General features: G+C 43.4%; 1 protein-coding gene and 2 pseudogenes across 2 annotated transcripts; 2 read left to right on the top strand and 1 right to left on the bottom strand.

Annotated features, from left to right (window-relative positions):
• Positions 1-16,434: 16,434 nt before the first annotated feature.
• Positions 16,435-107,509, top strand: LOC143786233 (uncharacterized; annotated as a pseudogene). Its single transcript, XR_013218249.1, has 6 exons — positions 16,435-17,197; positions 19,410-21,024; positions 55,387-56,309; positions 82,020-82,513; positions 103,108-103,207; positions 105,286-107,509. The product of XR_013218249.1 is annotated as an uncharacterized LOC143786233 (transcript).
• LOC143785893 (uncharacterized) lies at positions 97,621-98,648 on the top strand. The gene is made up of 3 exons (XM_077275032.1): positions 97,621-98,001; positions 98,113-98,144; positions 98,420-98,648. The coding sequence occupies exons 1-3, from the start codon at positions 97,633-97,635 to the stop codon at positions 98,481-98,483; spliced, it is 465 nt and encodes a 154-aa protein (XP_077131147.1). The 5' UTR covers positions 97,621-97,632; the 3' UTR covers positions 98,484-98,648.
• Positions 107,510-118,231: 10,722 nt separating the features above from the next.
• LOC143785891 (perilipin-2-like) lies at positions 118,232-120,777 on the bottom strand (annotated as a pseudogene).
• Positions 120,778-121,896: the final 1,119 nt, after the last annotated feature.

Raw genomic sequence — 121,896 nt, forward strand, 5'->3', positions numbered from 1 at the left:
TCCCTGGTCCAGTTTCTCCTTTTACCCTTGGGAAAATAAAAAAATTGTTGCTAAAAGATCATTTTTGTGACTAAAAAGTTAAATGTTCATTTTTTACTTCCATGTTGCTTCTGCTGCTGTGAAACACCTGAAGGGTTAATAAAGTTCTTGAATGTGGTTTTGAGCACCTTGAGGGGTGCAGTCTTTAGAATGGTGTAACTTTTGGGTATTTTCAGCCATATAGAACCCTCAAAATGACTTCAAATGTGAGGTGGTCCCTAAAAAAAATGGTTTTGTAAATTTTGTTGTAAAAATGAGAAATCACTGGTCAAATTTTAACCCTTATAACTTCCTAGCAAAAAAAAAAATTGTTTCCAAAATTGTGCTGATGTAAAGTAGACATGTGGGAAACGTTATTTATTAACTATTTTGTGTCACATAACTCTCTGGTTTAACAGAATAAAAATTCAAAATGTGAAAATTGCGAAATTTTCAAATTTTTTGCCAAATTTCCGTTTTTTTCACAAATAAACTCAAAAATTATCGACCTAAATTTACCACTAACATGAAGCCCAATATGTCACGAAAAAACAATCTCAGAATCGCTAGGATCCGTTGAAGCGTTCCTGAGTTATTACCTCATAAAGGGACACTGGTCAGAATTGCAAAAAACGGCAAGGTCATTAAGGCCAAAATAGGCTGGGTCATGAAGGGGTTAAAAAGGAAAATCCTCAGCAACTTATCAACTTCACTGAATACATTTTCAACAACACTTTAATTCTCCTTGAGGAACACTGCATGGAAATGTCTGGAAAAGCATTATACTTACTTAGCTTACCTACTCCAACAAGAAACCAGGAAGCTAACCAAATATGCAGGGAGACATTCAGAGAAAAAAAACTACAATATTGATGAACTCACAGCATTTTTCTCTCACAATGAGCCACTGTTGGTACCAGACCAAAGAAACGCCTACAACCAAATTTTAAGTTTCACTGCTACTAACAAAAGTGCGATTGACTTCCTAGATGCCCCAGGTGGAACAGGAAAGATATTTTTAATCAACTTGCTACTAACAAAATTTCGGCAACAACAAAAGATTCCTCTTGCAGTAGCATCTTCTGGAATTGAAGCTGCACTTTTAACTGGTGGTAGGAAGGCACAATCAACATTCAGGGTATGTGCACACATTGCAGATTAGCCTGTGGAATTTTCTGTGCAGATTCTTCCTCTCTTGCCAGAAAACGCATGTGCGTTTTTTATGCGCTTTTTTCATGCAGATTTTGAAAGCTAAATAAAGATATATTATTGAACAAAAAAAAGAATTGTGATGTCATTTCTAGTCCAACCTCCTCATTTACATAGTCCATTGAAATACAGTTACAGTAGCGTAGCTCCGGGTGGGCCCCCTCTGAGCAGCGGGCCCTGGGCGATGGCTCCCTCTGCCCCCCGGTAGCTATGCTACTGATGTGCGGGCTTTCCTGGGACTCACTGGCTATTTCAGACATTTCGTTAAGAACTTTACCCGCATCGTGAACCCGCTGCTGGAGCTGTTGAAGGGGGTACTGTCTAGTGCTAAAAACGACTGTAAAATGGGGTGAGCAACAAGAGGAAGCCTTTCAAGCCCAGAAATTGGCCTTGACGGAGGCACCAGTACTGGCCTATGCCGACTTTATGCAGCCGTTCATTCTACATTCGGATGGAAGTTTGCATGGACTCGGAGCAGTGCTGTCCCAGATTCAGAAAGGAGAGGAGCGAGTAATCGCTTATGCAAATTGATCTCTTAATGACTCTGAGAAGAACCCAGATAACTACAGTTCTTTCAAGCTGGAGTTGTTGGCGTTGGTGTGGGCCATGACGGAGAAGTTTGCTGAATATCTGTCCGGATCTGAAGTTCACGTAGGCACGGATAACAATCCGTTGGCTCATTTGGAAATCGCAAAACTTAGGGCACTGGAACAATGCTGGGCAGCATGGATGGTGAAGTTTCGTTATAACATCACCTACAAGAGAGGAGCAGAGAATACCAATGCCGATGCTTTGTGCCCGGTGAACTACCAGGATCCAGGGCCTAACCATGATGAGGAACTGGAGGCTCAAGAGGTTCCTAGATTCAGGGACTCTCCCAGGATGTTGGTAGCCACGTTGGAGCAAGTACAGACGGCGACTAGTGCGTGTCTGCTGGGACAATCCTGTGATGAGTGGGTTCATATACAACAGGAGGATGAAGAATTGGCGCAATTGAGGCAGTGGGTGTTAGGGCTGGCAGAATTCACAGAGTAAATATGAGATAATATTGGAGCGTTTGCAGCCCCGGGTCCACCGTGCAGGAGTGGGACCTGCTGCTAGTTAAATGGCAGCCCTATATGGTGGTACAATGCCAGATTAGACACGAGTTCTGTCACTCGGTCTGTATAGGAACGAACCCTGTTGCTTCACAGAGTAGTATGATTACTAATGGGAATAATACCCTAACTAGGGTTGTGCTTGCTCAGAACTCTTCTGTGCTAACCGCACACATGAAGGAACCAGAGCTAAGCCAAGCGGCTAATTGCCCCCACTGACGCTAGCTGCCTGCCTGAACAATCCCACAGCTAAATGTACACACTCCACATGTAGGCTGTGTGGCAGAGTATTCACTGGCGACAAGCTCAAATGCAAATTATACTAGCGCATGGCTGTGCGGCCATGTGAACCTTTTATAGTTGCAGTTCTTTAGGACCTTCCTAGTGGACCAATTGGAGCTGCTACAAGACCTGAGCGTGGGACCCCCGACCTCCAATGAGAGCTCCTCCCGTGGGCATGCTCAATATGGGAAAATTAGGAGTTAGTCCCAGAAAGACCTGCTCGCTACTGATCAGTGCTGGCTACAGAGGCAGAGCCTGGAAAGGCAGCAGTAACCATTCGCACAGTATCAGGTTGAGCCAGAAGCTGGGACCGACGTCTCTGCTGAGCAGGCTCCACTGCGGCCGGAGGAGAATGGGATAGGGCAGCGGACATGGTTCGAGATTCCCCCTGTTCAGTGGCGGGAACTCGACACCTAACAGTGGGTGTCATCCAAACAACTACCCAACCAGCAAGAAAGAGATGCTCAGTCCCTTGGTGCTCTGCGGATGATACGGCAGTGGGAGAAACTACAGCTGTGTGATGGAGTTCTGTACCGAAAAGTTCTGCCACGGGGGCTGGGCATCACCTGGCAAATTGTGGTCCATGAAATGTTGCTGCCCCAGGTGGCTACAGAGGCACATAAAAGAGGAGTTCACTTCAGGCCGGAAAAGACTTTCCAGTGGCTACAATGATTATTTTTTCATCCTCAATTAAAAACTAGTGGAGGAAATCTGTCAGTTATGACAGAGCTGCGAGTTGGCCAAGCCACCTGAACAAAGGGCCCCCATACAGACCATAGTGACGTCTGCTCGTCTAGAGTTGCTAATGATATATTATCTGTTTGTTGGCCCAGCGCATCAGGGATTTAAACATTGCTTGGTGATGACGGATCACTTCACAAAGTTTGTCGTTGTGACTCCGACGTGAGATCAGACTGCCGAATCCGTGGCATACGCCATCTGTAAGAACTTCATCCAGGTGTGTGGGCATCCAAAGCACATACACTCGGATCAAGGTGCCTGTTTTCTTGGTAGGGTTATGGAAGAGTTACATTGGTTGTACCAGATCGGTAAGTATCGGACGATGCCCTATCACCCCCAGGGAAATGGGGCCTGCGAACGGTTCAACCGTACTCTAATACAGATGTTGAGGACCTTGGAAGAGGATAGAAAGGCACGATGGCCTAAGTACATGGTCGAGTTGGTATGGGTGTATAACAATCGAAAACACAGCACCACCAGTTACACGCCGTATACTCTCCTCTTTGGTCATCCATGGAAAGAAATTACTGAACTGGAGCTAGAGTCCGAGGAAGACTACCCACGGACGGGGGTGTCCACTTGGGTTCGAGAACATAGACATCGGTTGCAGACTTAGCATCCTCTGGTATGGACCAAGTTTCAAGAATTGGAACATCCCAGGACCGCTCCTCTGCGTGAGTCAGCTCTCCAGGCGGGAGACTGTGTCCTAGTATGAGAGAGGAGCCCTCGAGATAAGCTGGAGTCCCGAAGGAAAAGGACCCGTATCAGGTGAAGCGTAGAGTCGACGCTAAGGGACCCGTCTATTAGATTCAGCCTGAGGGAGTCGAAAGTTCCCCCACTCGCATAGTCCATCGAAACATGTTATGAACCTGCTTATCAAGAGATCCCGACCAAGAACAGGAGACACTGGATGCTCCAAATGTAGTTCCGCTTGTCCTGGCTGAATATGAAGAGGAAGAATCCGACGCTGACGGTTCAGTCAGGGAAAATGTGTCTTCCAGTTCCCGAGGACAACCTGATTCAGTGGCTCCCATGGAATCTACTGCTTTTTCTATCCTACGGCTCTCCAAACGATCTACACCAGGCGTACCCCCTAACGGATACAATCAGGATCAGTTTGTTTGGCGACAAATAGTTCAAGGACTGGAATAGTGTCATCATGAATTAAGAAAACTCTCGCCCGTGGAATGGCGAACTAAAAGAGAGGGGGAATGTAATAGGAAGAACAAGTTTGGGTATACCTTTCTCATGCAGGTTACGGAACTCCTGGGACTGTCACCAATGTTGCAGGGGGGAAGATTTTCAGACAAGGACAGACCCTTGCATGTGACTGTGGTAGACAGGGTTGGGTTAAAAAGCACTGTGCATGGGAAAAGAGGCAAAGCCGAGGTGGGAAAGCTAAGTGGACAGTTGGGTGCAGTACTAGTGGTAACTGCAGAGCACCCCTTGAGGGCAGGCCGACTTGACAGATCCCCTGCATACAGGGCTGTTGTAAGTGGATGACAGGCTGCCAGTTTCCCGCTGACCTCCATGCCAGGAGGTGACTCTGAATTGAGACCAGTGACTGTAACGTGCGCACAGCGCACCGTGAAGCAGGTAACTAGGTCAGAGCCCCTTAGTCAGGCATCTGTGTACACCATGGAGTGAGGCTTCGTACTGGACAGAGCACAACGTTTGGCGTTCATGAATGTAGGAGCACTCCTCATCCTTCAAAGACCCGTTTCCCGCTCTGTGGATTGGAACCTCGTCTTCTATAGACACCTGAGACTTCACGTGCCTCTGTTGGAGAACCGAGACGCTGCAATCAAGAACACTACAGACTGATAAGTTTTTTTACCTTTGTTTCTTCCCATTGAACTACCTTTCATCCCTGCCCTGTCCCTTCCTAGCTCCCAGTTCTGCTCTACTCCCTTACAGACCTCCTGAGTCCCTACACACCCTGGGAGGAGTATATGTACAGTTAATAAACCTGTGAACACTTGATCTGCCTCCTGTCTGTGAGAACATCTCACAGACCCCCAGGGTGTCCGAGCACAGATCTGAAAATAGTACTTATATATATGGGACTATTGTGTGGGTTATTCCATGGGCTTTTGATATGTTAATGGGAGCAACACCAAAGAGTTGATGTGTAACAGTCCCTATTGTAAGAGTGGAGAAGACAATGGTTCTACGCCTCCTGAAGCACAAAGCCATAAACCCATCAAGGTGTCCCAGGACAACTATTGTGTAGGATTCCTGTCTGAACTGGTTATTATTTTCACACTTGGTCTTGGAATTGGTTTTCTTTGACCTTACACATCACAACCCACAGGTGGGGGATACATCAACATAAAGAGCCATAGAATCCAATTATCCTGGCCCTGCCTGGAGGTGACATCACTGGATGGGGGATGAACAACAACAGACCAGGTCTTAAAAATGTGTGCAAGACTTTTGTATGTTTGTCATTTCTTGGGGTCAGTTGAATTGAAGACTTGTCCTGCTTTCTGCCTCTCTGGATCCTAAACACAAAATGTAAGTGATCGGTTTCTGGTTTATTTTATTTTCTTTTAAGAAATTTGTCTGGAACTTTTTACTGTAAGTCATTTATTATCTTCTTCTTGTATTCATTATCACCTTCCCAACTGGGAAATTTTACTGCTGTTTAAACTTTTGTTTTTTCTTCCCATTTTTCCAAGAACCATAACTTTTTTTTATTTTTCCTTTGACATAGCTGATCACACTGAATCAATCTTTTTTATATATACCATTTTGGAATAGATACAATGTTTTGATTTTCATTTATTACATTTTGTTGCGGTAGCCAAAGAAACGCTATTATGGCATTTTGATTTTTTTTTTCTCGTTACGCCATTTACTGATCAGGTTACTTCATTTTATATCTTGATAAATTGGACTTTTACAAATCTAACGTTACTACATATCTGTATTTTTTATTTTTGATGAGGGAAAAAGGGTTCATGTGAACTTTTACATATATACAGAATATCATTTTTAAAACATTGTTTTTCACTTTTTATTGCATTTGTTAGTACCCACAATATTGTAAATATATCCTGGATCCAGCTCTATATAATGTGTAGCGTAAAAATCACAATCTCCTATGAACCCCAGCTATGGGTTGGCTTTTACAGGAGTACTATCATGGCAGGCACAGGGCTTCAGCAGATTCTAGGCTGTCACAGCAAACCATTGGAGCCCTACAATCATGTCACGGGGCACCAATGGGCAGATAAAGCAGCAGGCCCTCTGCCGGCACACTGTAAATGCCTCTGTCACAGATTGACAGCGCCACTTAGCAGGCTAACAGATGTGTGCGGAACTTCACTTTACACGGGTCTGATAGAGGCAGATGATATAATCAACAAAGCTAGGTATGGCAGATATATTATGGTATACAGTATCCACCATACCTAGCATTGATTAAATCAACAATAATTCCTTCAATTTACCATTTACATTTTTCGTCATTCAAATAATATCACCTTTTCGGATTTGGCGGTAGAGGGCATTACTGGACAGCCTATTATTACTAAACATCATCATAGAAAAACTGCCGATAATACTCTCCTCAAGCTTAATGGTGCTCATCCCTCCCATGTCATCAAGGGAATACTTGTTGGTGAATTAATGTATATTAAAAGAAATTGCAGCCAATCTGAGGATTTTTTATTACATACTAATTAGTGTTGAGCGAACGTGTTGTGATAAGGTCTTTTCTGAGCATGCTCGTATGCTAACTGAGTGTCTTCGGCGTGCTGGCAAAACATGTTTGCGTCACCGCTGCTGCATGTCTCGTGGCTGTTAGACAGGCACAACACATGCAGGGATTGCCTGACAAACAGAGACATGATTTTCTCATTACACCTCCCTCCTTAACCACGTGTAATACCAAAAATAAACCAACTCTGGTTTTGGGATATAGTAATCAATTTTCACAAATTAAAAATATAGTTTTAAAATACTTACCTGTCTTATTCGAGGACCAAAGGTTTTGTCAAATACTTGATCAGGGTTGTAGGGTAGTGGCCCGTCATGCACCAGCGATAGGAAATAAATCGTCACACAATCATTTATTTAATCCTAGAAAAACATGGCTACATAATGGAGGAATTTTCAGATGTGGACATAATCCCTGTAAAATGTACAAATATGTGGTTCCCTCATAGACATTTTCAAAATCTAATGGCTCTCAATCATTTGATATTCAAGATCACATGAATTGTAACTCCGATCATGTAGTCTACATCATCAGATGCTCGGAATGTGATCTGTTATATGTAGGGAGCACTACAAGGTCTTTATGAAAATGTATTCTTGAGCATTTTAATATTTCCAATTCATCAGATCACCGTACTTCCAATGCAGCTAAATCTGTTATATTACAGCATTCACGAAGCACCAGGAGTTTTCAGATTTCTGGCATTCAAAAATTACGTAAACCGGCCAGGAGAGGAGATTATCAGCAGTTTTTATTAACCCCTTCACGACATTTGATGTACAATTACGTCATGGTCGGGAAGAGGTTCATGCAAAATGAGGTATATGTATGTCATGGGTATCACGCGGGTACAGGAGCAGTGCCCGCACAATCTTCGCCGGGAGCTCGGCTTATCTGAAAGCCGAGTCTCGGCTATCAGTGCCAGCAGCATTGCCCACACTTCCCCTGGGCATTTAACCCTCTAAATGCCATAATTGATAAAGATGGCAGCATTTGGAAAGCAGGGAGTGGGTTTCAGATCAGAGCTTAATCGCAAAAGCCCAGTCGTTGCCGAGGTCGTCATGATGACATCCGGATCACCCAGCTATGGCAAGCCTGTTTAACCCCTGGAATACTGCGATCAAACATGATCACAGCATTCCGGAGCCGGCACAGGGGCTGACAGCCCCTCTGCCTATGGATCGGAGACCCCGATCGCTGCCATGGAGACCCGATGTCGTCATGATGACACCCAGGTCTCCAGAGCGGAGAGACTTCCTGTCATGCGCAGGTTAGTGTGATATAAGCAGCAGCCCTGACAGATCTGTGTGCTATAGAAGCAATCAGCCTGCGCAAAATGATTATCCCATAGTGTGACAAAGTGTAAAAATAAGAATGAAATAAAACTTTTTTTAAATAATTTTAAAGAGATTTTAAAAAATAATAAATAATAAAAAAAACAATATTTATTGTATCAATAAATAAATATTTAAAAGAAAAAAATCTAAACAATAAAAGTACACATATTTGGTATCCCTGAATCCGTAATGACCCGCCCTATAAAATTGTCTCACTAGTTAACCCCTTTAGTGAAACCATACAAAAAACAAAGCAAAAAACGTTTTATCATCATACCGTCATAATAATACGTCTTTTTACTGACCTGAGATATAAGAGACTAGCATCCCCATACAGGTGACAATCCAGCAGTTGTCGGCTGTACACCACAGCTGACAATTTCCTGTATCAGCGACGATCAGTGTTGGCACCGTCTATATGTTTATCCTTTTATGGTATGTGCACACGTTGCAGATTTGCCTGTGGAATTTTCTGTGCAGATTCTTCCTCTCTTGCCAGAAAACGCAGATGCAGATTTGATGCGTTTTTTTCATGCAGATTTGTATGCGTTTTTGAAAGCTAAATAAAGATCTATTATTGAACAAAAAAAGAATTGTGATGTCATTTCTTGTCCAGTCTCTTCATTTACATACTCCATTGAAGAATAATGTTTACACACACAGACAGATAGATAGTTAGATAGATCTATAGATAAATATATCTATTTATCCATAGATCTATCTATCTATAGATATAATGTATCTATCTATATATCTATCTATAGATCTATCTATTTATCTATAGATACATCTATTAATATACCGTGCCTTGCAAAAGTATTCGGCCCCCTGGAACTTTTCAACCTTTTCCAACATATGCTTCAAACATAAAGATACCGAATGTAAATTTTTGGTGAAGAATCAACAACAAGTGGAACACAATTGTGAAGTTGAGCGAACTTTATTGGTTATTTTAAATTTTTGTGGAAATTCAAAAACTGAAAAGTGGGGCATGCAATATTATTCGGCCCCTTTAACTTAATACTTTATTGCACCACCTTTTGCTGTGATTGCAGCTGCAAGTCGCTTGGGGTATGTCTCTATCAGTTTTGTACATCGAAAGACTGAAATTCTTGCCCATTCTTCCTTGGCAAACAGCTCGAGCTCAGTGAGGTTTGATGGAGATCGTTTGTGAACAGCAGTTTTCAGCTCTTTCCACAGATTCTCGATTGGATTGAGGTCTGGACTTTGACTTGGCCATTCTAACACCTGGATACATTTATTTGTGAACCATTCAATTGTAGATTTTGCTTTATGTTTGGGATCATTGTCTTGCTGGAAGACAAATCTCCATCCCAGTCTCAGGTCTTTTGTAGACTCCAACAGGTTTTCTTCAAGAATGGTCCTGTATTTGGCTCCATCCATCTTCCCATCAATTTTAACCATCTTCCCTGTCCCTGCTGAAGATAAGCAGGCCCAAACCATGATGCTGCTACCACCATGTTTGACAGTGGGGATGGTGTGCTCAGGGTGATGAGCTGTGTTGCCTTTACGCCAAACATATCGTTTTGCATTGTTGCCAAAAAGTTCGATTTTGGTTTCATCTGACCAGAGCACCTTCTTCCACATGTTTGGTGTGTCTCCCAGGTGGCTTGTTGCAAACTTTAAATAACACTTTTTATGGATGGATATCTTTGAGAAATGGCTTTCTTCTTGCCACACTTCCATAAAGGCCAGATTTGTGCAGTGCACGACTGATTGTTGTCCTATGGACAGACTGTCCCACCTCAGCTGTAGATCTCTGCAGTTCATCCAGAGTGATCGTGGGCCTCTTGGCTGCATCTATGATCTGTCTTCTCCTTGTTTGAGATGAAAGTTTAAAGGGACCTCCGGGTCTTGGTAGATTTACAGTGGTATGATACTCCTTCCATTTCGATATGATTGCTTGCACAGTGCTCGTTGGGATCTTTAAAGTTTTGGAAATCATTTTGTATCCAAATCCAGCTTTAAACTTCCCCACAACAGTATCACGGACCTGCCTGTTGTGTTCCTTGGTCTTCATAATGCTCTCTGTGCTTTAAAAAGAACCCTGAGACTATCACAGAGCAGGTGCATTTATACGGAGACTTGATTACACACAGGTGGATTATATTTATCATCATTAGGCATTTAGGACAACAGGACAACATTGGATCTGAGTCACCCGCCAGGGCCGTGAGGTACTCAGTACCGGGTCAAGTACTCACAGGGGGATGTCACGGTGGCGACCTGGTCCGTGGCCCTGGGCGCCAATGTAAAAGGGAAATGTCTTTAAGAGAATTGGTGAATAGAGTTCGTGTTCGTGACGCCATCTGTGGCATTTGGTCAGTGGGGACCGACTTCTAGGGTGATGTTATGGCAGCTAGATGGTATAACTTCCCACAGGTGAAGTATATCCACAGGGCTCCCAGTGCATAGATGTAAGATGGTGAATGGTGCAGTGAACAATGAGGACACAGGGTTGCAGTCTCTTTACCTTGTTTACTGAAGGCTTCAGGTATCCGCAGTCCAGGGCACAAGATTACAGGGCTGGCGGGGTCCGGCTGGCTTGAGGGCAAGTTGGGAGTCACCTTATCCAGGTGGAGATAAAAGACTTCCCTCTAGCACGATGGTGTTGTAGTTCCTTACTACCTAAGGCTTCACATAAGGTCCTCACAGTTCTTATCTCTGTTCCCCATATAGGATAGGACATAACCCGTATGACTGGTGACTTGAGCCTTTTTACAGGGACTCTATCATGTTCCGAGCTCTATAGGTGTCACCGTGCCTCCTGGGTATTAAGGCGGACAGGTAAATTGCAGTTCAGCTGTCCTGCCGGTCTTTGATGTAAGTCATGGAGTCCCTTACAGTCCTCGGTGTTCCGGCTACTGGTGTCTGTGCCTCAGAAGTAGGCAGCCTGCTTGTAGCTGGTCCCCTTCTGGTGTCTTCGCCTGTGCTCCTCTCTCCTACATGCTCACTGCAATATGTTCGGCTTTCCATATAATCTCTTTCCAGGAGCTGTAGCACTGCGGCTACACAGCTCCATACACCCTCTTCTGCCTCAGACTGCTTCAGTCTGCTGTCTGGCAATCACTAACTACTTTCCCTCCAAAACCACAATATATATAGGGGAGTCACCTAGTAAATACGATCAAAAGCTCCCCCTTGTGGCCTGGAGTGTGACCTGTAGCGGTGGCGTATGGGGTAATAAAGGGTTAACCCCTTTCTGACCTCGGACGGGATAGTACGTTCGAGGTCAGATCCCCCGCTTTGATGCAGGGCTCTAGCGGTGAGCCTGTATCAAAGCCAGGACATGTCAGCTGTTTTGTACAGCTGACATGTGCCCGCAATAGAGGCGGGTGAAATCACGATTCACCCGCCGCTAATAACTAGTTAAATGGCACTGTCAAACGCTGACAGCGGCATTTAAAAGGCGCTTCCGGCCATCCGGACGGAAATGAGCGCATCGCTGACCCCGTCGAATGATCGGGGGTCAGCGATGCATCAGAATGGTAACCATAGAGGTCCTTGAGACCTCTATGGTTACTGATGCCAGCCTGCTGTGAGCGCCCCCCTGTGGTCAGCGCTCATAGCAAGCCTGCATTTCAGCTACATAGCAGCGATCTGATGATGTAGCAGAGCCAATCCAGTTGTGGCAGCTTCTATTGAAGGCTATTGAAGCATGGCAAAACTAAAAAAAAAAAAGTAAAAAAAAATGTGAAAAAAAATATAAAAGTTTAAATCACCCCCCTTTCGCCCCATTCAAAATAATTCAATGAAAAAATCAAACATACACATATTTGGTATTGCTGTGTTCAGAATCACCCAATCTATTAATAAAAAAAAGAATTACCTGATCGCTAAACGGCGTAGCGAGAAAAAAAATTCGAAACGCCAGAATTACATTTTTTTGGTCACCGTGACATTGCATTAAAATGCAATAACGGGCGATTAAAAGAATGTATCTGCACCAAAATGGTGTCATTAAAAACATCAGCTCGGCATACAAAAAATAAGCCCTCATCCGACCCCAGATCACGAAAAATGGAGGCGCTTCGGGTATCGGAAAATGGCGCAATTTTTTTTTCTTTAGCAAAGTTTGGAATTTTTTTTCACCACTTAGATAAAAGAGAACCTAGACATGTCAGGTGTCTATGAACTCATAATGACCTGGAGAATCATACTGGCGGTCAGTTTTAGCATTTAGTGAATTTAGCGAAAAAGCCAAACAAAAAACAAGTGTGGGATTGCACTTTTTTTGCAATTTCACCGCATTTGGAATTTTTTTCCCGTTTTATAGTACATGACATGCTAAAACCAATGATGTCGTTCAAAAGTACAACTTGTTTCACAAAAAATAAGCCCTCACATGGCCATATTGACAGAAAAATAAAAAAGTTATGGCTCTGGGAAAGAGGGGAGCGAAAAACAAACACGGAAAAGTGGAAAATCCCAAGGTCATGAAGGGGTTAATGTCACCTTTGTTTTGTAAGGTGACATCAAGCCTGGTTAGTAATGGAAAGGTGTCAATAAGACACCTATCCACTACTAATCCTATAGTAGTGAAATAGTTAAAAAAAGACACATCTAGAAAAAATTATTTTAATATTCTTAATTTCACCATTTTTTCAGCCACGCCTAATTCCCCGAAGCCATCGATCACCTGCAAAAATAAATAATAATAATAAACCAACAGTATACTCCCTGTCCGACACAGTGCAATTAATAACGAGTGTCCCACGATGATCTCCCCTTTAGAATAGTGACATCGGGTGATGTCACTGCTCTATAGGCCTCCCACGATGCACTGATAGGAGACCATGGCTCCAGCAGTGCATCACTGAAGAGGTTACTTTAGTTCAGGCTCGCTTTACGGCAATTCTGCATTGGAATGTTCTCACACAGCGTTGCCAGTGAGAGAATGAACTTACCATATATACTCGAGTATAAGCCGACCCGAGTATAAGCCGACCCCCCTAATGAAAACTTAATGACTCGAGTATAAGCCTAGGGTGGGAAATGCAACAGCTACCGGTAAATGTCAAAAATAAAAATAGATACCAATAAAAGTAAAATGAATCATCAGTAGGTTAAGTGTTTTTGAATATCCATATTGAATCAGGAGCCCCATATAATGCTCCATAAAGTTTATGATGGCCCCATAAGGTGCTCCATATTAAAATATGCCCCATACAATCCTGCATAAAGGTTAATAATGGCCCCATAAGATGCTCCATAGACACATTTGCCCAATATAATGCTGCACAAATGTTGATTATGGCCCCATAAGATGCTCCATAAAGATATTTGCCCCATATAGTGCTGCACAAACCTTGATTATGGCCCCATAAGATGCTCCATACAGACACTTGCCCCATATAGTACTGCACAAACTTTGATTATGGCCCCATAAGATGCTCCATACAGACACTTGCCCCATATAGTGCTGCACAAACGTTATGGCCCCATAAGATGCTCCTTACAGACAACTGCCCCATTTGCTGTTGCTGCGATAAAAAAAAATCACATACCTCTCTGTCGATCAGGCTGCCAGCACTTTCAATATTCACCTGACTTCGTTCCGGCGCCGCTCCATCTTCAGCGTCTTCTGCACTGCCCTTCAGGCAGAGGGCGCTCAGTAACCACGTCACCGTGCCCTCTGACCTGAGCATCACTGCAGAAGACGCTGAAGACGGAGCGGCACCCGGAACGGGGAGCAGGTGAATATCGCGCAGTGCTCCCCCTCCCCATTATACTCACCTGCTCCTGGCGCTGTGCAGTCCCTGGTTCCCCAGTGCCGCAGCTTCTTCCTGTACTGAGCGGTCACCGTAACCGCTCATCACAGTAATAAATATGCGGCTCCACCCCTATGGGAGGTGGAGCCACACATTCATTACTGTAATGAGCGGTACCATGTGACCGCTCAGTACATGAAGAAGCTGCAGCGCCGGGAGAACCAGGGACGTGCAGGGACCGCACCAGGAGCAGGTGAGTATGATTAGACAGCCCCCGCTCCCCCTCCCCTGCCGACCCCTGGGTATGACTCGAGTATAAGCCGAGAGGGGGACTTTCAGCCCAAAAAAATGGGCTTAAAAAATCTCGGCTTATACTCGACTATATACGGTAAGTGACCTCTCTCCCAGCAGCGGCGGAGGGATATACATAGCGGAGGATTACCCCCGCTGTTAGTTCATCTTGGGACCCTGTAGAGCACTGACATCGCCCGATGTCAGTGTTCTACACGGGATATCGTCGTGGGACTACTGGACTACAGCGGAAAGGTAAGTATAGGTTGGTTTATTATGTTATTTTTGTTACAGGTGAATCGAGGGCTTTGGGGACTAGGCGATTGGCAAGTATGTACTCTACATTATGTGTTGTATGCTATGTGTATGTACTGTATGTTATATGTTGTATGTTCTGTATATTTTTTTGTTTTTTTTACTACTGAACACAGCCATTGTTTATGGGACTACTTTCCCATCATCGGCAATGCTGTCACTGTGAGCATTCATTGCCGGATGGGAGCAGTAGTCCTATCAGACAATGTCTGCCTACCCAGACCCATGCACACCCGCACACAGACACAGATTCACACAGACACTGGCACACACACATACACGCACATAACTCCACCCACACACTCCCTCCTCCCGATCTGCAGCGTTTAATCTGCAGCAAAACTTCAGATCTTTTTTATATCTGCTGGTTTGCTGCGGATGTGCCTGACACAATGGAAGTCAATTGGTACAGAAACGCTGCAGATCTGCCAAAAGAATTGGCATGCTGCGGAAAAAAAAGCATCGATTCCGCGCGTTTTTTTCTGCAGCATGTGCACAAGAAATGTCAATTTCACATAGACTAACATTGGCTGTGCGCTACACTGAGGATTTGATGCGAGTCCGTGTGGCCAAAAACGCTGCAGAATCGCATCAAAATCTGCAACGTGTGCACATAGCCTTAGGTGCTGCTGTCAATAGTGACTACATCATATAAATGGTTAACAGATTGTGGGCGCTTCCGCTTTAATCTCATCGACACCCTAAGATCATGATTGTGTGATCCTCATGTTTGTCATGGCAATTCACAGCCAAATAGCGGCCTGAAGGTACCTTCACACTAAACGATATCGCTAGCGATCCGTGACGTTGCAGCGTCCTGGCTAGCGATATCGTTTAGTTTGACACGCAGCAGCGATCAGGATCCTGCTGTGATATCGCTGGTCGTTGAATAAAGTTCAGAACTTTATTTGGTCGTCAGACCGGCGTTGATCGTCAGGTTTGACACCAAAAGCAACGATACCAGCGATGTTTTACGCTGGTAACCAGGGTAAATATCGGGTTACTAAGCGCAGGGCCGCGCTTAGTAACCCGATGTTTACCCTGGCTACCAGCGTAAAAGTAAAAAAAAACAAACAGTACATACTCACCTGCGCGTCCCCTGCCGTCCGCTTCCTGCTCTGACTGAGCGCCGGCCCTAAAGTGAAAGTACAGCACAGCGGTGACGTCACCGATCTGCTGTTAGGGCCGGCGCTCACACAGTGCAGGGAAGCGGACGCCGGGGGACGCGCAGGTGAGTATGTAGTGTTTGTTTTTTTTACTTTTACGATGGTAACCAGGGTAAACATCGGGTTACTAAGCGCGGCCCTGCGCTTAGCAACCTGATGTTTACCCTGGTTACCCGGGGACCTCGGCATCGTTGGTCGCTGGAGAGCGGTCTGTGTGACAGCTCTCCAGCGACCAACAGCGACGCTGCAGCGATCGGCATCGTTGTCGCTATCGCTGCAGCGTCGCTTAATGTGACGGTACCTTTAGAGTCTCCCGGCTATAGCAGCCTGTTCAGAAAGTGGCAACACTTAGGTGGTAAAAATACACTTTTTCATTCCTGTCATGCCATTTTTCGATAATTTGTTAAAATCACCTAAAGGGGTAATAAACTACCGGACAGCAGTTTTCAATATGTGGGGGGGGGGGGGGGGGGATATTTTGAAAATGGCATCACGTTTGTTTTTTTGAAAGTCACTTTGAACCTGGATAAATCCCTCAAAAAAACAAATTTTGTAAATTTCCATGAAAAAATGAAAAATTACTGCTAAATTTTTAAACCTCCCAAAAGGCTAACAAACTGAAATAACATTTTATAAATGGTGTTGATGTATAGCAGACATGTGGGAAATATTATTTATTAATGTTTTTCTGTGGTATGAATATCTGGATTAAGGGGATAATCATTCAAAGTTTGAAAATTGCTAATTTTTATTACATTTTTGTCAAATTTCTGATATTTTTTATAAACACAAAACATATCAACCTACATGTGTCATTATTATAAATTATAATGTGCCACAAAAAACAGTCTCAAAATCAGTGGCATTTGTTGAAGCATTCCAGAGTTATTACCATATAAAGTGACATTGGTCAGAATTAAAAAATTTGGCCCGGTCACTAACGGGTTAATGAAGGAAATGACTTTGCCATCATGCAGTTACTTACAATGACGCCTACTTCTATCACTACACGCCGCCGTACTGACTGAGGGCAGCCCCAGTGATATAGGAGGCGGAGATATCAGCATCTTTTGGTGACTCAGGTGCCCCATGAGATCTTGTAGTAAAATCCTCCATCTAGAACATTCCATGTGAGTTTTCCTTCTGTCTGTGACTTTTACATGATTACTTTCACAGCTTTGACATCCAGGCAAATATCTGAAGAATATCAAAGCTGAAGCCATAATGGAGAAAGGAGAAAGTGATGTGCGGGATGATGAGTGGTGCAAAGAGGACGTTCCTACAGGTAACTGCCCCAGTGAGGAGTCACCACTAAATAAAGCAGAGAAGACTCAATATCTCCTCATTCACCGGACTGGAAAATTAAAGTTTCATGAGTTTTCTCGTGTATTTTAGCTGAATGAGGAAAATCTATGGCCAAAAAAACTATTATATAGGGCTGACAATGTAATGGTGCAATATGTAATAAGACCGGTTGTGTATCTATAATATGGATTTAAGAATAGACTGGGATGATAGATCATCAAAGATACGTGACAAACCTCACTGGCAAAGTATCTAGTTTAGTATTTTCCATCATATCCATCAGCGTTCTGATTCCAGGATTAATATATATCCTAAGTAACCTATTGATATACTGAACTAGCTGGAGATTAAAAAAAACTGTTTTAAGACAATTGTCTCATAGTCACAGCAAGGAGTAGATTATAAGAGAAAGTAGATAATTGCCTGGGCTTATCCATCTTTATATTTGCTCCATGGCCATGACAAACCTCATTGGAATGGTATCTAGTTTAGTGTTTTACTTCATATCCATCAGGGTTCTGGTTCCAGGATTAATATACAGGGTGGGCCATTTATATGGATCCACCTAAATAAAATGGGAATGGTTGGTGATATCAACTTCCTGTTTGGGGCACATTAGTATGTGGGAGGGGGGAAACTTTTCAAGATGGGTGGTGACCATGGAGCACACCATTGTTTTTCTTGTGAAATTCTCAATAAAATTGATGCGTCACATGACCTTCCAATTGGAAAAAATAAAGTTGGATCCAAAATGGCCTCCACGGTCACCACCCATCCTGAAAACTTTTACCCCTCCCATATACTAATGTGCCACAAACAGGAAGTTGATATCACCAACCATTCCCAATTTATTTAGGTGGATCCATATAAATGGCCCACCCTGTATAACCTAAGTAACCTATTTAATATACGGAACTAGCTGGAGATGAAAAAAAAAACTGTTTTAAGGCCATTGTCTCATTGTCACAGCCAGGAGTAGATTATAAGAGAAAGTAGAGAATTGCCTGGGCTTATCCAGCTTTATATTTGCTCCATGGCCATGACTTCCTAATACACGACCATACGGCTCCTCTGTTCTGCATGTAGCAGTCATCGATTGTGTCAGACGGACACCACCTAGTAGTACTGACACCTGAGCATTTCTCTAGGCACAAATGACACAATATGAGGACGTCCCGCACTCATCACATGGATGATGGGGCACCAGTGGTCAATGTGTAGTGTTCATTGAAGAATAGATAGAATTTCCACAGCACATGATACAATATGGAATCCAATTATGCTTTATTATTTTAAAACAGTCCAGACATAGACATGTAATTAGAGATGTTAGTACAGACAGTATTTACCTGGGTCTGCTGACCGCACTGTCTGAGAAATCCACCATAGCCATGACGGTCCGGCCAAGCATTCATCTATTTTCTATGGGGAGAGAGAACAAAGCTGCTCCCATATCATGAATCAGTTCTTGTTTCAGGTCAATACCTGCCTGTGTAAATGAACCCCTAAAGAGAACATGCAAGCTACAAAAATTCTAATTACCTGCAGATATATCAGTAACCTGTAGGTAAATAGTATTTAAAGCATGGTAGACTGTTTAACTGGGAGAGCGGCTACCAGGAGAAATGGAAATATGTTACTTGCAGCTGCTCGCTTAAAGTAAAGTCATTGAGGTGGTGTACGGAGCTTTAACACAGAGAGGTGACTGCTACAGCCCTCTACTACTCCTGAAAAATAAAAATAATTTCATCAATAAGCAGTGATTAATGGTATAGGAAGGTGATTGGGGCTTTTTAGCTTTCATTTTGATGAAAAATGATAATTTGTTTCCTTATCGTATGGCTTTTTTTATTATTGCAGAACATCCTCAATTTAAACAAAGAGAATGATGCGCTGTCAACAACGATCATTTTTATTCTCATATAAAATGTGCCACCAATGTCAAATGTTTTATTATTTGATGATTGCACTGGCCAATGATTGAGAATGAACATTAGCACAATTGATTCTTTGTGAAATCATCACATCTTGTAAATTACACCTTTAGACAGTTAATAATAGAACTTTGCTACACACTTTGCAATTTCTATGTAATTTTTTTGTTTACTTTTCTTAATGTTTCTATATTTATATAAATATAAGTATTAAGGTTATTTGACTGAAAAAAATCACATCAGTTATATTCTTGACAGATGGTCATACCAGCAGCTCCAAAATCCCAAAAAGTGTTGCACAATGCCCATATGAAGAACATGCCAACATCTCAGACATGGATCCTTTTAAAGTACAATGTCCTAATTCATCACAGACTGTTAAAGAAAATAAAAGTTACAGAAGAAGTGTGGAAAATAAAAAAGCTCCCACAAGGAAGAAGCCATTTACATGTTCCGAATGTGGGAAATGTTTTATAAGTAAATCACATCTTTCTGAACATGAGAGAGTTCACACAGGAGAGAAGCCATTTTCATGTTCAGAATGTGGGAAATGTTTTTCTGCAAAATCTAATCTTGTTGCACATGAGAGAACTCACATAGGAGAGAAGCCATTTTCATGTTCAGAATGTGGGAAATGTTTTTCTGCAAAATCTAAACTTATTGCACATGAGAGAAGTCACACAGGAGAGAAACCATTTTCATGTTCAGAATGTGGAAAATGTTTTACTCGAAAATCAACTGTTCTTACACATGAGAGAATTCACACAGGAGTGAAGCCGTTTTCATGTTCGGAATGTGGGAAACGTTTTACAGATAAACCACAACTTGTTACACATGAGAGAATTCACACAGGAGATAAGTCATTATCTTGTTCAGAATGTGGAAAATGTTTTACTCTAAAATCAATTCTTGTTAAACATGAGAGAGTTCACACAGGCGAGAAGCCATTTTCATGTTCAGAATGTGGGAAATGTTTTACACTAAAATCAATTCTTCTTAAACATCAGAGAGTGCACACAGGCGAGAAGCCATTTTCATGTTCAGAATGTGGAAAATGTTTTACTCTAAAATCACATCTTGTTACACATGAGAGAGTTCATACAGGAGAGAAGCTGTTTTCATGCTCAGAATGTGGAAAATGTTTTACTCTAAAATCACATCTAGTTACACATGAGAGAGTTCACACAGGAGAGAAGCCATTTTCATGTTCGGAATGTGGGAAATGTTTTAAAGTTAAATCACATCTTGTTATACATGAGAGAGTTCACACAGGCGAGAAGCCATTTTCATGTTCAGAATGTGGGAAATGTTTTTCTGCAAAATCTAATCTTGTTGCACATGAGAGAACTCACATAGGAGAGAAGCCATTTTCATGTTCAGAATGTGGGAAATGTTTTTCTGCAAAATCTAAACTTATTGCACATGAGAGAAGTCACACAGGAGAGAAACCATTTTCATGTTCAGAATGTGGAAAATGTTTTAAAGACAAATCAGCTCTTGTTACACATGAGAGAATTCACACAGGAGAGAAGCCATTTTCATGTTTGGAATGTGGGAAATGTTTTATAAGTAAATCACATCTTGTTAGACATGAGAGATTTCACACAGGAGAGAAGCCATTTTCATGTTTAGAATGTGGAAAATGTTTTACTGAAAAATCAAATCTTGTTAAGCATGAGAGAGTTCACATAGGCGAGAAGCTATTTTCATGTTCAGAATGTGAACAATGTTTTAAAAACAAATCAATTCTTGTTACACATGAGAGAATTCACACAGGCGAGAAGACATTTTCATGTCCTGAATGTGGGATATTTTTTCAATTTAAGTCTCAACTTGTTAGACATCAGATAACTCACATTGGGAAGAAGGCATTGTAATCCTTTAGTGACCAAGCCTAATTTTTGAAATCTGAAATGTCACTTTTTGCTGTAATAACGATGGAATGTTTCATATCCCAGTTATTCTGAAAATATTGTTTTCCTTATATGTTGTGCTTTATTTTGGTAATAAATGTAATATTTAAAAATATGCAATGTTCCAGCTTTGAATGTTTATACCTGTAAACCATGTAGTTATACTACATAAGCAAAACTTAGAAGACATAGGGTAAATGTTTTTGTATGTCAGTAATTTTTCAAACATCCTTTTATTTTGTTTGAAGGGTTAAAAGTTTAGTAGTTTAATAATTTTTCCTTATTTTAGGGCAATGTGCAGAACTCCTTTTTTTAGGGAGCTATTCAGTTTTGAAGTGACTTTGATGAGCTAATATATTGGGTATTCCCCTAAAGGGATGCTATTTTCACTTTAACCTGCATTACCAGAACAATTTTTTAAATTCTGACCAGTGTCACTTTAAGAGGTCATAATTCTGGAATGCTTCAATGGATCCCACTGATTCTGAGACATACTGACATATAGTGGGGAACATACAGTTAGGTCCATATATATTTGGACAGAGACAACATTTTTCTAATTTTGGTTATAGACATTACCACAATGAATTTTAAACAAAACAATTCAGATGCAGTTGAAGTTCAGACTTTCAGCTTTCATTTGAGGGTATCCACATTAAAATTGGATGAAGGGTTTAGGAGTTTCAGCTCCTTAACATGTGCCACCCTGTTTTTAAAGGGACCAAAAGTAATTGGACAATTGACTCCAAGGCTATTTCATGGACAGGTGTTGGCAATCCCTTTGTTATGTCATTCTTAATTAAGCAGATAAAAGGCCTGGAGTTGATTTGAGGTGTGGTGCTTGCATTTGGAAGGTTTTGCTGTGAAGTAAACATGCAGTCAAAGGAGCTCTCCATGCAGGTGAAACAAGCCATCCTTAACCCCTTCACCCCCAAGGCTGGTTTGCACGTTAATGACCAGGCCAATTTTTACAATTCTGACCACTGTCCCTTTATGAGGTTATAACTCTGGAACGCTTCAACGGATCCTGGTGATTCTGACATTGTTTTCTCGTGACATATTATACTTCATGATAGTGGTAAAATTTCTTTGATATTACCTGCGTTTATTTGTGAAAAAAAACGGAAATGTGGCGAAAATTTCGCAATTTTCCAACTTTGAATTTTTATGCAATTAAATCACAGTGATATGTCACACAAAATACTTAATAAGTAACATTTCCCACATGTCTACTTTACATCAGCACAATTTTGGAACCAAATTTTTTTTTTGTTAGGGAGTTATAAGGGTTAAAAGTTGACCAGCAATTTCTTATTTTTACAACACCATTTTTTTTTAGGGACCACATTTCATTTGAAGTCATTTTGAGGGGTCTATATGATAGAAAATACCCAAGTGTGACACCATTCTACAAACTGCACCCCTCAAGGTGCTCAAAACCACATTCAAGAAGTTTATTAACCCTTCAGGTGTTTCACAGGAATTTTTGGAATGTTTAAATAAAAATGAACATTTAACTTTTTTTCACACAAAATTTACTTCAGCTCCAATTTGTTTTATTTTATCAAGGGTAACAGGAGAAATTTGACCCCAAAAGATGTTGTACAATTTGTCCTGAGTACGCCGATACCCCATATGTGGGGGTAAACCACTGTTTGGGCGCATGACAGAGCTTGGAAGTGAAGGAGCTCCATTTGACTTTTCAATGCAAAATTGACTGGAATTGAGATGGGACGCCATGTTGCGTTTGGAGAGCCCCTTATGTGGTCATTTTTGTGGAAATTTCTCCTGAGTATGCTGATACCCCATATGTGGGGGTAAACCACTGTTTGGGCGCATGGGAGGGCTCGGAAGGGAAGGAGCGCCGTTTGACTTTTCAATGCAAAATTGACAGGAATTGAGATGGGATGCCATGTTGCGTTTGGAGAGCCCCTGATGTACCTAAACATTGAAACCCCCCACAAGTGACACCATTTTGGAAAGTAGACCCCCTAAGGAACTTATCTAGAGGTGTGGTGAGCACTTTGACCCACCAAGTGCTTCACAGAAGTTTATAATGCAGAGCCGTAAAAATAAAACACAAATTTTTCCCCACAAAAATTATTTTTTAACCCCCAGTTTTGTATTTTCCCGAGGGTAACAGGAGAAATTGGACCCCCAAAAGTTGTACAATTTGTCCTGAGTACGCTGATATCCCATATGTAGGGGGGAACCACCGTTTGGGCGCATGGGAGGGCTCGGAAGGGATGGAGTGCCATTTGGAATGCAGACTTAGATGGAATGGTCTTCAGGCATCAAATTGCATTTGCAGAGCCCCTAATGTACCTAAACAGTAAAAAAAACCCACAAGTGACACCATTTTGGAAAGTAGACCCCCTAAGTAACTGATCTAGATGTGTTGTGAGAGCTTTGAACCCCCAAGTGTTTCACTACAGTTTATAACGCAGAGCCGTGCAAATAAAAAATATTTATTTTTCCACAAAAATTATTTTTTAGCCCCCAGTTTTGTATTTTCCCAAGGGTAACAGGAGAAATTGGACCCCAAAAGTTGTTTTCCAATTTGTCATGAGTACGCTGATACCCCATATGTGGGGGGGGGGCACCGTTTGGGCGCATCGGAGGGCTCGGAAGGGAAGGAGCGCCATTTGGAGTGCAGACTTAGATGGAATGGTCTGCAGGCGTCACATTGCGTTTGCAGAGCCCCTAATGTACCTAAACAGTAGAAATCCCCCACAAGTGACATCATTTTGGAAAGTAGACTCCCTAAGGAACTCATCTAGATGTGTTGTGAGAGCTTTGAACCCCCAAGTGTTTCACTACCGTTTATAACGCAGAGCCGTGCAAATAAAAAAAAATTTTTTTTCCACAAAAAATATTTTTTAGCCCCCAGTTTTGTATTTTCCCAAGGGTAACAGGAGAAATTGGCCCCCAAAAGTTGTTCTGCAATGTGTTCCGAGTACGCTGATACCCCATATGTTGAGGGTAAACCCCTATTTGGGCGCACGGGAGAGCTCGGAAGGGAAGGAGCACTGTTTTACTTTTTCAACGCAGAATGGGATGGAATTGAGATCGGATGCCATGTCGCGTTTGGAGAGCCCCTGATGTGCCTAAACAGTGGAAACCCCCCAATTATAACTGAAACCCTAATCCAAACATACCCCTAACCCTAATCCCAATGGTAACCCTAGCCACACCTCTAACCCATACACAACCCTAACCCTATTCCCAACCGTAAATGTAATCCGAACCCTAACCCTAACTTTAGCCCCAACCCTAACTGTAGCCTTAACCCTAGCCCCAACCCTAACCCTAACTCTAGCCCTAACCCTAGCCCTAACCCTAACCCTAACCCTAATGAGAAAATGGAAATAAATACATTTTTTAATTTTTCCCTAACTAATGAGGTAATGAAGGGGGGTTTGATTTACTTTTATAGTGGGTTTTTTTTAGCGGATTTCTATGATTGGCAGCCGTCACACACTGAAAGACGCTTTTTATTGCAAAAAATATTTTTTGCATTACCACATTTTGAGAGCTATAATTTTTCCATATTTGAGTCCACAGAGTCACGTGAGGTCTTGTTTTTTGCTGGACGAGTTGACGTTTTTATTGGTAACATGTTTGGGCACGGGAGATTTTTTGATCGCTTTTTATTCCGATTTTTGTGAGGCAGAATGACCAAAAACCAGCTATTCATGAATTTCTTTTGGGGGAGGCGTTTATACCATTCCGCGTTTGGTAAAATTGATAAAGCAGTTTTATTCTTCGGGTCAGTACGATTACAGCGATACCTCATTTATATCATTTTTTTATGTTTTGGCGCTTTTATACGATAAAAACTATTTTATAGAAAAAATAATTATTTTGGCATTGCTTTATTCTGAGGACTATAACTTTTTTATTTTTTCGCTGATGATGCTGTATTGCGGCTCGTTTTTTGCGGGACAAGATGACGTTTTCAGCAGTACCATGGTTATTTATATCCATCTTTTTGATCGCGTGTTATTCCACTTTTTGTTTGGCGGTATGAGAATAAAGCGTTTTTTGCCTCGGTTTTTTTTTTTTTTTTTTTACGGTGTTCACTGAAGGGTTTAACTAGTGATATAGTTTTATAGGTGGGGTCGATACAGACGCGGCGATACTAAATATGTGTAATTTTACTGTTTCATTTTTTTTTTATTTAGACATGTATTTATGGGAATAGTATATATATATTTTTTCTTTATTTAGGAATTTTTTTTTTTTTTTTTACACATGTGGAAATTTTTTTTTTTTACTTTTTTACTTTGTCCCAGGGGGGGACATCACAGATCGCTGATCTGACAGTTTGCACAGCACTCTGTCAGATCGCCGATCTGACTTAGAGCGCAGCAGGCTTACCGGCGTCTGCTGTGCACCCGGAAGTAATCCCTGCAGGACCCGGATGCAGCCCCGCGGCCATTTTGGATCCGGGGCCTGCAGGGATAGGAGGTAAGAGACCCTCGCAGCAACGCGATCACATCGCGTTGCTCCGGGGGTCTCAGGGAGGCACGCAGGGAGCCCTGTTATGATCTGGTGGCCTAGGAGCAGCATGAGACGTACTCTGGAGAAGGTGGTACCTGTACTGACCGCGGACCCTGAACTCAACACCGCAACTAGAAGTAGCCATGGGATGTTCCTGACACTCCCTAGACACCTCGTCACAGCCGGAGGACTAAATACCCCTAGAGAAAGAAACGGAAAAACTATCTTGCCTCAGAGAAAATCCCCAAAGGATAGACAGCCCCCCACAAATATTGACTGTGAGAGAAGAGGGAATAAACATACACAGACTGAAATCAGGATTTAGCAAAGGAGGCCATTCTAGCTAGATAGAAAGGATAAGACAGTACTATGCGGTCAGTATTAAAATACTAGAAAATATCCACCACAGAGAATACAAAAACTCCACATCTAACTAAAGGTATGGAGGGTATATCTGCATCTCCAGAGATACCTGCTTGGATGAGCAAGTCCTTATACAGACCAAGCTGGACAAGACAAAACATAGAAATGCACAGAACTATAAGGCCCACTGCATGTGGACTGCAAAAACAAAGCCAGAACTTATCTTTGTTGCAATGAACAGCAAGCAGGAGAGACCAGACTGAGATGTGGATCCTCCAGGAACCATGGACGACTGGCACTGACTAAAGGGTGAAGCAAAACTAAATAGCCCAGTGGATTGCATTAAGTGGACACACCAGATGAAATGCGATTGAAGACAACAGCGCTACCACTTATAACCACCGGAGGGAGCCCAAGAGCAGAATTCACAACAGTACCCCCCCCTTGAGGAGGGGTCACCGAACCCTCACCAGAGCCCCCAGGCCGATCAGGACGAGCCGAATGAAAGGCACAAACCAAATCATCAGCATGAACATCGGAGGCAGCAACCCAAGAATTATCCTCTTGGCCATAATCCTTCCATTTGACAAGATACTGAAGCTTCCGCCTCGAAAAACGAGAATCCAAAATCTTCTCAACCACATACTCCAACTCCCCATCAACCAACACCGGGGCAGGAGGATCAACAGAGGGAACAACGGGCACCACATATTTCCGCAACAAAGATCTATGAAAAACATTATGGATGGAAAAAGAGGCTGGAAGGGCCAAACGAAAAGAGACTGGATTAATAATCTCAGAAATCTTATAAGGGCCAATAAACCGAGGCTTGAACTTAGGGGAAGAAACCTTCATAGGAACATGGCGGGAAGACAACCAAACCAAATCCCGAAGCCGGGAACCAACACACCGACGACGGTTAGCAAAACGCTGAGCCTCCTCCTGAGACAACACCAAATTGTCCAGCACATGAGCCCAAATTTGCTGCAACCTGTCAACCACAGAATTCACACCAGGACAATCAGAAGGCTCAACCTGCCCTGAAGAAAAACGAGGATGAAAACCAAAATTACAAAAGAAGGGCGAAACCAAGGTAGCCGAACTAGCCCGATTATTAAGGGCAAACTCGGCCAATGGCAAGAAAGCCACCCAATCATCCTGATCAGCAGACACAAAGCATCTCAAATAAGTATCCAAAGTCTGATTAGTTCGCTCGGTTTGGCCATTTGTCTGAGCATGAAATGCAGAGGAAAAAGATAAATCAATGCCCAGCCTAGCACAAAAGGCCCGCCAAAACCTAGAAACAAACTGGGAACCTCTGCAGGACACAATATTCTCCGGAATACCATGCAAACGAACTACATGCTGAAAAAACAACGAAACCAAATCTGATGAGGAAGGCAATTTAGTCAAAGGCACCAAATGAACCATCTTAGAGAAGCGCTCACAAACAACCCAGATAACCGACATCTTCTGGGAAACCGGAAGATCAGAAATAAAATCCATAGAAATATGCGTCCAAGGCCTCTCAGGGACCGGCAATGGCAAAAGCAACCCACTAGCACGGGAGCAACAAGGCTTGGCCCGCGCACAAGTCCCACAGGACTGCACAAAAGAACGCACATCACGTGATAAAGAAGGCCACCAAAAGGACCTACCAACCAAGTCTCTGGTACCAAAAATACAAAGATGACCAGCCAACACAGAACAGTGAACCTCAGAAATCACTCTACTAGTCCATCTGTCAGGAACAAACAGTTTCCCCACTGGACAGCGGTCAGGTCTGTCAGCCTGAAATTCCTGAAGAACCCGTCGTAAATCAGGGGAAATGGCAAAAAGAACCACCCCTTCTTTCAGAATGCCGACCGGTTCCATGACCTCAGGAGAATCAGGCAAAAAACTCCTAGAAATGGCATCAGCCTTAATATTCTTAGAACCCGGAAGATACGAGACCACAAAATCAAAATGGGAAAAAAAAAAAAGACCATCGAGCCTGTCTAGGATTCAGCCGTTTGGCAGACTCGAGGTAAATCAGATTCTTATGATCGGTCGCGACCACAATACGGTGCTTAGCTCCCTCAAGCCAATGTCGCCACTCCTCAAACACCCACTTCATAGCCAACAACTCCCAATTGCCGACATCATAATTGCGTTCAGCAGGCGAAAATTTAAGGGAAAAGAAGGCACACGGTTTCATCAAGGAACCAGCAGGATCCCTCTGAGACAAAACGGCCCCTGCCCCAATCTCAGAAGCGTCAACCTCAACCTGAAACGGAAGAGAAACATCAGGTTGACGCAACACCGGAGCAGAAGTAAATCGACGTTTAAGCTCCTGAAAGGCAGAAACAGCCGCAGAGGACCAATTCGCCACATCAGCGCCTTTCTTCGTCAAATCGGTCAAGGGTTTAACCACGCTGGAAAAGTTAGCAATGAAACGGCGATAAAAATTTGCAAAACCCAAAAATTTCTGAAGGCTTTTTACGGACGTGGGTTGAATCCAATCATGAATGGCCTGAACCTTAACCGGGTCCATCTCAATAGATGGAGAAAAAATGAAGCCCAAAAAAGAAACCTTCTGCACCCTAAAGAGACACTTAGACCCCTTCACAAACAAAGCATTGTCACGAAGGATCTGAAACACCATCCTGACCTGCTCCACATGAGACTCCCAATCATCAGAAAAAATCAAAATATCGTCCAGATATACAATCAAGAATTTATCAATATAATTCCGCAAGATATCATGCATGAAAGATTGAAAAACAGATGGAGCATTAGTGAGCCCGAACGGCATCACAAGGTATTCAAAATGACCTTCGGACGTATTGAACGCAGTTTTCCTTTCATCACCCTGCTTAATACGAACAAGATTATACGCCCCCCGAAGGTCAATCTTTGTAAACCAACTAGCCCCCTTAATCCTATCAAACAAATTGGAAAGCAAGGGTAAAGGGTATTGAAACTTGACCGTGATCTTATTCAAGAGGCGATAATCAATACAGGGTCTCAAGGAGCCATCCTTCTTAGCAACAAAAAAAAACCTGCTCCCATCGGTGAAGAAGATGGCCGAATACGCCCTTTCTCCAAAGACTCCTTAACATAACTCCGCATAGCGGTATGTTCAGGCACAGACAGGTTGAAAAGTCGGTCCTTAGGAAACTTACAGCCTGGAATCAAATCAATAGCACAATCACAGTCCCTGTGCGGTGGAAGAGAACTGGACTTGGGCTCATCGAATACATCCTGAAAATCAGACAAAAACTCTGGAATTTCGGAAGAGGAAGAAGAGGAGATGGACATTAAAGGAACATCATTATGAACCCCCTGACAACCCCAACTAGTCACAGACATAGACTTCCAATCCAACACAGGATTATGTACCTGCAACCACGGAAAACCCAGCACGATAGCATCATGTAAATTATGCAACACCAGAAATCGACAATCTTCCTGATGGGCTGGCACCATGCGCATGGTCACCTGTGTCCAAAACTGGGGCTTATTTTTAGCCAAAGGTGTAGCATCAATGCCCCTTAAAGGAATAAGGTTCTGCAAAGGCTGCAAGGGAAAACCACAACGCCTGGCAAACTCAAAGTCTATTAAGTTCAAAGCAGCGCCTGAATCCACAAACGCCATGACAGAAAATGATGACAATGAGCAGATCAAGGACACAGATAACAGAAATTTAGGTTGTACAGTACTGATGGTAAATGAACTAGCGATCCTCTTTCTCCGCTTAGGGCAGACTGAAATGACATGAGAAGCGTCGCCACAATAATAACACAACTTATTCTGACGTCTGAATCCTTGTCGTTCTGTTCTAGACAGAATCCTATCACACTGCATTGGCTCAGGACTCTGCTCTGAGGACAATGCTACAGTATGCACAGTTCTGTGCTCCCGCAAGCGCCGATCAATCTGAATGGCCAGAGACATATAATCACTCAGACCGACAGGCGTGGGAAACCCCACCATAACATCTTTAATGGATTCAGAAAGACCCTTTCTGAAAATTGCCGCCAAAGCATCATCATTCCATTTAGTCAACACAGACCATTTTCTAAATTTCTGACAATACAATTCTGCCGCCTCTTGACCCTGAGACAGGGCCAACAAGGTCTTCTCCGCTTGATCCACAGAATTAGGTTCATCATATAATAGTCCTAAAGCCTGCAAAAAGGAATCTACATTAAGCAAAGCCGGACTCCCAGATTCCAGGGAAAATGCCCAATCCTGTGGATCGCCACGCAGCAGGGAAATAAAGATTTTAACCTGCTGAATGGAATCACCAGAGGATCGAGGTCTCAAAGCAAAAAACAGTTTACAGTTGTTTTTAAAACTCAGAAATTTAGACCTGTCACCAAAAAACAAATCAGGAGTAGGAATCTTTGGCTCCAAAACAGGAGTCTGAGCAATATAATCAGAAATTCCCTGCACCCTAGCAGCAAGCTGGTCTACACGAGAAGCTAATTCCTGAACATCCATGCTAACACAAGACTCCTCAGCCACCCAGAGAAAAAGAGGGAGGAACAGGCAAAACAAACTACAGAAAAAATAATGCCTCAACACCTTTCTTCCCTACTTCTGAGATGCATTTAACTCATTGTTGGCCAGTTGTATTGTTATGATCCGGTGACTTTGGAGCCGCATGAAACTTTCTCAGAAGTGGAATCTGTACTGACCGCAAAACCTGAACTACCACCGCAACTAGAAGTAGCCGTGGGGTGTGCCTAACAAACCCTAGACACCTTGACACAGCCGGAGGACTAAATACCCCTATAGATGGAAATAGGAATACTAACTTGCCTCAGAGCAGAACCCCAAAGGATAGGCAGCCCCCAACAAATATTGACTGTGAATAGGAGAGGAAAGACACACACAGGCAGAAAACAGATTTCAGCAAAAGAGGCCACTCTAGCTAAAATAGGGAAAGATAGGACAGAATACTAAGCGGTCAGTATTAAAACTCTAAAAATATCCACAGCAGATAATACAAAAAGTTCCACAATCTAACTAAAGACATGGAATGTATATCTGCAACTTCTGAGAATCCAACAAGACTGAGAAAATACTGATACAATCTAAGCTGGACAAAAAAACAATGAATAGCACTAAATTATTAAGCACACAGCATGTGTGCCACAAAAACCAGACACTTATCTTTGCAGATTTGGCAGCAAGGCAGAAGGAACCAGGCAAGGACAAAACCTCCAAAAACAATGGACAACTGGCAAGGACTAATGAATCCTGCACGCCTAAATACCCCAGTCAGAACTGCAATCAGCAGATACACCTGACCAGGGCTGCAACCCAGGGACAACTGCATTACCACCTACAACCACCGGAGGGAGCCCAAAAGCAGAAGTCACAACATACAGTCAGCAAGGAACTCCCTCAGCATCTTCCAAAACTTTGCACTCCTTCTGAGAGAACCCTGCGCCTCAGGGCCAGTGCGATGGGAGGATCTGAGAAAACGCTCCCAGAACTTTGACAGTGTTCCCCTGCCTCTGGTGCTTTCTCGCCTGTACTCATTGGTTGTCCAATGAACTGTGACCTCTGCCTCCCGCATTTTCAGATGGGAATTTTTTTAACAATTCTGCAACAATGGCCTTCTGGTAATGCACCATTTTAGTACACCTGTCTGCCTTTGGAAGAAGAGATTGAAAGTTCTCTTTTTAGCATGGGTCTAGAAGTGTCACGAACCAGTAATGACTGTCACCCAAAATTTGGAGAATAGGAGGGTCAGGGAAAGGCAGCACAACATAAATTCAGCCATGCGTGCCAGACTGCTAACAGGCAAGACTTCCATGTCCCCACCAAGAGGATGACTGACCATGCTCTCCTCCTCCCTGTCCTCAGGCCATCCACTCTGAACAGATGGTATGACAGTTTTGCTTGTAGTACAGTCAATAGCGCATGAAAATAGCTCCTGTTCTTCCTACTCTTCCTCATTGTCAACCAATCCACGTTGGGATGACATGAGGCTGGTCTCTATGTAATCACTCTGTATGGTTCCTCGCTCCATCTCATTGTGCTCCACCTGCAATACATCCTCTTTCATTGTGAGCAAAGAGCTTTTCAGAATACAGAGAAGCAAGATGGTGATGCTAGTTATGGTGTCATCGCTGCTCTCCATCTTGGTGGACTCCTCAGAGTTTTGTAGGATGGTACATATTTCTGACATCCATGTCCACTCCTGAGGTCTTATGTTTGGAGTCGGAACTGAATAACGATGGCCTTGTTGATGCTGGTAGTTAACAACTGCCCTCTTCTACTCATAAATCCTTTCCAACATATGAATTGTAGAGTCCCAATGCGTGGGGACATCACACACCAGTCGGTGAGCAGGAAGCTGCAAACACTGCAGAAGCATGGCAAGGGCGGCAGAAGCTGTAGCTAACTTTCTAAAATGGGCACACAGGCGACATACTTTCACAAGCAGATCCGGTAGCGTCAAGTAGATTTTGAGAAACCATTGAACAAGGTTAGCACATGTGCCAAGCATGGTATGTGTGTATTTGCCTCGCCTCAAAGCCACCACCAGGTTCTGGCCATTGTCACACATGACCATGCCTGGCTGTAGGTTCAGCGGTATCAGCCACAGATCTGCCAGCTCTTTCAGAGCTGTCCACATCTCTTCAGCATTGTGCGGTTTGTCACCTAAGCATATTAGGTTCAGCACAGCCTGCTGCCTCTTGGCTGAGGCAGCGCTGTAGTGCTTCCAGCTTGTGACTGATGTGGTCATTTCGGAGATGGATTCTGAAGAGGAGGAGGTTTAGGAGCTGTAGACTGTGGGGGCAACCCTTATTGACATAGGCCCGCAATCTTCGTCATCGGGATGATGTGTTCCATCCCAAGGTCCGACTGGGTCTCGGCTTAAACTATGTTAACCAAGTGTGCCATCAGCGAGATGTACCGTACTTGTCCACGTCTCCGTGGTTAGGTGGACTTTCCCAATAACAGCATTGTTGAGGGTACGGCTAATGTTGTTGGACACGTGCTTGTGTAATGCCGGAATGGCACATCAGAAGAAATAGTGGTGGCTGGGGATCGCGTACCTTGGGACGGCCACCGCTATCAGGTTGCGGAAAGCTTCCATCTGCACGAGCCTAAAAGGCAACATTTCAAGCGCAAGCAGACGAGTAATGTGTGAATTTAGTACTGTGGCCTGTGGGGTGTTAGCTGCATATTTACGCTTGCGTTCCAAGGACTAGGGTATGTTCAACTGAACGCAGCGCTGGAACAAGAAAGTGTACATGCTTGATGATGGTTCTGGTTGAGTGTGTGCAATGACAGGTGCAGGGCAAGAGGCATCATGGACAGGGGATTGGCTTCCACGCACAACAGTGGAAGAAGCAGTGGTGTCACTCGCAGTGTTCCTGGACCCTGGGGTTTGGCCCACAAAGTCGGGTGCTTTGCTGCCATGTGCCTGATCATGTTGGTGGTGGTAGGCTGGTAGTTTTGCTACCCCTGCTGGTGTGGGCATGAGAGGTGGTGCAAATGGCCTGATTGGGGTTATCAGCAGAGTCTTTAAAAAAAACCACCAGACTCAGGAAGACCTAACAGTTGTATTGCCAACTTCCGTTGCTTTGGTGTTACGAGGAACGGTTGCCTGCCTTCTGTCTGCGGCCACCACACTGCTTCTTCTTGCCTGTTGGGGTGCTACACCTCCCTCCCCCTCTGTGCTGCTGTCCTCGCTCTGCATGTACTCCTGCCAGGTTGGGTCAGTTACTATATCATCCACCACCTCGTCTTCCACTTCAGCACCCTGGTTCTCCTCCTGACTTTCTGGCAGTTGTCTCTCATCATCATCCACCTCTTGTGACACATTACCATCGTCGCCTTCGTGTGACTGTTGCTGCTCAAATATTTGGGCATCGCTACATGCGATCTCATCTTGCCCTGCTTCAAGTGGACCGGTCGAGAGGCCCGAATCTATAAATGTAAAAGTAAACAGCTCTTTGGAGTGTCCAAGTGTAGGATCATTTGTCTCCGGGCACTCGGCATGGCTGGGGAAAGGAGGATCAGGGTGATGAATATGTGATCCAAACTCACGGCTACTCAGACTTGACCGTGTGGAAGACAGGGTGGTGGTGGTGGTGGCAAAGTGACTGGAAGCATTATCCGCTATCGAACCAACAACCTTTTCACACTGCTCTGGGTTCAATAGTGGTGTTCTGCGGTCCCCTAGCAATTCAGACAGGAAGGTTGGGCGAGAAGATGTGGGTGTTTGTTGTGGCACAATTTCAGCTTGCCCACAGCCTCGGCTTCTGCATGCACCATCACCATCACATCTACTTCCTCCGTCCCATGCCACTCGCCTTGACCATTTTAAATGGACTACAATATTTTCCACGTTCACTACAAATGGTTTAATATGGAGCGAACTTATATGTGATCTGTTTTCGGTAAAACCACAGTTTAAAATATCTGGCCTATAGCTAAAAAAATTTTTTTTCAGCAAACTGGTGTCAAAAACTAGGCTGATACAGGAAAAACAGTTGAATGGAGGCCTCAAATGCCATAATTTGTAGCCCACAGATAGATGAGACGTGTGACGGAGATACCACACTGTAAAATGGGTGTCCTGTATTTTTTTTACAGCAAAATAGTGTTAATAATTGGAGTATCTCACAGCAAAAACAGTTGGAGGCCTCAAATGTCACAATTTGTAGCCCACAGATAGATGAGGCGTGTGACGGAGATACTACACTGTAAAATATGTGGCCTGTATTTTTAGCTTTTTTGCAGGAAAATAGTGTCAAGAACTAGGGTAACACACAGCAAAAACAGTTGAATGGAGGCCTCAAATGCCACAATTTGTAGCCCACAGATAGATGAGGCGCATGAGATACAACACTGTAAAACTGTAAAATATGTGGCCTGTATTTTTTTTTTGTCCAGTTAAATTGTGTCAATAAATAGGATAACTTAACTAACAGACATGTGCACTGCCTTAAAACTTGTGGTGCTCAGGTAGGTTCCAACACCATGACAATATGTAATAACACCTGGCACTCAACTTTATATCCGGAAATATATTTATTATCAGCAGAAAAACGTTTCGGTCGCAAACTGGACCTTCATCAGTTACGTGCTATGTAGAATATTTAGGAGAGACGTCCCCGTGTGGGCAGATGGTGGTTAGCTTCCATAAAGATGCAGAGTGTTAGTCTGTGTAAGGCTGCGTGGGCAACAACCATGTAGGGATGGCGTGACTGACGCGGTGTCCACCGCTAGTCTCTGGTGGACACCGCGTCAGCCACGCCATCCCTACACGGTTGTTGCCCACGCAGCCTTACACAGACTAACACTCTGCATCTTTATGGAAGCTAACCACCATCTGCCCACACGGGGACGTCTCTCCTAAATATTCTACATAGCACGTAACTGATGAAGGTCCAGTTTGCGACCAAAACGTTTTTGTTGCTGATAATAAATATATTTCCGGATATAAAGTTGAGTGCCAGGTTTTATTACAATAAGTAGGATAAGACACAACAAAAACAATTCTATGGAGGCCTGAAATGGCACAATTTTGACCGCAATGATATGCGATCCGTGTGGCGGACAAAACCCAGTGGAAAATATCTTCCCTGTAGCTAAATATTTTTTGGCTGCAGAATGGTGTCAAGAAATTGTATAACACAGACCAAAATATTTTACAGTACCACAAAAATGGCAGAATTTTCTGCGCACTCAGATGTGATGCCTGGGACGGGCAAACCCATTTAAAATAGCTGGATTTTCACGCTGTGCTATGAAAAGGATCTGGCTGTAGTCTGAAGTCAACAAGCAAATGGAGAAAAAAAAGGGGGCTCTGGATTGCTTTTGAATAAAATAATCAGGATTAAGATGCAAAAAAAAAAATATTCCTGGCCACTGATACCCGGGGTTATGCCTATACAGTCAATATATGTAATAGGCAGCAGCAGCAAACAGTAATGGAATGGACTCTCTTGATGTATGCAATGAGGTATGCCACATACAATGCCTGCCTGACTAGCAGTGATATCTATATACCAACATACAGTCTCTGCATGCCTTGCACTGATATGTGCCCACATACACTCCCTGCCTACCTAGCACTGCAACCTATATATCCCGTAATTAGTCCTTAGAAGAACTGTTGATTTAGCTGGATTTGTGTATTAAGTATGGTATACCCACAGTAACTGTATACACCACCTATTCTGTCCCTATCGCTGCAGCAACTATCCCTACACTGGTGATTCCGGAGCTGACTGGGATGAGCAGGGCGGCACCACGTCTTATATAAACCTGATGACGCTGTGCGGCCAGCCAATCACTGTAATGCCACAACCAACATGGCTGCGACATTACAGTGTGTGGCAGACAATCCCTGCATGTTGATTGGTGCTCTAAAGAGCGCCAAACATGCGGTGCGGGGACCCGAGCTCCCGCCTAATAATTCCAGAAATGCTCAGCGCTCGCCAAGCACCGCAAGTACAGTGATGCTCAGGCGAGTACGGAACATTACCGAGTATGCTCGCTCATCACTAGTTGCTAGATCCATGGGAACTGCTCAGATGAAAAATTCTGGTTTGAACGGAATCAATGGGACTTAGGAAGATAGTGGAAATCCAGACTTTTATTGAAACGTCCAAATTAAAATTGAAGAAACATTAAAGATCAGAACTTGTAGCAAAACACCTACGCATTTCCACAGATGAAACACAAACAGGTAATCGCTGCATGTGTTGTGGACGTTGAACAGCTGCGAGACATGCAGTCGCGGGGACACAAACATATTATTCGAGCACACCGAGGACCCCCGGTTAGCACACGAGCATGCTCAGATAACACCTTATCCCAGCACATTCACTCATCACTAAGCACTATAGAAGACAATTACCATATATCCCCCCGAAAAGAACAAGTCTAAACATTATGAGGCATTTCCCATTGTGTACACACTAAACCGACAGAAAAAAAAGAGACATCAACTAACAATTATTTTTAAATACTTGCAAATCACCCAACTTCTTAAAATCTCAGGGCGGTCTGCAGATAACTGCAAGGACTTTATAAAAGTAAACTGCAGAGTTAGCAGCTGCACGGAAATCATACAGCTGCTGTCAGAAACGGCCAGAATCCCCATAGAGAAGGCAGAGATGACTTATTACCATCTCTGCCTTCCTCCTCACTGCACAGACAGCACTAAACAAGTATAGGAAGCAGAAACAGCGCTTCCTCCTCCGGACCACAGAGATCATACGATGGCCGGACCCCGGAGCTGTGTGGTGTTAGCAGTCCCAGATTAGCGCTACAAGTGCAGGCCGCAGGCTGAATGTCCCCTGTAACCGACCCTAATGTGCCAGCCCCAGTTACAGGGGAAATCACCAATTACATGAAATGTATAAATATTGAATTGTCCTCCCCACAAAGGTCTTTTATGACCATATTGGGGTACAATGTAGGAAATAACTGAAAAATGATAATGTCTGTAAAGTGCTGTGGAATTAAAGGCGCAATATCAGCGAGTAAATAAATAATGAAAAATATAAAGAGAAAAAATGAAAAAAATACAAAATAATAAAAAATTGCCAATCTGTATCGCTGTTTCTAGTCCTGCCGAGCCCCCCGTCCTCCAACTATTCAATGTATAAAAAGTATTGCTACCTAACGGGAACCCAATTCAGAATATATGATAGAGGTCCCATGTGTGGGAAACAATAAAAAAGTAAAAAACAAAAAATGCGTGAAAAACAAGCCAGATATTTCCTTTTTTTTCAACACTTTCCCTCGATATCAAAGAAAAAAATATATAAAAAAGAAAAGAATATAAAAATGACAAAAAAGCATAAAAACAAGGTTCAAACAAGGAGTCACGGAAAAAAGAGGCAAAAATTATTTGGATGCAGAAATTAGAAAATATTTTAGAGATATTAAAAAAAATCTAGAAAATAGAAAAAAAAGTGTCTGGTCCTGAAATGGTTAATGATTTTTCATTCTCGCTTATCACTGATTATATAAAGAACTTTATGACGACTGCAACCAAGCTTTATTAGCGCTCCCTAACCAGACTCAGCGAGAGCCAATGGGATTGCAGGACCTCATTCTCACGCTGCCGTCGCAGGCTGATGACATCATAAAGCAAACTATAGTTATTTTCTTACATGAAGTATCCCTCCGCTACACAATATAGTCCCTCTCAATGCAAATCGCTTTACTGCAACGGTTTCACGTACGAATAACGGAGATGGCGACGATTATTATTTTTAGCGATCTTGGTTATTATTGCATTGTGAACGATGAGCTTGGAAGGTTTTTATGTGGGATGTAGAGAAGAACTCCTCGCTCGCGCAAAGGCTTCTGGGATGTGTGCTGTGCTGAGCGGGAGACGGCGGAAGGTTCCAGTGCCCGTGTGTGGTGCTGGGGTGGAATTCCGGGCTGTTAGCGATACGGTGATCGCCACGGTGAGATTTATGAGTGGCGCCTTCTGGGGGTGACGGGGATTTTATGTTTCTCGTCCCCATATGATGTGATAATGCTGAGCGGGCGGGCGTGAGGCCGGAGCTCTCCCCGGGGCTGCAGCACCATCCTGCCCGGCTGTACAGGGGACGTGCTGGGGCCGGTGCCCGGGCCTCCTGGCCGGATCTCCCCCCACACCGCGCTGCTCCCACTAGATGGCGCCTGTGTTCCTCATAGTGTGAAGAAGGAAATGCTGCAGTAATAAGCGCCATAAGCGGGGTCTGGAGGCCTCTCCTCACAGCTGTGGGCGGAGATTAGCAGCGATTTGTTCTGTTTCTATTGATGTTTCCAATTGTCACCGTCTGTTCTGTGCCCCATACACTGCGGCCATCTGCTAGTAATGTGTTCTCCATGTGGGGGGCTGGAGACTGATTATAGGGGTATTCCCAGCTCCGAGATCCTGTCCTGATATGGAATAACATTAGCTAATACCTCCAGACATATAGTACAGTTCTTCTGATTAGCTATGTCGCAGGGCATATCTCATGTGCAGGCATTGCAGTAGTGTAGCGATTGCGCTCACATGTCAGCTGTTGAAAACAGCTTAGGTCGCGGCTTTGAGGTGGGCTCACCGCTGGAGTCTGCCAGCTGACGTACTATCCCATCAGCTGGCAGAAAGGGGTTAAAGAGAACCTGTCGTTAGATTCATGCTGCATGATTGCAGCCAAGTATGTTTTATTTTAAAATGCTGCTGTGTTTCTGACAAAATCTATTTAGATTCCACCCGGCTTCAGATGACTGACAGGTCTCTCCCTATGTACGCACATGAGACCTGTCAATCACCAGGATCAGGCTGGGGCCGCATCAAAGTCGGTCTGTGAAATGACAGTGGACTCTGGAGCTCTGGCAGCAGGGAACACAACGGGGAGAAATGAGTATTTGTTGGGGGTTTTTTTTGTTGGTTTTTTTCTTTATAAATGGAGCATTATATGGGGGTCCATTATTCTGTATGTAGATTCATATGGGTTCCACTATACTGTGTGGTACATTATATGGGGCCAGTGTACTGTATGCAGCATTATATGGGGGAAATGAGTATTTGTTTTTGTTTGTTTTCTTTTATAAATGGAGCAATATATGGGGCCAAGTATTCTGTGTTGAGAAATATATGGGGCCATTATACTTTAAGGAACATTATATGGGGCCAATATACTGTATGGGGCAATATATGGGGTCCATTATTCTGTATGTAGATTCATATGGGTTCCATTATACTGTGTGGTACATTATCCGGGGCCAGTGTACTGTATGCAGCATTATGTGGGGCCAGTATACTGTATGGGGCAATATATGAGATCCATTATTCTGTATAGAACATTATATGTGACCCATGGGGATTGAAAATTAATAAAATAATACCAAATTACCCAGAGGGTAAATAAGCCCTAATTAAGGAGGCATTAAAACGTGGATTTTATTATACTTTGTTAACGCCTTCATGACCCAGCCTATTTTGACCTTAATGACCTGGCTGTTTTTTGCAATTCTGACCAGTGTCCCTTTATGAGGTAATAACTCAGGAACGCTTCAACTGATCCTAGCGGTTCTGTGACTGTTTTTTCGTGACATATTGGGCTTCATGCTAGTGGTAAATTTAGGTCAATAATTTTTGCGTTTATTTGTGAAAAAAATGGAAATTTGGCGAAAATTTTGAAAATTTCGCAATTTTCAAATTTTTATTCTGTTAAACAAGAGAGGTATGTGACACAAAATAGTTAATAAATAACATTACCCACATGTCTACTTTACATCAGCACAATTTTGGAAAAAAAATTATTTTTTGCTAGGAAGTTATAAGGGTTAAAATTTGACCGCGAACGAAATTTACAAAACCATTTTTTTTAGGGACCACCTCACGTTTGAAGTCAGTTTGAGGGGTCCATATGGCTGAAAATACCCAAAAGTGACACCATTCTAAAAACTGCACCCCTCAAGGTGCCCAAAACCACATTCAAGAAGTTTATTAACCCTTCAGGTGCTTCACAGCAGCAGAAGCAACATGGAAGGAAACGATGAACTTAACTTTTTTCTCACAAAAATGATCTTTTAGCAACAATTTTTTTTATTTTCCCAAGGGTAAAAAGAGAAACTGGACCCTAAAAGTCATTGTACAATTTGTCCTGGGTATGCCGATACCCCATATGTGGGGGGGGGAACCATTGTTTGGGCACACAGCAAGGCTCGGAAGGGAAGGAGCGCCTTTTGACTTCTGAATTAAAAATTAGCTCCAATCTTTAGCGGACACCATGTTGCGTTTGGAGAGCCCCTGTGTGCCTAAACATTGGAGCTCCCCCACATATGACCCCATTTTGGAAACTAGACTCCCCAAGGAGCTTATCTAGATGCATAGTGAGCACTTTGAACCCCCAGGTGCTTCACAAATTGATCCGTAAAAATAAAAAAAGTACTTTATTTTTAACAAAATTTCTTTTAGCCTCAATTTGCTCATTTCCACATGGGCAACAGGATAAAATGGATCCTAAAATGTGTTGGGCAATTTTTCCTGAGTACACTGATACCTCACAAGTGGGGGTAAACCACTGTTTGTGCACACGGCAGGGCTCGTAAGGGAAGGAGCGCCATTTGACTTTTTGAATGAAAGATTAGCTCCAATCGTTAGCGGACACCATGTTGCGTTTGGAGAGCCTAAACATTGGAGCTCTCCCACATGTGACCCCATTTTGGAAACTAGACCTCCCATGGAACTAATCTAGATGTGCGGTGACCACTTTAAACCCCCAAGTGCTTCACAGAAGTTTACAACGCAGAGCTGTGAAAATAAAAAATCATTTTTCTTTCCTCAAACATTCTGTTTTAGCAAGCAATTTTTTATTTTTGCAAGGGTAACAGGAGAAATTGGACCCCAACAGTTGTTGCCCAGTTTGTCCTGAGTATGCTGGTACCCCATATGTGGGGGTAAACCACTGTTCGGGCGCACGTCGGGGCTCAGAAGGGAGGGAGTACCATTTGACTTTTTGAACGCAAGATTGGCTGGAATCAGTGGTGGCGCCATGTTGCGTTTGGAGACCCCTGATGTGCCTAAACAGTGGAAACCCCTCAATTCTAACTCCAACACTAACCCCAACACACCCCTAACCCTAATCCCAACTCTAGCCATAACCCCAACACACCCCTAACCACAACCCTAACCCCAACACACCCCTAATCCCAACCCTAACCCCAACACACCCATAACCCTAACCACAAGCCTAATCTTAACCCTAATTCCAACCCTAACTCTATGTGCCCACGTTGCGGATTCGTGTGAGATTTTTCCGCACCATTTTTGAAAAATCCGCAGGTAAAAGGCGCTGCGTTTTACCTGCGGATTTCCAGTGTTTTTTGTGCGGATTTCACCTGTGGATTCCTATTGCAGAATCCGCACAAAGAATTGACGTGCTGCGGAAAATACAACGTAGCGTTTCCGCTCGGTGTTTTCTGCACCATGGGCACAGCGGATTTGGTTTTCCATAGGTTTACATGGTACTGTACAACGCATGGAAAACTGCTACGGATCCGCAGCCAAATCCGCACCGTGTGCACATAGCCTGATTCTAACCCCAATTCTAACCCTAACCCTAGTGGAAAAATAAAAGTAAATATAATTTCTTTATTTTATTATTGTCCCTACCTATGGAGGTGATAAAGGGGTGTTCATGTACAATTTTTTTTATTTTGATCACTGTGATAGGTTTTATCACAGTGATCAAAATGTACCTGGAACGAATCTGCTGGCTGATTCGGCGGGCGCACTGCGCATTCGCCCGCCATATTGGAAGATGGCGGCGCCCATGGAGAACACGGACGGACACCAGGAGGCTCGGCAAGTATGGGGGGGTGGGATCGGTGCACTGGGGGGTGGGATCGGTGCACGGGGGAGCGGACAGGAGGACGGAGGGGAGCGGAGCACAGGACAGAGGACAGGGGAGGAGATCGGTGGCGGGGGCAGATCAGGGTTTCCAGCCATGGCCGATGATATTGCAGCATCGGCCATGGATGGATTGTAATATTTCACCACTTTTCACAGGTGAAATATTACAAATCGCTCTGATTGGCTGTTTCACTTTCAACAGCCAATCAGGGCGATTGTAGGGGGGGGGTGAAGCCACCCCCCCTGGGCTGAAGTACCACTCCCCCTGCCTTGCAGATCGGGTGAAATTGGAGTTAACCCTTTCACCCGATCTACAGGGACGCAATACCTTCATGATGCCACATAGGCGTCACAGGTCGGATTGGCACTGACTTTCATGATGCCTACGTGGCGTCACAGGTCTGGAAGGGGTTAAAAAATAGTGGTACATAAATTAATAAACATCCAGCAGTGTGCCTGTTAAATCTCACTATTATAATCTCTTTAAAAAAAGGTATAGCCCCAACCCTATGAGGAAGCTTGTTAGGCAAAACTAAATTTAGATAGCACAAGTGATGCCTGTGTATCCTAGGGATAGAGACTAACCCATAAACTGCAGTCATGGTGGATATAGTATTGCTCTGAATAGGAATTAGATTGATGGATCAATCTGATGGTTTGTGTATTCCTTCCTTTCCTTATCCTCCTGCCTATTTTGGTAAGTGCTGTTGTATGATAGTGGTATTCAGTTATCCCTGTTTTGTATTTGTGTCTTTTTTCCCTTACATCTCTGTACCAAGCCGTATGGGGTGGGGGAGGGGACAGATTAGGGTTTAACAAGATCATATGTATGATCCTACAAAGAAAAAAGGAGCAACAGCTCTGAGTGAAATATGAAAGTGAGATGAAACAATCAGTTATATTAAAATACAAAATGTCTTTATTAGTCAAAACAGCTCACTCACATAAATTAGGCGGGCATGTAGCCCACTAACAACAAACATGACAAAAGTTAAAATTGAGGAAGAAAAAGAAAACCAGGCGTCACTACAACCAGGAGACTTAACAACATACAAAGATAGCAAATGAGGATTAAGCTGAATAACGAACCCTGTGCGTGTGTAGAAAAACTGCAGAAAGAAGTATTGTCGCACAGGGAAAAATGTCACAATTTTTTTTTACCCCAATCAGATATAGTAAAGATCATATGGACATGTAAGGGGTATTAATCAATCCCATTTGCCATATGGTTGATATGATCAGGGAAAGAAACTGCTGCTCACATTAATGAGATGCTACAGTGCTTACCCATGTGTCGAGTGAGGAGTGCACGCTAACCCGGACGTGAGTTTCACGTAGTTGGCTTCCTCAGGGGGCGGTATAGACCACCTGTGCATGCGAGATATATATAGTCACAAGTGTTCGAAATTAGCACCGCATTAATTGCAGTGCATGCGCAGTGTGGTCCCAGCCGAAAAGCGCGTCACCTCCATCTGTCCAGGCTATGGAGCGTGTAAGGAGAAAACTTCCTGTGACGTCATCTACCCGCGCCGAGCCAACAGGACGCCTTCAATGACGCGAGGCTGCAAAGGACCCACCGCGCATGCGCTCAATGCCGCACCAATTTTAAATGTGGGCAAAATTGTGGGCCATAAATTACAGCATGTCTGGTAAGTATATTAATGCAGTATGCAAATGATATATATGAAAAAGTTAAAAAACAGCAATTAATGAAGGAACAAGAATATAATGAACATAGATCCTGAAAGACAGAAGATAAAGTCTTCAGCACATAAATTAATATCTTCTTCACTATTCCATACGATGTCCGTCCACTACATGATACTGAAGTCCATTCAATAATTAGGAATAGAGATCCATCTAATGAAGTGGTGAAGATCCCCTAGATTTTCCTAGTGATATAACACTGTTAAAAAGAACATTAAAAAAATAAAAAAAATAAACACATAAAACATTAGTGGGGAGAAAAGAAAAAGGAAATGCAAAAACCGTCTATAAACCAAAAACAGAAACAGCTACGGTACATAGGTGAGCATAAATAATGCTAACTAGTGACTCCTAATACAGGCCATGAAGGAAATGCAGCAGTGTATTCATAAAAAGGGAACAAAGGATAATTTCTCATTCAGACCATGCGGGGACATCGTGCCCAAAGTAACAATCCAATGGCATTCAAGTTGCGCCAGGACCTGTTTCAAATCCCCACCTCTCGTACCACAATGCCCCTTATCTATCCCACGGATCTTTAATGCGGTCAGATCAGAGTAATGGCACAGCTTGAAATGCCTAGGAATGGTTTTGAACTCAACATCTCCATCCAACTGTTTGGCCACCACGATGTCCCTCACATGCTCTCATGTCCTAATCTTAAATTCACGCAATGTAAGCCCCACATAAATTATGTTACCGGTGCAGATGGCATAGTACACCACATGGGTGGTACTACATGTGATATAACTAGTTATCCGGTAATCCCTACTACCATTAGCTATTGTAAATGATGTAGCTCGGACAATATTCCGGCAAGCTGTACAAGAACCACAAGGATAACAACCCCATTTTCTCGGTCCCCCATGACAGCACTACGGAGAGAGGGGATCCGCCCTTCAGGGACAGGAAACCTACAGATACATAAGGGCGGTACCTCTCCCTCGCATCAGTTGGTTTCCTGTCCCTGACGGGGAACCTCTCTTCGGCAGTACCTGCAAAGAAGACGTCGTATCCAAGGACCGGGACCGGGCAGCCGAGTTCCGGCAGCGAGGAGGCTCCTGCCGCGGCGTGTCCGGCACCCGAAGCCGCCACCGCTGGGACCGAGGGGTTCTCCAGGGTGTGCGGGGGAGAGGCCGCCGCCGGACTCCGATGGACAAAGGGGCGCTGGTCACCCGGAGCTTCGGTGCAGGCTGCTGCACGCTCTGGGTGAAGAAAGATGGCCGCCGCTCCGGAAATGCGGCATCAACTTCCGGGTCGTCCCCGCGCGCATGCGCGGTAATATCTCCTCTCCCGGGGATGTGCGCAGGACCGGAAATGAGGAAGAACGCCGGGGGAGCGCCGGATTCAAAAAGGGAGATGGTGCACACTTAGTTGTCGCACTATCTCCCTTTCATTATGGAGGACAGCGATTCCCAGCAGCTGCCAGCCAGGCAGCAGCAGCATAAGAAAAATGACCCAAAGAGCTCCAGAAGAAGTGGATCAAGCAGTCGATCCACACAGCGCAGCAGATCTGCTGCAAGGACTAACTCCCCTCCTCAGGAGACTCCACTACCAGATCCCGGCCCTCTTCCAGAACCGGTACCTGCCTTCACATCTGAATGGTGAGTGATCTTCGTGAAAGTATACACTCCTATAATAGGGCTCCCTCTTCTCCCTTACTAGGGTAAGAAGAGCCTGGAGAAAAAGAAAAATAGAGTCTGCCCCACATGTAACAAAGCTTTGCCGGTAACTTGGGGAAAAAAGCTTTGTAAATCCTGTATCCAGCATCTATTGTGTGAAGAAACCCCTGACTTTGCCTCTGAACTTAAAAATATAATTAGATCAGAAGTTCAGAATGCCCTGTTATCCTCCAAAAAAGGGAAGGAAAAGGCGAAGGAGACGGTATATGCTCACTCTGTCCGATCCTCATCTGAGGACGCGGACTCTGATGATTCCAAATCCTCCCTATCTTCCTCTGATGAAGATTCGGGCCGTCACTGTTTCCCATTAGAGGAAGTGGACGCTTTAGTTAAAGTCGTCAGGGCCACCATGGGGGTTGAGGATCCCAGGCCTGATAAAACGGCTCAAGACATCATGTTTGGAGGTCTGACACAAAAAAAGCGGAGAGCTTTTCCGTTAAACTCCAATGTCCAGACTCTAATCAAAAAAGAATGGGAGAAACCAGACAGAAAAAATTCTTCAGTACCCTCGCTGAAAAGAAAATATCCCTTCGATGATGAAGCGTCCACTTCTTGGGACAAGGCACCCAAATTGGACGTGGCAGTAGCCAAAGCTTCAAAAAAATTTGCGCTCCCATTTGAGGATATGGGTACCCTCAAAGACCCCTTAGACAAAAAAGCAGATACCTTTCTCAAAGGGGCTTGGGAATCGGCTGGGGGTAGCCTGAGACCTGCAGTCGCGGCAACCTGCACCTCCAGGTCTTTAATGGTATGGGTTGACCAGTTGGAAAGCCAGATCAAGGACGGATCACCCAGGAATAAATTAGACTCAATCCCTGCAATTAGAGCTGCAGCAGCTTTCCTAGCAGACTCCTCAGCGGACTCAGTGCGTCTAACATCCAAAGCCGCTGCCCTCTCCAACGCGGCCAGAAGGACCCTTTGGCTTAAAAGCTGGCCAGGGGATCTCCAAACAAAGTTGAAGCTGTGTTCTATACCTTGCGAGGGAAACTTCTTATTTGGGGAAACCCTGGATGACATCCTCCAGAAAGCGGGTGACAAAAAGAAGGGGTTTCCAAATCTGGGACCAACCCCATTTAAACAGTCCTTTCGGAGTAGAAAATTTTTTCGTCGAAGACCACCTAGAGACCAAAATAAGTGGGAAGAAGGTAGAAGACGAGATAGAGGCTACCTCTTTGGCAACACCTCCCGTGATAAAAAAACCCGCCAAATGACATTCTCCCTGCGGTGGGGGGAAGGCTCACCACATTTCTTCCGGCTTGGAAGAAAATTTCCAACAACACCTGGATTCTAAGACTCATACAATCTGGTCTAAAAATAGATTTCCTTTCCCTCCCTCCTCGAAATTATGTTGTGACAAAAATGAGGTCTTCGACGATAGAGCAAGCGGCACTAGAAAAAGAGATTATCTCCCTTCTACAAAAAGCTGTAATTCGGGAGATTTCTCCTCAGGAAATGGGGGACGGGTTTTTCTCCCCTCTCTTTCTGGTACCGAAACCCGACGGGTCCTTTCGGACAATTATAAATTTAAGGAACTTAAACAACTACGTAAGAAATCACAAATTCAAAATGGAGACAATAAAATCCACAATAAAGATTCTCTTTCCAAATTGCTACATGGTTGTGATAGATCTAACCGACGCATATTATCATGTGCCCATCCACGAGCTTTCTCAAAAGTTTCTCAGGATGGCGGTGTCCATAAAAGGGAAAATAAGAAACTTCCAGTACAGGGCCCTTCCGTTTGGGATTTCTATAGCTCCGCGGATATTCACAAAAATAGTAGCGGAGATGATGGCCCACATAAGGGAACAAAACATTATCATAGTTCCCTACCTGGACGATTTTCTTATTGCCAGCGACTCGGCTCAAAGTTGCAGAGAACAGAGAGACCGAGTAATGACTATTCTAACGAACTTGGGTTGGCTCATAAATATAAAAAAGTCGAAGTTGGAACCCTCTCAGGTACAGGAGTTCCTAGGGCTGACGTTAGATTCCCGGGTTCAAGAGTGCCGGCTCCCGGGCCCCAAAAAGGACAAAATACTAGCCATGATAGCACAAACGCTGCAAAACCCCTCCATGACTCTAAGGAGGGCAATGTCCCTATTGGGGTCCCTTTCCTCATGCCTGCCGGCGATACCCTTCGCACAATTCCACACAAGAGAGCTTCAGTGGCACATACTAGAATGGCAGGTAATATTAAAAAACAATCTGGAAAGCAGGGTCACTCTAAATTCCTCTGTTATTCATTCCCTTCTCTGGTGGGGAAAGAGCCAGAATATTTCAAGAGGGATTCCCTGGGTACCCGAAATATCCCGGGTAATAACAACCGATGCAAGTCCCAGGGGGTGGGGAGCCCACATGGGAAACAGAGTGACTCAGGGCAACTGGTCAATTCAGGAACTATCAGCATCCTCGAATCAAAAAGAACTCTGGGCAGTGTATCAGGCTCTCCTATCATTTCTTCCCTACATTCGAGGACATCGTGTCCGAATTTTCTCGGACAATATAGTGACAGTAGCCTATATCAATCACCAGGGGGGAACAAGGTCTCAGTTACTGATGAATTCCTCCGCCAAAATTCTCCGCCTGGCGGAAACGAATCTACTCTCCCTTTCCGCACTACATATTCAAGGGTCAAAAAACGAGAAAGCAGACTACCTGAGTCGAACTCAGTTGAGACAAGGCGAATGGTCCCTAAATCAGTCCGTTTACAACCAGATCACGAGAATGTGGGGAACCCCAACAATAGATCTGTTCGCCAATCACAAAAACAAAAAAGTAAACAAATTTTGTTCTCTAAACCCAGAAGGGAATCCCCAGGCTCTGGATGCTTTTCTCATTCCTTGGACACACAAACTAACTTACGCCTTTCCACCAACCATCCTAATTCCGGCGGTCATCCGCAAGGTCAGAGAGGACAAAACAAAGATGATCCTTATTGCCCCATTCTGGCCAAAAAGGACATGGTTTTCCTGGCTAAGGATGCTATCAGTCTCAGACCCATGGGTTCTTCCGAATTTGCCAGACCTGTTACAGCAAGGACCGATCCTCCACCCACAGGAGACGAACTTGCATTTGACAGCCTGGCTTTTGAGCGGGAACTATTAATAAAAAGAGGTTTTTCAGACAACTTGGTTACAACATTATTAAAATGTAGAAAACCTATTACTACCAAAATTTATGGCAAAACATGGAAAAAATTCTTGTCTGTATCTAAAGTCAAAATCCAGGAGGGACCTTCAATTAATAAGATACTTGAGTTCCTACAAAAAGGGCTGGAACAAGGATTAGCGGTTAGTACCCTTAAGGTGCAGATAGCAGCCCTGGGTGCTCTCTATAACCAGAATATAGCAGCCAACCCGTGGATAATAAGATTCGTTAAAGCGGTAACAAGATCAAAACCTGTAGTTACCCAAAAGATGCCCTCATGGGACCTAAACTTAGTCCTTTCAGCATTATCTGGTCCACCATTCGAACCCATAGATGTGATTCCCATAAAAATACTGTCACTAAAAACCATTCTTCTAGTAGCCTTAACATCGGCACGCAGGATAAGCGACATTCAAGCCCTGTCCTCTAACCCCCCTTTCACAAAAATCATGGATGATAGAGTCACTCTAAAACCTGACCCGGCCTATTTGCCAAAAGTGGCAACAAAATTCCATAGGTCACAGGAAATATCCCTGCCGTCCTTCTGCCCGAACCCTAGAAATGAGAAAGAGCAGAACTTCCATAACCTAGACGTCAGAAGATGTCTAGTCCAATACCTAGATTCCACTAGGGAGTATAGGAAGGAAGGCTCTCTCTTTGTCTGTTTTCAGGGTCCCAGAAAAGGATTCCGGGCATCCAAGGGTACCTTGGCAAGGTGGATAAAAGAGGCAATAGCGTTGGCATATTCATCCACGGGGAATGCGATCCCGGACGGTATAAGAGCGCATTCCACAAGAGCAGTAGCTACCTCATGGGCTGAGAGGTCAGAGGTATCAATAGAACAGATCTGTAAGGCGGCCACCTGGTCATCACCGTCGACCTTTTTTAGGCACTATAGATTAAATCTAGCCTCTGTGTCTGACCTGACCTTCGGTCGAAGGGTTCTTGAGGCGGTGGTCCCTCCCTAAGCTTAATCTCTGCAATTCTCTCCGTAGTGCTGTCATGGGGGACCGAGAAAGTCATAGTTACTCACCGATAACGGTGTTTCTCGGAGCCCATGACAGCACTCGCTTATTTCCCTCCCATCACGAGTGCGGTGAGCACCTTTAATCACATATGATTTATATAGTTCATATATTACAATTTAGGCACGGGGTTCCTTTTCTGTTAAGAAATGTTATAATGTGGTATTTTCTCTGTTGTAAACTAACCTGGAGGTCCTCCGATGCTCTGTAAACCAACTGATGCGAGGGAGAGGTACCGCCCTTATGTATCTGTAGGTTTCCTGTCCCTGAAGGGCGGATCCCCTCTCTCCGTAGTGCTGTCATGGGCTCCGAGAAACACCGTTATCGGTGAGTAACTATGACTTTTGCTTACCTGCTCCAAAAGGATTTGGAGCATTGGCCACATAGTGGCTTCTAACCAAAATATCACACAAATTTCTACCTCGCCTCTCCGTCAGAAGCGGATGGTCCGGAATCACTCGTTCAAGAGTGGGTTCTGTTTTTAACACTTGCTAATGTTTCTGTAGAATCCTACAAATGGATCCCCATTGATCGTTAAATGTGATAATAAAACGCAAAGGCTGATCCTTTTTAATGCTGGTCATTGTTGAACATAGAAGTTGATGTCTCGGTGCTTTCCTGGCCCATTGGTAACCCTGTTTAGTGCTCCTATTGCTGTAACCTCGATCCCGGAATCTGCTGGAGAGATCACGAGCCTAGGCGTCGAACTGCCCATCCACGCAGCAAATCCTCCTCATCTGTAGGAACTGCCCTATTGGGACAGGTCGTATTGTAGAGGAGACGTGCACTAGACACATGTAGTAATGAATTGACCGACGTTTCCTTACGGAATACGTTAGTCTGCACCATATCAATATCATCAATCATAACTCTGACGTCCAAAAAATCAATTTCTTTTACTGCGATTTTATACGTTAAATTGATATTATAGTGATTCTGATTTAGCTCATGGATGAAATCACAAAGCCCGGGCTCGGGACCCTGCCAAACAATGAAAAAATCATCTATATACCGATACTAGAACTGCGCATGGGAAGCGTCGCGAACGCCATCACCAAGGACCTCCCTCTCCCAGAATCCGAGAAAGAGGTTTGAGTACGATGGCGCACACGCCGCACCCATCGCAGTGAACTGTTGCTTGAGAAAGAACCGGTCCTTAGGTGAAACAATTGTGTCGGCACAAATTCCAGCAGTTTAGGACGAGAGAGCGCAGATCAGGGTCTAGATTGCTGGTTTCAAGAAAAAAATCTTACCGCCCTTAAGCCATTGGAATGTCCAATACTTGTATAGCGTGACTCCACATCAATTGTGACCAGGAGCATGTCTGGTTTCATAGTTAAGCCACTTAATTTCCCCAGGACGTCCGTAGTGTTCCTGACATAGGAGGGCAGCGTCTCTACCAATGGATGAAGGTAATATTCAATGAATTTTCATGTTGGATCACATAGCCCTCCAATGCCAGAAACAATAGGACGCCCTGGCGGAACTAGGGGATCCTTGTGGATCTTAGGCAGCAAGTAAAAAGTAGGGATCACTGGATTTTTGACAACAAGGCCCTCATAGATTCTCTTGGGGATGATGCCCTGTTGAAAAGCTTTTTCCAATATCCCACTAAGGATTGCTGAGAAATCACCAACAGGATTTTTAGATAATGAAATGTCTGCTGCCCTATCCCTGAGTTGGCGGAAAGCCTCCTCTTCATGCAGGTCCGTCTTCCAGATGACCACTTCCCTCGCCCCGCCCCCCCTTGTCCACTGGTTTAATAACCACATCCTTTATCAATTTTAATTCCTTCAGCACCTGTCGATGTGCCCTAGTTAAATTGTCCCTCCTCCTGTAACTCGAAATATTTTGAAAATCTGCCAACACAAATCTCCAAATCTCGATTTGTGGACATAAAAGGAGAAGAATGTGGTAGACCTGGACAGAACGGATGCAGGAAAGGTACTTTGGGCGGGGTTGGTGTTCTCCCTTTCAAGTTCTTCCAGGATAGCCACTGTTTCCCGTTCCATTGTAGCATCAAGGCAATCTACACCAGCTGGCCCTTGCTGGACAAGATCATAGTAAGGTTTGAGACCCAGGCCTCACTACCATTAAGAGTACCCCTGAGACAGGGATAGTTAGGGACGCAGTTCCAGGGACTGTTTTAGGCCCCTCTCCCTTACTTACATCTGTCATAGCGTGACACCTACATACAGTAAAATGGGCTCCAAATTGTCCTCCATACAGTGTAATGCCTCCATATAGTCATTCATACACTATAATGGCCCCGCATATCTCTCCTTACAGTATAATGGCCCGAAGAAATACTCCATATTACATAATGGTCCCCACATTAAAAATACTCAGCTATCCCCTGTGCTCCAGACTCGACAGCGAGTACTCTGAAGCTCGTCACTGCTCAGCACAGCTGGAGCGGAATAGTAAAGTTATTGCACTTGCTACGCTGACACATCAGATGCAGAAGGAGAATTATGGCTGAGATCCCTCATTCATTATTACCTTCAACTGTATCGGTCCAGGATGCTGAACAGTTGGAGTGATGCTGGGAAGGGGGTGAGGTGGTGCGAACAACCAGATGTAATCGCCCTGCCAGACAGATTTGGCCCACAGGCCAGACATTGACATGTGGTTCAAACCATACTGGGCTTCATGTAAATATAAAAAAATTGGTAGACAACTTCTCTAACATGACATTTAGATCAGAAATGAATGCCATAAAAAGAAAAAATGTTTCCAACCTCACAAAAAAATAGCATGTATCCCAAAAATACAACATCTCCAGACAAAACATTGCTTAAATAATGCAAAAATAAAACTGCTAGTGCATTTAATGAAGGAAATCACTTTGCCATAATGCAGTTACTTACAGTGATGCCTGCTTCTATCACTACACACCGCCGTACTGACTGAGGGCAGCTCTGGTGATATAGGAGGCAGAGATATCAGCATCTTTTGGCGGCTCAGGTGCCCCATGAGCTTGTAGTAAAATCCTCCATCTAGAACATTCCATGTGATTCTTCCTTCTGTCTGTGACTTTTACATTATTACTTTCACAGCTTTGACATCCAGGAAAATAACTGAAGAATATCAAAGGTGAAGCCATAATGGAGAAAGGAGAAAGTGATGTGCGGGATGATGAGTGCTGCAAAGAGGACGTTCCTACAGGTAACTGCCCCAGTGAGGAGTCGCCACCAAATAAAACAGAAGACTCAATATCTCCTCATTCACCGGACCGAACAGTTGAAGTTTTATGTTATGTGTTTTTTTTATATCCAAGAAGTATCATTTCTCCTTGCGGAGACTGACATGCTAAGCATGCCGAGATTAGGAGACTTAAAGCTGCAATGCTCCTCCTGGAAATATGCAAATTGTCTCTTCAGAGAGGAAGAGGACTAGAACTCTAAGGGTATGTGCACACGTATTCTTGAGGTTTGCGGATTTGTGAAAAACTGAGGTAAAAGGCATAGCTTTTTACCTGCGGATTTCCTGCGGAATTACCACAGATTTTCGGTGGTTTTTGTGCGGATTCCACTGCGGTTTTCTATTATGGAGCAGGTGTAAAACCGCTGTGGATTCCGCACAAAGAATTGACATGCTGCGGAATGTAAACCGCTGCGTTTCCGCACGTTTTCTTCCTGCAGCATGTGCTCTGCAGATTGCGTTTCCCATAGGTTTACATTGTACTGTAAAAGCATGGGCAACTGCTGCGGACCCGCAGTTGCGGAAACGCTGCAGATCCGCAGCAAAGTGCGCAGCGTGTGCACATAGCTTTATGCCACGTTTTGGAAGTAGCAATCCTAAAAGTCAATGTCGACCCTTTAACGAGCCTTGTCACATGACTTCAGTACCCTGAAACACAGTATCTGCAAATTGAGATTCTGGTTTGGCTATTATCCTAAGTCATGTGACAAGGCTCGTTAAAGGGTCGACATTGACTGTTAGGATTGCTATTTCCAATAGGTGGCACTAGAGTTCTAGTTCTCTTCCTCTCTGAAGAGACAATTTGTGTGTGGTTTTTTTTTTACCACAGATTTCCCCATTCGGCTAAAATACAGATCACATAGGGTTGACATTATGATATTGCAACATGTAATAAGACTGGTTGTGTATCTATAATATGCATTTAAGAATAGACTGCGATGATAGATCATTAAAGACGCATGACAGACCACAATGGCAAAGTATCTACTTTAGTGTTTTACATCATATCCATCATGGTTCTGGTTCCAGGATTAATATATAACCTAAGTAACCTATTTAATATATGGAACTAGCTGGAGATTAGAAAAAAAAACAGTTTTAAGGTAATTGTCTCATAGTCACAGCCACAGGAGTATATTATAAGAAAAAGTAGAGAATTGCCTGGGCTTATCCATCTTTATATTCCTCCATGGCCATGACTTCCTAATACACGACCATACGGCTCCTCTGTTCTGCATGTAGCGGTCAGCGATTGTGTGAGACGGACACCACCTAGTAGTACTGACACCTGAGCATTTCTCTAAGCACAAGTGACACAATATGAGCAAGTCCTGCACTCTGTCACATGGAAGATGGAGTGCCAGTGGTCGATGTGAAGTGTTCAGTGAAGAATAGACATAATTACCACAGCAGTCATTAGAGGATGCAATATGGAAACCAATTATGCTTTATTATTCTAAAACAGTCCAGACCACAGACAGACATGTAATTATAGATGTTAGTATAGACATTACTTGTACCTGAGTCTGCTGACCGCACTGTCCTTGAAATCCACCATAGCCATGACGGTTCGGCCAAACATTCATCTATTATCTATGGGGAGAGAGAACAAAGCTGCTCCCACATCATGAATCCGTCCTTGTTACAGGTCAATATCTGCCTGTGTAAGTCAAAAAGAGAACCTGTCAGCTACAAAAATGCTATTTACGTTGACATATATTGGTAACCTGTATTTAAATAGTATTTAAAGCATGTTAGGCTGTTTTACTGGGAGAGCGGCTACCAGGTGAAATTGAAATATGTTCCTTGCAACCACTCGCTTACAGTCCTTGAGGTTGTGCACGAAGCTCTTAACACAGAGAGGTGACTGCTATAGCCCTCTAGGTTTCCTGCAGAATAAAATCCAGCGGCTGCAAGGAGAATATAATTTCATCAATGAGCAGTGATTGATGGTATAGGAAGGTGATTGGGGCTTATTAGCATTCATTTTGATGAAGGAATGATGATTTGTTTCCTTATTTCTTGGCTTTTTTTTATTGCAGAACATCCTCAATTTACACAAAGGGGATAATGTGCTGTCAACAACGATCGTTTTTATTTTCATATAAAATATGTGACCAATGACAAATGTTTTATTATTTGATGTTTCCTCTGGCCAACGATTGGGAATGAACATTAGCACAATTGATTCTTTGTGAAATCACCACATCATGTAAATTACACCGTTAGTCAGTTAATAATAGCACTTTGCTACACACTTTTCAATTTCTATGGTTTTTTTTTATTTTTACTTTTTATATTTAGATAAATATAAGTATTAAGGTTATTTGACTCAAAAATCACATCAGTTATATTCTTGACAGATGGTCGTACCAGCAGCTCCAAAATCCAAAAAAGTATTGCAGAAGACCCATATGAAGAACATGCTAACATGTCAGACATGGATCCTTTTAAAGTACACTGTCCTAATTCATCACAGACTGTTAAACAAAATAAAAGTCACAGAAGAAGTGTGGAAAATAAAAAAGCTCCCACGAGGAAGAAGCTATTTTCATGCTCAGAATGTGGGAAATATTTCATCCTAAAATCAAATCTTGTTACACATGAGAAAATTCACACAGGAGAGAAGCCATTTTCATGTTCAGAATGTGGAAAATGTTTTACAAGGAAAACAACTCTTGTTTCACATGAGAGAGTTCACACAGGAGAGAAGCCATTTTCATGTTCGGAATGTGGGAAATGTTTTTCACAGAAATCATCTCTTGTTACACATGAGAGAGTTCACACAGGAGAGAAGCCATTTTCATGTTCGGAATGTGGGAAATGTTTTGCAAAGAAATCACAACTTGTTACACACGAGAGAGTTCACACAGGAGAGAAGCCATTTTCATGTTCGGAATGTGGGAAATGTTTTGCTCTAAAATTATATCTTGTTACACATGAGAGAGTTCACACAGGAGAGAAGCCATTTTCATGTTCAGAATGTGGAAAATGTTTTAAAAATAAATCTGCTCTTGTTTCACACGAGAGAGTTCACACAGGAGAGAAGCCATTTTCATGTTTGGAATGTGGGAAATGTTTTTCAGAGAAATCAAAACTTGTTATACATGAGAGAGTTCACACAGGAGAGAAGCCATTTTTATGTTCGGAATGTGGAAAATGTTTTTCAGATAAATCAACTCTTGTTAGACATGTGAGAATTCACACAGGAGAGAAGCCATTTTCATGTTCAGAATGTGGGAAATGTTTTTCAGATAAATCAAATCTTGTTACACATGAGGGAATTCACACAGGAGAGAAGCCATTTTATGTACTGAATGTGGGATATTTTTTTATTTAAGGTCTCAACTTGTTAGACATGAGGTAACTCACATTGGGGAAGAAGGTATTGTAATCCATTAGTGACCAAACCTAGTTTTTGAAATTTGACATGTCACTTTTTGCAGTAATAACAATGGAATGTCTCATATCCCAGTAATTCTGAAAATATTTTTTCCCTTATATGTTGTGCTTTATTTTGACGTTAAATGTAATAAATAAAAATATGCAATGTTCCAGCTTTGAATGTTGTGATGCAGCGATAGCACCATACGCAGTGAAACGGCAGTGACCCAAGCAAGTTCAGACAAAACATTCCTTTAATGTGTTACTTCACACAGTCCATTAGAAACACATAATACATGGCTTATTCACCCAGACCATTGGAAATACACAGTACACGGCTTCTTCACACAGTCCATTAGAAATACATAGTATACGACTCTAGTTTGCAGTCCCTAATCAGGCCGGACTTCCCTTTGTCCAGTTTCCGTGGGCAACCACACGCCGGTACCAAGACTCTTTACTCACGCCGTGCACTGCACGCTTGATCGTCCGGATTGCAGCCGGGAAAACATAAGACAGCCAGAGACACAGGGTGTCAGTCTCTTTTTTTTTTTTTTTTTTTTTTTTTTTTTTTTTAGTCTTTTCGCCACGACATAACCCACTGAGAGGGGATCCGCCCTTGGAACAGGAAAACCTGCAGAGAGATAGAAAGGGGCAGCCCCCCTCGCTCCTCGGTTTCCTGTTCCTAGAAGGGAACCTGTGGAGAGAAAAGGATGCCTGGGCTGGATTGCCCCCTGTGAAGTTTTGTTAAGAGCGGCAGGGGTTTCGGTGCCAGAGGCAGCGTCGGGGGATATTCTGTTTCAATAAATATACAAATAACACTGGCGCTCACCACTAGTACCCACTAGATGAGTGGGGACAAGCTGTGGAATCTCCCAGCTGCTGGTATCCCCAAAGAATGTGCCACTTCTATAAAAATCAGTACATATAACAACTGATACCGCGCTTGGGTGATAAAAAAGGACCAATCCTAGCTACCAGAAATGCAACCCAACCACATGAATATGTACGGCAATAGGTGATACGCTGCACGTTATATACAATCCAATTACCAACTGCTGTGAGCCGTCACCCTGCTTACTCCTTAGACCATGTACCGTACATCCAGGTGTATGTTCATTACACTAAAATAACCATAAACGTATGTGGTGCCCGTACCTAATACATTAATTACACTTACGTGCTGGAATAAACTTGGTACTGACAGTTCTTATCATATGGAAGTGTGGTCTGCAGGGAAAAGATGTATTATGCTGAAATCCCGCCAACCTGCTCGTGGTGGGTACCGGAGGTGGTGTGCGTGTCTCGCCGGTGGGATCGGCAGGTGCGAGGTTGAAATGCCCTGCGGGTAGTAGCAGACAGGTGGGCGCACGTTGGCTGGTGCCGCCTTGATCAGTGCGAGGTGTAGCTGCTCAGTGCAGAGCCAGGAGACGTCCCGGCCGGAGGCGTCCCTGGTTACACTGAAGGAAAAAATGGCCGCCGCTGACAGGCAGCGTGTGACGTCACAGGCCTACGGAGCCTTGCTTGGACAAAAAAACGATTCTGTTTCAGTTCCCCACTCGTCTGATATTCGTGAGGCCAGAAACCGGGTATGGACGTCCTGGCTCACGCAAGAAGGTATGGTGCTGCCGGAGGATATTTCCAAGGGGCACAGTCCTCCCCTTGACCGGAAAAGCCACCGGGAGACGCAGCGCAATGGCTGCCCTAACTGAGCAGGTCTGTGGGAGCCGCATGACATCTGGTCACGGCTCCTGGTCCAGCTGATCAGGGTGCTGCCGCAAGCGTGTTTTGGCAGAGCCCAGCGGTGATTGGGACGCGGCCGAGAGCAGATCGGTGTGTGCATGCCCAGTCAGCAACGTTCCCCAGAAGTAGTTGGCAATACTTCCGAGGGTATCAGGGAGATGCATGGCGGGCGCGTGCAAGGAGGCAAGGAAAAAAAAAATGAGTCACTTATGGGAAGCTGCATAAAAACTCCGGCCTGTCAGTGTGCTGGTGCGCAGCAATGTCATCCCCAAGTGACCCTGTTTTGCGCCCACTGGAGGAGCTAATGGTGCCTACACGCATCAGTAGCAGAAAGAGTGGTCGTGGACACTCTAAGCAGAGTAGTTCAACGTACAAAGCTGGAAAGGACAAGAAGTCCTGTGCCTTCGTCTCCGAAGCTGCTATCTTGTTGACAAGCTTCATTCCGTGAGTGTTATTGATCACACCTATCATGCTGATGCCCCCCTTTCTGTGTATCTTTAGGCTAAAAAGAATGAAAAATCCAAACATAAGGAATGCGCACTATGCTCCCAGTCCCTTCCTGACACTTATCTTAAGAGGTTATGTCAAATTTGTATTGGGAATACCCTACAAGAGAAGGGTTCAGTAAGAACGGAGGACATCCATTTAATGATCAGAGAAGAACTACAGTCCCTGGGGGGTTCTAGTAGTATCGTGCGGAGAAAGATCCAGCAGAAAGTTCACTTCTCCCAGGGCCGAGTCCCCTTCGGACACCGTGGAGCTTAATTCAGATACGTCCCGAGAGTCCTTATCCTCTGAGGAGGCGCACACGTTTTCTGATTGACAGTATTAACAATTTGGTCAAGTCGGTACGAGACACGATGGGGTTGTTAGAGGCTAAGGAATCCCAAACATCTCAGGAGATTGTTTGCAGGTCTCTTAAGCGGAAAGGCCGAGCATTTCCAGTTAACCCAGCGATAAAAGAGCTGGTAAAAAAGGAATGGGAAAAACAAGGGCAAAGAGGTTTCATGCGCGCAACTTCTAAGCGGCAATATCCATTCGATGATGAAGATGTGGCCTCTTGGGCTAAAGCCCCCCAGTTTGAAGTGGCAGTTGCCTCTACCTCTCGTCAGTCCTCCCTGCCGGTGGAGGATGCTGGAATATTAACTGATCCCATGGATCGTAAGTCAGATGCCGTTCTTAAAAGATCCTGGGAGTCTTGCATAGGAGCATTCAAACCAGCAATATCGGCCACATGTACTTGGAGGTCTATGCTGGTATGGTTAGACCAGCTAGAGCAGAATATTAAGAACAGTATGTCCAGAGATAAATTACGTTCTTCCATTCCCTTAATTAGAGGCGCGGCAGCCTTCTTATCAGACGCTTCAGTTGACTCCGCCTGGCGGCCAGGACGACGGGCCTAACCAATGCAGCCCGCAGGGCTTTGTGGTTGAAGGGATGGAAAGGTGACGCTCAAACCAGATCCAAGCTCTGCGCTATACTCTGTCAGGGTGAGTACCTGTATGGGGCAGTATTGGATGACATCCTGACCAAAGCAGGAGAAAGAAAAAAAGGGTTTCCTAATCCATACGTTCCCTCCTACAGGAGGGCATTCAGGAAGCCGTCGTTTAGCAGGAAAAGAGATTATAAGGACCGCTGGAATAATAGAGAGTTCAAGCAGAAGGGTAACCTGTTTAACAGACGCCCCTTCAAGTCTGGAGATAAGTCCAGATAACTCCACCCTACCGGTGGGAGGCAGACTAGTCCATTTCTGCCATCAATGGAGAGCGATCACGGCTAACTCCTGGGCCATTAGCATCATATCATCTGGTTTAAGATTAGAATTTGTTTGGAAACCTCTGAACTCATTTCTATTGACTTCTCTAAAGTCCCAGGCTCAGCAGGAGGCATTAGAGTTGGAAATTAGAGACCTGTTATCCAAACAAGTACTAGTGGAGGTTCCGGCCGTCCAAAGGGGGAAGGTTTTTACTCCCCCTTATTTCTGGTCTCTCATCCAGATGGTTCTTTTAGAACCATAATTTAAAAAAGCTAAATTTCTTTTTAAGGTCTCGAACCTTAAAAATGGAATCGATTCGATCAGCCATAAAACTTTTATTTCTCAGATGCTACATGGCTGTCCTGGATCTCAAAGATGCGTACTACCATCTCCCAATACACCTCTCGCACCAACGTTTCCTCCAAGTAGCAGTCACATTAAAGGCCCAGATCTGTTATCTACAGTTCACAGCAATGCCCTTCGGGTTGTCTATGGCACTCTGCGTCTTCAACAAACTGATGCTGGAGGTGATGTCACATTTACGAGTAAAGGACACTTTGGTAGTCCCGTACCTGGATGATCTCCTGATAGTGGGAAATTCTACCCTCCAATGTGAACAGAGGTTAGCTAATGTAATCTCCTCTTTACAGGCTTTAGGTTGGCTGATCAACTGGAAAAAATTCAGACTACGCCCTGTAACCTATCAGATGTTCCTGGGCCTTCATCTGGACTCAGTAAGTCAAAAATGTTTACTGCCAGAAACCAAGAGGTTAACTATAATTAATAAAGTAGGTCTAGCAATTGACAGCCATAGAATGTCCTTAACAGAAGGTATGTCTTTGCTGGGCTTCTTGACCTCGTGTATCCCTGCAGTTCAATGGGCCCAGCTTCATACTATAAAGTTTTCTTGTAAGAAAGTCATCTGACAAGAGGAGCAAAGACTCCAGGGACAATTAGAGGGCATAATATCCCTACCGTCAGAAGCAGTCAGTTCCCTAACTTGGTGGCGGGATCCAAACAATCTCACAGGAGGAGTCCCTTGGATTGTGATCCCCTCAAATATAGTTACTACGAACGCTAGCCCCTTTGGGTGGGGGGCACATTTAGGGGAAAATATTCAGGGACGATGGTCTAGGGCAGAAGCTGAAGACTCATCAAATGTGAGGGAGCTAAAGGCTATATATCACGCCATATCTAACTTTCTAACGCAGCTACAAGGATCTCATACGAGAATTCAGTCGGACAACACCACCTCAGTAGCATACCTAAACCACCAAGGAGGTGCGCGATCAGAGACTCTCATGTCTATCGCAGACGAGATTCTAAAACTGGCCAAAAAACATCTCCTGTCCCTGTCAGCCCTGCATGTCAGAGGGATAGACAACTTCAGAGCAGATTTTCTCAGCCGCCATACTCTGCATCAAGGGGAATGGGTGCTCAGCCTTCGGATCTTCACGATGATAATGGTCATGTGAGGCATGCCACAGGTAGACTCATTCGCCACAAGGGACAACAGGCAGGTCGAAAGATGCGCTTCACTATACAAGACAGACAATCCAGATATACTCGATGCCTTGCAAACCCCATGGACATATTGCCAGGCTTATGCTTTTCCACCAATGATACTATTACCAATTGACATCAGATAAGGGAGGAAGGAGCGAGAGTCTTCTTAATAGCCCAGTTTTGGCCCAAGAGGCCGTGGTTCTCATGGCTGAGAGCCATGTCAATCTCCGACCCATGGATTCTCCCTTGGGACCCAGACCTGCTCTCACAAGGACCCTTTTTTCATCCTCAGATCAAAGGCTTACGCCTCATGGCATGGAATTTGAGAGGCAGCTACTGAAACGTAGAGGATTCTCTGATAATTTAATTGATACCCTCTTAAAAAGCAGGGAAGAGGCCACAACTAAAATCTACGCCAGGGTCTAAAAAAAAAATTTAAATTTCCATTCAGCAGGCTTTTCCAGTGGGGTTGCTATCTCTGCTATCTTAGAGTTCCTGAAGAAAGGACGTGAGTTAAGACTGTCAGTTAATACTCTAAAAGTTCAAGTGTCAGCTCTGGGAGCTTTGTATATAGTTATGACGTCGCGGGCAATAGATGGGTAGCTCGATTTATTTCAGCATGTCAGCGTACAGACCCTGTGCACATACCACAGGTACCACCTTGGGACCTGAACTTAGTCTTAGATGCCTTAACAGAGGCCCTGTTCGAGCCCTTCCTTTCGGCCTCAATGAAGTGTGTCTCATTAAAGACTGTTTTATTAATAGCTTTGGTATCAGCTAGGAGAGTGAGCGATCTCCAGGCCCTGTCAATTGATCCTCCCATCTTGTCCGACTGAATAGTGTTAAAAACAGACCCATCCTATCTCCCTAAAATGGCTACTAAATTCCATAGATCCCAAGAAATCTACCTTCCCACTTTTTATGATAACTCCACATCACCAGAAGAAAGATTTCATGCCCTGAATGTAAAAAGGGCCGTCCTGGCCTATTTAGATAGAACTAAACCCTGGAGACAGAGCAGGGCTCTCTTTGAATCGATCCAGGGTCACAAAGGGCACGCTGTCTCGATGGATCAGAGACGCGATAGCACTGGCATATGCGGCAAAAGAAAGGAATCCACCACAAGACGTGGGGGCGCATTACGCAAGGGCCATAACCTCCTTCCTGGGCCGAAAAAGCGACTGTCCCGAACAACCTTATATGTAAGGCTGCAACCTGGTCTTCGCCTTCTACCTTTTATAGGCATTATAGGCTAGACTTATCTTCCTCAACTGATTTAGTCTATGTCGAAAAGAAAAAAACGGATTACTTACCGGTAATGCTCTTTTATAGAGCCCACAACAGCACCCACTCACTTACCTCCCTTAATTATAGTTGCACATGGTGCATTCCGGTGGTGAGGGGTTATTTGTATATAGTTGACTGTATATAGCTTAAGTGTGAATATGTAGATATACTGTAAAGGATTACAGGACAGATTAACTAAAGCCCAGTGGCGGTTCCTCTCATTCTCTGTAACCCAACTGAGGAGCGTGGGGGGCCGCCCCTTTTTATCTCCTGTTCCTAGGGGCGGATCCCCTTTATCGGTGGCTGCTGTCGTGGGCAATATAAAAGAGCATTACCGGTAAGTAATCCATTTTTTTTTTTAAACTCTTTATTGAAGGATTCCACAAAATAAGATAACAAACATATGATATCATAGCATAATGTCAAAATAATCCATATATCAACATTCACATTGACATAGATATGACAAAATACCTTCAAAAATACAGTGTACAAATAAAACATAGCCTTCAGTATAATATATTTTACCGGGCATTGCACTTCCTAATCAACAGAGTTTTTAGAAATGTTTTAAAGCGCGTAGCAGATTAGGTTATAATAGACACATGTTATTAATCTAATCCTACATAGATCATCACATTCATAATTCATAATAGATATACACATCAGGGACCATGTAGCAAGATTGAAGAGACCATAGCACCAGGAGCCATATGCGTCAATGGCGAGTCACACCACCTTTCCCAAATCTTCTGAAATTTCTGGGGACATCCTCTGTTTCTGTATAGTATATGTTTTCATAAGGAATTAAGTAATTCACAAGTTTCTTCCACTGATAAATTGAAGATTTCCCCCCCATCCACCTCAATACTATCGCTTTGCTAGCCATAAATAGAGCTTTCAGAAGAAATATTCTATCATGGCGGACCCACATCTCCTCATCCACGACCCCCAGAATTTAAAATTCCGGTCCACATTCGATCGGTATCCCCATTATCTGCTCCAATGTAGCTACAACCTCACTCCAATATCTCCAAATAATACTACAGTTCCAAATAAGGTGCCAGAAATCAGCCCCGGATTCTCCACATCTGTGACATTCATCAGTCGCCCCTCTATCAAATTTATACAATCTACTTGGGGTCAGATGGGATTGGTGAAGAATATATGAGTCGCCCACCAGGGCAATGGGGATACTCGGTACCGGGTCCGATCACAAAGGGGTGGTCACGGTGGCACTGACCCTGTCCGTGGCCCTGGGCATTCAAGTAAAAGGGGAAAGGCCTTTAAAGGGTTTAATAAAGTGTATTCGTGACGCCACCTGTGGTTCTCGGTCAGAGGGGACTGACGCTGCTTAAAGGGGTCCTCTGGGGTGATGTTAAGGCCCCGTCTCACACAGCGACGCTGCAGCGATACAGACAATGATGCTGATCGCTGCAGCGTCGCTGTTTTGTCGCTGTGTGGTCGCTGGGGAGCTGTCACACAGACAGCTCTCTCCAGCGACCAACGATCAGGGGAACGACTTCGGCATCGTTGAAACTGTCTTCAACGATGCCGAAGTCCCCCTGCAGCACCCGGGTAACCAGGGTAAACATCGGGTTACTAAGCGCAGGGCCGCGCTTAGTAACCCGATGTTTACCCTGGTTACCAAAAAAAACAAACAGTACATACTCACCATCTGTTGCCCGTCAGGTCCCTTGCCGTCTGCTTCCTGCTCTGACAGTGCCGGCCGTACAGTGAGAGCAGAGCGCAGCGGTGACGTCACTGCTGCGCTCTCACTTCTCACTGTACGGCCGGCAGACAGTCAGAGCAGGAAGCAGACGGCAAGGGACGTGACGGACATCAGATGGTGAGTATGTACTGTTTTTTTTTTTTTACATTTACGCTGGTAACCAGGGTAAACATCGGGTTACTAAGCGCGGCCCTGCACTTAGTAACCTGATGTTTACCCTGGTTACCAGTGAAGACATCGCTGGATCGGTGTCACACACACCGATTCAGCGATGTCAGCGGGACCTCAACGACCAAAAAAAGGTCCAGGCCATTCCGACACGACCAGCGATCTCACAGCAGGGGCCTGATCGCTGGTACGTGTCACACATAGCGAGATCGCTACTGAGGTCGCTGTTGCGTCACAAAACTTGTGACTCAGCAGCGATCTCGCTAGCGATCTCGCTATGTGAGACGGGGCCTTTACTGCAGCATAGATGGTAACACTTACCACAGGAGAAGCGGGGTCCCCAGGGCTCCCAGTGTAGTGGGCAAGGATGGTGGCTTGCCAGTAAATAAACGGAACACACAGATAATACAAATATAAGTCAGGGACCGCATATCCACCTTGGTTTTGGGCCTTTGCAGGGATCCAATACTTAATTTAGGTCTTGATGGACCCCATATAAATGCTGCCATCATAATATGCATTTTTCTAAAAAAATCTTTTAGGGACCCTTAATGATGTGTGTTCCAGCATATAAAAGCATTTAGGAAGAATTATCATTTGAATTAATCCAATTCTTCCCGCAACAGATAAGGGAAGTCGGGACCATATCCCAAACTTATTCCTCATCAGATTTTCCAAAGGGTATATATTATCTTTATGGTCTCTAATCAGATTTTGATTAATTACGATGCCTAAATATTTACATTTTTGTACTACCTTTAAACCACATAGCACGGGTTTAGTTATGTTATCTATTAATGGCATGATCACAGACTTACTCCAATTAATTTTAATCCCTTTCTGACATTAGACGTACTATCCCATCGAGGTGGTATGAGCCTCTATGACCACCGATGGGATAGTACGTCTAATGCGATCAGCCGCGCTCACTGGGGCATCGCAGCCGGGTGTCAGCTGACTATCACAGCTGACATCCGGCACTATGTGCCAGGAGTGGTCACGGACCGCTTCTGGCACATTAACCCCCGGAGCACTGCAATCAAACATGATCGCTGCGTTCCGGTGGCATAGGGAAGCATCGCGCAGGGAGGGGGCTCCCAGCGTGTTTCCCTGAGACCCTCGGAGCAACGCGATGTGATCGCGTTGCTCCAAGCGTCTCCTCCGTCCTACTTCCTGCAGGCCTCATCTCCAAGATGGTCGCGGGGTCCTTCCGATTCCGGCAGTGAGGTGGCTTGCAAGCGCCTGCTGAGAGCAGGTGCCGGCAAGCCTCCTGCAGTGCCTGTCAGATCGCTGATCTGACACAGTGCATTGCAAAGTGTCAGATCAGCGATCTGACACTTTACCATGATGTCTAACCCTGGGACAAAGTAAAAAAAAAAATATTTACATGTGTAAACAAAAAATAATCCTAAATAAATTTTAAAAAAATATTGTTTCATTAAATACATTTCTTTATGTAAATTTTTAAAAAAACAATAAAAGTACACATATTTAGTATTGCCGCGTCCGTAAGGACCCAACCTATAAAACTGTCCCACTAGTTAACCCCTTCAGTGAACACCGTAAAGAAAAACATCTAGGCAAATCACAACGCTTTATCATATCGTTGAACAAAAACTGGAATAACACGGGATCAAAAAGACGGATATAAATAAATATTGTACCGCCAAAAACATCATCTTGTCCCACAAAAAACGAGCCGCCACACAGCGTCATCAGCGAAAAAATAAAAAAGTTATAGCCCTCAGAATACAGCGATGCAAAAATAATTAGTTTTTCTATAAAATAGTTTTTATTGTATAATAGCGCCAAAACATAAAAAAAGATACAAATGAGCTATCGCTGTAATCGTAATGACCCGAAGAATAAAACTGGTTTATCAATTTTACCAAATGCGGAACGGTATAAACACTTCCCCCAAAAGAAATTCATGAATTGCTGGTTTTTGTTCAGCCGGCCTAACAGAAATCGGAATAAAAAGCCATCAAAAAATGTCATGTGTCCGAAAATGATACCAATAAAAACGTCAACTCGTCCCGCAAAAAACAAGACCTCACATGACTCTGTGGACCAAAATATGGAAAAATTATAGCTCTCAGAATGTGGTAACGCAAAAAATATTTTTTGCAATAAAAAGCGTCTTTTAGTGTGTGACAGCTGCCAAACATAAAAACCCGCTATAAATAGTAAATCAAACCCCCCATTATCACCGCCTTAGTTATGGAAAAATAATAAAATAAAATAATGTATTTATTTCCATTTTTCCATTAGGGTTAGGGTTGAGGCTAAAGTTAGGGTTAGGGTTGTGTTATGACCCGGTGGTAACGGAGCAGCACTGATATGACCTGGTGGGAACAGAGCAGCGCTGATATGACCTGGTGGGTACGGAACAGCACTGATATGACCTGGTGGGTAAAATAGATCATGGACAAGCTCTGAGGAGGTGGTAGCTTTACTGACCGCAATCCCTAATCCTAACAAACACTAGAAATAGCCGTGGGACGTTCCTGTCACTCCCTAGACGCCTCTTCACAGCCTAAGAACTAACTACCCCTGAAGATGGAAATAGAAAACTACCTCACCTCAGAGAAATTCCCAAAAGGAAAGATAGCCCCCCACATATATTGACTGTGAGTGAAGAGGGAAATGACAAACGCAGGGATGAAAACAGATTTTAGCAAAGGAGGCCAACTCTGACTAGATAGACAGAAATAGGAAAGGGCACTGTGCGGTCAGTATATAAAAATCCACGCAGAGATTACAAAAATAACCTCCACACCGACTCACGGTGTGGAGGGGCAATTCTGCTTCCCCAGAGCTTGTATCAACACAAGGCAATACCGCACGGATCACAAGAAAAAAGAGATTATATACCAAGCGTAGGGATTTCAAAATACGGCTTTATTCAAAGAAATGCCAAATGATTTACATAATCAGGAAGAAATCATTTTTTAAAAAAAATTAATTAAATTAATAAAAAATATACATAAAAACAAACACATCCGCGCAGTACAGGATTGTAGGGCTGTGTGTATTAACCAGCAATATGACCCACCATACCAGGATTTTTTGTATGTAGGCTGTACAGTATATACTCAGGTGCAAACAAAGGAGAGGATGGAGATATAAAATTCTTTGTATAAAAAATTATTATTTAAAAGATATTTATATAAAAACTTTTGAAAGTGCACACGCTGCTCACATAAAAATATATAGTGCAAAAAAATAAATTAATAATAAATATATGTGCTGCACAAAAATATTTGTATAAAAATATGGAGAAGGGGTTATTAAAACCCTATAATGAAAATCACACAACCACAATTAGACCATAGTAAAAGTGCACTTAAACAAAGTGACACAGTGCAGAGTGAATTAAGTGGTGTGCACGCTTGTAAACAGCTGCCAAAGTTAAACGGTGATACCATCCACCCAATAAAGCATACCTCAGTACGCAACAGCACAGCCGTGATGAAATGTTTACCTATGCCAGGGGGGTCTCCTGTACCAGCGCGTGCCCGACGCGCGTTTCGGAATTATCCTTCGTCAGAGCTTCCAGCTAGCCTGAATATTTCATAATGACAAGCTGGACAAAAAGAGACATAACTTTAAACTGAACAGTAAGTACAAGAACTAGCAAGAACTTATGCTGACATGGACAGGCCATCAGGGAAATCCAAGGAGAGGACTGAGTCTAATCTAGAAAAACATTGACAGCTGGCATGAATTACAGACCAGAGCCCTGTTAAATAGCAAGGCCAAGGGAGCCAATTAGTGAAGTCAGCTGCCAGGCCAAACTCCAGGAGCAGCAGTTCCACTCGAAACCACCAGAGGGAGCCCAAGGGCAGAACTCCCAAAAGTACCATTCATAACCACAGGAGGGAGCCCAAGAACGGAATTCACAACAGGGTTGGGGATAAAGTTAGGGTTGGAGCTAGAGTTGGGGTTAGGATTGTGTTTACGGTTGGGTTAGGGGTATGGTTAGGGTTGGGATTAGGATTAGGGGTGTGTTCGGGTTAGGGGTGTGGTTAGGGTTGGGATTGGGGTTACGTGATGTGGTTAGGGTTGGGATTAGGGCTAGGGGTGTGGTTAGTGTTGGGATTAGGGTTAGGGGTGTGTTGGGGTTAGGGTTTGAGTTAGAATTGGGAGGTTTCCACTGTTTAGGCACACCAGGGGTTCTGCAAACGCAACATGATGTCCGATCTCAATCTATACAATTCTGCGTTGAAAAAGTAAAACAGTGCTCCTTCCATTCGGAGCTCTGCTGTGCGCCCAAACAGTGGTTTACCCCCACATATGGGGTATTACCGTACTCAGGACAAATTAGACAACAACTTTCGGGGTCCCATTTCCCTTGGGAAAATACGAAACTGGAGGCTAAAAATCATTTTTGTGGAAAAAGAAAAGATTTTTTATTTTCATGGCTCTGCATTTTAAACTTTAGTGAAACACTTGTCTGGTGAGCACTTTGAACCCCCATCTAGATAAGTTCCTTGGGGGGTCTAGTTTCCAAAATGGGGTCACTTGTGGGGGATTTCTACTATTTAGGTACATCAGGGGCTCTGCAAACGCAATGTGACGCCCGCAGACCATTCCATCAAAGTCTGCATTCCAAAGCGCCACTTCTTCCCTTCAGAGCTCTGCCATGCGCCCAAACAGTAGTTTTCTCCCACATATGGGGTATTAGCGTACTCAGGACAAATTGCACAACAGCTTTTGGGGTCCAATTTCTCCTATTACCCTTGGGAAAATTCAAAATTTTGGGCTAAAAGATCATTTTTGTGGAAAAAAAAAAGGATGTTTTAATTTTCACGGCTCTACATTATAAACTTCTGTGAAGCACTTGGGGATTCAAAGTGCTCACCACACATCTAGATAAGTTCCTTAGGGGGTCTACTTTCCAAAATGGGGTCACTTTTGGGGGGTTTCCACTGTTTAGGTACATTAGGGGCTCTCCAAACGAGACATGGCGTCCCATCTCAATTCCAGCCAATTTTGCATTGAAAAGTCAAATGGCGTTCCTTCCCTTCTAAGCTCTGCCATTTGCCCAAACAGTGGTTTACCCCCACATATGGGGTATCAGCATACTCAGGACAAATTGTACAACAACCTTTGGGGTCCAAATTCTCCTGTTTCCCTTGGGAAATAAAAAATTGGGGGCGAAAAATCATTTTTGTGAAAAAGAATAAGATTTTAAAACTTTTTGAATGTGGTTTTGAGCACCTTGAGGGGTGCAGTTTTTAGAATGGTGTCACACTTGGGTATTTTCTATCATATAGACCCCTCAAAGTGACTTCAAATGTGATGTGGTCCCTAAAAAAAAAATGTTGTGAAAATGAGAAATTGCTGGTCAACTTTTAACCCTTATGACTCCCTAACAAAAAAAATGTTGGTTCCAAAATTGTGCAGATGTAAAGTAGACATGTGGGAAATGTTACTTATTAAGTATTTTGTGTGACATATCTCTGATTTAAGGGCATGAAAATTCAAAGTTGGAAAATTGCGAAAGTTTCATAATTTTTGCAAGATTTCTGTTTTTTTCACAAATAAGCTCAAGTAATGTCTAGGAAATGTTACCACTAACATGAAGTACAATATGTCACGAGAAAACAATGTCAGAATCACCAGGATCTGTTGAAAACAGGGCCGGACTGGCCATCGGGCAGTTCTGGCAAATGCCAGAAGTGCCGGTGGCAGTCGTGGGCCCGGTACAGTTGAATGCAATGATGGAGGAGAGAGCGTCTGCTGCCGCTCCCTCTCCCATCATTTCCCGCTCTGCGGGTTCAAGATGACGGCATATCATCGCGTATCTGCTGTGTGTCGGGCAGGCGGACTGCAGCTGCTGAGACCGGAGCCGAGAGCAGCGCGGGGCACGAGGAAAGGTGAGTAGAGTGTTTTTTTATTAAATTATATATATATTGTTGTGAATTCTGTTTTTGGGCTCCCTCTGGTGGCTACTGGTGGTACTGGTTGACTTTTGTCTTGTGTTTCCAGTGCACCTGTTTTCATCAGGAAATTGGGAGTTTCCTATTTAGTCTGGCTTCTCAGTCACTCTAGCGCCGGCAATCAATGTTACCAGAGCACCTCTGTTGCTTGCTACCTGCTCCAAGTCCGCAATTCAGCTAAGTTGAATCTTTGGCATTTTTTGTGTTTGTTTTGTCCAGCATGCATTTATATTTCTCGTGCTGCTGGAAGCTCTAGTGATCTGAAATTACTACTCCGGTGTCATGAGTTGATAACGGAGTCAAGGTAGTTTCAGGATGGCTGCTTAGGGTTTTGAGGTAACCGCGAAGTCCTCTTTTGTATTTTCATCTATCTAGTCAGAGGGCCTCACTTTGCTGAATCTATATTCATACTGCGTTTGTGTTTTCCTCTTACCTAACCGTTATTATATGTGGGGGGCTACTATAACTTTTGGGGTTTCCCTGGAGGCAAGCCAGGTCTGTGTATTCCTCTTCTAGGGGTAGTTAGATCTCCGGCTGGCGCGAGGTGTCTAGGGATAAAACGTAGGCACACCCCCTGGCTACTTTTATTTGCGTGTTAGGTTCAGCATCGCGGTTACCTGAGATACCATCTTCCTAGAGCTAGTCCGTTTTTGCCCGTGTCCCTGCCATTGGGAATCATGACAATATATATACTGTATATATCAGTGAGTGATAACTGGATTGTGGGGCTATTGGGGGGCTGCATTACATTCTATGGGGACTGGCTGCATTACATTCTGTGGGGGCTGTGCCGCATTACATTCTATGGGCTGTGCTGCATTACATTCTATGGGGGCTGTGCGACATTACATTCTATGGGGGCTGGCTGCATTACATTCTGTGGGGGCTGTGCTACATTACATTCTATGGGGGCTGTGCTGCATTACATTCTATGGGGGCTGTGCTGTATTACATTCTATGGGGGCTGGCTGCATTACATTCTATGGGGGCTGTGCTGCATTACATTCTATGGGAGCTGGCTGCATTACATTCTATGGGGGCTGTGCTGTAGTACATTCTATGTGGGCTGCCTGCATTACATTCTATGGGGGCTGTGCTGCATTACATTCTATTGGTGGCTGGCTGCATTACATTCTATGGGTGGCTGGCTGCTTTACATTCTATGGGGGGCTGGCCGCATTACATTCTATGGGGGCTGGCTGCATTACATTCTATGGGGGAGCTGTATTACATTCTATGGGGGAGGGCTATATTACATTCTATGGGGGGCTGTATTACATTATATGGGCGCTACATTATAATCTATGGGGGCTGTATTATATTTTATGGGGAGGTGGGCTGTATTACATTCTATGGAGGGCTGTATTACATTCTATGGGGTGCTGTATTATATTCTATGGAGGGGCCACATTATATTCTATGGGGGGCTGCATTATGCTCTATGAGGGGGCTACCATATATTATATATGCAGGGGCTGCATTATACTATATGAGGGGGCTGCATTATATTCTCTGGGGGTTACATACTCGGGGCTGCAATATATTCTGGGGTGGCTGCGTTATACTCGGGTGGCATCATTATACTATATGTGGGCTGCATTATACTGTATCAAGGACTATGGGGAATACATTATACTATATGAAGAAGAACTATGGGGTGCATTATGCTATGGGAAGTGAATTGTACTACATGGATGACAATGGCGGGGCATTATACTATATGGAGCACTATGAGGAATGTATTATACTATTTGGAGGACTGAGGAGTGTATTATACTATATGGAGGACTGCGGCAGTACATTATACTATATGGAGGACTGAAGAGTGTATTATACTATATGGAGGAATTGCAGTGTATTTTAATATATGGAGGACTATGAGGAGTGTATTATACTATATGGAGAACTATGGGGAGTGTATTATACTATATGGAGGACTGAGGAGTGTATTATACTATATGGAGGACTGAGGTGCACCTTATAATATATGGAGGACTATGGGGTGTATTATACTAAACAAGCAAAATGCTGCCTATTCATCGAGTGATTGGATTTTTATGCGGGAACAGAAATCCTTGTTCTCAGCAGCACATCGCCGGTGTAAACTGTAGTTGTGCTGCTGATAACATGATACTGTATGGGTACAGATTGATCTAATTGTGATTGTTCTGTTCCCTTCATTCTTTCTCAGTTCATGTAAAGAGGCCGGGAAACAAGCGAACGACTTCAGTATTGTCGATCACACTCGTTTAGCAGCCTGAGATCAGCGCATGTAAATACAGCAGAAATGCTTCGTAGGGAGACCAAGCAAGGATTATGACAGTTGTAGTTAGCACCCGGCGCCTGGGAATAGCGCTAACTCTACTGCTTTTCCCAGCCGCCAGAGCATTTAATTCTGGTATGTGTAATGATTTTTAGGGTTGATGTCAGCTGCGTAATGTCAGCTGCTATCAATCCCTGGTCTATCAGACACCCCCACTACTAGCCCAGACCTGGCGAGACCTAGCGACTCTGAAGAGCGGTGACGGTAGTAACAATACCGCTCTTCACAGTCTCCGAGCTCAGCGCAAGACCCGGAATATTTGAAGAGCGGTGACGTTACTGAGTTACTGATATCACCGCTCTTCAGAGTCACCGGGTCTCGTGCTGCGCAGCGGAACCAAAAGTGGCTGTAGGCAAACTTTATGGAGCATCAGAATGAGGTTCCATAGCCTTGTGTTGTCTCATCCCTTCATTATCTACGAGATCCAGTTATGTAGGTAAAGTAGCGGCTTTTCTTGGTACTGCAACTAAAAGCAATAAATAGGACTGAGCTGTAATGCTGGATAAAGCTGTGATTATATGTTATATAGTCGTGTTACACTCCCCTCACTTGTAACCTACAAGTGTACAAAGATATTATACAGTCACCATGTGACAAGTGGGCCTGTGTAAATTCAAATACCAGGGCTGAATGCCAGAAGGGCCGGTGGCAGTCGTGGGTTGCTCGATCCGTTATTGGTGTCAGGGAAGTCGGTACTATAAATAGTTACAACTTGCGATAAAGCTAAAGGACCTTCGGTGATGTCACGACTCACGAGCATGTGATCAATCACATGCATGAGTAGGCAGGATTAAAATACCAGCAGCCGGGCTGGAGCCTGGGTGGAGGTCACATGATCAATTCCTCACAAAGAACAATGGGTCTGCACTCACTGCTGTGCCTTCTGGGATGGGGCAGCGCAGGACAGTGAAAATGTGTGCGAGTGCTGCGGTCACCTGACCAGGATGGGGGTAGGAGCTATCATTAACCCCTACAGCGCCAGACAGGCGTGTGAGGTGTTGCAATAGTGGCTGCAAGACCCTAATAGGAGCCAGCATCAGGCATGTAATACGAGGAGCTGTGGTGATGATGTACTACAGGTACCAGGGAGGGAGCCTCTGCATGCCAAGTAGTGTAGAGGTGTGTGGGACGAGGGGTGTGAGGAAAAACACAGCAGAGAAAGGGCAGCTGTACTATCACCAGGGCTTAATACTAATTCACTGCAGCAGCTGCCAAGATAAAAGGGGCAATGAACTGGTGAGAGTAACCACCATGGAGGGGGGCTGCCTAGTAATATAACTGCACTCGGAGGAAATGTGTATAGGGCGCACTGCCAGAGGCGCAATCCTGCAGTATTCTGCACAGTCACTGGTGCGCCTCCTACAGCTATGGGTATATTCTGTGATTATTTTATTTTATGTGATCTTCCGCGTCCTCTGGAGTGATGCTCAGGTCAGAGAGTGCAATGACACGATTAGCGTGTGCGTCACACTCTGACTGAATGTCAGTGCAGAGGATGGGGAAGACACAGTGGCGGCCGTCGGTGAAACGCGGACAGGTGACTATAGCAAGTGCCGGGGGCCTGAGCGACGAGAGGTGAGTATGTGATTTTTTTTTTATTTTTTTTTTATCGCAGCAACAGCATATGGGGCAAATGTCTGTATGTAGCTGTGAAGAAACCAGATTGTATCTTAATTTCCCAGACAACAATGTTTTTTTACAAACCAAAAGAACTGGCTTTTTATCTGTATATTGGCTTGTGAATTTAAGTGTTTATGTCTGGTGGGTCAAGAAGACTGACTTGCCAATTGATATACTATCTAACATACTGTGTAAAGGTACCTTCACACTGAGCAACTTTACAACGAGAACTACAACGATCCGTGAAGTTGCAGTGACGTTGCAGCGTCCTGGATAGCGATCTCATTGTGTTTGACACGCAGCAGCGATCTGGATCCCGCTGTGATGTCGCTGGTCGGAGCTAGAAGTCCAGACCTTTATTTCTACGCTGACCACCCGCTGGATCGGCGTGTGTGACACCGATCCAGCGATGTGTTCACTTGTAACCAGGGTAAACATCGGGTTACTAAGTGCAGGGCCGCGCTTAGTAACCCGATATTTACCCTGGTTACCATTGTAAAAGTAAAAAAAAAAAAACACTACATACTCACCTTCTGATGTCTGTCACGTCCCCCGCCGGCGGCTTCCCTGCACGGACTGTCAGTGCTGGCCGGCCGTAAAGCAGAGCACAGCGGTGACATCACCGCTGTGCTCTGCTTTACGGCCGGCCGGCGCTGACACATTCAGTGCAGGGAAGCCGCCGGCGGGGGACGTGACAGACATCAGAAGGTGAGTATGTAGTGTTTTTTTTTTTTACTTTTACAATGGTAACCAGGGTAAATATCGGGTTACTAAGCGTGGCCCTGCGCTTAGTAACCCGATGTTTACCCGGGTGCTGCAGGGGGACTTCGGCATCGTTGAAGACAGTTTCAACAATGCCGAAGTCGTTCCCCTGATCGTTGGTCGCTGGAGAGAGCTGTCTGTGTGACAGCTCCCCAGCGACCTAAACAGCGACGCTGCAGCGATCGGATCGTTGTCTATATCGCTGCTGCGTCGCTAAATGTGACGGTACCTTAAGTTTGTAATAGTGACTGTACATTGAGTGTGTTAAGGCCCCGTCACACACAGCGACGCTGCAGCGATACAGACAACGATGCTGATCGCTGCAGCGTCGCTGTTTTGTCGCTGTGTGGTCGCTGGGGAGCTGTCACACAGACCGCTCTCCAGCGACCAACGATGCCGAGGTCCCCGGGTAACCAGGGTAAACATCGGGTTACTAAGCGCAGGGCCGCGCTTAGTAACCCGATGTTTACCCTGGTTACCAGCGTAAAAGTAAAAAAAAAAAAAAAACGTACATACTCACATTCCGGTGTCCTTCAGGTCCCTTGCCGTCTGCTTCCCGCTCTGACTGAGTGCCGCCGTAAAGTGAAAGCAGATCACAGCGGTGACATCACCGCTGTGATCTGCTCTTACTTTCCAGCCGGCAGTCAGTCAGAGCGGGAAGCAGACGGCAAGGGACCTGACGGACACCGGAATGTGAGTATGTACGGTTTTTTTTTTTTTACTTTTACGCTGGTAACCACGGTAAACATCGGGTTACTAAGCGCGGCCCTGCGCTTAGTAACCCGATGTTTACCCTGGTTACCAGTGAAGACATCGCTGAATCCGTGTCACACACACCGATTCAGCGATGTTAGCGGGACCTCAACGACCAAAAAAAGGTCCAGGCCATTCCGACACGACCAGCGATCTCACAGCAGAGGCCTGATCGCTGGTACGTGTCAAACATAGCGAGATCGCTACTGAGGTCGCTGTTGCGTCACAAAACTTGTGACTCAGCAGCGATCTCGCTAGTGATCTCGCTATGTGAGACGGGGCCTTTAAGCTTTGTTTATTGATGTGTGCTTATATGCTAATAGTGCTACTTAATCCCATCACCATTGTTTACCTTATCTTGATGTTGGATTGAAGGGCCTTGGGTAATTCTAAAAATAGCTTAAGGTACCTTCACATTAAGCGACGCTGCAGCGATAGCGACAACGATGCCGATCGCTGCAGCGTCGCTGTTTGGTCGCTGGAGAGCTGTCACACAGACTGCTCTCCAGCGACCAACGATGCCGAGGTCCCCGGGTAACCAGGGTAAACATCGGGTTGCTAAGCGCAGGGCCGCGCTTAGTAACCCGATGTTTACCCTGGTTACCAGCGTAAAATGTAAAAAAAACAAACACTACATACTCACATTCACGTCCCTCGCCGTCCGCTTCCTGCAATGACTGAGCGCCGGCCCTAACAGCAGAGCGGTGACGTCACCGCTGTGCTGTACTTTCACTTTACGGCGCTCAGTCAGTGTGGGAAGCAGACGGCGGGGGATGCGAAGGTGAGTATGTAGTGTTTGTTTTTTTTACATTTTACACTGGTAACCAGGGTAAACATCGGGTTACTAAGCGCGGCCCTGCGCTTAGTAACCCGATATTTACCCTGGTTACCAGTGTAAAACATCGCTGGTATCGTTGCTTTTGGTGTCAAACACAATGATACACGGCGATCGGACGACCAAATAAAGTTCTGAACTTTAACTAATGACCAGCGACATCACAGCAGGATCCAGATCGCTGCTGCGTGTCAAACTAAACGATATCGCTAGCCAGGACGCTGCAACGTCACGGATCGCTAGCGATATTGTTTAGTGTGCAGGTACCTTTACATGCCTTGAGTATAAAAAGACTCAGAGATCACATCCTGGGAGACTGAAGTAACACAGAGCTATCAGCCTGACATTCTGCAAACCACCCAACAGACAAGAGAAAGGACTGCAGCCAATTCATCATGGCACCATCACGAGGGACACTGATCTATGATTCTATAGGAAACAACCCGGGGGTTTTCGGCTCCGGTTGGAAGGACACAGATCTGATCCAGTGACCATCTCTGAACCATGGATATGTTTGGAGAAAGCCAGGTTTGGGACCCGCTGGTCGCCTGGTTCCATGGAGATGGTCAGATAAGCCAGGTGGTGACTCTCGTGTCAACTGGCTTTGGACCTTGTATGGACTCTATGTACAGTTCTTGGTCATCTCCCTATGCTTGTCGTTACCCCTTCTCTGTGCGTTCATCCACAGATGGAGTAGCGACCCTGGTAGCTCTGACATCGTGTCAACTGGCTTTGGACCTTGTATGGACAGTTCTTGGTCATCTCCCTATGCTTGTCGTTACCCCATCTCTGTGCGTTCATCCACAGATGGAGTAGCGACCCTGGGAGCTCTAACATAACATCTACCATTATCTCGACGAGTCAGCGGAAGGGTGAGGCCCTGTAATGTGCTCCATCTTGGGGTAATTGGTGGGAGTGTTCTGTTTGCTATTGTGTGCTGTGGTTCAATAAAGTATTGCCACACTGTTTTACCTTAAACCTGTGTTGTCTGTGTAGTGTATTGCCCACTGGGAGATAGAGCGGGCGTTCAGTGGTATGAGCCGTGGTCCATGCAGTCTTGCTAAAGACAGCTGGGACAGCGGACGAGAGCACCCACTGACCCCGTTTCTCCACAGTAGCATCTTATGGGGCCATGTGCAGCATTATATGGGGCAAATATCTGTATGGAGCATCTTATGGGGCAAATATCTCTACTGGGCCATGTGCAGCATTATATGGGGCAAATATCTCTATGGAGCATCTTATGGGGCCATAATCAGCATTTGTGCAGCATTGTATGGGGCAAATGTCTGTATGGTGCATCTTATGGGGTCATAATGAACATTTGTGCAGCATTATATGGGGCATATTTTAATATGGAGTATCTTATGGGGCCCATCATAAACTGTATGGAGCATTATATGGGGCGTATATTGTATGGAGCATCTTATGGGGCCATTATGAACTGTATGGAGCATTATATGGGGCTCCTGATTCAATATGGATATTCAAAAACACTTAAACTACTGATGTCTCAATTAATTTTATTTTTATTGGTATCTGTTTTTATTTTTGAAATTAACCAGTAGCGGCTGCATTTTCCAACCTAGGCTTATACTCGAGTGATTAAGTTTTCCCAGTTTTTTGTGGCAAAATTAGGAGTCTCGGCTTATACTTAGGTTACCTTATATTCGAGTATATACGGTATGTACTTTATTTTTATCCACTTTTTCTCCACTTTATATGTAAAATCTTTGTTTTTTATAAGTTGGCAAATCGCTTTTGCATTTTATAGCAAAGTGTTTAGGGATAGCACTGCACAGTAACCCACACGTAGACATGTTTGTTGTTTTCTGGCAGCACAAATGACAATACGTACTTCACATGTGCACATCATAAAGTGTAACATTTGTGTAACTCGTACCGGAATATAATGCAGAACAGAAATTACACAGTTTAGGTGTTTAGGAGACACCTCTCCTTTACTAACCCCAGAGCTTGATGCAGTGATTTTTGACAAATCACAGCTGACATTAACCCCAACTACCATTACCCCGATCGTCCTGGTTCGTAGAAAGAGCTGAAGCAAAGCAAGAATTGGTGCTTATAATCTGATGCGCCACTTCTGGGGCAGCTGAGGACTGGTATTTTTAGACTTGGAAGGGCCCAATAACCATGGATCTTCCTAGCCTGATAACATGAGCTCACAGCTGTCTGCTTTACCTTTGCTGGTTATCAAAAATGGGAGGGGACCAAACATCATTTATTTTATTAGCTTAAAACATGCACAGTAACCAACACTCAGACAAGGCACTAATTATCCATCTATCTTCTATTTACTCTATATTTATCTATATATCTATCATTACACATCTTCAGAACCTAAATATCTGTAAATTATATTCCAGTATGTGTCACATGGATGGTACACACGGACGGCCAACAGAAAGCCACACAGATAGCAAAAACTGACAGTCTCACTCGTATGTTTTATAAAGAGGACGTGTGAATGGGGCCTTAATCAGAGATATGTTCATTTTTGTTATCTGTCATTAAGGACTGATTTAGAGTAAGAAACGCGTAATCATTTTATACAGACACGGCGATTTTGTAGTGGATACCACCAGTCATGACCATCCTCGCTGGAGCTGTGGTGAACTGTGGATGTGAAAATAGCCTTGTATATTAGAGAGAAAAACTGGGAGACCAGTAGATGAGCATGTTTTATTTCTTTAATTCAGTCTATACTGGACTGAATGTAAATATTTCAGGGGTGGATGACTCCTCTAACATGACATTTATATTAGAAATGAATGCCATAAAAATAAAAAAACTGCTAAATTTCTTCCAAACCTACAAAAAGAATTAGCATGTATCCCAAAAATACATTTCCAGATCAAACTTTCCTTAAATGATGGAAAATAAAAATGCTAGAGTATCCAGAGTGCGAAGACAAAATAATGAAGGAAACCACTTTACCATAATGCAGTATACTTACTGGACCCTGCTACAATGACGCCTACTTCTATCACTACACACCGCCATACTGACTGAGGGCAGCCCCAGTGATATAGGAGGCGGAGATGTCAGCATCTTTTAGCGGCTCAGGTGCCCCATGAGCTTGTAGTAAAAGTCTCCATCTAGAACATTCCACATGAGTTTTCCTTCTGTCTGTGACTTTTACTTTATTCCTTTCACAGCTTTGACATCCAGGGAAATATCTGAAGAATATCAAAGCTGAAGCCATAATGAAGAAAGGAAAATGCGATGTGCGGGATGATGAGTGGTGCGAAGAGGACGTTCCTACAGTGTCCTACAGTTGCCCCAGTGAGGAGTCACTGATAAATAAAGCAGAGAAGAGTCTCATTGTCCTCGTTCACCTGACTGGACAATTTTTGGCTTGAGTTTTATGTTATGTGTTATCTCAGCTTTTTTGGATATAGATTCCTCCATTCAGCTAAAAAACAGATTATATATGGCTGAAAATGTAATATAGCAATATGTAATAAGTTGTGTATCTATAATATGGATATAAGAATAGACTGGGATGATAGATCATCAGACGTGTGACAAACTTCATTGGCAAAGTATTTAGTTTAGTGTTTTATATTATATCCATCAGAGTTCTGGTTCCAGGATTAATATATAACCTAAATAAAATATTTGATCTACTGCACTAGCTGAAGATTTTAAAAACCTGTTTTAAGACATTTGTCTCATTCACAGCCAGGAGTAGATTATAAGAGAAAGCAGAGAATTGCCTGGGCTTATCCAGATTTACGTATATATGCTCCACGATCATGACGTCCTAATCTACGACCATACGGCTCCTCTTTTCTGCATGTAGTGTTTGTGTGAGTTGGACACCACCTAGTAGTACTGACACCTGAGCATTTCTCTAGACATAAGTGATGCAATATGAGCAAGTCTTGCACTCTTCACATGAATGATGAGGCACCAGTAGTCAATGTGTAGTGTTCACTGAAGAATAGACATAATTTCCACAGCACACACCAGAGGATGCACTGTGGAAACTAACTTTTCTTTATTATTCTAAAACAGTCCAGACCACAGACATAGACATGTAATTAGAGATGTTAGTATAGACATTACTTGTACCTGAGTCTGCTGACCGCATTGTCTCCGAAATCCACCATAGCCATGAGGGTCCGGCCAATCATTCATCTATTTTCTATGGGGAGAGAGAACAAAGCTGCTCCCATATCATGAATCAGTGCTTGTTACAGGTCATTACTGCCTGTGTAAATGAACCCCTAAAGATAACATGTCAGCTACAAAAATGCGATTTACCTGCAGGTATATTGGTAATCTGTAAGTAAATAGTATTTAAAGCACGTTAGGCTGTTTTACTGGGAGAGCGGCTACCAGGAGAAATTGAAGTGATATTTTCCGTGCAGCCGCTCGCTTCCAGTCATTGAGGTTGTGCATGAAGCTTCAACACAGAGAGGTGACTGCTACAGCCCTCTACTTCTACTGAAGAATAAAATGACGACAAGGAGAATATATTTGAGCTTATTAGCTTTCATTGAGATGTAACAATGATGATTTGTTTCCTTATCTCATAGCTTTTTTTTATTAATGCACAACATTCTTAATTTACACATAGGGGATTATACGCTGTCAACAGTGAACATTTTTATTCTCATATACAATATGAGAACAAGATAAATGTTTTATTATTTGAAGTTTGCAATTGTCAATGATTGAGAATGAACATTAGTACGATTGGCTCTTTGTGAAATCATCGCATCATGTAAATTACACATTAGTTAATAGTAGAACGTAGCTACACACCTTGCAATTTGTATGTAATTTATTTTTAATAATTTTTATTCTTAATATTTTTCTATTTAAATACATTTATGTATTAAGGTTATTTTGCTCAAAACTCAAATCCGTTTCACTCTTGACAGATGGCTGTACCAGGAGGTCCAAAAGACATCTCATATCTTCAGATTTTAAAGCAGATGATTGTAGCATTGTACAAGACCCATATGAAGAACATGCCAACATCTCAACCATGGATCGTTTTAACGTACAATGTCCTAATCCATCACAGACTATTAAGCAAAATAAAAGACACAATATAAGTGTGGAAAATAAAAGCGCTCCCAGAAGGAAGAAGCCATTTTCATGTTCAGAATGTGGGAAATGTTTTACTATGAAATCTCATCTTGGTAGACATGAGAGAATTCACACAGGAGTGAAGCCATTTTCATGTTCAGAATGTGAGAAATGTTTTACTGAGAAATCAACTCTTGTTGCACATGAGAGAATTCACACAGGAGAGAAGACATTTTCATGTTCAGAATGTGGAAAATGTTTTACAAAGAAATCAACTCTTGTTGCACATGAGAGAATTCACACAGGAGAGAAGCCATTTTCATGTTCAGAATGTGGAAAATATTTTACAGAGAAATCTAATCTTGTTAGACATGAGAGAAATCACACAGGAGAGAAGCCATTTTCATGTTCAGAATGTGAGAAATGTTTTACTGAGAAATTAACTCTTGTTGCACATGAGAGAATTCACACAGGAGAGAAGCCATTTTCTTGTCCTGAATGTGGAATATTTTTTTCATTTAAATTCCAACTTGTTCGACATCAGAAAACTCACATTAGGAAGAAGGAATTTTAACCTTTTAGTTACAAAGTCCAATTTTTCTAATCTGACGTGTGTTACTTTATGTGGTAATAAAGATGGAATGTCCCATATCCCAGTTATTCTGAGAATATTTTTTTCCTGACATGTTGTGCTTTATTTTAGTAGTAAAAATAATAAATAAAAATGGGCAATATTTAAACTTTAAATATTTAAGCCTAGGATCCATATGGTTATACTACACAAAAAGTTAACAAAACATTTACCTTGCCACTTCTATGTCAGCATCATTTTCAAGCATCCTTTTATTTTTGCAGAACTGTTAAAAGTTTAGCAGCAATTATTCATTATTTTAGGGCAATGTACAAAACTTAGTTTGATAGAGACCTATTCAGCTTTGAAGTGACTTTGAGGGGCCTATATATTGGAGATTTCCCTAAAGGGATGCAGTTTTAAAAAATAGCAACCCTCAAAGTATACAACACTGCTGTCAATAAGTTTGTGAACTCTTCAGGAGCTTCATGAGAAATGATGCAAATCCAAATTAATGGAGAGAAAAATTGTGTTGATTTCATACCATTTGTGTGGGAAGAGGGGGGCGCTGTGTGCAGCCATTATAATCTGAGGAGACTACAAGGTCTATCATACTGTGTTGGGGGGCTGTGGGGAATATTATCTTAATGTGTGGAGGGGCAGCAATTATGCTTTGGGAGGGGCTATCATATTGCATGGGGTGGGTCTATAGGGCTACAGTCATATTATGTGGAGGGAATGTGAGGTCCAATTAACTGTGTGGGATCCACTACCACTATCATATTGTGTGAGAGGTCTGTGGTTGTCACCATCATGCTGTGTTGAGGGCTGTGAGAGCATCATACTGTGTGTGTGTGGGCGGCTGTGGGGCTATTGCCTTCTTTTTACAAGACATGGAGCCATTATTTTTTATGCCCTGAGCTGACTTTTTATTGATACCATAGTGCTTTGATTGTTTATTGAATTTTTTTTGTTACGACAGTCGAAAAATCAAAGTTCTGGCATGTATTTTTTTCTGTTTTTATGTCATTTACAGATTAAATTAATCAATTTTATAATATGTTTAATAGGACTTTTATGAATGTGGAATTACCACATATATGTATTTTTCTATTTTTAAGGGTGGAAAAGAAAGGTGATTCAAACTTATCTATTTTTAAAAGCATTTTTTCAAATTTCTATTGTATTTTGTAGTCCTCTCAGGAATAAGCCCACCATCAGACTATTGCGTGTACTACAGTATTATTGTGTATAAGAAAAACAAAAAATGGAATTCTATATACAGTTATAAAAAATTATTAAATCTTTATTCAATATTTTATACATATATAGTAAAAAAAATCTAGATACATATACATAGTGAATATCATCATGGTAGTAAAAAAAAGGCAATTTAAATCATAAGGGTATCTGCACCTATCAGCCACAATAGCTACATAAAAAATCTTTACAGCCCGTGCACATCAATGATTGTACTGACACAGATGCACATATTACCACTAGAGATAAAATACTGGTTCCAAAACACATATCATAAGAGAGAGTCTGTCATAGTGACATTGCACACCAAACCAGAGACAGTGCCTTTAATTGCTTTAATGCTTACCCATTATGTGAGTGGAAAGATGCCCTGGTTTTGTTGTGCATTTCCTGTTTTGGAGACATATTGCTTAAGTTTCCGGTCTTGACGCTTTGATGTCTTCCTTGGTCTACCAATATGTTTGCTTTTAACAACCTCCCATGTTGTTTGTATTTGGTCCAGAATTTAGACACAGCTGACTGTGAACAACCAACATCTTTTGCAACATTGTGAGATGATTTACCCTCTTTTAAGAGTTTGATAATCCTCTCCTTTGTTTCAATTGACATCTCTCCTATTGGAGCCATGATTTATGTCAGTCCACTTGGTGCAACAGCTCTACAAGGTGTGATCACTCCTTTTAAGATGCAGACTAATGGTACCTTCACACTGAACAACTTAACAACGATAACAATAGCGATCCGTGACGTTGCAGCGTCCTGGATAGCGATATCGTTGTGTTTGACACTCAGCAGCGATCAGGATCCTGCTGTGACATCGTTGGTCGGAGCTAGAAGGCCAGCACCTTAATTCGTCGCTGGATCACCCGCTGACATCGCTGAATCGGTGTGTGTGACCGCACTTAGTAACCCGATATTTACCCTGGTTACCATTGTAAATGTAAAAAAAAACAAACACTACATACTCACCTTCTGATGTCTGTCGCGTCCCCCTACGTCCGCTTCCCTGCACTGTGTCAGCGCCGGCTGGCCGCAAAGCAGAGCACAGCGGTGACGTCACCGCTCTGCTTTAGGGCTGGCGCTTACACAGTGCAGGGAAGCAGATGCCGGAATGTAAGTATGTAGTGTTTGTTTTTTTTACATTTACACTGGTAACCAGGGTAAACATCGGGTTACTAAGCGCGGCCCTGCGCTTAGTAACAAAAAAATCATCTCAGGTGCACTATCTATATGGATAGCCTATCAAGACAGGGTTTATACACATGAATAAATGGATAAATTACCTAGGGTGCTGCAAAACTGCATAGAAATTGCATGACCATAAAAAGAAAAAGAAAAAGCCTATGCATATAACAGCGCACACCTGAATATATAGAACAAATAATATAGAAAAGTATAACAATTTTTATTGAGCAAAGTGCCAAGACAAAAACACATCAATCAATTTAAAAACAATTAAAACCAAGTGGAACAACCACTCTTCCCCCTGGAAAGACAATATACCCAAAACGCTTAGTAACCCGATGTGTACCCTGGTTACCCGGGGACTTCGGCATCGTTGGTCGCTGGAGAGCTGTCTGTGTGACAGCTCTCCAGCGACCACACAACGACGAAACAGCGACGCTGCAGCGATCGGCATCGTTGTCTATATCGCTGCAGCGTCGCTTAATGTGACGGTACCTTAACAAGCAGATCTAATTTTATGCAGGTGTTCGTTATGGGAATGAAAATTTGCAGGGTGATTCGATAATTTTTTCCTCAGAATAGAGTGATTCCATAATTTTTCCCATATGCTTGGATAAAAAAAGGAACCATTACTGACTACCACATTTTTTGTTCTTAATTTCTTTTAGTGTTTCTTAAAGCCAGAAAGTTGCCATTTGAAATGACTTTAGTTTTGTGCCATGTCTGTGATCTGCTTTTTTTCTACAAAATTAAAGGGAACCTGTCACCCCCCAGGTGTTTGTAACTAAAAGAACCACCTTGGGCAGCACTAATGCTGTTTTCTGTCAAGGTGGCTCTTTTAGTTCGTGTCCCTGCCAACGCTGAAATAATCGTTTATATAATTTGTCCCTCATACCTCTAATTTGTTAGGGAAGGGGGGCAGGTCTTTCCCACCTGACACAGACGCCCCACAGCCGTCAGTTATTTCCTCATTTCTCATGGGCGCCGCTTCCTCAGCGTTTAGGCATTTTCACGGCGCCTGCGCTTTCATCTTTTTCCTTGGGCATGTGCAGTTAGCGCTGCCCGTCCACTGACATCACATGATGTCTTGCTTCTTGCGCCTGCGTGGATGCGCGGCCCGAGATCCCACCCTTCAGTCTCTTATGATTTATTCACACTGCCGGGCTGGGGAGATGAGGGAGAGCCACAGATAAGTCCTGCGCATGCCCAAGATTCCCGGTACCGGTAATGCACTGCGACGGACGTCACACGACGCAAGTGTGAAAGAAGCCTAAGATTGTGAAACAGCAGGGTGCAAGAGGGGAAGGCTACTTACAACATGAGTGTGAAAAAGCGAGGCCGCTGTGGAAGGGGGAATAGGCTTAGTGTTCGACGTGGATGTGGGTTAAGTGTTAATGTGAACGAAAGCTCAACTGAACAAACAAACATCGTCTTGTCATATCCAAAGACTACTGACAGCATTTGTTACTGGCCAGCATACTCGACTCTGGCTTTTCCTAATTTGGGTGTTTATTTAGCCAATGCATCATTTTGTCGAGCCTCACTGTTGTCCCCCCTTTCCAATATCATCTTACGAGTGCGGTCCTGCCCCTTTTTATTTTTTTAAGCTCTGAAAAAACAGGATGATTACTTCCTCTGTGTCTGTAGACACATGATAATTGCCTTTTTCAAGAACTCTAATTACATAGCCAGCACACTCCCTTTAGTGATGTCATTGCGCCCTCTGCCCTGAGACGTGACAGAGTCAGAAAATGCAGAAGACAACGGAGCTGCGGAGTAACAGGGAGTATTGCAAACTATTTAAAGAATGCCCTGGTACCGGGCCCCGGTGATTCATGGGCCCCATAGCATACCAGTATTCACAATGTTGAGTGGGCCCTCCCGCTTGCTCAGGGCCCTGACACTTGCCCAGGTGCATTGGGTGGTGACACCAGCCCTGCCTGCGCACTCTCTGACAATGGATAGGTGAGTCTCAGGTAGCCGAAAATGATGTGCCCTCAGGCACCTTGTAGAATATAGATGGAGGGGTACTTTCAACAACCGATACATCAGAAAGCTATTCCTATATCCACATACAGAATAAATATATTCGGATTCCTGGCCTCTAATGCTTGAATAGCTTGGGTATGATGTAACACCGATAGTCCTCATAGTAAATGGTGTATTAACCTGCCAAAATCTTGTATATAAACCGCAAATCTACTATTTCCATCCACAAACATTATCTTAATTTCCCCAACCCCCATTCTTTTTCCACTCAAACTCTAAGGCTATGTTCACACGCTGCGATTTTGCTGCGGATCCGCAGTGGTTCCGCAGCTGCGGGTCCGCAGCACTTTCCCATGCGTTTACAGTACAATGTAAACTCATGGGAAACGCAATCCGCAGTGCCCGCGCTGCAGAAAAAAAACACTGAGAAACGCAGCGGTTTACATTCCGCAGCATGTCAATTCTTTGTGCGGATTCCGCTGCGGTTTACACCTGCTCCTCAATAGGATTCCGCAGTTGTAAAACCGCAGTGGAATCCGCACAAATTCTGCAATAAATCCACAGTAATTTTGCATGAAATCTGCAGGTAAAATGCAGTGCCTTTTACCTGCGGATTTCACAAATCTGCTGCGGAAAAATCCGCAGACCTTCAAACTACGTGTGCACATACCCTAAGACCTGTCCACCTCCTGATTCAGAAAGAAAATTAACCCCTTCCTGCCTTATGCTGCCATGAGTGCCCTGCGCTTATCCTGCATCTGATCCAGGCTGCCAGAATGGTTGCCCACTATAGCTTGCGATCTGAAAGACAGATATAAATAAGCATAGTACCACAAAAAATGAGCTGCCATACAGCGTCATCAGTGAAAAAATAAAAAAGCTATAGTCTTCAGAATAAAGCGATGCAAAAATAATTATTTTTTCTATAAAATAGTTTTTATCGTATAAAAGCGCCAAAACATAAAAAAATCTAAATGAGGTATCGCTGTAATCGTACGGACCCGAAGAATAAAACTGCTTTATCCATTTTACCAAATGCGGAATGGTATAAACATCCCCCAAAGAAAGAAATTCATGAATAGCTGGTTTTTGGTCATACTGCCTCACAAAAATCAGAATAAAAAGCGATCAAAAAATGTCACGTGCCTGAAAATGTTACCAATAAAAATGTCAACTTGTCCCACAAAAAACAAGATCTCTCATGACTCTGTGGACCAAAATATGGAAAAATTATAGCTCTCAAAATGTGTTTAACGCAAAAAAATATTTTTTGCAATAAAAAGCGTCTTTTTGTGTGACAGCTGCCAATCATAAAAATCCGCTAAAAAACAGCTATAAAAGTAAATCAAACTCCCCTTCATCACCCCTTTAGTTAGGGAAAAATAAATAAATTAAAAAAATGTATTTATTTCCATTTTCCCATTGGGGTTAGGGCTAGGGTTAGGGTTGGGGCTACGGTTAGGGTTGGGGTTGGGGTTAGGGTTGGTGTGTTGGAGTTAGGGGTGTGGTTAGGGTTGGGGTTAGGGATGTGGTTGGGATTAGGGGTGTGTTTGGGTTAGGGTTTCAGTTAGAATTGGGGGTTTCCACTGTTTAGGCACATCAGGGCTCTCCAAACCAAACTGGCGTCCGATCTCAATTCCAGCCAATTCTTCGTTGAAAAAGTAAAACAGTGCTCCTTCCCTTCCGAGCTCTGCCATGCACCCAAACAGGGGTTTACCCCAACATATGGGGTATCAGCATACTCAGGACAAATTCGACAACAACTTCTGGGGTCCAATTTCTCTTGTTACTCTTGGGAAAATAAAAATTTGTGTGGATAAAAAAACATTTTTGTGGGACAAAAATATTTTTTTATTTTCACGGCTCTGCGTTATAAACTGTAGTGAAATACTTGGGGGCTCAAAGTTCTCACAACACATCTCGATAAGTTCCTTGGGGGGTCTAGTTTCCAATATGGGGTCACTTATTGGGGGGTTTCTACTGTTTAGGTATATCAGGGGCTCTGCAAATGCAACGTGACACCTGCAGACCAATCCATCTAAGTCTGCATTCCAAATGGCACTCCTTCCCTTCCAAGCTCTGCCATTCGCCCAAACAGTGGTTCCCCACCACATATGGGGTATCAGCGTACTCAGAACAAATTGCACAACAACTTTTGGTGTTCAATTTCTCCTATTACCCTTGGGAAAATACAAAACTGAGGGCTAAAATAATTTTTGTGGAAAAAAAAGAATATTTATTTTCACGGCTCTGCGTTATAAACTGTAGTGAAACACTTGGGGAATCAAAGCTCTCATAACACATCTAGATAAGATCCTTAGGGGGTCTACTTTTCAAAATGGTGTCACTTGTGGGGGGTTTCAATGTTTAGGCACATCATGGGCTCTCCAAACGCAACATGACGTCCCATCTCAATTCCAGCCAATTTTGCATTGAAGTCAAACCGCACTCCTAACCCTTCCGAGCTCTGCCATGCACCCAAACAGTGGTTTACCCCCACATATGGGGTATCAGCGTACTCAGGACAAATTGCACAACAACTTTTGGGGTACAATTTCTTCTGGTACCCTTGGGAAAATAAAAACTTGGGGGCGAAAATTTCATTTTTGTGAAAAAATATTATTTTTTATTTTTACGGCTCTACATTATAAACTTCTGTGAAGCACTTGTTGGGTCAAAGTGCTCATCACACATCTAGATAAGTTCCTTAGGGGGTCTACTTTCTAAAATGGTGTCACTTGTGGGGGGTTTCAATGTTTAGGCACATTAGTGGCTCTCCAAACGTAACATGGCATCCGATCTCAATGCCAGCCAATTTTGCATTGAAAAGTCAAGTGGCGCTCCTTCCCTTCCGAGCTCTGCGATGCGCCCAAACAGTGGTTTACCCCCACATATGGGGTATCCGGGTACTCAGGACAAATTGTACAACAACTTTTGGTGTCCATTTTCTCCTGTTACCCTTGGTAAAATAAAACAAATTGGAGCTGAAGTAATTTTTTTGTGAAAAAAAATAAATGTTAATTTTTTTTAAACATTCCAAAAATTCCTGTGAAACACCTAAAGGGTTAATAAACTTCTTGAATGTGGTTTTGAGCACCTTGAGGGGTGCAGTTTTTAGAATGGTGTCACACTTGGGTACTTTCTATCATATAGACCCCTCAAAATGACTTTAAATGTGACGTGGTCCCTAAACAAATGGTGTTGTAAAAATGAGAAATTGCTGGTCAACTTTTAACCCTTATAACTCCCTAACTAAAAAAAATTTGTTTCCAAAATTGTGCTGATGTAAAGTAGACATGTGGGAAATGTTACTTATTAAGTATTTTGTGTGACATATCTCTGTGATTTAAGGGCATAAAAATTCAAAGTTGGAAAATTTGGAAAACTGTGGGCATAGCATACAGCTCATCATTGCGCATGCGCAGGTTTTCACTGTAACCTGTGTGCCCCGGAAAAGTTTACCGGCGTCCAGGACAACACAATTTGCATATACAGACTTCCGGGGCACAGAGGCTATAGTGAAAACCCACGCATGTGCAATGATGTATTGTATACTTTGCCAACAGATGGGCAATACATACTCCGCATGCGCTAGAGCCTAATGCACTGCGCAACCGCAAAAAATGAGTGTGATCTGTGATCTTCACAGATCGAGTTACGTCTGACTTTCTTTTTCTTTTAAATATGTACAGATATATATGATGTATATGTGGGGCATGTGCTGAATATTGGAGGCTCCCTGGGTCACATGCTGAACGTGGGAGGCTATTTGGGGTCTCATAATGTACACGGGGGGCTGTGTGGGGGCTCATATTGTAAGTGGGACACATACTGTATGTGGGGATCTGTGTGGTGACTTATACGGCAGATACATGGGGAATGTCAGCATACTTAATTCTGCTCAATATTAAGTCACATGATTAATATTAAATAATTTTAATTAATATGTTAATAGTACAATTGAGAAGAATTAATTTTAGCCTATTGGTTCAGTCCTCCACACCAGTTCGGTGTCTCATGTGTAACTTCTGGAAAATGAATTGCACACCCCTGGTTTAGAGCATGAGCTATCACAGTATGTCTTCTCAGATTGAGGAGCAAGAAATCAATCCATATCACAGCAAGGCTCCCAGAAAAGCCCTTGTGTAATGGAGAAACTTTCATTCTTTCTCAGGAGAATGTTCTGTCCAATATGCTGCCGCTTTACACTTCTCATGACTTTAGCACAAAGCAGGACGCGATCAACAAAATGAGGATGTGCAATCGGGTGACAGAAAATCTAATGCGCCAGATGACTTCATGAAAACTATTGTCTGATACATTCTTTAGTTGGGCATGAGATGTCAGTGGCTGGGTGCAGTAGTCCTACACTGAATGGTTGAACTGTAAAGGTACCTTCACACAAAACGACTTTGTAACGATATCGCTAGCAATCCGTGACGTTGCAGCGTCCTGGCTAGCGATATCGTTTAGTTTGACAAGCAGCAGCGATCAGGATCCTGCTGTGATGTCGCTGGTCGCTGAATAAAGTCCAGAACTTTATTTGGTCGTCCGATCGCCGTGTATCGTTGTGTTTGAAAGCAAAAGCAACGATACCAGCGATATTTTACACTGGTAACCAGGGTAAACATCGGGTTACTAAGCGCAGAGCTGCGCTTAGTAACCCGATGTTTACCCTGGTTACCAGCGTAAAAGTAAAAAAAACAAACAGTACATACTCACCTGCGCGTCCCCCAGCGTCTGCTTCCTGACACTTACTGAGCGCTGTCCCTAAAGTGAAAGTGAAAGCACAGCGGTGACGTCACCGCTGTGCTGTTAGGGCCGGAGCTCAGTCAGTGTCAGGAAGCAGACGCCGTGGGACGTGCAGGTGAGTATGTACAGTTTGTTTTTTTTACTTTTACGCTGGTAACCAGGGTAAACATCGGGTTACTAAGCGCGGCCCTGCGCTTAGCAACCCGATGTTTACCCTGGTTACCCGGGGACCTCGGCATCGTTGGTTGCTGGAGAGCGGTCTGTGTGACAGCTCTCCAGCGACCAAACAGCGACGCTGCAGCGATTGGCATCGTTGTCGCTATCGCTGCAGCGTCGCTCCATGTGAAGGTACCTTAACAGTTAAACCATTCACACCTTCTTCCAGTCAGTGGGGAGAAGACACTGGTTCTGGCCTCCTGCAGCACAAAGACATAGACCCCCAGGGTGTCCCAGCACAGACCTGACAATAGTTTATACCTCTGGGACCATTGTGGGAGATATTACATGGGCTTTTGAATTGATATGTTAATGGGAGGAACACCAAAGAGTTAATGTGTGACAGTCCCTATTGTAAGTGGGGAGAAGACACTGGTTCTAGGCCTCCTGAAGCTCTAAGCCCTAAACCCACCAGGGTGTCCCAGCACAACTATTGTGTAGAATTCCTGTGTGGACTGGTTGTTATTTACACATTTGGTCTTGGAATTGGTTTTCTTTGACCTTACACATCACAACCCACAGGTGGGGGGGATACATCAACATAAAGAGCCATAGAATGCAAATATCCTGACCCTGCCTGGAGGTGACATCACAGGATGGGGGATGAGCAACAACAGACCAGGTCATAAAAATGTGTGTAAGACTTTTGGATGTTGGTCATTTCTTGGGGTCAGTGGAATTGAAGACTTGTCCCAGTTTCTGCCTCTCTGGATCCTAAACATAAAATGTAAGTGATCGGTTTCTGGTTTATTTCCTTTAAAAATTTGTATGCAACTTTTTAATCTATGTCATGTATTATCGTATTCTTGTTTTGATTAATACCTTCCTTTGAAATGTTACTGCTGTTTACACTTTTGTTTTTTCTTCCCATTTTCCTAGAACCATAACTTTTTTTTATTTTTCCTTCAACATAGCTGATCACACTGACCCAATCTTGTTATCCATTTTGGATTAAATACAATGTTTTGATCACCATTTATTAGATTTTATTGTGGTGCCCAAAGAAACGCTATTATGGCATTTTGATTTTTTTTTCTCGTTACGCCAGATACTGATCAGGTTACTTCATTTTACATTTTGATAGATCAGATCATTACGAATGTAGTAATACCACATATCTGTATTTTTTTAGGGGAAAAAGGGGATGATGTGAACTTTTATATATATATATATATATATATATATATATATATATATATATATATATATATATGTGTGTGTGTGTGTGTGTGTGTGTGTATATATATATATATATATATATATATATATATATATATATATATATATATATTGTAAATAACTTTTTTACTGTATTTAGTAGTCCCTGTTGGGGACTTTTTACCTGTGATTGTCCAATACATTGTACAGCAATAATACAATATTGTAATTATATTCTGGATCCAGCTCTATATAATGTGTATAGTAAAAATCACAGTCTCCTATGAACCCCAGGCATGGGTTGGCTTTTACAGGAGTACCATCATGGCAGGCACGGGGCTTCAGCAGATTCCTGGCTGTCATGGCAAATCATTGGAGCCCTACAATCATATCGCGGGGGCGCCGATGGGCAGATAAAGCAACATGCCCTCTGCCGGCACACTGTAAATGCCTCTGTCACAGACTGACAGCGTAACTTAACAGGCTAACAGATGTGTGCGGAACTTCACATTACACGGGTCTGTTAGAGGCAGATGCTACAATCAACAAAGCTAGGTATGGCAGATATATTATGGTATACAGTATCCACCATACCTAGCATTGATTAAATCAACAATACTTCCTTCAATTTACATTTTTTATTATTCAAATAATATCACCTTTTCGGATTTGGCGGTAGAGGGCATTGCTGGACAGCCTATTATTACTACACCTCATAATAGAAAAACTGCTGGTAATGCTCTCCTCAAGGTTAATGGTGCTCATCCCTCCCATGTCATCGAGGGAAAATTAACGCATATTAAAAGAAATTGCAGCCGATCTGAGGATTTTTAATTGCATACTAATTAGTGTTGAGCGAACGTGGTGGGATAATGTGTTATCTGAGCATGCTCGTGTGTTAACCGAGTTCATTCGGCGTGCTCAAATAATATGTTCATGTATGTTCACCGTGCTGCATGTCTCGTGGCTGTTAGATGCAACACATGCAGGGATTGCCTGACAAACAGAGACATGATTTTCTCACTGCACCTCCCTCCATGACCACGTGTAATAGCAAAAATAAACCAATTCTGGTTTTGAGATATAGTAATCAATTTTCACAAATTAAAAATATAATTTTAAAATACTTACCTTTCTTATTCGAGGACAAAAGGTTTTGTCAAATACTTGATTAGGGTTGTAGGGTAGTGGCCCGTCATGCACCAGCGATAGGAAATAAATCGTCACACAATCATTTATTTAACCCCTGAGCTTTTTTCTGTTTTGCGTTTTCGTTTTACACTCTCTTCCTTCCTAGAGCTATAACTTTTATATTTCTCCATCAATATGGCCATGTGAGGGCTTATTTTTTTTGCAGGACGAGTTGTACTTTTGAACAACACCATTGGTTTTACCATGTCGTGTACTAGAAAACGAGACAAAAAATTCCAAGTGCGGTGAAATTGGAAAAAAAGTGCAGTCCCATACTTATTTTTTTTTGGCTTTTTTGTTAGATTAACTAACTGCTAAAACTGACCTGCCATTATGATTCTCCAGGTCATTACGAGTTCATAGACACCAAACATGTCTAGGTTCTTTTTTTTATCTAATTTATAAACACAGTCTAGTATTAAGTGTAATAAAGGAATATATATCTCCAAATATATAATATCTACACCTTCCCAAATAAATTAATTAGGGAAAAGAGAATCCATTCCACCAATAGATAATTTAAAATAACCAATATTTATTTCCAAAATTTAAAGCAATAATAAAAATTCAAGCAGGACTGATGAAAAGTGACAAGTGCAAGTCAATACATCAGATGAAATCAATCCAAGTGGATATAAGCTCATTGGTATAATAATTTATGTTTTAAATATTTCACTAATAGTCCATTATATATATATATATATATATATATATATATATATATATACACTAGATGGTATACTAGATGGTAGCCCGATTCTAACGTATCGGGTATTCTAGAATATGTATGTAGTTTATTTATGAAGATTTTAGAATAATACATTGAATACACAGGATTCAGCTGGCCGCGACCAATTAGCGAAGCTTGGTTAAAATCCCGCGCCAATTTGCGGCCGGCTGCGCATGTTGCTGATTGTTCGCGGCCGGCCATGTAGTATATAACAGCCCACGTAGTAAATAGCACAGCCGCGTAGTATATAGCACAGCCCATGGAGTATATAGCACAGCCCACGGAGTATATAGCACATTCCACGGAGTATATAGCACAGCCCACGGAGTATATAGCACATTCCACGGAGTATATAGCACAGCCCACGGAGTATATAGCACAGTCCATGGAGTATATAGCACAGCCCATGGAGTGTAGCACAGCCCACATAGCATATAACACAGTCACGTAGTTTATAACAGCTCACGTAGCATATAACACAGCTCACGTAGTATATAACAGACCATGCACGAAGGACATAACACAGCCCACGTAGTGTATAACACAGCCCACGTAGTGTATAACACAGGCCACGTAGTGTATAACACAGGCCACGTAGTATATTGCACAGCCCACTCAGTATATTGCACAGCCCACTAAGTATATTGCACAGCCCACCTAGTATATTGCACAGCCCACGTAGTACATTGCGCAGCCACGCAGGCACACACCCTACACAATGGCGGCACTTGACAGCAGTGGAGGACAATGATTCCAGAATTCGCGGCAGACTGTGCCCATCGCTGATTGGTCGAGGCCAGCCGATCAGCAAGGCGGGATTTCCGAGACAGACAGACAATTAGACCCTTAGACAACACAATGGCGGCACTTGACAACAGTGGAGGACAATGCCCGTCACTGATTGGACGCGGGATTTCCAGGACAGACAGACAATTAAACCCTTAGTATATATATATATATATATATATATATATATATATATATATATAGTCACAACCAATGATCCCTATGTAAAGTGCATGTGCCAAACAATCACAGGGCTTTTCGTACCTAAAACTATACTAAATCAAAGCGATTGCGCTCACTTAATAGGACAAAAGTGAAAGTAAAGTGCTTTTTGAGTACTTACATAAAGTGCCTAGGAGCTTAAATGAGTTAAGGTACCGTCACACTCAGCAACTTTGCAACGAGAACGACAACGATCTGTGACGTTGCAGCGTCCTGGATAGCGATCTCGTTGTGTTTGACACGCAGCAATGATCTGGATCCCGCTGTGCCATCGCTGGTCAGAGCTAGAAGTCCAGAACTTTATTTCTTCGTCAGGTCAGCGTGTATCGTCATGTTTGACATCAAAAGCAACGACGCCAGCAACGAGCATAGGGGGCGTCGCAGCGTCTCCTAGTCGGGTAGGCGTGTTACATTACAAAAGGAGACGCCCTCAGCTGCGACGGCCTGGGAGGGAACTTGCAGCAGGAACATTGATAGCTGGGCGTCTCCCTGTGAACGCTGATAGGCCACAGCGGGATCATCTGTAGCTGCGTTCCGAAATATATGACTCTACTCCTTTGCAATCACTTGTGCGTCCTCCGCCACCTACGAGCCTCACGTGAGCGTCCTGTTTGGAAATCCAGAACTCTGCATCATCTTCATTCTCTATCTCTTTCAGCTTATCAACGGTAAGTAATATCTTTGTGCTGTTTGTTTCATCTGCCATGCAGCAATGCTAATTTATGTGTATTGTAGAGTGATGTATACTACATCTCTGCAGAGATCTGTTTGAGCTTGCAAGTTTGTAAACAAATACGCTTTTGCACTGTAGTATTGGCCGTTAGTGGTCATTACTGGGTAACAAGCATTTGGTGATGTGGTGTGTAGCCCTTAAGATGTTCATCAACAAAATGCCACCACCAAATTTACATTTGCCATCCACAAAATAGCCACCATTAGAATTAACACTTTTTCCATCCACAAAATGGCTGCTAACAATAGGAAAAAGCACACGGCCCATCCACAAAATGGCTGCTAACAATAGGAAAAGCACACTGCCCATCCACAAAATGGCTGCTAACAATAGGAAAAAGCACACGGCCCATCCACAAAATGGCTGCCATCAGATTAAGCACATGGCTCTGGGCCACCATTATACGGTGATGGCCCCTCACAGGATATATTTTTGTAATACACAACTCAAAACTCTTTTCTTTTTATTCCTTTTCTCTTCTACCCAATTTTCTCTATATAGACTTTCAGAGACTTTTTCTCATGCCCTAGCAGTAGACAACAATCCATTATCTTCTAGGATACCTTTTTTTTTTTCAAGACAATCTTCTACTCCAGGGGCTGTAAACTCCCCCCTTCTGGCATTCCACACAACTTCATAAGCCTTTTACATTGTTTAACATGACTCTTCCCTTCACGAGCCGTTTTGAGCGTTTGCTTTATGGAAAAGTAAACAAATACACTTTTGCACTGGCTGGCAGCCATTTTGAGCTTTCGCTTTATGAAAAGGTAAACAAATATGCTTTTGCGCTGGCTGGCAGCCATTTTGAGCGTTTACTTTCTTGCTTGCTGTAACTTACCTATTTCTTTCTTTCAGATGTCTGCCAATGACCAGGAGTTTGTTCGGGCACTCATCGAGATGTACCGCTCCCTGCCCTGCTTGTGGAAGATCAAGTCTGCGGATTACAGCAACCGCTACAAGAAGAAAGCTGCGTACGAGAAACTGGTGGCCCTCTACAAGCAGCATCATCCCACTGAGACGGTGGATGAAAACATTGTGCGGAAGAAGATCCAGGCTCTCCGCACAGTGTACAAAAAAGAAGTCAACAAGGTTGAAAAGTCCATGAAGTCTGGGGCCGGAACCGATGACGTCTATGTGCCCAAGTTGTGGTACTATGACCTGCTGGCGTTCACTCGGGACCAGGAAATCCCTCGCCTGTGCCAGACCGTGACAAGCCTTTGTGCGCCATCTGCTGAAGAGATCCTGCCCGAGTCTCCTGACGAGCATGTAAGTACCCCCTAGCTTCCCTGCTTGTAGCATGCCATGTGTCTTGTATGTTTATGAGACTGCACGGTTTCCAATAATAATAATTCACGTTTTTCATGTTTAATCCACCAGATAATAACAGTTGCCACTTCCTGTTCAGATAAGTATGTCCAAACAGTCCTTCCCTTCCTTTAAATGCTGTCTTATTTCAAAAGTCTAACATAAATTTAAATTTTGTGTCTTCCGCACATTCGTACAGTATAGCTGGCAAAAGTAGTTCAGCGCAGCTCTGTAAGCTCTGTAACCCCTGTGGTTTGCTACCTAGATAACTGTTCCTCATAGCTTCCCACGGACGGGCATAGAAGTGTTGGGGAGGTGGGGGCTCCCTAGGGCTGATTTGTTTGTATGTTATTGACTTTTTTTTTCCCTGTACTCGCAGGCGCCTCCTCAACAGCTCCAAACACCGGAAGGCAACGATGACGAGACCCCTCAGTCCTCCATAAGCTCGTGTGTCGAGGAGCAGACACGTCCACAGCGCCCATCTCGCAAAAGAAAGGCGACTGCAGGCACACCTGTGGATCTCCTGGCACTGGCCAACAACATAATGACCCAACATGCCACAACCCAGCTCACCGGATTCTCATCCTTCGTTGCGGAACGGTTAAATAGATTGGACATTACCCAGCGAATGCATGCAGAGAGAGTAATGTTCGAGGTTTTGAACGCGGCAGCCGCAGGCAAACTGTCTGAGACAACAACGTTGACCACGCCCACCGTGAGAGAGCTGCTGACCAGGCAGAAGTGCCTGGAGAAGACAGCAGCGCGCCTGCTGGAGGCCGCGACACAGATGTCGCAGCAAGTAAAGCAGCAGGGTCGTACGCTGCGACACCTGTTGGCCCACCGCCGTGGGAGGATTTGAATTGTTTTTCCTTTTTTGTTTTATAGTTGTAAAAAATAAATGTTTTATATTACCGTTATGTTGTGTGCTGATTTAATTAACTAGCGGAGCAGGCCAGGGCCAGCCAAGCCAAGGCAGACACAAAAGAGTTGGTTTACCTTTCCATATAGTGTGCGCACAAAATGGCAGCCAGCGCAAAAGAGTTTGCTAACTGCATCCTAAAGTGCCTCCATCTTGTGCGTCCGCTTGCCAGATGCACAAGATGGCTGCCAGAGATGTTTTATACATCATTTTACCTAGTACATAGATAAGCATTGCTGCATAGCCATAACTATACACAGATGAAACAAACAACAACTGAAAGATATTTCATACCGTTGATGAGCAAGAAAAGAACGATGAAGACGCCTGCAGTATACTGAGTATGGCGCTCCGGACAGAACGCTCCCGGGAGAAGAGGATCGTAGCTGGCGGAGGGTCATTCCGGACAGGACGCTGGAAAGGCAGAACGTGAAGACGCAGCTCTCAAAATATATGGAACGACTGAATCGCTGTAGAGTCGCCGTTTATATTCCAGGACGTCACATCCTGGGTGTCTCCCTGTGGAGAAACACGCCTATCTGGCTACGCTGCAATGCCCCTTTGTGTGTTGGATCGGTACACTCCGGCTGTTTGGCATGGAGCTAACAACCAGCGAGAACGATAAGTAAGTCGTCGTTACATCACTGGATCGCTCCTGCATCGTTCTGGAGTTGCTGTGTTTGACGTCTCTGCAGCGACCTAAACAGTGACGCTCCAGCGATCTAGTTTAGGTCGGATCGTTGTCTATATTGCTGCAGCGTCGCTGAGTGTGACGGTACCTTTAGACTTAATTAAATGTCACCACCTCATTTAATCAAGTCTACCTCATTCAAGCTCCTAGGCACTTTATGTAAGTACTTAAAAGGCACTTTACTTTCACTTATTGCATTTTAATTATTATTATTATTTATTATTGTTATAGCGCCATTTATTCCATGGCGCTTTACATGTGAGGAGGGGTATACATAATAAAAACAAGTACAATAATCTTAAACAATACAAGTCATAACTGGTACAGGAGGAGAGAAGACCCTGCCCGCGAAGGCTCACAATCTACAAGGGATGAGTGAGGATACAGTAGGTGAGGATAGAGCTGGTCATGCAGCAGTTTGGTCGATCGGTGGTTACTGCAGGTTGTAGGCTTGTCGGAAGAGGTGAGTCTTCAGGCTATTTTTGAAGGTTTCGATGGTAGGTGAGAGTCTGATGTGTTGTGGTAGAGGGTTCCAGAGTAGAGGTGATACGCAAGAGAAATCTTGTATACGATTGTGGGAAGAGGAGATAAGAGGGGAGTAGAGAAGGAGATCTTGTGAGGATCGGAGGTTGCGTGTAGGTATGTACCGGGAGACGAGGTCACAGATGTATGGAGGAGACAGGTTGTGGATGGCTTTGTACGTCATGGTTAGGGTTTTGTAGTGGAGTCTCTAGGCAATGGGGAGCCAGTGAAGGGATTGACAGAGGGGAGAGGCCGGGGAATAGCGGGGGGACAGGTGGATTAGTGGGGCAGCAGAGTTTAGAATAGATTGGAGGGGTGCGAGAGTGTTAGAGGGGAGGCCACAGAGCAGGAGGTTGCAGTAGTCAAGGCGAGAGATGATGAGGGTATGGACTAGGGTTTTTGCAGATTCTTGGTTGAGGAATGAATGGATTCGTGAAATATTTTTGAGTTGAAGTTGGCAGGAAGTGGAAAGGGCTTGGATATGTGGTTTGAAGGAGAGATCAGCATCAAGGATTACCCCGAGGCAGCGAGCTTGTGGGACTGGGGAGAGTGGGCAGCCATTTACTGTAATGGATAGGTTCATTGGGGGGGGGTCGCGTGAGATGGGGGAAAGATGATGAATTCTGTTTTGTCCATGTTAAGTTTTAGAAATCTAGTGGAGAAGAAGGATGAAATAGTGGACAGACATTGAGGGATTCTGGTTAGTAGGGAGGTGATATCTGGTCCAGAGATGTAGATCTGTGTGTCATCAGCATAGAGGTGATACTGAAAGCCATGAGATTCTATGAGCTGTCCCAGGCCAAAGGTGTAAATGGAGAAGAGCAGGGGCCCAAGGACTGAACCTTGTGGGACTCCGACAGATAGGGGGCGAGGTGAGGAGGTGGTGTGTGAGTGGGAGATGGTGAAGGTCCGGTCAGTTAGGTATGATGAGATCCAGGATAGGCCAAGTCTGTGATGCCAAGGGATGAGAGGGTCTGTAATAATAGGGAATGGTCCACTGTGTCAAAGGCAGAGGACAGGTCCAGGAGGAGGATAGAGTAATGTCGCTTGCTCTTGGCGGTTAAGAGGTCATTGGTGACCTTAGTTAGGGCAGTTTCAGTGGAATGGTGTGACCGGAAGCCAGATTGTAAGCGGTCAAAGAGGGAGCAAGAAGAGAGATGGGAGGACAGTTCAAGGTAGACGTGTTGTTCCAGTAGTTTGGAGGCATAGGGGAGAAATGATATAGGTCGATAGCTAGATACAGAGGATGGGTCAAGAGAGGGCTTTTTGAGGATAGGTGTGATGGAGGCACGTTTAAAGCTTGAGGGGAAAACACCAGTTGTTAGTGATATGTTGAAGAGATGGGTTAGGGTTGGGATGAAGACTGTGGTGAGGTTTGCATTTTAATGCAATGTCGTGGCAACCAAAAAAACATAATTCTGGCAATCAGGTTAATTCTTTTTGTTACCAAATATGTGGAGGTTTGAATTTTTTTATTGTTTTATTTTGAATGGGGTGAAATAGGGGTTATTTAAATTTTTATATTTTTTTAAATTTTTTTTCATATTTTTTAAAACTTTTTTTTTTACTTTTGCCATGCTTCAATAGCCTCAATGGGAGCCTAGAAGCTGGCACAACGCAATCGGTTCTGCTACATCGGCTAGTTACCCGATGTTTACCCTGGTTACAAGCGAACACATCGCTGGATCGCTGTCACACACAACGATCCAGCGATGTCAGCGGGTGATCAAGCGACGAAAGAAAGTTCCAAACGATCTGCTACGACGTACGATTCTCAGCGTGATGTCTGATTGCAGTAGCGTGTCAGACACAGCGATATCGTAACGATATCGCTAGAACGTCACGAATCGTGCCGTCGTAGTGATCAAAATTGCACTGTGTGACAGTACCCTAAGACTCGGCACACATTTATCTTCGGCTATGCACTTAGCGCTTACACAGGTTTTTATATGTAAATCTCTGAAATATGTGATTCAGACAGAAGCCCTTGGGGGATCTCCTTTGGAGATTCGGTTGGAAACTCCAATGTAAGTGCTCAGCGTAGAGTGCTGGATAAACTTGATCCCAAATGTTATGTAAAATGTTCCTAATAAAAGCTTCAACACAATCCACAAAATAAGCAAGTCTCTACTCAGGTCTGTCAGCTGGTAACGAAAATACAGGGAGGTACAAAGGCTCTGGAAAAGTGCTATGGTTCTGTGTAACCCAAATGAAATCCAGCAAATTCTGTGCTCTCAAATCCAAATGCTCCTCTCCATTCTGAGCCCCGGTGTGTCTAAACAACATTTAGAGTTGCCCATCGGACCGGACCGCCCACCCAGTTGAGTATGATATAACCTCTTTTTCTACTCTTTCAGGATACATCGGGGGCTTATCTACAGCATTACAGAGTAGATAAGCCCCTGATGACGGTGGCCACAGCTCATCTTCCAGTTTAGGGGTGACAGGTGGCCTTTAAACCAGATCCCTATAGAGATCAAATTTAAAGATTGATATTATGTTCCATGATCACATTCATACAGGGTTTCATCTACGTTGATAATCTACCCCAGCAACTCTCTTTCTTTTACCTACCAGGTTTATCCCAGGAGTGGGCAGGAAATAACATATCATATTGTTACTTATTGTCATGAATTGATGAAATTGTATTAATTAATCCTCAACATTAACAGAAATAAACTCTTGAAATACATCACTCTGTAATGACTCTATATAATATATGAGTTTCACTTTTTGTATTGAAGAACATAAATAAATTAACAGTTTGATGATATTCTAATTTTGTGAGAAGCACCTGTATAGGAGGCGGAGATATCAGCATCTTTTGGTGGCTCGGGTGGCCCACGAGCTTGTAGTAAAAGCCTCCATCTAGAACATGAATTCTCCTTCTCTATGTGACTTATTATTTATATTATTACTTTCACAGATTTGACATCCAGGCAAATATCTGAAGATTATCAAAGCTGAAGCCATAATGGAGAAAGGAAAAAGTGATGTGCGGGATGATGAGTGGTGCAAAGAGGACGTTCCTACAGGTAACTGCCCCAGTGAGGAGTCACCACTAAATAAAGCAGAGAAGAGTCACATTCTCCTCATTCATTGGACCAAACAATTTTAGGCTTGAAGCTATATGTTATGTGTTTTCTCAGCTTTTTAGATAATAGATTCCTCCATTCAGCTAAAATACAGATTATATAGGGCTGACAATGTAATGGCGCAATATGTAATAAGATCGTTGTGTATCTATGATATGGATTTAAGAATAGACTGGGATGATAGATGATTAAAGATACTTGACAAATCTCATTGGCAAAAGTATCTAGTTTAGTGTTTTACATCACATCCATCAGAGTTCTGGTTTCAGGATTAATATATATTCTAAAGAAAGTATTTGATATACTGAACTAGCTGGAGATTAAAAAAATAAATAAATAAATAAATAACTGTTTTAAGACAATTGTCTCATAGTCACAGCCAGTAGTAGATTATAACAGAAAGCAGAGAATTGCCTGGGCTTATCCAGCTTTATATTTGGTCTATGGCCATGACTTCCTAATACACGACCATACGGCTCCTCTGTACTGCATGTAGCGGTCAGCGATTGTGTGAGACGGACACCACCTAGTAGTACTGAGCATTTCTCTAGAAATAAGTGACACAATATGAGCAAGTCCTGCACTCTTCACAGGGATGATTGGGTGCCAGTGGTAGATTTGAAGCATTCACTGAACAGATATAATTTCCACAGCACACACCACAGGATGCAATATGGAATCCAGTTGTGCTTTACTATTCTAAAACATTCCAGACCACAGACATAGACATATAATTAGAGATGTTAGTACAGACATTACTTGTACCTAAGTCTGCTGACCGCACTGTCTCTGAAATCTGCCATAGCCATGATGTTTCAGCCAAGCATTCATCTGTTTTCCATGGAGAGAGAAAACAAAGCTGCTCCCATATCATGAATGAGTATTTGCAACAGGTCAATATCTGCCTGTGTAAATTAACCCCTAAAGATAACCTGTCAGCTACAAAAATGCTATTTACTTGTACATACAGTATATTTGTAACCTGTAGATGAATAGTATTTAAAGCATGTTAGGCTGTTTAAGGGTACCGTCACACAGTGCCATTTTCATCGCTACGACGGCACGATTCATGACGTTGCAGCGTCGTATGATTATCGCTCCAGCGTCGAAGACTGCGGTCACACGTTGCAATACACGGCGCTGGAGCGATAATTTCATGACGTATTTGCGATGTAGAAGCCGTTGGTTACTGTGCGCACATCGTATACAACCTGTGTCACACGATGCAATCATGCCGCCACAGCGGGACACTAGACGACGAAAGAAAGTTTCAAACAATCTGCTACGACGTACGATTCTCAGCGGGGATCCGGATCGCAGTAGCGTGTCAGACACAACGATATCGTAACGATATCGCTAGAACGTCACGAATCGTGCCGTCGTAGCGATGAAAATGGCACTGTGTGACGGTACCCTAACTGGGAGAGCGGCTACCAGGAGAAATTGAAGTTATATTTTCCTTGCAGCCGTTCGCTTAAAGTCATTGAGGTGTTGCATGAAGCTCTAACGGAGAAAAGTGACTTCTACAGCCCTCTACTACTCCAGAAGAATAGAGTTGAACAGCTGAAAAGGGAATATAATTTCATCAATAAGCAGTGATTGATTGTATAGGAAGGTGATTAGAGCTTATTAGTTTTCATTTTGATGTAGCAATGATGATTTGTTTGTTTATTTCATGACTTTTTCTTTATTAATGCAGAACATCCTCAATTTACACAAAGAGGATGATGTGCTATCGACAACAATCATTTTTATTCTCATAAAATATGTGAACAATGACAAATGTTTTATTATTTGATGTTTGCACTGGCCAATGATTGAGAATGAACATTAGTACAATTTATTCTTTGTGATTATGTAACTTACACTTCAGTCAGTTAATAATAGAACTTTGCTACATACTTTGCAATTTGTATGTAATTTATTTATTTTTAATTTTCTTAATACTTATATTTATCTAAATATAAAATCATTAAGGTTATTTGACTCAAAAATCAAATCAGTTTTATTCTTGGCAGGTGGCTGTACCAGGAGCTCCAAAAGACATCTCATATCTTCAGCCTTTACAGTAAATGATTGTAGCATTATACTAGACCCATATGAAGAACATACCAACATCTCAGCCATGGATCTTTTTAAAGTACAATGTCCTAATTCATCACAGACTGTTAAACAAAATAGTCACAGAAGAAGTGAGGAAAATAATAAAGCTCAAACAAGGAAGAAGCCATTTTCATGTTCAGAATGTGGGAAATGTTTTACTAACAAATCTCATCTTGTTACACATGAGAGAATTCACATAGGAGAGAAGCCATTTTCATGCTTAGAATGTGGGAAATGTTTTTCTGCAAGTTCAACTCTTGTTACACATGAGAGAATCCACACAGCAAAGAAGCCATTTTCATGCTCAGAATGTGAAAAATGCTTTACAAAGAAATCAGCTCTTCTTATACATGAGAGAATTCACACAGGACAGAAGTTATTTTCATGTTCAGAATGTTCAAAATGTTTTACTAAAAAATATCTTCTTGTCACACATGAGAGAATTCACACAGGGGAGAAGCCATTTTCATGCTCAGAATGTGGGAAATGTTTTTCTGCAAAATCAAATCTTGTTACACATGAAAGAATCCACACAGGAAAGAAACCATTTTCATGCTCAGAATGTGAAAAATGTTTTACAGAGAAATCAACTCTTCGTACACATGAGAGAACTCACACAGGAGAGAAGCCATTTTCATGCTCAGAATGTGGAACATGTTTTACAGATAAATCCCAACTTATTAGACATGAGAGAGTTCACACAGGAGAGAAACCATTTTCATGTTCAGATTGTGGCAAATGTTTTTCTCTAAAATCAACTCTTGTTATACATGAGAGAATTCACAGAGGTGAGAAGCCATTTTCATGTTCAGAATGTGGAAAATGTTTTACAGATAAATCAACTCTTGTTACACATGAGAGAATTCACACAGGCGAGAAGCCATTTTCATGCTCAGAATGTGGAAAATGTTTTACAGACAAATCAACTCTTGTTGCACATGAGAGAATTCACACAGGAGAAAAGCCATTTTCATGTTCGGAATGTGGGAAATGTTTTACTACTAAATCAAATCTTATTAAACATGAGAGAATTCATGCAGGATAGAAACCATTTTCATGCTCGGAATGTGGGAAATGTTTTACTATGAAATCAACTTGTTACACATGAAAAAAATTCACACAGGACAGAAATTACTTTCATGTTCGGAATGTTCAAAATGTTTTACTAATAAATCCCATCTTGTTACACATGAGAGAATTGACACGGGGAGAAACCATTTTCATGTTCAGAATGTGGGAAATGTTTTTCTGCAAAATCAACTCTTGTTACACATGAGACAATCCACGCAGGAAAGAAGCCATTTTCATGCTCAGAATGTGGAATATGTTTTATGGATAAATCTCAACTAGTTAGACATGAGAGAGTTCACACATGAGAGAAACCATTTTCATGTTCAGATTGTGGCAATTGTTTTACTCTAAAATCAACTATTGTTATATATGAGAGAATTTACAGAGGTGAGAAGCTATTTTCATGTTCAAAATGTGGAAAATGTTTTACAGACAAATCAACTCTTGTTATACATGAGAGAATTCACACAGGATAGAAGCCATTTTCATGTTCGGAACGTGGGAAATGTTTTACCATGAAATCAACTTGTTACACATGAAAAAATTCACACAGGAGAGAAGCAATTTTCATGTTCAGAATGTGTTTTTTTAATCTAAATCTCAACTTATTAGACATCACAGAACTCACATTGGGAAGAAAGCATTGCAACCTTTTAGTGACTAGTTTTTCAAATCTGACGTGTCACTGTTTGTAGTAATAATGATGGAATGTCTCGTATCCCAGTTATTCTGAAAATATTTTTTTCCTTATATGTTGTGCTTTATTTTATTAAAAAATGTAATAAATAAAAATATGCAATGTCCAAACTTTGAATGTTTATACCTGTAAACCGTTTAGTTATACCATATAAAAAACCCAAAACATTTACCTTTTGTATTCCATGTCAATAAGTTTTCAAACATCCTTTTGTTTTGTTAGTATTGTTAAACATTTAGTAGTTTAGTAATTGCAGTTTGGTATTTTTCCTTATTTTAGGGCAATGTGCAAAACTCATTTTTTAGGGACCTATTCAGTTTTGAAGTTACTTTGAGGGGCTAATATATTGGGGATTCCCATAAAAGGATGCTATTTTAACCCTTTTTACCCTTTCACCCACATGCCTGTTTTCCCCTTCCTGAGCAGGCCAATTTTTTTTCAATTCTGATCAGTGTCACTTTATGAGGTAATAACTCTGGAATGCTTCAATGGATCCTACTGATTCTGAGTCACACTGACATACAGTTGAGAACATAAGTATTCGATAAACTGCCGATTTTTCAAGTTTTCCCTTTTACAAAAAATGGAGAGGTCTGTAGTTTTTATCGTAGGTACACTTCAACTCTGAGAAACAGAATCTAAAAATAAAAACCACATACACTCCTGATAAACACAATAAATGGCACCACCCTCAATAGCAGAATGACCCTGATAAGTATACACAGGAGTGATTAGCCCCATGTGGGGGAATTGAATGGGTGGTGCCATTTATTGTGTTTATCAGGAGTGTATGAGTGCATACTATGCCATGTTGTGGTAGGATTGTTGCTCATTTTGTTTACCCCTAGGGATTACCCATGGGTTTGCCCTGTTACATCTTGAGTTCACATTTAGTGGTGTCCATATAGGCACCCTCCTATACAGATTTAAACAAAATTCCCCATATAAATGAAAATGGGGAATAAAGAGGCATAGGCAGAAAAAATCACAAGGTTAAAAACATTTATTTAATGCAAAAATAAATAAAATACAATAATGTCAAACAGGGAAATATAGTATAAAAACAAACCGCTAGGGACTATATCCTAAATAATCTAGTAAAGTGACAGCAACCATGCATAATATGTGGAATGTATGAATAGCAAAACGGAATGAGGCTCTATATACACTCACCGGCCACTTTATTAGGTACACCATGCTAGTAACGGGTTGGACCCCCTTTTGCCTTCAGAACTGCCTCAATTCTTCGTGGCATAGATTCAACAAGGTGCTGGAAGCATTCCTCAGAGATTTTGGTCCATATTGACATGATGGCATCACACAGTTGCCGCAGATTTGTCGGCTGCACATCCCAAAGATGCTCCATACAAGGCAGGATGGATCCATGCTTTCATGTTGTTTACGCCAAATTCTGACCCTACCATCCGAATGTCGCAGCAGAAATCGAGACTCATCAGACCAAGCAACGTTTTTCCAATCTTCTACTGTCCAATTTCGATGAGCTTGTACAAAATGTAGCCTCAGTTTCCTGTTCTTAGCTGAAAGGAGTGGTACCCGGTGTGGTCTTCTGCTGCTGTAGCCCATCTGCCTCAAAGTTCGACGCACTGTGCGTTCAGAGATGCTCTTAGGCCTACCTTGGTTGTAACGGGTGGCGATTTGAGTCACTGTTGCCTTTCTATCAGCTCGAACCAGTCTGCCCATTCTCCTCTGACCTCTGGCATCAACAAGGCATTTCCGCCCACAGAACTGCCGCTCACTGGATTTTTTTTCTTTTTCGGACCATTCTCTGTAAACCCTAGAGATGGTTGTGCGTGAAAATCCCAGTAGATCAGCAGTTTCTGAAATACTCAGACCAGCCCTTCTGGCACCAACAACCATGCCACGTTCAAAGGCACTCAAATCACCTTTCTTCCCCATACTGATGCTCGGTTTGAACTGCAGGAGATTGTCTTGACCATGTCTACATGCCTAAATGCACTGAGTTGCCGCCATGTGATTGGCTGATTAGAAATTAAGTGTTAACAAGAAGTTGGACAGGTGTACCTAATAAAGTGGCCGGTGAGTGTATATCTCCATAAAAAAAACCCTAGCCTAACAATGCCTTTAAATAAGGCCATGTATATAATGGTAATTGGATAAGAGACAAGTCTAAATATCCAGAAACAAGTGTTCCCGTAAACCTATATATAGCCCTAAATATATGGAAAAATCCCTTAATAGAGCAAAGGCATGTGGCAAGGGACCATATGGCAGATAAACATACTAATGATGAAGAGCCATGATACATCAAGATTGCTATAACCAAATGTATAAAGCAAACATGCCAATAGTTGCTGAAATAAAGTGAACTTACATTGATGTGGATAGTAATGTCCCACCGCGACCCCGACAGCGCCGTTTCGCCAACTGGCTTCCTCACATAAGGGGCATTTTCATTTATATGGGGAATTTTGTTTAAATATGTATGCTTTGAGGTGTGCACAACAATGTTTTTGGACTTATGATAAAACCCTCCTATACAGGTCTGCCTATTATATTTTTTCCTGGCGCAGGTGTCAGTCTTATTATAGGCTGTGTTTTAAAGGAACAAGTATGTTACCTTTTTTAATTGCTTTTAATCGTGTGTTTTTTCTTAATGCATGTTTCATGTTTGTGAATATTTACTAATAAAGCTGTGCTCATATTTTGTTTAAATTTATCGTGTGGTGATCCCCATTTATGACCTTCCTTTTCTTCTCTTGTTTTTTTGCCATACATATCTGTTGGTCAGGGTTATGATCCCACTGTATGTACCGTGGTGCCCCCTTAAACATATATGATTAGAGGCTCTTTGTATATGTGGCCTTTTTGTCCACATCTTCTGGGTGTAGGCACACGGGTTGTTATAAATATACTGTATTATTTAAGTTATCAGTCTATTGTGTCAGTATGGATTTAGCTACTAGAGAAGCCGCGTGGAATGATCAGGCTAGTGGCATTTTTTGTGATGAGCAATATGCAGTTTCCTCTCATGCTGTGCAGGATAATGATTTTCAGGGTGTGACCAGGGAATTAACTTCCCTGCATAAGGCATTGACAAAGTCCTGGTGGAATGTTAAGACACTGGCGGAGTATAAAAAGGTTGGTTTGGTGCCTAGGGGCCTAAGGGTACAAATTTTCCCAGCTTGGGAAGTGGATGACGGTTTTCAAAAGGCATGGGAACAGGGTCTATTAAGGTGTTCTCAAATCATTATTGACATGCTATTAGAACATGATCAAAAAGTTTTAGATGTTTTGAGAGATAAAATCAAAACCTGTGAGGGGAAACTTGAGAAATTTGACAAAAAGACACTGGTGGATCCATTTCAAGTCACGCTTAAAACCGCCATAGATAATTTTGAGAAGGAGGTGATTGGGAGGAAAAAACAGAAGTTCAAGAGGGATCAATTAGACTTTAAAAATGGCCGAGCATTTAAATGGACACACAAAGGCAATACCAGGTCCTGGGGTTATACACGGCCCAATAGTAACAACGCTACAGCAGTCCCAGAGGTACCGTCCAGTGATGATTTTTTATCTACGGACATAAGCGATGCCGAAGGCGCCACAGGAGGGACAGAAGGAAAAGATTTACCCCAAAGGAAGCAGTCCAGGAACTATCGGGCCTGGTCTCCCCGTCACAAACGGGAAACACGGCAGAACAGGAGACGGTAACATTAAGCGGTGGATTGGACCTCCGGCCCGGGGGAGGTAAGCTGCAGATTATAAATTTGTCAAATTATAATCTTTCAGAATTGGAGATTTCAGTCCTTGAAAAGGGGCTTTATTTTTGCCCTATGGGGGGTTTGGATAAATTCACCTTTATTAATGATGTGTATCTCTTCTGCAGGCGGCTCACTTTTAAATTGTTGTTTCATCGACCCTCAGCTATTGATGACTTGCCTGCAGCGGATAGAGGGGTTCTCAGAGATCTATTGGACCTGTTGGATGAAGGTGAGGATGGATATTGTAGAAGGAGGTTCACGGGGAGGTTGCCCTCACAAGCGACTCCCTCTTTCTCATTGTTTCCGGTGGTGCAAAGTTTCTTTAACTCGGTCTGTAGGGAAATACATCATTTAAAATTGGACCCCAATAAGGGTAGGAACCTAAGTAGGAAGGAACAGTCCGTTATTACTAAGCTGGGTTCCAACAGGGACTTTGTCATCCGCGAAGATAAAGGAGGAAATTTGGTGATCTGGCCGGTGGACCTCTATATCCAGGAAGCAAAACGCCAATTACTTAACACCGAGTGCTACCAGGTTCTTCCTTCAGATCCCTCTTGTGTGTTTCAGGGAAAACTAAACCAATTGTTGGAGGCTGCATTTTCTCACAGCATCATTAATAAATGTGAAAAAGAGTTTATGATGAATCCTCACCCCCGCACACCAACCTTCTACATGCTCCCTAAGGTGCACAAATCGGTACAGGCCCCACCAGGTAGGCCGATTGTGTCAGGGATAGGGGGGCTCCTTGAACGGCCTTGTATCTATGTGGATTTTTTTCTGCAACCCCTGGTAACTTCTCTTGATTCTTTTATTAGAGATTCTACTTCTTTGATTGTACTACTTCAAGATCTGGTGGTCCCTCCTCACACTTGGTTGGTGACTCTGGATGTAGAGTCACTCTACACGTGTATAGGACATCAACTTGGAATACGGGCGGTTTCGTACTTTCTGGATCTCAACACTTCTGGGGACAGAGGACATGATTCCTTTCTACTGGACCTCCTGCTGTTCATATTGGACAAAAATTATTTAATCTTCGACCGAGTCTTTTATAGACAGGTAAGGGGGACTGCCATGGGGGCTCGGTGTGCTCCGGCTTACGCCAACCTGTTTTTAGGTTGGTGGGAGGTTACTAAGGTGTACCATCTTGAGGAGTTCTCCAAACACATTGTCAAGTGGGTACGCTATATTGACGATGTGCTATTTTTTTGGACAGGCACCCAGGCAGAGTGTCAAGAATTTGTGAGAACACTTAATGATAATCCCTGGAATATTCACCTCACGTCACAGCTTTTGCAGACGGGGATTGAGTTCTTGGATTTAAAGCTCTCTCTACAAGGCACCAGGGTTATGACTACCTTATATCGGAAGCCGACGGCAACTAACAGCTTATTACATTTTGCCAGCTTCCATCCCCAGCACCTGAAGAAGGGAATTCCTAAGGGTCAGTTCTACAGGATTAAGAGAAATTGTTCCCATCAGGTGGATTTCCTTAGAGAATCCCGAGAACTCACGTCAAGATTTCGTGAAAGAGGCTACCCTAGGAAGGTAATTACGAAGGCTTTTCTATCAGCTAGGGACAGGAGAAGGGAAGACCTTTTACAACCACAAGTTAGGGCACGCGATAGACCCCTGGGCATTGTCACATCCTTCAATAACCAGTGGGAAGATATTCGTGGAGTGCTATCTAAATATTGGGGGATTCTTTTGGGGGAATCCAAATTACAACCTTTCCTTTCTACCCAGCCTAATTTAATTTCACGAAGGGCCAGGAACTTCAGGGACTGTCTCAGTCATAGCCACTTTCAGCGACCAGTCAAACAACTGAATAGAGGGGCAAGACTGATGGGTACTTTCCCTTGTGGCGGGTGTAATATTTGTCCCTTCACTGCAGGTGATGAACTAATGTCTTTGCCATCTCCTCTTTCACAGATACCTACTAGGATGTACTTCAACTGCAAATCACGAAACTTGATTTACGCCTTAATATGTCCATGTCCTAAAGTATATGTTGGACAAACCACTCAGGAACTCAGGAAACGCATCCAACAACATTTCTCCACCATTACTACAGCTCGAAATGACAGGACCAAGGGAAAGACCCTGACTTCGGTTGCGGCACATTATTTGGAGATACATAGTGCCCAGTGGAAAGGAACCAGAATAATGGGACTAGAAGGGATTCGGACCAACATCAGGGGCGGGGACATTTCCTCGGAGCTCCTGAGGCGAGAATCCAAGTGGATTTATAAATTAAACTGTGTGACACCTTTGGGACTCAATGAGGAATTGCTCTTTACGGGCTTTTATAAACAGCTGTGATTTATTCTCATTTTCTGTTTCTCCTCCTTGAACGTTTTTGGCCGAGTTCAGTTTTACCTGCTTGCCTATATGGACATCACTACGGTACTATAGGTTTTTTGAATTACTTTATAATTTTAATTATTTTATTTTTTTTTTGCTGTTGGTTAAGATATTCATTTGTTTGGGGGGTGCTTTACCATGTGTTTTGTTACTAATTATGGATAATGGAGACATAAGTTTTCGAGTAAGGGCGCCATGGTAGATCGTCCTCGCGTGTGTGGGTACTGGTTTTTACCAGGCATGCGCCTTATTATGGGTAATTAGTGCATTTATTGATAAGTTCTTGTCTCCCAGAGATGAAGCACTTAAGCTTTACTGTGAGATTTTTTTCGGTGCTTGCAATGACTCTGCGAGCACACGGACTGAATATGGGCGGGGGCGTTGTATTCTCTCACCAATTGAGGTAGGGCCAGTGCTTATTCAACTCTATGGGTCTGCACGCATACGCCAATAATAAATATGCAGGATTGAGTTACCCGCAATACTGTCGCCTTTTTTTTTTTTTAACCATTATTTTACAGGTGACCTGCCTATGTGTAATCTATATGACTCTGGCACGACACATCGGGGTATACAGCCTCTGGCGGCATTTTTAAATCTTTGCCAGTTGCCATTAACATTTATTTTGGTCGTGTAGATTATCATTGGATGGATTTTCATATGTGCATACACCCTTAATGTTACTTTTCTATTATTTTCAGTTTTTTACACACTGGGTGTTGTATGCCACTTGTTTATCAAGTGTATATTACATTTCATTGTGTGAGCATCCACTTATTACAACGGGAAATGCAAACTCCACCTTGCTGGAATTGTCCAGCTATGAGAAAGAGATCCTGTGCGAGCTCGACCTGGAAGCATTGCCATAAATGATTAAATAACTGTTTTTCGGTGTTCAAAACACTGTCTTGCTTCTATATGTATGGGTTAAGTTGCCAGTATCTGTTTCACCGTATCTATCATATGATGGGACAGCCCTCTCCTTTATTACCTTACTTGTATACATCCATATAGGCGTCATCTCCCTTCCCTTTTCGCTTTTCTTTTGACTGGTGTTACTGTGTTATTTTATGGTGTGATTGGCATTTCTAGTACCATCGTAGAAGTGTCCAAAGTGTGTAGTGATTTAATTCTTCATTTTGCTCTGGCATTTTTTGCCCCTTATTGCGTTGGCGCCGCTCTATTCACATATGCGGCGTTGTTTCATTGGTGTATGCGGCGCTGATATGGCAATTCTATGTGATACAGGCGTTTTTCACGCCTGCGCAAGTGGGCTTATTTCAGCAAGCTGCCTATTGGACTCTCTCTTAATGCGTAGGCGCCGCTCTGTTTGTGTACGCGGCGCCGCCATGGCAACTAAAGTGTCCAAAGTGTAGTGATTTAATTAACTAATTATGTAGTTTGCTCGGGCATTTTTGCTCCTCATTGCGTGGGCGTCGCTCTACTCACACATGCGGCGCTGTTTCATTCGTGGATGCGGCGCTGATATGGCTACTTCATATGAGACAGGCGTTTCACGCCTGTGCAAGTGGGCTTATTTTAGCAAGCTGCCTATCGGACTCTCTCTTAATGCGCAGGCGCCGCTCTGTTTGTTTACGCGGCGCCGCCATGGCAACCTTGTGTGAATACAGGCAATCTCCACGCTTGCGCATTCAGGCCTGTACCAGGAAGTGATTCATGGGATTGTACACGCGGCGGCCGGCACACAGCTGTGATTGGGGAGATAAACTATGGAACTTGTATATAAGGTAAAACATGCTCAGCGGACAGTACCCCTGACGAAGCCACCTCCGTGTGGCGACACGCGTTGGGTCTCCGCTTCACCTGCGCCCATGCTTTCATGTTATCAGGCTATGCACGGCTAGGGATGGGCTCTTGGTATAGTATGTGAACGGCTTTATACAGGGCTCCCCCCTTTTTTGGCTTGTATTCAGCCCATGTGGGGGAATTGAATTGGGCTAATCACTCCTGTGTATACTTATCAGGGTCATTCTGCTATTTAGGGTGGTGCCATTTATTGTGTTTATCAGGAGTGTATGAGTGCATACTATGCCATGTTGTGGTAGGATTGTTGCTCATTTTGTTTACCCCTAGGGATTACCCATGGGTTTGCCCTGTTACATCTTGAGTTCACATTTAGTGGTGTCCATATAGGCACCCTCCTATACAGGTCTGCCTATTATATTTTTTCCTGGCGCAGGTGTCAGTCTTATTATAGGCTGTGTTTTAAAGGAACAAGTATGTTACCTTTTTTAATTGCTTTTAATCGTGTGTTTTTTCTTAATGCATGTTTCATGTTTGTGAATATTTACTAATAAAGCTGTGCTCATATTTTGTTTAAATTTATCGTGTGGTGATCCCCATTTATGACCTTCCTTTTCTTCTCTTGTTTTTTTGCCATACATATCTGTTGGTCAGGGTTATGATCCCACTGTATGTACCGTGGTGCCCCCTTAAACATATACGATTGAATGTAGAAATACCCCATATGTGGCTGTACAGTACTGCTTAGCCACAGGGATGGAGCGCTTTTTGCCTCCTGGAGAGCAGATTTTCCTAGAAAAGTTTGCGGACTTCATATACAGAGCCTCTAAGTGCTGGAAGAGCCGAATCCCTCCTAAAGTGACCCAATTTTGGAAATCATACCCGTTTGTGAGTTTATCTCCTGGTGTATTGACTATATTAACTCTATAGGTGTTTTCCAGAAACAAGCACCAGTGGATGTTACCAATTGAAAATTGCAAACTGCCATTGTAGTGACCAGTATGTTGTAGTGACCAGTACATTATGTCTAGCTTGTGCTTCTGGAGGAATGCACCCATAAATTAGGCTGGTTTTCATCGCTACAGAAATGCCAAACATGTGGATGCTAACTGCAGTTTAGGTGCCATAACCATAACTCTGACACACCCCTAACCCTGACACACCCTTAACCCTAATCCCAACTGTAAACATGATCCAAACCCTTACCCCATCTCTAGTCCTAAAGGCCCCGTCTCACATAGCGAGATCGCTAGCGAGATCGCTGCTGAGTCACAAGTTTTGTGACGCAACAGCGACTTCAGTAGCGATCTCGCTATGTGTGACACGTACCAGCGATCAGGCCCCTGCTGTGAGATCGCTGGTCGTGTCGGAACGGCCTGGACGGTTTTTTGATCGTTGAGGTCCCGCTGACATCGCTGAATCGGTGTGTGTGACACCGATCCAGCGATGTCTTCACTGGTAACCAGGGTAAACATCGGGTTACTAAGCGCAGGGCTGCGCTTAGTAACCCGATGTTTACCCTGGTTACCAGTGTAAATGTAAAAAAACAAACAGTACATACTCACCATCTGATGTCCGTCAGGTCCCTTGCCGTCCGCTTCCTGCTCTGACTGACTGCCGTACAGTGAGAGCACAGCACAGCGCTCTGCTCTCACTGTACGGCGGCACTCAGAGCAAGAAGCAGACGGCAAGGGACCTGACCGACATCAGATGGTGAGTATGTAGTGTTTGTTTTTTTTGGTAACCAGGGTAAACATCGGGTTACTAAGCGCGGCCCTGCGCTTAGTAACCCGATGTTTACCCTGGTTACCCGGGTGCTGCAGGGGGACTTCGGCATCTTTGAAGACAGTTTCAACGATGCCGAAGTCATTCCCCTGATCGTTGGTCGCTGGAGAGAGCTGTCTGTGTGACAGCTCCCCAGCGACCACACAACGACTTACCAACGATCACGGCCAGGTCGTATCGCTGGTCGTGATCGTTGGTAAATCGCTATGTGAGACGGGGCCTTAATGCTAACCTTAGCCCCAACCCTAATCCTAACTTTGGCCCCAAACCTAACTTTAGCCCTAATCCTAACCTAATGGGAAAATGGAAATAAATACTTTTTTTATGTTCTTATTTTTCCCTAACTAAGGGGGTGATAAAGGGGGTTTGACTTACTTTTTATAGCGGGTTTTTGTTTGGCAGCTGTAAGACACTAAAAGACGCTTTCTATTGCAAAAAAATAGTTTTTGCATCACCACATTTTTAGAGCTATAATTTTTCCATATTTTGGCCCATAGAGTCATGTGAGGTCTTGTTTTTTGCGGGACGAGTTGACATTTTTATTGGTACCATTTTTGGGCACATTACATTTTTGGATCGCTTTTATTACGATTTTTGTGAGGCAGAATGAACAAAATACAGTAATTCATGAATTTCTTTTGGGTGGGGCGTTTATACCGTTCCGCGTGTGGTAAAATTGATAACACAGTTTTATTCTTCGAGTCAGTACGGTTACAGCAATATCTCGTTTACATATTTTTAGATTTTGGCGCTTTTATGCATTAAAAACTATTTTATATAAAAAATAATTACTTTAGCATCGCTTTACTCTGAGGGCTATAACTTTTTTATTTTTTTGCAAATGATGCTGTATGGCAGCTCGTTTTTTGTGGGACAAGATGACATTTTCAGCAGTCCCATGTTTATTTACATCCGTCTTTTTGATTGCGTGTTTTTCCACTTTTTGTTTGGCGGTATGATAATAAAGCATTGTTTTTTGCCTTGTGCTTCTTTTTTATGGTGTTCACTGAAGTGGTTAACCAGTGGGACATTTTTATAGGTCGGGTTGTTACGGACGTGGCGATACTAAATATGTGTACTTTTATTGTTTTTTTTAATTTGTATTAAGAAATTTGCGGTGAGCCCTCATCAAAAACGGGACATGTCAGCTGTTTTGAACAGCTGATATGTGCCCGCAATAGGCGCAGGTGGAATCGCGATCCACCCGCGTCTATTAACTAGATAAATGCTGCTGTCAGACGCTGACAACAGCATTTAACAAGGGCTTCCGGCCATTCGGATGGAAATGCACATACCGCTGACCAGTGACACGTGATTGGGGGTCATCGGTGTGTTGGCATAACAACCAGAGGTCTCCGGAAGACCTCTATGGTTGTTGATTGCAGATTGCTGTGAGCGCCACCCTGTGGATGGCGCTCATAGCAATGCAGTAATTCTGCTACTTTGGAGCGATCTGAGCATTGCTCCTATGTAGCAGAGCCGATCAGGTTATGCCAGCTTCTAGCCTTTCATGGAGGCTATTGAAGCTTGGCAAAAGTAAAAAAAAAATTAAAAAAACATGAAAAAAATAAAAAAAAGTTTAAATCACCCCCTTTCGCCATATTCAAAATAAAACAATAATAAAAAAAAAATCAAACCTACACATATTTGGTATCACCGCTTTCAGAATCGCTCAATCTATCAATAAAAAAAAATGGATCTTCAGACTTGCATCATTCAGGTTTTTTCTTGCATAATCAAGCAGGCTGACAGTGCTCTGGAACTGAGCAATGGGCTTTTGACTCCTGCATTTTGCATCCTTGATCCTGGTCAATGCCTGTTGATAAGAACGCTTGCGGACCTTAGTAGAGAGCAACCTTAGGCGCAAGTAGTAACCAGGTTCATCCTGGGACACCTCAAAGCCTACCATCTTAGGCTACTTTCACACATCAGGTTTTTTGCATCAGGCACAATCCGGCGAATGTTATAAAAACCGGATCCGGCGCAGTTTGTGTTTTTTCAACAGATCCGGCTAGCATATCTAGATTATTGGATTAAAAAAAATTAGGAGCATGCTCAGTTTAAAAAACTGGAATCCAGCGCCGGAATCCGTCATTTTCCGGATCCGGCACCTTCCAGCTCCCATAGACTTCCATTCTAGCAAACAGCCTGAAGCGCCGGAAGCAAAAAATGTTGCTATGGATGTTTTTTTCAAGAAACCGGAAATGGCAGATTTGCTGGATCCGGCAAAAACCGGATGAAAAGCAAGGTCATCCGGCGCAATCCGGCACTAATACAAATCTATGGGAAAAAAGCGGATCTGGCTGCAACATTCACCGGATCTGTTTTTTTGAAATTTAGCCAGATTGAGCATGACAGCGAAAACCTGATGTGTGAAAGTAGTCTTAGTTGCTTCTTTAACCAACTCCTCATGTGTTTGTGGCAGGTAGTGTTCCAGGAGAGATTCAGACCTCATTAGTGAAGAATCCACATGGTTGCTCATGATCTTCACAATACGGCTTCCCAGCACAGTGTTAATGCTGCCATGTACAACAGCTCTAGTCATCTACACACCATCTTGTACAGCTCCCTTTGTTTTATCCACTACTCCTGTGATACTATGGATTACAGCATCTCTAGCACCAACAACGGCTTCTGAGGCATTAGCCACAACCTTTCCAGGAGGTTGATACAAAATAGGTAACTTCTCCTCAATCTTGTCCAGTCCAACACAGGCCACATTGTTTGCCAGAGAAATTTGAGGCTCAAGTTTCTGCAGGATTGGCATGGCACCGGTGATGGCTACAGACATGATATTCCTCACACTTTTCTTTGCAACTTCACATACAGACTTCAGGTAGGGATGGTGGTGTTTAGTGGTCATGCAGCACCCCAGAGTCCTGGTTGTTGCAGTACTGTGGCTCCGCCACTATGGGGAGCTATGGTATGTCTGATTGCACTAAAGGAGTTTCTCTGACCAGGTAACACCTCACTACACTTCACACTCCGGCCACCAGGGGGGTGGTCCTATCTAGTAGGCCACTCCTCACACTATGGTAAAACTGGGGGTTGGACAGGAAGACAGAGAGAAGTAGCTGGGAAGAGCTAGTGAGAGGACCTGTCAGGGATGGGATCCTGGCAGACTCCTCAGAGCAGAACAAACCAGTGAACAACGGGAATACAGCAAGAGGAATTAGAACCAGAAGGAGTCGTGCTGTTAGACCAAGGCAACGTCCTTCTGAGGCGCAAACAGTCGGTGGCCGGAACGCCGAGCAAGTAAGAGACTTTAAGTACACTGCAAACCACGGCCGGACAGCCAATTATAGGTTGGCTGTCTCACTTAACACCTAAGCAGACAACGGAGGCAGCTGTGGGAGAGGGGCGACTCTAGGGTCCCGGAAGAACTCCAGGCCTACCCCGTCATACGGGTGCGTCCTACCATATCATCTGGAGGACGGAGAAAACGAACATCAGAGACAGACAGAAACAGTTGTGAGGACTATCCCGGGAGCTCAGCAGGGAAGAACTACAACACTCAGCGCTAGAAGGTAGACACTGATTCCCACCTGTAAAGAGAACTCCTGATGTGCCTTTGGACCGGCCGGTCTCTGACAACCCAGTTAACAGCGCTCTGGACTGAGGTCTCCAAAACCTTCAGTAAAGAGGTAAAGAGACTGCAACCTGGTGTCCTCGTTATTTATTGCGACCGGCACTTCACAACTGCACCATTATCATAATTTATTGCACTGGACGTTCCCCCACTGACAGACAGGGCCACGGACCGGGTCTAGCCACCGTGACAACCCCAGAACTGAGACTCAGAGGCCCGGCTCCGGGTACCCCTCGGCCCTGCGGCGGTGTGGGGGCGCTCCAGTCACGTAGGCAGAGGACACCAGGTCATATGTAGAGCTCATCAGTGGGAGGTTTATCAGCCTTACCACCACATTCTGTTGCTGCTGCACAGTCTCAGCCATGTTGCTAAATGAAACCGTGCACTCTGCAGGGAGGAGGTGACATTAACCCCGTATTACCCCTTATTTATCCATTACTCCTGTGATACTATGGATTACAGCATCTCTGGCACCAACAACGGATTTTGAGGCATTAGCCACAACCTTTCCAGGAGGCTGATACAGAATAGGCAACTTCTCCTCAGTCTTGTCCAGTCCAACACAGGCCACATTGTTTGCCAGAGAAATTTGAGGCATAAGTTTCTGCAGGATTGGCATGGCATCGGTGATGGCCACAGACATGATATTCCTCACACTTTTCTCTGGAATGTCACATACAGACTTCAGGAGATAGCAAAAGCCGGCAATTGAATTACCGGCTTTTATGCTATCTAGCTCTATATTACATATTAATATATATACAGTACAGACCAAAAGTTTGGACACACCTTCTCATTTAAAGATTTTTCTGTATTTTCATGACTATGAAAATTGTAAATTCACACTGAAGGTATCAAAACTATGAATTAACACATGTGGAATTATCTACTTAACAAAAAAGTGTGACACAGCTGAAAATATGTCTTATATTCTAGGTTCTTCAAAGTAGCCACATTTTCTTTTATGACTGCTTTGCACACTCTTGGCATTCTCTTGATGAGCTTCAAGAGGTAGTCACCGGGAATGGTCTTCCAACAATCTTGAAGGAGTTCCCAGAAATGCTTAGCACTTGTTGGCCCTTTTGCCTTCACTCTGTGGTCCAGCTCACCCCAAACCATCTCGATTGGGTTCAGGTCTGGTGACTAGGGTTGAGCGACTTTCATTTTTTTAAGATCGAGTAGAGTTTTGGGAAACCCGATTTTGTCCAGAGTCGAGTCGAGTGCAGTCGGCCGATTATCGCTAAAAGTCGGGGATCGACCGAAACACGAAACCCAATGCAAGTCAATGGGGAAGCATAGTCGGCAGTGAGTGGAGGCCAGGAAAACACCTACAGTGCCCATTTTAATGCCAAAAACATCCATTCTTGTTTCTGAAGCTTGCCAATCTTAATTAACTGTATAATAATAGTTGGGCAAAGGGAATTGGGGGAAAGTTGTGGGGGGAGTAGGGCTGGCTCAAGTTTTTCGTGGGCCCAGGAAATGCGGACTACGTCACGGCGGTGTTGCAGGGAAA

The sequence above is a fragment of the Ranitomeya variabilis genome, chromosome 7 (assembly GCF_051348905.1).
Source record: "Ranitomeya variabilis isolate aRanVar5 chromosome 7, aRanVar5.hap1, whole genome shotgun sequence".
NCBI classification, from domain to species: domain Eukaryota; kingdom Metazoa; phylum Chordata; class Amphibia; order Anura; family Dendrobatidae; genus Ranitomeya; species Ranitomeya variabilis.

Bases quoted from the DNA above. Each gene is read 5' to 3' on its own strand.
- LOC143785893 (XM_077275032.1), top strand. From the start codon at position 97,633: ATGTACCGCTCCCTGCCCTGCTTGTGGAAGATCAAGTCTGCGGATTAC. The intron at 98,002-98,112 runs GTAAGTACCCCC...TTAATCCACCAG, and splicing joins CCGAGTCTCCTGACGAGCAT to ATAATAACAGTTGCCACTTC. The intron at 98,145-98,419 runs GTATGTCCAAAC...CTGTACTCGCAG, and splicing joins GCCACTTCCTGTTCAGATAA to GCGCCTCCTCAACAGCTCCA.